The 143,570-nt window shown below is 47.4% G+C and overlaps 1 protein-coding gene across 1 annotated transcript; it reads left to right on the forward strand.

The window, feature by feature from the left end:
• Positions 1 to 27,405: 27,405 nt before the first annotated feature.
• Positions 27,406 to 121,000, forward strand: PDZRN4 (PDZ domain containing ring finger 4). Its single transcript, XM_040978889.1, has 8 exons — positions 27,406 to 27,474; positions 84,502 to 84,758; positions 86,725 to 86,827; positions 104,455 to 104,553; positions 107,928 to 107,990; positions 111,737 to 111,838; positions 116,721 to 116,837; positions 118,762 to 121,000. The coding sequence occupies exons 1-8, from the start codon at positions 27,406 to 27,408 to the stop codon at positions 120,253 to 120,255; spliced, it is 2,304 nt and encodes a 767-aa protein (XP_040834823.1). The 3' UTR covers positions 120,256 to 121,000.
• Positions 121,001 to 143,570: the final 22,570 nt, after the last annotated feature.

Here is a 143,570-nt window from a genome sequence, read left to right on the forward strand (position 1 = left end):
CTTGTTTGGGCTGGCACAAAGATTAAAGGCAGGTGGAATTCTGCGCTCTAATTACACCTGCAGTGTTTACAAGCACAAAAGAGAAAAAACCAAATGGCACCATAGCAAAGCAGTTGCTACACTCCCACAAAAGTAAGGTTCACCAAGGATTAACATTTAGCATTTTTAAATTGTGCAAGAAAAGTCAAGTCCAAGTTATCGCGCAAGTGGCATGAGCAGATTTGGTAACGTGGAAGACGTTTTCTTATCTTGGCTTTCTAATTAAACTGCTTATCACTGGGAAAGCTGTGTTACCTGGATGTGATGTGCAGAATATAAAGTGATCATAGAAAAGTAATTAAAATTCTCCACCACGCTGCCCCGTTACTTTACATACAATTAGTTTTTAGAGTGTGAAGATGGTTAGTATGGCAAGTTGGCTGAGACGAGAAATAGACACTTAATAATTACCTTGACAGTGTTTATCAAGCAGAGAAGATGTCAGGGATGATTCTGGGAAGCGGATATTATAAGAAACAAATCATGATGAGAGGAGACCAGGAATGGCAGTGGGAGAAGAAAGTCAGGACTTTGGTAATTCACCCGTGTGGGAATGTGCAAAGAACGATAATTCGTGTACTGAGAGAAGTTGGTGGTTCTCCATGGAATGGTGTTTTGCAACATGCAGATGATTGAACGTGATTCTCCTTTCAGCCTGATGGACTTAATCCCAGCCCTCTCCTAGGGAGACACTGCGAGTTCTCAAAGTTCACAGGGCCCAACATTTGTCACTGTGGAAGTGCAGAACTGATGAAAATGCTGTCTGTATCCATGTAAGATGCAAGTGGTCTCGAGTGAAGATGGTGTTTTTCCAAAGGAGGAGCAGTTCTCTAAAGCATTTCGTTGCACATATACATATCCAGTAGAAAGATCACGTGGCCTGGGGCCCAGTGCGGTGGTCTAGTGGCTAAAGCCCTCACCTTGAATGCGCATGGATCCCATGTGGGTGCTGGATCTAATCCCAGCAGCCTCTCTTCCCGTCCAGCTCCATGCCTGTGGCCTAGGAAAGTAGTTGTTGATGCCCCAAAGCCTTGGAACCTGCACTTGTGTGGGAGACCTGGAAGAAGCTCCTGGATCCTGGCTTGGGACTGGCTCAGCTCCAGCCATTGCGGCCACCTAGGGAGTGAGCCATTGGACAGAAGATCGTCCTCTCTCTCTCCTCCTCTCTGTATATCTGACTTTCAAATAAAAATAAAAATAAATCTTAAAAAAAAGATGAGGGGCCTCTCTTGGCTTGATGTCTGGGGCTTATAAAGACCTTTGAAGTCATAATGTATCATACTTTTCCAATAAACATGATATTCTTGTAGATTTTCTTCCTTTCTTTCCCCCTTTCCCTTCCTTTCCCTTCCCTCCCCTTCCCTTCCTTCCCTCCCCTTCCCTTCCTTCCCTGTCCTCTTTTCCCTTTCCCTCCTTCTCCCTTCATCCCACTTTCCCCTCTTCCCCTCTAATCCATATGCAGGCAGAAAGGGAAAGGGACAGAGCCAGGCATAGCTTCCATCTTCTGGTTCACTTAGTCACGCCCACAAAGCCCAGGGCCTGGCAGGACCGATGTCGGCTCCATGTGATTGATGAGGACCAAGCTGCGTGAGCCATCACCAGCTGCCTTACAGGGAGCCATGGAATCTGGATGGAGCTGGGACTGCAGCCCAGGTTAGACGTTGGGACGTGGGCTTCCCACGCAGTTTTCACTTCTAGACAAATGCCTTCCCCTCTTAGAGAATCTTAAAATTTGTTGTATTTGTTTCTCCTCCCCAAAACTGCTTTCTTGTCTTTCTTTTTGTGTCTTTCATACTGCTTTGGAGAGTAGATAATAATCCTTTAAGGCTCGAGTGAAGTGTGAGCAGATCTGCTGTCTTGTTCACTAGTACAGCTGTGAAGCAAATTTTGATCCCAAGTAGTTTGTTTTAAAAGAATTGTTGTTGCTGCTGCTGCTGTTTAGCTTTGCTTTTGTTAAGATTTCTTTTGAAAGAGAAAAAGAGCAAGAGCGAGATCTTCCCTTTGCTGATTCGTTGCCCACATGGTTGCGATGGCCTGGGCCAGGCCAGGGCTTCATCTCCATCTCCCATGTGGGTGAAGGGGCCAAACTCTTGGGCCATCCTGCTCTGCCTTTCCTAGGCCATCAGCAGGGAACTGGATATGAAATGGAAGCTCCCAGCCAGGAACCTGGCCTACATGGGATGCTGGCTTCACTCACTGTTGAGCAGTGCCAGCCCCCGATTGGACATCACAGTGTAACAGCAGAGATAACAGCAGAAGCAATGAGGAGGACAGAATGTCCCTGTAGGGTTTAAACAGGGAATATTTTCCGTAATTTAGATAGAAAATTTCAACTATTTGTTTTCTAGATTGCTTTTTACTTAAAAAACTTATAACACATAAACAATTGTGTGTTTGGAAGCACTATGTTTACAGTGTATGATGTCCAGTCAGGAATAAGGTGAAAATACCTTCAATCCTATTTTTAGATTTGTTTTCTTTCAGAAGCATACAGTTCTCTCGTATGGCCCATTGTCACCATGCTAGGTGATAACTTATTACCCATTCTAGATTTTCCTAAAAAGGTAAAAAGCTCTGCGATTTTGTTATTCCTGCCTTCATTCATGCAGAATATGTATGCATTATCTTAGTTCCAAATCCGCAGGCACTCTGCAAGGTGCAAAAGATAAAGGCAGACAAGATTTCTGTCCTTGGGTACTTTCCAGCCCATAGAGAAAGACGATAAGCAGGGAGGTAGGGAGTTTTCAGGAGTATTGGGCAGGAAGATTTTGTCCCCCATCCTACGTGTGCGTATTCTCCTTACAGTAGAACTTAAGTGACATTAGCCCATCAGGCATTTTGGTTTTTATAACTCAAACCTAAGGAATATAAGCATGTGGAAAGCTGTGTATTCTTAGTAAGTGACAGCCGTTCAGTGGGCTTTTTAGATTCTCAGTGAAATCCATGGAAAGCTAGGATGAAGATCTGCATTGCTTTTGTAGGACTTTGTCTCTGCTCCCAACAGACACCTGTCATCTGTAGTTTCGAAAGTCTCAAATTCACTCTCAGTGCCAGCTGAGCAGGTTCTTTGTGCAGCCTCCAGGGTGCTCCCTGCTTGCTCCCTCCAGCTTCTTGCAGCCCCGGAGCCCCTGCTTGCCACGCTGCGACTCCTCAGGGTACCAGCCCGTGCCTGCGTCCACACCTTACTGTCCTCTTAGGGGTAAACCACTCACCAGGGACCCAAGATAGGCCAGTGTGACTGCCTGTTGATCAACTGTGCCTGCACTAGCCTGTTTGCAAATCACGTCCCATTCCAGTGTTCCTAGGATTCGGGGCATTACCATGATGCTTGGAAACACAGAACTCAAGCCATAAAAGCATAGGAATTTCCATTTCCACTTTTTAGATCTTAAACATTTTGTGAGAGTTACCACATGACTTCTCCCAGAAGTGCTTTCACCTTTCTAAAAACCATCTCTTTACCTATTTTGATTGGCCAATAATGTCTCTTTAATGTTTCTGTCCGAAAAATGCAGGCATCCGGGTGGTGTCACCATGCAACGGGTTAGGCTGTTGCCTGCCTTGTGGATGTCCCATCATCAGAGCACAGGTTAGCTTCCTGGCTGCTCTGCTTGGGATCCACCCCCTGCCATGCACCTGCAAAGGCAGCAGAGGATGGCCCACTCACTGGATCCTACCGCTCCCGCGGGAGACCTGCTGCAGTTGGAGGCTTGGGTTCCTGACTTGGACCTGGCTCAGCCTCGGGCTTTGCAGTCATTTGGGGTGTGAGCCGGTGGGTGATTGATCTGTCACTCTACCTTTCAAATAAGTAAAAACAAGTTTAAAATTACAAGCATTCGTGCTTCCTGGAAATCCTTGATTTCCTCATATGCTAGAAAGCACACATTCTCATGTGATAATGACCGAGGTAGAAGTGGATCTGCTGGAGCTTTGGCACATTAACTCCGTATTTACATACAAGCCAATAGCTAGAACTGCTTATCACAGGCAGTGCTGTAATCAGCATCTCCTCTGCTGTGCTCTTTCACTATGATCTCTTCAAAGGCTGCTTTGGTTCAGGCTGTTGCGCAATGCTGACGTTTTTATGTTGTATCCACAGTTCCATGGTTTAAATGTTGCAGTCTGCTCCTGGACATTTAGGATGTCAGAAGGCATATTCGGTCTGGCATCTGCTCCAGTAAGGGAAATCAGATGCTCATTGGGGGAGAGTGCTGCATTGAGCTTGCCTGGGTTTTCGTTTGCTCATCTTTAAATCAAGTCCCAATGCTGTGGTCAGGATGAGGACCCCCACCCCTACCCACCCAGAAAGGCTCTCTCTCTCTCCGTGTTGGGCTGGAGGCAGCCTCTGGGAGCTGTAGTAAGTGGAGCCCAGACTTTCACAGCCCATGCCAAAACCTGAAAGCAGAAAGAGCCAGCGTGACCCAGATGTGTGCATTTCCCAAGGCCCTTCTGACCTCCAGCTCCACTTCCGTCATCTTCCCACTGAAGACAGGAAAAGCAGTGGGATGGTGCTGCCTGGTGCCACCACATAGGTTCCTGGCCTTCCCTGGTGGCCCTCCACTGCTAGCCACACTCAGACACTGGGTGCCTGGTCGGGGGAGATACCACACTGATGATGTGCTAGCTCCCTGGGGAAGGACACAAGGTCAGTACAGACTGGGCTGCCTGTTTCTTGGGTGCTGCCCCTGCCAGGAACACAGGTCCTGGGGTTGGCGTAGGCATGCAGGAGCCCTTGGGTGGCAAGTAGACTCGGGCTGGCTGTATCCTGCATTCTTGTTTTTCTGGGCACCTCTTAATTGAAGCAAGAGAGCCATTTGCAGTGAAAGACATCAAAAGGCATTTCGTTTAAACCCAGCTAATTCTTTACAAGGCCCTGTAGTCAACAGAATGCAGCAGCTGTGCCCTTCACTTTTCACTTCCTCCCCTTATTAACTGTAATTCCGAATGCGATTCAGCAACTTTTGCTCCCAGGCGGTTGTAGCTGGGAAGAGCGCCACTTCTGACAGAAGGGAACAGGTTGGAAGGAAAGCTAGAAAAGAAGTCAATTTCCTGAGGTGTCTCATCTAGTCCAAAACCAAGGGCACATTGTAGTAAGATCTTTGGTAACATGGGGCATGTAACACTTTGCTTAGCAGTTGTCCTGGAGTAACATTTGCACCCACCTGGATCGCATATAGGTGCCAGTTCTTGTCCCGACTGCTTACTTACCACCCATCTTGCTGTTTGTGACCTGGGAAAGCAATAGAGGGTAGCCCAAAGCCTTGGGAACCTGTGCCCTCATGGGAGACCCAGAAGAGGCTCCTGGCTTCAGGTTGCCTTAGCTCCTGCCATTGAGGCCACTTAAACAGTGATTCAGCAGCTGAAAGATCTTCTTCTCTTTCTCTCCTTCTCTCGGTATATCTGCCTTTCTAATAAAAATAAATCTTAAAAAAAAAAAACCAATGGCACCAAATAAGCTTGAATGTTTTTAAAGAGCCTCGTCTCTGAAAATCTAGCAATTCTTATAGATGTTTCCCATCGTATGTTTCAATTTTGAGCTTTGTACCTTGCACCTGGGCACAGCTCGTTCTGTCTTCAAGGTCACTTAGTGATTTAGGTGACTGATTTGCCCCCAGGCATGTGTGCTTTGTTCCTACAGGACAGATAACCAGCACGTTATAGGGTGACCCTGAAAGCTGAGTCTGTGGCATGAGCTGGCAGTGACTGAAGTCCCTGGGAGCTACCACATGATGTTTCACCCAAGTCACTGTAATCAGAAACCTGGCCATGCATCCATGGTGGCAGTGGGAACTGCGCTCTTTCCAATTTGTGTGGACATTCCTGTTTTTAGTGGGAAGGTGACAAGTGGGGCTGGAGAACGAGAGGAGGGCTGTAAGGACAAGGACCATGCTTGCATGAGACATGGAGTGTTTATTCTAGGCGATCATTCACCAATTAAAGCCTGAGTGCTCTTCCTGCATATGCAGGGCTAGGTGAGTTCAGGAACAACTCATGGTCTGTTTTAACGACATGTCTGTGCATAACTGTTGGCCAAACAGAGTTCACTCCTCAGAAGGTAAAGTGTTGTGTAAGAAAGGAAACATCACCAAAAATAGAAGACCCAACTGTGAATTGTGTTTGCACAATTTGGATAATTTATTGAATGCATATTGATTAAGCAAAAGTTATGACCCAACAACAAACATAAAATTTTGGAGATGATAAAATAACTATATTCTCACTATCTATGGTAGAATACCGATATTTAATCCTAAAAAACTTTTCAGGAATTATTTGAAAGGCAGAGTAGTAATAACAAGAGGAGGGGACAGATCTCATTCACTCCCGAAATGGCTGCAGAAGCAGGGACTGGGTCAGACCAGAACCCAGAGCCTGGAACTCCAGCAGGTTCTGCCCAAGTGCTTTACCACACATATTAGCAGGGAGCTGGATCAGAAGTGGAGTAGCCTGGAGTCAAAGCTTAACTGACTGTGTCACAACACTGGCCCAATGCTAAAAAACAAACAAACAAACAAAAAAACTTAGTTTACTAGAAGGGAGAGTGCCAGTTTAGTGAAGATAAGCATTAAACAAATGTTCATCAGAATAGTTAAGACTACCATGTGGGAAAGCACAGAAGGTTCCAAAAATGTCTACCACACACACACACAAAATATAATTTTGCATCTCAAGAAAGATGGCCCCGAAGGATTGACACTGTAAAATGAGCAGTCCCTGATGACACACTGAGCGGCTGGTACTGGCAAGGGCCCTGAGCTAACCAGGTCCAAGGCAGAGCATGCGTGAAACTAGAGTGAAGAAGAGCCAGGAAACCTGGGTGGGAAGGGACGCACTGATCACTCCCAGCCTTGCAGTGGGGTACAGTTTTCTGTATTTCACATTAAGGCACCGATTTTACTGTGGACTCAGAGCAGCGAGGTGATGTTATCCTCTTTGTGTTGGGGAAGACAGCTGTTGTGGAACAGGACGAGGGCACCAGAACCTGCTTTGTACAAGTTAGTTAAGAGGTGAGAATTTTCCCTCGGTGGGGTTCGGTAAAACTACGGATGTTGTTGAGCTGAGAAATGCTTAGCAGAAAAAAGCAATGGGACTTTGTCTTTTCTACACAGAACTTCGAGAAACTCGGTCTTGGACTTACAACTTTGTTTTTCCCTCTACAATCAAGTGGCTTTTACTACCCCTATGTAAATAGAGATTAACAATTACCTTTGCCTATATATAGGAAAATATTAGCCCCACCAAATTTTTGGGAAAATAATAGCTTTTGTTGTAAGGTGCCCTAAGATTTTTGGTAAAATTTAGGCTTTGCAGAGGTAACTGTAGCTTAGTTACCTCTGTTTTTCCTGCACATTTGAAGGATGGAATTGGTTACCTTATGGGAGATAAAACATAATTATCTGGAGATGAGGAATTGTGTCCAGAAGGTGTACTTTGCCATAGCAACCTTAATGCTGAGTTACTGTATGTCTTTCGGGTCTACAAAGCATCATTTATCATGGAAGGAATGTGCTGAACGTGTCAGATTTTACTGTCTGCCTATTTGGTTAGATAACCAAGAACTTGATTCCTGAAATAGAATTATTTTAAGTGTTGTCTTAGCTTTACGCCTGCAAGCATAATCTGTGGCTCCTTTAAGTCCATTTTAAATGAAACAAAGCAGACTAAGTCAAGCCAGCACCATGGGATTCCGAGGAGAGCCAGAGCTCAGTGTTGTCCCATGCCTGTACAACTCTGTGCTTGATGGGGACAAAAGCTGAGTTAGTAAACTGTAAGTTTAAGAACAGCATGAATTAGAAAGGCGATTTTGCATTAAAATGTGAGCAAGTGCGCCCAGTTTACTCACCTACTATAGTTTCAAGTTTGGCAATTCAGGCTTTGTCTGAGAAAGGTAGTTTTGCTTGTGTCATAAATAAAAGGCAATTTTACTTGTCTTCTTGCAAAGACAAAGAATGGCAAAGTAGACTTTTCCTCTGATAAAAACATTTGGTCTCTTACTTTCTCAACATGCGTTTTTATGACCAGCTACAAATTTGGAGAGATTTAGCCTTGGGAGGCAGCTGAAAGGGAAGAATTGTGTATCTTCCCTGGGTGGATGATTGAGTTTTGTGCAAGCTGACCCTGAGGCACGTGTGTGATTTGTCTGTTCCTGGGTGATCCAGTTGAGTTCACAAACCTGTGAACTTGTCATAGATCACTACCATAGTCCTGCTTATTTCAAGTTGTACTGTGCCTCAATGCTTGTGCCTCGTGGCCAAACATGAAAGAGTGTTTGCTTCAAGAAACTAGAATTCTATCTTCTGCGTGAAGGCCTCTCTTTGTTCTTTACTGAAACAAATGAAGCAGGAAGCTCTGTTGATGACTTTTAGAGATGGACTATTGAGTTGGATCACATAACCTGACCAAGGATGGCTTCCAGTTATTCTTACTTAGATCCAAATTCCCATATTTCTAAAGATGTCAAGAAACACATTTTGTAATAGTTTAATATGTCTGGAAATTTAAAAGGAGGGTTTTATTCATACATGTAGAATTGCCCCCACACAACACACACAATAAGCTGATATTACACTAGTAGCCATTGGCCAGAGGAAATGGGGTGAATGCCATTGTCAGCAGGAGCCAAGTACACCAGCTACTGGCAAGGTGAAGGATCAGCAGGCCTTTTGGAAGCACTGGCGGTTGGGGCATCCATCTACCAGGTGCTCTTCCTTAGTTGGCCATTCCTTTTGTGTTCCTGCACCTACAGAATGTCAACTGTGCGCCAGGCAGTGGTCACAATACCAGAGGTTCAAAGGTGGTACGTGTTCTCCAAGGAGGCACCACGCAGCACACAGCGAAGCATAACTGTTGGAATTTCTGAGTGAAGCATAATTGTTGGAAGTATGTGAGAACGGCCGAGTGCTGATTGGGAAAGGAAGGGAATGCTCTCCGCAGAAGTGGTGACCAAAGTCTCAGCACTTGGATGGTGCCAGGCAAGGCTGTAGCAGCAATGTGACCCAAGTCTCAGCCCTCAGATGGTGCCAGGCAGGACTGCACCAGCAGTGTGAGCAAAGGCAGCCAGGAATGCATGTGTCTGTCAGTTGCTGGCACAGCTAGGGAGAGACTCCTGGCTAAGTGGGGAGAGCTGAGCTTTCACTTTGGGGTGGGTCATGTGTGTCTCCATGATTTCATACAAGTGTCCAGATGTGTACCACGTACAAGTGCATTTCAGGTCACAACTGCATATATAGTTGTGGCCCCATGAGTCTGTGTCCAGTGCTGCTGTAGCTGTAGTTTGTGAGTATGCTTTGTGTTGCTTATTCAACAAAATCCCCTGAAGATGTACTTCTCAGAGTATGGCCCTGTCATTCAGTGACATGATTGTATATTTTGACAAACTCAGTCCAGCATATTAACTGCCTTGATAGTCATGTAAGTTGAGCCTTAATTCATTAATTTTCTGATTATTCTTAACACAGGTAGTAGTCTTTACGTTGACTATGCAGCATACAGCCGTGTAAGCGAAGTTTGTGTGTTTCATAAAAACGCCGAATGTTGGATGCAAAGTGGAATTTATGCAGTTCTAATAGGGTTATTTTTTTCTCTGCTTCCATGAGCATCCCTCTGCAGCAGATTATCATTTATTTGAATTTATAACTGACATTGACAAACAGCAAAAGTGCCCTGATGTTGCATGTATTCACTTTTTTAATAGAAGCATGCTTTAAAATTTAAATTGAAAAACTTGAAGACATTGCTTTCATTCTGTGGGACATTAATTGAAAGTAGAGTGTCATCCTAAATGTATCATTGGTATCATTTCTGCTGGCCCATTATCTGCAAAGAGTAAGGAGGAGGGAGGCTGTGATGCGTGTTTTCAGCCACTAACAAGGGCGTTCGAGCTTGCATCAGAACAAGAGTCATTGGGCACTAACTTCAGAAACTTCCCCTGGGGAATTTTAGTCCTAGTTAAAAAAAAAAACTGACTTTTAAAAATTGTGTGATTATGTTTCATGCAAATCGAAAAGCTAGCTGCATCTCTATAAATAGTCATGACTTTGTCCTGTTTTAAATGGTCAAACCTGAGATTCTCTAAGATTGAGCACATTTTGCCTGTGGCTGCCTTTCTACCATGAAATCTCAGAGTTGGCTGTTATGTAAAACAAAGCAATTTCACTGCCGTCCTCCTTGGAGGGCAGCGCTGATGGGTGAAGGAAACGTTGATCTATTGCCATCTCCCTGGGCAGAGCTGCCGCAGGCCGGGGAGAGGGGCTGGCCAGAGAACAGGGAGGTGGCAGGGCAGGGTGTGGCTGCTGGGTGCTGGGTGCCGGCTGCGGCTCAGGGCTTTCTGCTGCTTCAGATCAGCATCTCGCTGACGAGCCTCAGCCTGAGCCAGCCAAATGTGACAAATCTCCCCTTGCGATTGGATGGGATGCCCCGCTCGGCTTCTTGGAGCCAGAAGAAGAAAAGCAGATTGCAGATGAAGGATATATGGCTCCATTCAGAGATAAAGCAGGATTTTCCTATGCTAATTTGTGTGATTTTTCCATAGGAAATGAGAATTAAAATCCTGTATTAAGGAGGATTTAGAAATAACCTTGTATTAAGCGTCTCTCTTTCTTCTTTGTCTCCTTGTCTTGAATTACCTGTTTGGCATCAGTTGTTTGGGCTTCCTACTATTTGTAAAGCTAGAATGGCTTCTGTGAGAGTTCCTGGAAAACTGTGGTTGGATGATAAAGACCTTGTAGCCGGGCTCCCAGATTCCTGAGCTGTAATCCCATTAACTACCTGTACAATAACGGAACAGCTGGTGCGGGCTGCAGTCCGTGTGTTAGTGTGCTGTGTTGGGACTTGGGATCCACGCAGACGCGAAGCCGGGTCAGCTTAGAACAGACCCCAGAACCCCTCGGACAGCTGGCCCAGCCCCTGTCTGTAGGCCAGTCTGGGAGGGAGGTTCGCTGGGTAACATTCATTGTCTTCTCAGCAGACGGTCAGGGTAACCAAAGGCAGGCTGGCTGTGCTGCCTTGGGATGCTTACCTAATGATCTTCAGAAAAGCAGGTGCACTGGCAGGAATTTCAAGCTTCTGAAAATACAACTAGTATTACAGAGTAAACCTCTGTTCTGGTGGGGGTTTTAAGGAGTGGGGAGCATTCTTGTTAGATCATTACAGAGCATCCTGCTGACGACTGCAGAATTAATGGCACTTTCACGGCTCACGGTTAATGACTGTTAGGAAGTATGAGTTTAAATCTATTCAGATTGTAATTTTAAATCAAACTAGCCAGCTGTCGGGAGCACCCAGCACGTGCAGGCTCCGCTGGTGACGCATGGTGTTTCTCTGACAAGTACGAGTTACTAGGTGATAGCCTGGAAGTTGAGTTGTTTCACATGTACCCTGAGTTTGTGAGTTCTTAAAAAGCATGTCCCTGGGGAAACTTGGTTTGCTACAGCATTTTGCTCGCACTACTGTACCATGTTTTTTCTTTGTGTATTTTTGTTTGTTTCTTTTTTGGTGTACTGTTGGTTACTTTGCTTTTTTTGTTCGTGGAAACTGCAGCTCCACTTTCTGTGTGACTTTATGCGAGGACAGCTGACGATACGACATGAGCTCGTTCAGATCTCCACCCTTCCCCAACTCCTGTCTTCTCTGTATTGCTACTCGCCATTCTTCTCTCCGTGACAAGGCAGATCTTCCTCAGTCACTCCTTGCTGCCCTTATTGTACCTCCTTTGCTGTTGCTCTTGTTGTTAGATTTTATTTCTACTTCAGAGGCAGAAAGAGAAACGTTGGATGATGCTCCAATGGCCTGGGCTGGGCCAGGGCAAAGCCAGAAGTGAGAAACTCCCTTTGTGTCTTGCCTGTGGGTGGTGGGGACCCTCGTACTTGCACCAGGCTGCCTCCTACATGCATTTGCAGTGACTGGGATTTCAGGGAGGGCAGGGAGGCTCTAAGTATCACTCTAATATGGGATATCAGCCTTGTAACTGGCAGCTTGACGCACTGTGCGACAATGCCACCTGTTACCCCACTTGACATGCTCATTCTCTGCCTGTCTAGATCCCTGTGCATCTTTCAGCTCCTCTTGCTTGTTTCCAGCCGCTGTCGCCTCCTACACTGCCTCCCTCTTCTTAACCTGACCCACTTTGGGCAACACTCACCTTCATCTGTCTACGCTTGCTCGTTCAACCCGTTCAGTGTTGAACACAGTGCCACTCACTGTGGCTTCTGTCTTGGGATGCTGCTGCCCTGTCACGGTTCCATCAGACCCTTTGCTGCTCTTCCTGCACACGTGGCCCCCTCCACACACGTACACACGCACTTCTGTGTGGATTCAGAGCTAGGTCGATCCGAGTTGTTGTCTTAGACCTTCCTTCTGTGATTTCTGCACCTTGGGCTACCTGGAGGCCCAGTGCCTGGCCCTCTGTCTCTCTGTATCTGTCGGCCCGATCACTGCCTCAGTGGCTTCCATGTCTGTGTCACCTTCAACCGTATCTCTACATTTCAGCTCCGTTAAGGGAAGGTCCTCACTCTCGCTATGCCCAGCTCTGGCCTGTTCATGTTCACTGTGCATGGGAGTCCCTCCTCCTGACCTCTCACCTGTGGTAACCAGAGGGCTTGAACTCCCAGCCTCAACATTCTCCCAAACCCTCATTCGTTCCTGTGCCTTGCCAGTCACTCACCAAGGCCTGTCACCCCTCCTGTCTTTTCTGGCCAATTCTTTACCCACTGTGCACACAATCATAAGGGTTAATTATTTCTTTTATTATCTTCACTGTTCAAGTTTCTACTAGCTCAAGACTGGTGAGAAACTGCAGTAATAATCTTGATGTTGACGATCACAATGCAGAAGGCTTCGGCCCCTGTCCAGCCCTGCTGCAGAAGGCCCACCTTAGCCTCTCGGCGCCGCACCGTGGAGCCGAGGACTTCCACACTGAAGTATTCACATTTCCTTGTGATTTTTCATCCTTTTTTTTTGCTGTTTCTACCAACCCTTTTCCACCTCTTGTCTCCATGCCTATCAAGCATACCCTGCCTGATAACACATTCTGTGAGACAGTGAGGAAATGCAGATAGTAACATATTTACATGTCACATATTGGTAAGTGAATGACATAAAGCGCCTTCCGACCTAGCTGGTCTCCTACAGTGATCAGCACACTCTGGCTCTACTGAGAAGCCTGTTTAAATGATTTATTTATTTAATTATTTAAGGTCGGCAGAATACCCGCTTGTACCAATAAATACTTGTTGAATGAGCAAATGAGGTTAACTGATTGTTTTTAATTAGAGTCTCCTGGTTCATTACCTTGGCATTTCGTGGGACTGACAGCATTATCAGTTTTTGCTTTATTAGTAATTTTGTTTGCACTGATTTGCACACCACTGTGGAATCTATACTTACAGAAGCAGCGAGCTCATCCTTAAAGTGAAGTGAAAGGGTTGACGGAACATGCACTGTGTTCATAATGCTAAATGAATATTGCCGGAGAGGAGCGGGTACCTGCTACTGACCATGTAACAGGTGAGCTCCGCCACAGATAACAGCCAGATGATCTGGGCCTTCTGTTAACTCGATTGTATAATTAATTATTACAATCACTGCTCAGGTCTCCTGCTTTCTAGCGTACCTGTCTGACTACACATGCGTATGCACAACGGAAGGCGCTTCTGTCAACCTGACAGTTACCCAAGACGTTTACAGAATGCTCAGCCGAGCCCCGCCCCAAGTACCCATCTTTCTTTTAAGGCAGTACTGGTTTCTCCAAGCCTTTGACTCTCTGTCCTTGTCAGCCACTCCCTGGGTGATTAAATATTAGCAACATGGGCTCAACTTTGGGCCTTTTTGTTTGTTTTTGTTGGTTCTTGCGTGCTTGTGTTTTAATCTAGACAAATCTTTAAATTCCATTCCAGGATGGTTTTCCCAAAATGTTACTGAATGGACCCAGTACTACCCCACTGATGTTTTACACATCCTGTTGTGTTCTAAAGAGAATGTCTGCTATGAAAATTGTGCCCAACTTCTGATCTTTATTAGGTCAATATAGCCAAACCTCTCCTAAAACATAGATTTTGGCTTCATGTTTCCCCTGTACGTGACCTGAGGTCAAAGAATTGACATGAATGTAGCAACATGAGATACTGAATTTTGAATCAGATCCTCATTGTGCCCCCTTTTATTGTCAAAGACTGAAGGAACACGTGGACACTGCTGTTGGAAACGATGGCTGTGTGTGAGGTAGTAGGTTCCCCTCAGTAACACCCAGGGGAAGCGGCTACGTGCATCACACAGCTGGGAAGCTGATCCCAAAGGTTGTTTTGGCAGCTCTGCTTCTGAAGCTGACGTCCAGGTGCTGGACTTGACTCTGAAGCCAGTAGTGCCACATCGTCTCTGCTGGGCACCGCCTCGGGCAGTGTGGACACTTGTGCTGTAAGTGACACGGGAAGCAGCCCAGCTGTGTGCACTTCCTGTGGAAGAAGAGCTGTTAATCCTTTAGTTAGGAATCAGCTCATCCTGTGTGTTGCAAAGCTGCCGTCTTACCCCGTTGAAGGGCATGGCTCTTTCAGGAGTTGGTATTCCTGGAATAAGCAAGGTTTCTGTTCTAGAGGCAGGTAGCTCTCTGCTCTTATACCATGTATATTTTCGGGCCACTGACATGAAATTCTGTGTGTGCTGGTTTTATTTTCCGTTTTGTCCCCCAACAAAAAGAAATTACAAATAGGCTAGAACAATGATCTGATGAGAATCTGCCCGAGTTATAAGTGTGGCAGTCTCACACTGACGTTTCTGAATGTTCAGTCAGTACTGCAGGTACCACATCTCCTTCCATAGGATTGCTCAAGAGGTCTCTAAAAGCCATCACGACCTTCTGGGAGTCATGAGGAATTGAGTTTCTGTGAAATAACTGTAACTACTTAAATGTGGAAGCTCAGAAGTGTTGTGCGTGAATCTTAGCTATCCTTAGCTCTGCTGGGATTGGAAACAGGCCTCAAATGTGCGTGGTTGAATGGGGTAATGAAGGTGGAGTTGGGTGTAGGTATGAAAGCACCTCAGTGTGAGATCCTTGCAGAGCCAGTCAGTCCTGGAAGCTGCTGCTGCTGCATGGTTCTGTCACATTGCTGTCTTTGTTGCTGGGCTAGTGGTGGGTGGGGGGAGGGGGAGGGCAGGTATTACTGCTCAGGCTTGGTGATAGTCACAATTGACACTGCCTGATACGGGATGCATCACATCCCCACCCTGAGGTGAGAGAGAGCTGAGTGGAGGCTCCTGGGGCTGGGAGAAGGCAGTAGGCCGCTGGACGCAGGAGGGCTATGTGGCCAAGTCTGACATTCAGAACATACAATGGGGCGGGCACTTGACATGGTCAAGTTATTGCTTGAGATACCTACAACCTGAGTCCTAGTGCTTGGTTTGAGTCTTATGCCCACTCCCAAGTTCAGCTTTTGCTACTTCAGATTGTACAGGGCAGCAAGGATGGCTCCAGTTATTTGGGGTCCTGCCACTCAAACAAAGAGACCTGGATTGAGATTCCAGCTCCTGTGCTGGCCTGGCCCCGACTCACATGTTGTGGGCAATTGAGGAATGAAGTAGTACGTGATAATTCTCTCGTTGTCTTTCATAAAATGAATGTGTCTTCTAAAATTTGCAGGTTAATGCAGTAGCATGTTTTAACCATCTGAAACAAGCTTTGTTTTAAGTAAGATTTATTTTAGATAAGTCATTGTATCACTCAGGCAGCTGGTGGTACTGTTTTATTTTGTTATACAACACATTAAATTGATCCTCAAAATACATCAATCTTCTCTACCGTCCTTGAGACAACAAGCTGTGAGAGCTCTCCGTAACGTGGCGAGGTGAGGGGTCATGTGAGAACACGCTAAGGCTGGGAAAGCTCCATCGGAAGGCCCGAGAGATCCAGCGACCCAGAGCAGCCCGGCCTTTTCCTTTTTACCACTGATTTCCTCTTAGAATGCTGATGGTGTCCTTGCTGGGAAGGGAGAAGGCTTTAAACTGTTTTTCTCCAAGCACCTCTGAGAGCTGGCACCCAGTTTAAGGACTGTTGTCTCCATGTTCCAAGATAAAAGAGGGGAGAGAATGCTCATGTGTGCCGCTGGGTTAGAGGGCGCACCGCTCGCTGGACTGAAACACCTGGGCAGCGTTCAGCGAGTCAGCCAGATGTGACGCAGCTCGGCTAATCCGGTCAGGAGAGAAACTGGACTTTGAATGAGTAAAGCTAAAGTAACGCTTATTTAAAAAAAAAAATAGTGGTTTCTCTGTTAATGGCGAGATTTTGCATAACACGCCACAATCTGTCCAGCAGCTTGCAAATCCTCATCTCTCCAGACTTCCCTTGACGGCCAGTATCTCTAATACCAAGGCGAGAAGTCTGAGGCTTAGCTGCTTGTGTATGGAATTTACTTCATGAGAAGCCAGAGATCGTGAGGATAAAGGGTATTTGAGACTGAGAACTATGTGATGCCAGAACAGTGGTGATGGAGGGCAAGCCTGGGAGACCATGGTCTGGGCTTAGAGTTCTCAAATCACTACTATTTTTTTAAAGATTTACTTATTTTTATTGGAAATTCAGATATACATGGAGAAGGGGAGATCTTCTGTCCAGTGATTCACTCCCCAAGTGACTGCAACGGCTGGTGCTGTGCCAATCCAGAGCCAGGAACCTCCTCCAGGTCTCCCACACGGGTGCAGGGTCCCAAGGCTTTGGGCCGTCCTCGACTGCTTTCCCAGGCCACAGGCGGGGAGCTGGATGGGAAGTGGAGCTGCCGGGATTAGAACAGGTGTCCATCTGGAATCCCGGTACGTTCAGGGTGAAGACTTTAGCTACTAGGCCACGCTGCCGGGCCCCAATCACTACTATTTTTAATCCACTTAATTTGTAAACCACCACCTCTGGTAGGCTGAGGAAGACCCAGGAGGAACAGAGTGCTGTGTCAGTTCCCTTTGCCTGTCGCCACCACTCGAGCAGGTGCTGCCTGCCTAGTAAATGCTATGCCCGGAGCAGAACCCCAGCTGTCCCCAGGACTGGTAAAGAACTTGCTCACTTGTATGTGAGTGCTACAAGCTGAGGAGCCACACAGGGAGATGAGGACTCTAGTTCATGGCCACCCCTCGCATTCAGGGCAAGAGGACCGCAGACCCGGGACCACTGCATAGAGCCTGGTGCTGTTCCCGTTGCAGACCCGGGACCAGAGCATTCAGCCTGCCGCTGTTCCCGTTGCAGACCCTGGACCAGTGCATGCAAGCTGCTGCTGTCCCCGTTAGCAAAAGCCACATCTTAGGATAAAGCTCATCTCGACTGGAACACGAATCAGCTTTGCCATTTAACCAGTGTGGGCTTTGTTGGATCATGTTACGTTCTGGATTGGAGTTTCCTGTTAGGTGAAAAGGACTCCCCACATCACAGGATTGTGTTTGCATCAAAGATAAAATGCCTTAGATGCTATAGCTGTTTTCTTCAGTTTGGACTTCAATTTTGAATCGCTAGCAGAGACCCAGTTCTCTTCATAATCTCAGAAATCGTATCGGACTATGGTGATCCGAGGCATTCAGGAGAGTACCTGGTGCAATTCGTCTTTGCACAGACGCCTGGGAGAGGAAAAGAAATGCACACATCTGCATTTTCTGTAGGTGTTGAAGATCTGTGGTCTCAGGCCCACTGTAGGTTGCTGACTCAGAGTGTGTGAAAGCCTTGCACATGATGTGTCGCACCACCATGGTTCGGACTCCAGAAGCCAGCACAGGCTGCTGGGACTAGGCTAGTGAGCCGGAGTGTGCAGGGTGCGCGTCTTGGCCTATTTCTGTCTCCCAAACCCAGATGGTTCTTTTCTGCCCTTTCCCAGCTGTCATTCTGCGTAGTGCCTGCCATTGTTTATGCTGGAGAGATCCAGCACCTGCCAGAGAAAAAGTAATCTTGTAAAATATCAATTCACACGCTTGCCAAGACATAGACAAAGCCGTCATCAGGCCATGTGCTTGTTGGCCTGCTGTTGCTTTGATAGGTTTAGGCACTTCAGCGAGATCTCTCTGTAAGCTGTGGTGCTCCGGCTGATCCAGAGCATGGACCAGCTAAAGCTCACTGCACAAACCCCTCTGGAGGGGAGCATCCCTGCCTCACAGTGAGGACTGAGCCACCTGAGAGCAGCTCAGGGCATAGCCTATTCAAGGTCACACAGCACATGTTCTAGAGTGACATGCTCTCAGTCTTCACAGGCGCCTGGGTGGGTGCTCTTCATGGTGTCCTGGGAAGCCAGAAATTGTGTACAATTAAGCAAGTTATCAGTTACACAGAAACTGGGTCAGTATTAGCATGTTGATTTGCAGAGCTAATGGTTTAACAGCCATGGGAGGGCCATTTTCACACAGGACAAACAGCAGCCACAGGAAGGGGTAGGTCTGGGGACACCAGGGCCAAAGTAGATCTGTGATTGCCTGGAATCCCAAAGGCAGCAGAAACTCGCAGTCCTGAACGCCTTGTGAAATAGGTCATCTCTTTGCCTGCCAGCCTTGCCACTTGCTTCGTTTGGATTTATGTGGTGGTGTGTATAAGCAGACTGGGGATGAAGCGGACATGGAGGCCTTACACAGTTGTAGCTTCTGGTGAGTAAATGGAAGACCAAACTGGGAGGAGGTGATACCTTGATCTAGGAAGGCAAGCCAGGAGGGACTGGGCAGGAGTAGGAGTGGAGTGCTCACAGTGCCAACGCTTGTCACCGTGGTGGGGAGCAGAGGCGGGGAAAGCCGAGTGGCGCTGGAATGGAGAGCGCCTATGGAGCAACTGCTCTGGGGAGAGGGGATTCGGAGTTAAATTGAACAAGTTGAGCCTCGTGCTGTGGACATTTCACTGTGCCCGCAGCAAGTGAATAGAAGAAGTTCAGGGGAGAAATTAAGGCTGGAGATGGGAATGTTATGGAGTGGAAAGAGACTACAGTGGACCCAGTGTAGGATGGTCAAGCCTTTATTGCCCAAGCTTGGTGAATGCAGGTCCTGCTGCACTCTGGGAGCCGGTACACCACACGGGCAGAAGTCAGGTTCGTAGGCATTCATTCTCCAATCAGTCATGGTGGGGCTGAGCTTCAGCCCCAGTCTACAACATCTGCATCCTGTGGCAGGACCTATACGTGTCCTGGCTGCTTTATTTCCAACCCAGCTTCTTTTGAATGTGCTTGCAGAAGCAGCAGAAGCGCTCTGAGTGCTTGGGGCCCTACCACCCACTTTGGAGATCTGAATGGAGGTTCCCGGCCCCAGGCTTTGGTCTGAGAAAGCCCTGGTTGTTGTGACCATTTGGGAATAAATCAAGAATATTAGAGTTCTCTCTTTCTGTCCTTCCCCTCCTTTTCCTCTTTCTCCACCTTCCCATGCTTTCCCTGCTTCCCTCCCTCTTGTCTTCCCCACTATGTAATTCTATCTTTCAAACAAATAATTATTTTTTAAATGAGTAGTTAGTATGTGTATCAGAAATGCACAGTAAGAAACAAGATAGAATTACTGTGCAGTTTCAGGGAAGTAAATTTCAATTAAAGTCAAGATTTATTAGTGTAGAAACAGTGGAAGTAGATTACTTGAAAAACTAAAGTGAAGGTAATTGTCATATATCATCTTAACCCTGTGATTGCTGGTGGCCAGCATGCGTTGGACATGGATTGTGTGGGAAGGCATTTATCTACAATTACTGTCTTCTCGATGACTTTGTCTCTTGTAGTAATGTTGTAGTAGATACTTCTGCCATCCCTGTTCCAGGGATGAAAAACCAATAATGAGAGAGGCTTGAAAAATGGTAAGAATGATAACCTGTTTCACATCCCATAGATAGAAACTGGGGGCATTGTGACATGGCCCAGGTGTGTTGGAAGCCCAGCACTTCACTGTGGCTGAAACACTACACAGCTCATGCACTCCTTCCGTGGCTGTGATCTTGCTGAGGCTTCACATTCAACTGGCTGGGTAGCTGTGCCTAAGTTGCGCAAAGCCAGGCAAGTGGCAGCCACAGGCTCAGAGGGCTCTCTGGTCCTGGAAACCCCAGGTCCTTCATTTCCAGTGGGGTCTTGGGTAGTAAAGGAACAACTGTTAGACACTGTTAAGGCACTCAGATCAGCAGGAAGTAACTCTACGTTGACACGTAAAGTGAAACTGAGCTGTGACCCAGCACATGAATGACACGTGAGCCCTGCTGGCAGATCCTCTTTCAAAATACCGGATACAACTGTGTATTTTGAGCCAGAACTGGACTCAACTCAAAGGCAAAGATAGACGGTCTCCAAGCACTGGATGGCTGAACAGCTGTCATTTTTCCAGTCGTGGGTAATGTATAGGATAGGACATGTTCACCTAAGAAATGCCGATAATGAAATAAGAAAAAACAGAGCTTCAAAACCTGGTTCATATATTGTCGCATTTCTGAGTACCTTGTAAGCATTTGTGGGACTGAGGCGTAACTAAGCACTCTGTTCAGTGAACATAAATGTTACATGTAGAGCTGGTGTGAGTATACTACTGAAGTTCATGGAAAGAGGAGCTAAAAAAGTTTATTTTGGCATAAAAAGTTTCAGGTTCATGCATTCAGGTCCATACCAATAGTTCATGTAGAATCTGTAAAGTTAAAAAAAAATTGTGGATTTCAAAAATATTTTGTACAATCTGTTTTGTAAGATTTGTGTTTAAGAGAAGAGTTACAGAGAGAAGCAGGTACAGGGAGATCTATCTGCTGGTTCCTTGCCCAGATGGCCACAATGGCTTTAGCCAAGCCAGGCCAAACCAGAAGCTAAGAGAGTCTCCCGGTTCTTCTGTGTGGATGGCAACAGCCCAGGCATTTAGGCCGTCATCTGCTGCCATTCCAGGATTGACAGGGAACTGGATTGGAAGTGGAGCTACTGGAACAGGATCCAGCTCCCATATGGAATGCCACTGTTGCCCATATTACCACAACGCTCACCCCTTAAGTTTACCTTTAAATTGCATTTTTCTTTTTGAAGTCTCTTTCAGTGTATATATAAGAACACGAGCACTTAATTCATTTGTATATCTGTCATGGCTTTTTTCTTTCATAGACACTCAAATTGATGTTTATAGAGTTACTCATGTTCAATTTCATTCTGTGTGCTCTTCAGTTCTTAGCACAGCGGGGCAGAGGTAAGGCTGTAAGGGTCCTGCACAGGTGCTCAGCGTGGCTGGACCTGAAGGAACAGTGTTTCTTAGAGCATCAGCTGGTCCAGGACTGCGGGATCCTGGTATTTGAAACTGAGAATGCTAAAGCCAGCATTACCCCAGGCACACTAGGGTGGACCGACCTCGGTGTGGATGAGTAAGCTCCCAACTGCTGGGGACTTCTGAGTACTAGTAACTCCACAATGGAGAAGAGCCTCCAGAGTTCAGTAAAGTTCACATTTTCAGGCACAACATTTTTTTTGCTTCTTACAGGTGACCTCTGTGGGTATGCCTTTTTTTTTGTCCCTTAGGGGTAGTGCCCCCCAAGAGCTTCCATGCTTCCCAGTTACAGCTGATCATATCTCAGGAGCTCCATGCCCACTAAAAGGGACAACTCAGGGAGACAGCTACTGAAGTCAGCAACACCCTTGGGAAGCAAAGAGCAGAGTGCAACCTGTTCCACTCGGCTTGACCTTGAGGGATTGGGGTATTCTGAGCTGCAGGACCTTGGCCTTGCATTCCAGTTGGAAATGCAGACTATCAGTTGGCTGTGTTCTGTTCTGCTCAGAGTGCCCGACCATCCGCTATGAGAAAGGCATTAGGATGAGGACAGGGTGATGGGGCAGATGGTTAGCCTAGTGGAAGGTATGTGTTCGACAGAGGCAAGCGCACAGGGTGACACAGTGGGCCCACTTGGCCAACCTCTGTGTGTGAAGAAAAAGAATGTGAGTCTGCAGAAGCAGCAGAGAAGTTGTCTACTAGAATTGCAACAGCTTGTGGAGAAATGGGATGCAAATTTAGAAAGTCACTTATGAGTTTTTCTGTGCTGTGACTCTCCTTGAACTTTTTGAAGACCCCCATGTGCAATTTAGAAGAAATTGTACCTAGAAGAATCTCTTGGGCTTCTCTTGTTCCCTTCTTTCCTTTCTTTTACTTTCTTTTTTTTTCCTTTTCTCTTCTTTATTTTATTTTTTCTTTTAACTGGAGAGGCAGAATGCAGAGACGGGCAGTGAAAGATCTTGAATACTGTTCACTCGCCAGATGCCTGTAACAGTCAGGGTTGAGCCACGTTGAAGACAGGAGCCTGGAAACCAATCCTAGTCCATCATGGGGCTGGCGAGGACCCAAGGACTTGTCCCATCGCCCAGCTATTCCCCAAGGTGGACATTACCAAGATGCACCAGGTGGAAGTGCGGGAGCTGGGCCTTGATCAGGCTCTCAAACATGGATTTTGGCTTCCCCAGCAGTGTGTGAGTCTCTACACCAAACTCCCACACCACTTGGTCCCTCTTGGGGGGCACTACCCCTAAAGGACAAAAAAAAAGGCATACCCACAGAGGTCACCACTGTAGGCATAGACTCTTTACCAGTTTTTTTTTTTTTTACACATTAATGTTAAATACAGTTAAAATGTCAAAAGCACTATAAGTTGAAGTGTGACTGTCATGTAAAACACCAATCAGGTCAGGAGTTAAAATTGTGTCACCACTTGGAGGCTTTCAGTAGTGCCTCCAAGTCACAGCACCCTTCTCTCCGTGAAGAGTGGCCACCTTGATAAGTATGTCCTTACCCTTCATTAGTGTTGTATCAACCAGATCATGTGCACAGCTTAGGAAATCCTTACTTTTAGGGTTCCTCCTCTCCCCTGCTGGAACACGTGTCTCTGGAGGGTCACCGTGCCCTTGCCATCTGGGCTCGGCTGCTTGCTCTCCATGATGCCGTTCAGCCCACTCTTCTGTCCTTTTGCACCCCATGGTTTGCTCCCTCTGGGAGAGGCTGCTGTTTTGGGAGTGGGGCTGTTTCTATCAGGATGCTCATGAAGTCGCTTACTCGTGTGTGTCGTGTCGTGTCAACAGTTGCTAACTCACAGTACGCTGGCCCATTAATTAATTAGAGATTGCTGGCATGGGCACAGTCAATCATGTATTAATGGGGATAATCCTATGGAGAGAAACGCCCTCCTTCCTGCAATTTATCCAGGCAGTGATACCATCTAGGAGGAAAAGTTGGATTCTTGCTTTCGTTTGCTCATGGAGCCACTCCCAGGCCGGTCTGACTGTGGCTGTTGGTCAGCACGCATCCTCCTGTGAATGCCAGAGAACTGATGTGGAATTAGCTCACACCAAGTGAAGGCAGCCAAAGGAAGCAGCTGCAGCTGCACAAAGACACTCAGCCTGGGTTTCCATATGTCAGGGAGTTTTCAGTAAGGATATTTGGACTGACTCTTCCATTCGCAGGGTTTCCTGCCGCCTGGACTGTTTGCATCCTACACCCATTTGCATTTTTGAAATGTTCTTGAGACAAATGTGTTTCTTGTATTTTGTTCAGAATTTTATACAGTATCCCAATAGAAGATGGAGCCACTTAGTCATTGAAAAATCTAAACTTGGTCTGCTATGAAATTGAGAGGAGACTGATCATCCTGTAATCCAGTGGGATTACCCATTGGTAGGAGGAGATGCAGTGTTTCCAGGAGAGCTGGGCCAAGGTCTGACTCTGCTGCATGACTCAGAGAGCTGCTCTCACCTTCTGATATGGAAACAAAAGAAGGGAGGGCTCAGAGACCAGGGAGGGGCTGCAGTCTGAAGTCCATCATTGTGGGCGTGGACCATGGCAGACAGTCCAGCATCCTATTGTCAAGATCTTTTTAGCAGTTTCATTGGAAGTCCCTCTTTGATCTGGAAGTAGAGATGCATACTGCATTGCATCCTCACATCTGGATATGATAGTCTCCATTGCACAGTTAATATACTTCCCCTTAAATGAAAAGCAATAAAACAAAATCAATAACAGGAGGAAAAATAGAAATTTACAATGCCATGAAGTTAAATAACATAATAATGAATGACTAATGTTTTGCTGAAGAAAAGAAAATCAGCAATCTTCTTTGAAAATGTTGATCTTTGGTGAGATATGTGTCCTGTAGACAACACATAGATGGGTTATATTTTTACGTTTTATGATTAGTCTACTAATCTCTGACGTTTGAGTTCAAGCCATTTATGTTCAGGGTTGATATGAATAGATGGTAATTTGGTCGTGTCATTTTAGCTATGGGTTGTTCATTGTTTGATTTAGTCTTCTATTATTTTACTGGGGTGTTCTTCACATTTGCCTTTGGTTTTGGTGGGTGCTATTCCTCTTTGTCAAGAGAACATCTTTAAGAATCCTTTGTAGGGCAGGTTGGGAAGAGGCATATTCTTTTTGTTTTTCCATACTGTGGAAGAATTATATTTCATTTTCAAAGACAAAGGAAAGTTTTGCTGGGTATGTTATTCTGGGCCAACAGGTTTTTTTGTTTTGTCGGTTTGTTTGTTTTGCTTTTAGAATCTGGAATATGTTGCTCCATTTTCTTCTGACCTGTAGAGTTTCCTCTGAGAGATCAGCTGTGAGTCCTCTGTCAATTGATTTTTTTCACGTGCACATTTAAGGATCCTTTCCTTATGTTCAACTGAAGAGAGCTTGATTACCATGTGTAGTGGTGAAGATTGCTTTTGATCAACCCTTGATATATGTACTTAAAAACCAGCTACAGAATACCATGAAAACCAAGCTCCTGGGCAGGGGCAGGGTGATGTTGCAATGCAGTGACCTAAGACACTGCTTGCAGCACCCACATTCCATGTTGGAGTGCTGGTTGTAGACACAGCTCCTCTGCTTCCAGTCCAGCTTGGCAGTGCACCTGGGAAGCAGAGGCGGTGGTCCCAGGGCTCGGGTCTCTCCTCACACATGGGAGACCCACATGGAGTTGCTGCCTCCTCCCTGGATCCTGGTCACATCTGGCTGCTCTGGTCATCTGGGGAGTGAACCAGTTCATGTAAGACCTCTTTCTCTTCCTGCCCACCCCACCACTCTCTGCCATTTTGGCTATCAGAGAAATAAATGAAGTCAATATCAGCGATTGCTCCCTACTTGATATTCAGATCCTGGGTCTCAGATGTTTCCTGCGGGGTGGGTGAGCCATCCTTGCCTGTGTATCACTCCCCTCTCTGTCTCTTAAACATCTGAGAAGTAGCATCCTCCATAACACCACAATCAGAACCTTTCTCAGAAATCATCACTGCAGGTGTGGGCATGAACACAGGAACGCATAACAAACAAGGGACTTGGAGGTGAAACTAAAAACACATCAGACATACAGATGCTCCGCGTGTGCGCTGCAGAGCTTGCTGCTGTGGCGGCCTCCGTGGGGTTTCTGCAGGGTCCCATCGCGCTCCTCTTTGAAAGCAAGCTTCCGGGAAAGCAAAGCCACATCTGTTAGTGTCTCCTACAAGTGGATGTTAGTTTGCTGCAAGTCGTGGTGAACTTGGTTCACATGCAGTGTCCCCAGCCACACTCATGGAGGCTTCCCAGCTTGGCTTTCTTCCAGGCTGTTAGGTGAAATTAGGCCCAGAAAATCAGATTATTGCATCCCGTGGGAGAGGGCTGTCCTCCACACTTGCTGAGGTTGAGGTGTTGCTACTGGTATCGCCAATTTGTTAACAATTAGTACTCATTAGAATCATTTCCTGTTAGAGATGCTAAAGGTTCAACAGAGCACTTTTAGGAAACTGGATCACCCCTACCCCAGAGTAGCTAATCCTGAATGTGGATCAATTAAAAAAAAAAAAACAACCTTCAAAACCCAATGTAATTCCCAGCCAGAGCCCTCCGTTTTTAAGTGTGTATTTTATGGACCCTTCCTGCTATCCCGTCCAGTTTAAAGATGTGCTGGAAGAATGTACTTGCTAGTGCACAGAGCTGGTAGCGGGGCTCAGGCTGGAAACAAAAGACATTTCATTATGTGCCCGAGATGTCTGTAGTATATCTTTAATTTTTTAAATTTTATTATTTTATGATAGCATTCCATAGGCTCTAGGATTTTCCTTCACCCCTCCTCAAGCCCCCTCCCTATATTAATACAATAATACAGCCCTATATCAACATTCACAAGTCCATCATTCTGCTATTTAAGTGCGTCTTGACACTGTAGGTATGGACGATGGCAGAGTATAGCTTATCTGTAGGGCAAGACCACCAGCTTGCCACGCAATACAAGTATTTGTTTGCAAGAGTTTGAAATTACGTGCATTACTTTGGCTGTCCAAATATCTAAGCCAGGTGTTTGTGTCTGCGTTCGCTTTTGTACATTGCCAACTCTAAATATAGAATCCTAAGTGGAGTCATTGTGTACGGCATTGAATTTAAATAATGCCGGTGTAAGCTTGATGAAATATTATATATGACTTTAATAAAATTAGCATAAATACTATATGCATTTGAAATATTTCTGGGTAAAGGCTTTGTATTTATCTAAGTTTTAAATATAGTTCTACATGCACTACAGGGTTGCAGATTTATATCCAACAAACATGCTGCTATCCTCTAATTAAAATATTTGTTACATGTACAAGTGTCGTCTGTGCTGCTCTTGCTTTAAGGAAAGATGGTGTGCCTTAGTTCCTGTTCAGCAATTCCTGGTCTTGAGGTTGGAGCCACCCAGTCATTTCTACAGGATTAGCATTAAACCCGGCTTAACCTCCCCCTTCTTCCTGTTCTACTCCCCACATCTCCCTTAGCTTTTGTGTTTGTTATAAATTTCACTCATTTATCCTCTTTTCCCTAGGATTTACTAATGCTGCAAAGATTTCTCCTCATTGTTGTAGAACACAGAGATGTGAAATAAGTCTGTCGCTGTTTCTGAATTTCTGATTCTCAAATTAAAAGCTCATATCCATGGAGAAATTAAGTGTATGTTCTTTTTGGAAGTGCCCTGCGCTCAACCCCTGTATCCTTAATAAACAGATACGGTATTGACACAAGTGAATTTTGTTTAACCACACTACATTTGCTTCTTAATTAGTGAATATTCATCTGTCATCAGTAGCAGCTATGACACCCTCCCCGCTAACATGTTCTGTCATAAATAATCAATGAGGCACTATTAATATTCATGAGCTGGAATCTGTGTAGTCATGTGCGCTGATGCGGAGACAGGGGGAGTGTTGCCATGAACTGCCTGGAAACTCTGTGTGTCGGTGAGTGCGAGATACTTAGGAAAGACGAGCAAGGAATGCTGCACACAGCGCCCGGCTCCGGCTTCCAGCTACCCGTGGACTGTCTGTGTTTCTGGACTGAAGTGACTGATGAAAAACAGTAGTGGAGCCTGGAGGGTGATTCCCTTGCGGTTCGCTTGCCTCTCCGTTCTGGGGACACTGGAAGGTTTGCTCTCTCGCTCTGCTTCCTAGAATGGGCTGCAATTTGTGCACTCTGCAGAAGAGAGAGGAGCACTACAAACTGCTGTATGAAGTTTCCCAGGTGAGTGTGGGACCGCGAGCGGCAGGTGCACAGCCAGGCTTTGTGCCGGTCCGAAAGGCGTTGGGGCATCTGTCTGCTCCTGGGCTGCCTTCAGTTCAGGGCAGGGAGGAGGCGCACTGGTGGCTGGGGGTTTCTGCTTCGGGCTGGGGTGGCATCCGCAGTTCCCTTGCCACTCCCCCTTCCCGTGACTTCCTGTGGGATGCTTTTTTTTTTTTTTTTTTTAGCATTTGGGGTAGCTGCTGCCAAGACATCAGTCATTGAAGAGGAGCAGCTCTGAGACCCTGCTTTCATTTTGGAATAATGTTGACATTTGAAAATCACTTGTGTCATTGTCTGCATAAATATTGGGGTTTAATAGGTCTCTGATCTCAGCCAGCTTGAATAGACAGGAAAAGTTTCTTGCCAAATCTTGTTAGCCAGAGGAAATTATTTGATTAATGAGGAGTTTTTGCCTCAGTTTCAGAGGAAGACTGGGTATTTTTATCTTAGGGAAGAAAAAAAGATTATGTACCGTGCCCGTCTTAGGAGGACATAAAGAGATTTGTTCATGCCACTTCTTCTGGGCTCTTTTAGAAAATATATTCACCTATTTATTGCTAGAAATAGATTTTAAAAGCTTATTACAATATCTGTGTATGACCTACAAAAAAGTGTGTAAATTCAGATGCCTCTGAGGGCTTGTTGGAATAAAAACTAGAAAGCCGCGTCTCCAGCCTTCTGAATGTTGCTAGGATTCTGTTAATTGGCCACTATTATTTAGGCTGGTTCCCCAGAGAGGGAGCGGGGCGGGAGGAGTGTGCTGGGATCCAAATTTCTTGTCTGGCAGAATATAAAGTTTATTTCTGCCTGTTCCAGCTGGACCCAGATGCCTTCCACTGCCAGATTTGTGTGGAGATGGTATTGCTAATGAAAGGTAGCGTGGGAGGTCGGGGGTCTAGTTTGTGGCCCAGCAGTCACCAAGTGCCCACCGACTACTGGTCCCCCCTCACGCCCCCTCCCCCGCCTGTGTGATGCATTTCGCGCTGGGCTAATTACAAAGTGGATTCGCTACACATGAAACAGCCTCCTCAGTCGCAATGTTAATGCACATTTTCATGGTAATGTGATCAGAGGCTCATTAGCCAGTTTCCAAAATGATCCTCTGCATTAATTAAATATAAAAATGACTCCTTTATCACCACAGAGAGGAAGAAGGAGATTAACATTGTTAATTACACCAGGGGCAGTACCTTTTGCTTCGTTTATTTCCCTGCAAACTTGCAAGGATAGGCTGGCATCCTGCTGGTAGCCTGGTTCCCCTGCCTGAGGACTCTGCAGAATGGTCTCTAGGTGGAACACTCTGCTTTGGTTTGGCTGCTGGAGTTGAGTTGTCAGTCTGTGGCTGGCAGAGGAGCGGGGAGCTGGACTCCTCAGTCTTTTTCTGAGACTCAAGATGGATCAAAAAGTGTAACATGCATGTCGGGGGTGGGGGGGCTAGGACTGCTCCTGGTTATGCCTGCTTTTGGCGTTTTATGATCTGTGAGAAATTGAGCAGGTGATTGTATTGGGAAATGATGACTGAGTGAGCTAGGCAAGTGCAGTCTTTGTTAGGGACTTGCCAAATGCTTCTCTCTTGAGTTTTGCTTTGAAGTGCTTCCTAAATCTTGGGAAAACATAAGCTGCACTCTGCTCCTGCCCTGCCTGCACCGTGCCCTGGAGCACTCTACCCTCTGCTCTAGAATCTGAGGACAACATGTGATCTTTAATGAGGAGGGTGCAAGCTGTGGCATTAGCTCCCTTTTAACCGTCTTTTATTCCCTAAGTGGCAACTGCAGCCGAAAGGTCTTGCAGCAGGCACCCCCCTGCGATTCATCCCACATCTGCCTCCTGTTGGACTGAGTTAATGGCAAAGATAAGATATCAAAAGAAACGGGTGATCCACTCACATCACAGCCTGGAGTCCTGTGGGGTGCTTGGCAGTCCAATGCCTGTTTTTAAGGGGAGACGAGGCAGCTTGGAGCTCACATGAAAGTGAACGTGTTCCTCGCCAGGTATGCCCAGGGCTGGGGGGCACATGTGTGCAGGATTCTGTTGACTCAACTGGCTTCAGTGTTCCTGCTGCCTCCTTCCCACAAATTAGTTCCTGCTCTCCCCACCTTTATTTCTTCTTGTTATTTCTTAAGCACTAAGGTAGGTTAAAGCATGCCCAAAGCCAAATATTTGTTTCTTCATCATGGACTCGTGCTGCCATTGGAACTGGCTCACGTGTTCCTTGTGGATAATACAAGCCCAGAGCAGAGGTCTCGTGTGCCAGTCACAGTGTGCCTAGGTGTGAAATGATGTCACCTTTATAGGCTGTTGTTGCATGCCTCTAGAGGAGACAGGACCCAGGGCAGGACAGAGGAAGATGATGTAAGCTCGAGTTGGACCACTCCAGCTCATGTGAGCACAGATGCGTGTATCCAGGGTCCCACCAAGTGGTCAGCAGGTGGCTTCCGGCGTCTGCTTCTGCATGTATAGAGGCACAACTGTTATCTGCAGTGATTTATTTTATGCAAAATGGGTTATTTATTAACCTCTTAAGAATTAATAAGTGGGTAATTTGAACACTGCCCTCCTATTGACAGGGATTGAACTGCCTGTTTCCTAATAATCTGACTGAATAGCCACCTGGACCAAGAGCTGATTAGGCACTTCTGACTTAATAACAGATTTATTTCTCAATAAGATGGGCCGGCACTACCTAAATCATGAGAGTCTGTGGCGTGGTTGTTTCATGTATAAATCCTGTGTAACTTTTCCACTAAATCCATGAGAGAAAGTATCAGTGGGCGTTGGTGCTGTTGAGTAATGTACTGGGTTAATATCTTTAACTTCACACTTAACACCAATGTGTTGGTAGGATCTCCTTGGAACGCTGGTGTGTGGTCATGGAAAATAGTATTGATATCCACTTGCTGTGTCAGAATAAATAACCAGAAGCTCTGTCGGTGCCTCCCTGTTGACCTCTGGACAGACCCGGTAGCCCAGCACAGCAGTGAGGCCCAGCACAGCGGTGAGGCCCAGCACAGCGGTGAGGCCCAGCACAGCGGTGTAGCCCAGCACAGCAGTGAGGCCCAGCACAGCTGTGTGGCCCAGCACAGCGGTGTAGCCCAGCACAGCGGTGTGGCCCAGCACAGCAGTGAGGCCCAGCACAGCGGTGAGGCCCAGCACAGCGGTGTAGCCCAGCACAGCAGTGAGGCCCAGCACAGCGGTGAGGCCCAGCACAGCAGTGTGACCCAGCACAGCGGTGAGGCCCAGCACAGCGGTGTGGCCCAGCACAACGGTGAGGCCCAGCACAGCGGTGTGGCCCAGCACAGAGGTGGCCCAGCTGCAGGCTTGCTTGAGCGGTCATGGTTCTGCATGGGAACACCAGCTCCGCAGCTCCAACTTGCTGTGCTGCTTGCTGTGCTAAGCACATTTCCCCAAACTGTCTTCCAATTTAGTCCTTAGGAAAATGGGTAGAGGACTTGGACCTTCGCTGCTACTAGCCTACTCATCTTCTAGAAAGTGTTAATAGCTCGTTACAAGAGTGTTGAAGGTGCCCTTGGTCAGGGCCAAATGCCATCCTCATTTCCTCTCGTTTTACTCTCCCCAATGCCACCTAGCTTCACCCAAATCCTGTTTCCCTTTTTCTCTACCACTGGGATCCCTGGCTCCCATTCCTGCTCTTCAGGCTCTGTGGAACAGCCCCGCCCATAGCCACCTTCACCATGTCTGCATGGCATTTTCTTCACTAGTTTTCTGGTGTTGCTTTGGGTAAGATAGCAGTTTTAGAAAACAAATGTCACCCACCTTGGGAATCTTGCTTTCTGTTGTCCTTTTATAGCTCCTTTCCTGTGGTTGTGTGTCACTGCACTGTAAGCTTCTGGAAGGCAGGTGTGTTGCTCATTTTACCCGCCTGGTGGGCTCCATGCGGGTCACCTGGTATGCACTCACTCAGCCTTAGTTGTAAGATCAGTCTGTAGGTTGTGTTGCTCTGCCTTCCTGTCCTATCCCAAGAGCTAATGGGACAGAGCCAAGCATGTTGTGTGCAAATCCAAAAGTTCAGTCCAGATCCTCACAGTGGCCTCAATCTCCCATTTCTAATAGTCTACTAGTTGCCTGCATTGAATGTGCTTGGGTGAGATGTCCATTCCTGCAGTGTGATCAATGAGCGAAGGCAGGGGAATGCCACCTGCTGCTGCCCTCAGCAGTCTCCTTCAGTCCTAGGTGTGAGGTTCTGTCTTCAGTGACCCTTGGGCTGATTGCCTGATAGGTGCCAGGTCTTGAACTTGGCCTTGGGAGACGCCAAGATGAACATGACGGTGCCTCTTTTGAGCAAGGTAGAAGTGGATAGCTCAAGAGAAACATAAAGAACATTTTTATATGATGTGGCAGGTGAAGGAGTAAATCCACAGGTGACTGTAGGCCTGCATAGTTGTTCAGTGCAATGGGGGAGGTAGAGACCCACAGACATGGGCAGCAGGTGCCAGGTGTGAATGGAGCGATCCAAAATAAAGTGGTCTATTAGAAGTCTCATTCAAGCCTGACATGGCAGCTCCCCGGTACTGGCCTGCTTGTGACCACACCGGGCCTGATTCGTTGCACGTGAGTGTGGATATGGCTGCCTTGTGATTAGGGAGCAACTGGTGTTGAGGAGACGATGGTGTGTGTCACAGACGACAACAGTGGCCATCCTGGAAGAGGCTGTGGCCAGCCTTTCAGTGACAAGGGAGAGTAGAAAGGGAGGACAGCACAGGACACTCAACTCAGTGGACTTCTGGCTTGTAGGCAGATGCAGCGGGGTTTATAGAGGAGGTAAAAGGAGGGAGGTGAAATCTGGGAGGGAGGGAAGCTGTTGATCTTGTCTATGTGCTGTCTGAACCTTGTCCGGTAGGTATAGGTAGAATGAGCACCCCACACGTGTGTGTGTGTGTGTGTGTGTGTGTGTGTGTGTGTGTGTGTGTGTGTGTGTGTGTGTGTGTGTGTGTGTGTGTGTGTGTGTGTGTATGTGCATGAGGTCACCGAGGCAGCTGTGAAATCTAAGAACTGAAGCAAGCAGAGGGCTAGAAGTAAGGTGCAGCACTGAGGGATACAACCTGGAGAGAAGAGGAAAGGAGGAAAATGGGAATGCTCCCAGCGGAGGAGCTGAGACAAAGCTGTGAGAACAAGCCAGGAGAAGAGGGTGTCCTAGCTGGTGGCCAGTGACTGAGCAGTAAGGTACAGACAAGGGCCTCATGGTCCATGCTCTGCAGGTAGGACTGTAGCCCCCTCTGCTTCTTTGGCATTGTCCCCAGCTGCAGCATCTTGTCCCCTGAAGCACCTGTCCCCAGCAGGTGCATCTGTAGGGATGTGGCTGGGCTTAGGATGCTCAGAGCAGGTTGAGCTCCAGGCCCCATGTGGCTGTCACCAGACCTGCCTGAGTTCTCCTCCTACCTTCCCTTGTCAGGAATGCCTTGCACATGGCACCCTGCCCCAGAGTTGGCTTGCTGCAGAACCTGAGCAGGGGGAGACCGCAGAGCATTTCCACACACGAATGTGGAGGAATGGTCCAGAAGCGGGTATATTCAAGGGCAGGTTGGACTGCGGTTTCCAGAAGGTGAGATCTGACAGGCGTTTGTCCCAGCTTCCAGCTAACAATGGAGTTGAGCATTTATAAACCTTTCCTCTTCCATGGGCAAAATTACCTACGCTTGCAACTGTGAGGTACAAGTTGGCTTCACCTTTTCTTTAACAGCTTTCTTTAAATATTTCTTTATTTTTATTGGAAAGGTGATATACAGAGTGGAGGAGAGACAGAGAGGAAGATCTTCCATCCATTAACTCCTCAAGCAGCCGCAATGGCTGGAGCTCAGCCTATCTGAAGCTAGGAGTCAGGAGCCTCTTCCAGGTCTCCCACGCAGGTGCAGAGTCCCAAGGCTTGGGGCCGTCCTCGACTGCTTTCCCGGGCCACAAGCAGGGAGCTGGATGGGAAGCAGAACTGCCGGGATTAGAACTGGTACCCATATGGGGCCCTAGTGTGTGCAAGGCAAGGACTTTAGCTGCTAGGCTACTGTGCCAGGTCCAGGTGCTCTTACCTTTTTGAGCAGTGATGATCAGATAGTGATAATAACATAAGGCTGAAAAAATAAAACTTGTACATTTAGCTTGAATCTGCCTTGCTCAGGATTGTTGAAGAAAACCTTAAATGTTAAAAATATTTGATGCTTAAAAATTTTCTATTAAAACATAAATTATAATGATTATAATTAATCTAGAGTTAGTAGGTCCTATGAGATAAATCATAATAATAAATATTTTCCTGACATATATGTTTAATTTCTTAGAGTTTCATTACTTATTTCATTGATTCAGGCCTAGGAGAAGTCAGCCATCTCTTGTTCTCTGTTTTTTCTGTCTGGACAAATAATGTAGAGAAAGGGTTTTAAGGATTCCATACTACCAAAAACAAAAAGACATGTTGCTGCCAAGCTGCCATGAAGACACTCAGATAACAGATTCCTCAAATGTTAATCAACTTTTCGTTACTGTAACAAATAACTAAGAGGAGCTGTGTCTGGAGGAAAAACGCTTCTTTGGGGGTGTTTGGCGTGCTCAGGTCTGAGGGGAGGTGGGCACCTGTCTGGTGATGGCCATAGTGCCGTGAGCGTGTGGCATGGGGAGCCAGGGAGGAGAGAGCCACCACAGGACCAGCTGGGGCTGTGGAACCAACCCTCCCAGTCAACTCCCCTCATGGGACACACCCCCATGACCCAAAGCCTGCCCACCAGGCCCACCTCCAAAACTCTGCTGAACCAAGTCTCCAGTGTGTCGCAGTGGCACCACTGCGTGCCAAGCCTTTACCCCATTCATCTTGAGAGGACACTTTGATATCCAAAATACAGGGTCAGCTCACTTGGACTTGATAATAGGATCATCTGACCAGAAAATCTTTCCATTTATTTTTTTGCTGTTACTGAAAATTCTTTGCAATTCACAATTTGAATAATGTATTTAACACCTGCACATTTGTTTGCAATCACGGTAGAAAAGTATCCAAGGAATCCTGTGTCTTTAGCAAAAGCTGTTTATGAACATTACCGGAGTTATTAAGGCATGAAATATGAAGATGGATAGCGAAAAGCCTTTCACGAAAGTGAATGACTGCACTGCATGCCTTATGCATAGATTTTTGCACAAGTCCTGTGGTAGGAATGCCATCAACTTCACGAACTGACCTAGGAAGGCACCAGAGATGAACCCTGGACTGAGGGGTAGAGGTTGTGCACCAGCAGGGTTTGTTGAAATGCTGTGTTTCACTTCAAAACGTGGCATCCCTTTTACCATGTGTGGAAAGAACGAGTGATTCTGAAGTGTTCCTAGTGGGTGTGAGTTGAGTGAGCGCGGTGCTCAGAACTGTGTGTGCGGGTCGTGTCTGGCGGAGGTGAGTGGCCCCGTTGTTCATGTTGGAGCCATCGCACGAAGAGTTTCAGGAGTTATCCGTGAGCCATGTCTACCTCTTGGTTTTGGAGTGTGACTCCTCTGGGTGGTGGCTTTCTCTTCCGTCAGAATTCCGGAACACTGAAGTGCAGCTCTGTCTTTCACGTCTCTGTGTGCATTTCAAAGTCATCAGTAGAAGGAAGACACCTCTTTGCTCTGTTCAGCTGCACTCCTTCTTTCTCAGGTCTGCCCATCTCAGTGTGGAATGCCAGCTTTAAAAGGGCGATGCTGAATACTTCACTGTTTCCTTCCACAATAAGCCTAACAGGCAGCAGCCGTATGTTCTCCTGTGTTTTCCACACATAACATCTGATTGCTAATTTGTGCCATTTTGTAACAAGCTGTAAATCTTGCTTTATGGTTGTGCAGGCCCTTGTGAAGCTCTCTGTCTTGTCCCTGTGTTCTGCTTTATGCAGCTTTATAAAAAGACTGTAGGAAAAAAATTATTTTGGAAACTTGCTCTCGTCTCAGCAGAAATTAGATTTCTTTTTTCCGAACTAACCTATGACTCCCAGGCCTCTGAAGGGTCTGTTTCAGGTACCTTTATTATTTTTTTTTTTAAGAAAAGGACTTTTTCAAGAACACGTGGACAAAGAACATTTCTGCAACACTTAGCATGGCTTAAAAGTAGTGAGTCCACAGACGAGAGACGCTGTGCTCAGCGATGGATAATGCTGTCTTGTGGCTGAATTATACTAGAATGTGGTAAAAAAATTAAGGCAAGAGAAAGTTGAGAAAGCATTTCTCACTGAGTCACTGCAGGCAGTTGCTCTGCATGTGCTGTGTGCTCAGCACTCGGCTGGATGGTAACAGTCTGCGCATGAACCCGGGGCCCGGATCCTGCCTGCAGCACTGCCATCCCACGTGGCCACTGGCTCACGTCCCAGCTGCTCTACAGCACATCTGGTTTCTGCTAATGGTCTGCGAGAAACAGCACCAGATGACCCAAGTTTGGGGGCCCCTGTTCTTTATGGGAGACTGAAATGAAGCTGTTGGCCATGGCCAAACTCAGCCCTGGCTGTTGTGGCCATTTGGGGAGTGAATCTGTCTGTCTTTGGATCTCCCTCTCTATTATTCTATCTTTCAAATAAAAAATCCTTAAAGAAAATAATATAGGGCTGGACACTGCATAGATGGACTGTTCTGTGCATACTGGAAGAGCCTCAGGGCTTTGTTGGACAGCTAGCTGCACTGTGACAATTACTGAGCCAAGGTTCTGTTGCAGTTCAGTGTCATTGCTGCACAGCTGTTTACATGTAATGTGTTTGGTAACTAGGATATGTCATAATAGCAAAGTGACAGAAGGATAGCTTACGATGCATGCATTTGTGGGATGTGGGTAATTGGGACTAATGCTAGTACTGTGTTCAGGTGCAGTGTACAGGCCATTGCTGCACTGCAGGTAACAGTCAGCACCAAATGCAATGCAGTAACACAAGTGGCTTTGCACTGGAAACAAAGCTTTTGAATAGAGCTGGAACCCTACTTAGCTCCTTCCTAACTCTAAGTGACTTAACTGCTCTGAGCCTGTGTTGAGTTGGTTGATATCAGCCTTGACTGATTCTGCTGGGAATAAAATAAGACAATCTGTTACAGGCAGGGTGTGAGCACCAGCTTTTATGGATGTGAGGGATACTTAAAATGTTCATGGGAATTTTTCACTAACGGCTGCTTTCAGTTTGCAGCCTGCTCGTGTCCCCCTATTTCAGTCTGACGATGACTGTGAGCGTTCAAGCCTGGCGTTCCATCCAGGATTGTCCTGATGCTGAGTTCACGTTTGTTCTGGTGTATCAGAGGTCACTTTCCCTTTGAGCTCCCCATGTTGACCCACTGACTTGGCCGAGAAGTCTTGGGCTCCTGGTACAGAGCAGGCAGTCATCAAATCCCTGATGAAGAGAGAAGGAATAAGAAATGGAAGTGAGCAAGGATGGGAGGGGAAAGGAAAGAGAGGGACTAGAGAATGTTTTTCCTTTTTGTAGAAGGCAAAGCAGTTGTTCTCCACTCTCTTGCAATCTGCTGTTTTCAAGTGATGTCCAACCATCTCTCTAGACAGCCATCCAGCGGGGTTAGTGGCTCTCCGGAGAGTGGACATTTGGCCTAGTGGTCAAGATGTCTCTTGAGGTGCCTACATTACATGGCAAGGACCTAAGCTGCAGTCGCACTTGGCTCCCTGTTCCAGCTTGTGCCCTGGGAGGCTGCAATGTTGAATGAATTTCCTTGATTTCCTAGCACACATGTGTGAGACCCGGATGGAGCTCCTTGCTCCTGGCTCTGGCCTGACACAGCCCTGGCCTGTGCAGTCAGCGTGCGTGCTCCCTTTTCTCTAAATTCGTGCCTGGCATGTAAGACCATTCACCATGTGTTTTTCCTCCTTTATCCTAACAATCCAAATTGTAACCAAACCAACCTATAGCTTTCTATTTGAAAACAGCATGATCTTTTCCATCTGTTTCCTTTCAACACAAAGATCCTCTGGCCTGGAATGTCCTTCCCATCCCAGTCCTCTTAAATAATCCTCAGGCATTAAGGATGCATTGCAAGGTGTGCTGTGGCTGTGGTGCGTGACACCTCTGAGCACATCCCCCGGGCACTGCGGTGCAAGTGGAAGTGCAGGCAGCTGTTCCTGCTTGTGTCGGTATCTGCACATGGCTGCTGCTCCCTCCATCTCTCACGGTCAGGTTCACTCCCCAGTGCATGCAGTGGCCACAGGCCAGAGCTGAGGCCTCCACGCAGACCCTCCTGTGGGTGGCAGGGGCATCCTTGCTGTCTCCAGGACATGCAGTAGCAGGAAGCTGCAGTCCAAAGCTGAGCTGGGACTGAAACCTGGGCACAGCAGGGTGAGATGTGGATGTCTTCAGGAGCATCTCACACACCTCGTCAACAGGTGCCCCTAGAGTCATCTGCTCTCAGGCTCATCACTAAGTTGGTGAGCACCTTGGAGAGTCCGGTGGAATGAATGCGTGTCCTGATTGCAGTCCTCAGAAGCACTGAGATTCTAGGGAGAACCTAGAAAGAAGGAAGAGCCCTTGCTTGTCTCAGAACATGTGCTTGGCCCCTCTCAGCCTGCGTGCCCGCTGCTCCTACTCATTCTTCCCGGAGAAGAATCGCCTTCCCCTGGCTCATGTGAGCATGCTGTCCAAGTGCTTGGCTAGTGGGAGTGGACACACACAGTGGGGCAAGGGGTGGGCTTAAGGCTGAGGTCATGTGGTTTCATAGTGGTGGTAACCTGCTGTAGAACGTGGGCTGGCACTGGAGGGTCTGAATAGGATCCGTGCTTTATATCAAACAGGACTTTCATACGGACAGGGCTCTGTGTGCGAGTAAATGAATCGATGATTGATTTAGTCATTGTCATGGTTCTCTTCCTGTAACTTTTCCTGCTGTGACATTGAGTAAGTATTTCATGTAAAGATAGCTGTATATATATATATGTAGATATGTGTGTGTATATACATTTATTTTATATGATTTATAGCTACCATTGGAATAGTGGCATTCGGCTAAGTTGTTCAACAGCTTAGTTTTATATATGCTCCCCATTAGTATGAAAAGAATTTAAGATGACTATTATCAAGTATTGTGGAAATTACCTAAAGTTTCCCTGATGATGATGCCTTTGGGCTTCATAATTATTCCAGCGTTAAAAGAATTTCTCCTTGTGCAGCTATCTCCATGAAGCATGTAAAACCAAGAATAACCTTTGAAAATCATTTCTGAACTTGAACTTCTAAGCAGAACCTAGCTCCATTTAATCATAAATGGAGATACACTTTTGCAATAACTCAGGCACTTTCTCCGGCTATAGCTGCTAGCCTGTTCTGTGAGCCATGGCACTACGGTGCGAGTCGAGATGACCCCCCTTCAGACTCCCGAGATCCCGTAAGCGTTTGTGAAAACCAGCTCGGTGACCACGGAAAGCTTGAGTTGCAAAACCTGAGCCAAGGTTAGTTTTGCATTTTAAAAAGTTTCTCTTTAAACAGGATTAATTTTTCTATTTCCATAAAAATTAGGTATGAACTGTGACCAAAATGCTAACTGTTTGCCATGTTGGGTTAGACTCTTAGCCAGGTCCTAGGGCAAGCTGGAGGGGGAGGGCTGTGGAGGATAGTTCGGTCTTGCTAATTACATAACTAACTGTTGTATAATATACTTATATAACAGGTGTATGTGATGCTGAGGTTTCTACTGGGAGAAATGAATAACAACTGTATGTGTATGAGAGAATTAGCTAAATCTTCAAGAATTTAGACAAGCTTCTTTTTAAAAAAATTTTTTTTGGCATTAAGATGTATTAGACTGATACAGTTAGTGGAATTGACAATAGCCCATTCAGTAAATTGTGTTTTAGTGAGTATGAAACGCAAGCTAAGGGAATTGGAGGAAATGGTTGACCGAGTTGGTGCGGACCTCTTGGCTCGAGTTAGTTTTTTGCGTGTCTGTCTGCTGAAGCGGATTGCCACCAGCCAGGACCAAAAGCCTCAGGAGGTGTCTAGACAGAGGAGATCACCCTGAGGCGAGCAGCTGCGTGGCACAAAGGGTCACTGAAATGGTGTTGAAGAGAGATGTGTATTTCTGTGCAAAAATCTTATGAAATCTCTTCATAGGTTTTTTTGAAACCCAGGCCCATACTGGCACATACAGGCACCTGAAATGTTAGTTTTTATTTTTAATATTTAGTTTTTATTGGAATAACAGAGAAAGATCTTCTGTCCTCTGGGTCACTCCCTAAGTGGCTGCAATGGCCAGAGCTGAGCTGATCCAAAGCTAGGAGCCAGGAGCCTCTTCCAGGTCTCCCCATCGGTGCAGGCTCCCCAGGACTTGGGTCGTCCTCTGCTTCTCTCCCAAGCCACAGCAAGGAGCTGGTTCGGAACAGCCAGGATGTAAACTGAGGCCTGTGTGGGAGCCTGGCGCTTGCAGGCTGAGGATTAGCCAGTTGAACATCATGCTGGCTCCCACACATCGGTTTTTATAGTCCTCTGTGAGAATCCCTTCGGTTGAAGTACAGTCTCTGTATTTCCTCCTCGGGTTTCTGGGATTCCTTTGGACACTAGCTGATTTCAAAATGTTTTTTAAATGAGTTGAGCAATTTGTTTTTAAAGTTTTCTTCCATACCATCATTTTAGTATTCCTTTTGCAGTGAAGGTCAGGGGTGCTGCTTCCAGGAGGATGAAATAATTGATAATAATTCGTTGCAAGCAGCACCCTCTGGAGTTAACTGGAAGCTGCTAGTAGCCATAAAAAGCCTGTTTTGCAGCTTCCATCTGCAAGGTGATCTTACCGGTAGATGTCCATTTTCTGGCGGAGTCGTGGTCACTCGGTCTCTAGCTGGCGGGCCTGGCCCCTGAGTCCCGTGCTGACCTCTCAGTGCCCCAGTCCTACATCACCAAATCGCAAGTTGCTTCTCCCCAGGGCCTCCTTTGCCTTCCTCCTCCACAATTCCCTGGTTTTCATCTCCCTTACAACCAGAAAATAATTTTGCCACTGCCACTCATGTTGAAGTTTATTTGGATGGCTTTGAAGTATCCGGAGCTTTCCAGTCTGTACTATCTATTTCACGTGTCACAGAAGGTTCTTAGAAAAGCATTCACTCATTTGGGACATAAAATCTCTGTTGGTATTTTTTATGTACGTTTAGTTTCCTCATTTAAAATCCTGGGATAAATTATTGCTTTGAGATGATGCCTAAGAGACAAAAGAAATGACTAACATGACTTCAGGGAACTGTCTCTGTGTGAGTAATATCATGGTAGTCATAGGAAGGAGTGAAAGAGTGGTCATGTGATGTCTGATACTGCCTTGGTCCTCCCAAAAGGATGTCCTTGTGCTTAGAAACGGTGCTGTCACTGCTCAGCATGGCGATGGGCTGTAGTTACTGGATTACACGGTAGTGCAGAAAGCCGCAAGATCAGACTCCTCACTAATACCATTACATGCAAAAGCTAAATAAAAAGCATCTTTGTCAGTTCTCACAAAACTGAGTCTTAGTGGATGGCAGTAGTTTCCTGGCTTAGCCCAGCATTTAAATTGTTAGTTGGTTATGGAGGAAAAATACCTTCAGAATGTATAACCCTAGAAACAGGCTCTGAGACAGATTTGACCATTGAGAAGCTGGGGACATTGAGGAACAGTGCCTGGAAGACCATGACTGGGCTCAATCTGAGTGGCAGAGCCTGTGGCCTTCGGCTGATGGCATAGAGGGCTATGAAGCTGGCAGTGCCCTGCTAAGCTGTGCCCCGCCAGGTGCAGCATCAGGGCCTGTACAGGCCGGTATCGTCTAAGGATTGGATGTGGCTGCAGCTTGGGCCAGCCAGTCCCCTATGGCTGGAGCAGGACCAAGCCCTGAGACTGCAGTAGCCAGCCCTCCGACCTGTGAAAGAGGGCTTCCCTGCTCAGTGTCCATGCGACGCGCTCACCTGTCTCGGAGCACGTGGGCATGTCCTCAACCCCTGCGTGATTCTGCTTCCCACAGGGTTTTCAATAGGAGACAAGGTCAAGTCCCTAAGGAGGGGACCGTTGCCCTCATTAGCCATGGCATGGCTACTTCAGATCATTTTCCAGAATGACAAGTGCCATTGGAGCATATTTGCACAATGTGGCATTGAATATCTGACCTTGGAAATGTGAAAGATTATACCTGGGGATTGATCATGTGGTGAGGTGGTTTCACTTGCTCATGTTGAACTCCACACTGGCACGGTCACCTCATCAGAATGGTTAGTGTCCTCCACCCAGTGGCTTCCATGTCCTCATCCATCTTCCTGTCCCTATGCGTCCGTGTGACCGGTGCTCTGTTCATTAAAATTGATGGGAAAGAGCAAAGAGAACAAAAGTGCATTCCCCCATTGATTACTCTCTGGGACCCAGGTGAGGATCCTCCCGTCCCGAGGAGAGGCCTCCAGGCTGGCTTCCTCTGCTTGCCGTGCTTTAATTGGCCTGGTTGGCTCCGCACAGTCTCCTGTTGAGAAGGGCTCATTATTCACTGTACTCCAGAATTCACTCTCCTTCTGAAATGTTTGATCTTTATAAGATGAATTTAATCACAGTGACATTGTTTATAGGCAGGAGTTATTTCAGTAAATTCCCAGGACTAGAATCAGTTAGATGCCATGCCTTTCAAATCACATTGTTTTTCCTGATGAGCTGTCATAATGGTTCATTTTATGCCCTGTGATGGCAGATCATTCAGTTGACCGTTATTATCAGAAGATCCGGTCTTTCCCGGTTTCTCTTGGATTCCTTAACCGCTGTCTTTGAGCTCCACAAATTGCAGGAGAGCAAGGTCTCTCAGAAAGTGTGTGATTATATCACTGGGTGTGCAGTGTGCCAAGTCCAACCTGCCCACAGCAGATGCCAGGCTATGGGTTCCACCCTCGCTTTTCCCTGAGATGTGGAGACCTTGCAGTGGTGATAGGACTACGTTTGGCAAAGATTCTTTTCTCTACACAAAATTTAAAGTGAAATGAAGGAGATAAGTTATTTCGTAGCAAATTTCCTAGAGGTGGTTGGCTTGCGCAAGGACCTCAAGGGAATTTGAGTGTTTTGGGTAATATGGCTCTTGTGGAGGCAGAAAAACGGGAAAGCATTCTTCCATGTTGACCTTGGTCATAAGGCTGGCAAGAGCTGTTTTTGGACTCAGAAGAGCGTGTGCCTGAGCACCTGTCTCATTGGCTGTGACCTGGCTGGTCCACAGTTGCAGCAGTGCGAATGCTCATGTGCTATACAAATCCTCAGACCAAGTGTGAAGCAAATGGAACTAATCAGACACGAGTCAGGTCCTTCCACTTAGGTGGAAAATGGTTCTTCCATTTATGATGATGGAAATATGCTGTATTTGTGCCATCAAGGACAGTTGCCATCAGCCACATCTGGCTGTTCAGCCACGGAGATGTGGCAGGCATAAGTAGGAAATGGAGTTTCTGATTTTATCAATTTTAGCTCACTTACATTTCCATGGCCACATGTGGCTGCTGGCTCCTGCACTGGACAGCAGGGGTTAGGAATTCTTAAGGACTCATATCCAGCACTGCCGAAATGATGCTTTTAAGTCTAACTTTCATTTGTATTCTGCCCTGGTGTTTTATTTTTTTTTAAATCTCTCTGTGGAGTTTTTTTGAAGGTGGATTTTGTTTAAATATGCAATGCTTCTTTTAGAAGTGAAATAAAATATAAATTCAGAAGGGGGAAATAAAAAATGTGAAGAACAGGGAATAGTCTACAAAGGGAAGGCTTAGCAACTGGCGCGCTGCAAGAGCTGCCTTAGATAATGGCATTTAGTAAAGAATCTTGGCACAGAAGCTTCACAGAAAAGACAGTCTTACAGCTTACAGATCTTGAAATCCTGAAATCTGGGTCATTGTTCTCTTCCACGGGCATAAAGAATAAATTTATTTCACCCGAATCCAATGCACTTCTAGAACTCAGAAAATTGTCATCAACTGGGGTACCCTGAAGGAATTAGATCCCCTTTCAATTGCCACAATCAAAGTAGACACAGTAACAAAGCCACAATGTTAGTAGCTGTGGCCGGGTAGCAGCGGGCCCTCAACTGCTTTCAAATCTGCTCTGCATCTTCAGGCTTGGTCCCTTTGACTGTGTGAACCAACCTCGGAATTTCCCTACCACTGCTATTCCTTCAAAGCCCGTGGTATGTTTTGGCTATAATAATTCCAGGAATGTCAGTGTGATTTCTTACACGCTCAGCACTTACCCTAAGATAGTTACAATTCAAATTTATTGTTCAATAGCAAACCATCCTGCTTAGGATGGAAATCGGTTCCTGTCCCCAGAAGGAGGAACATGTGTTTCCTTGCTGCCAATCCTGATCAGGGAACAGTTGCCCACTCAGCCCTGTCCATTTTCCTGTACCCCAAGCATGACCTATAAGTTGCCAAAACCTGAGATTCCTGCATTGCAATATTTGAAAGTAAGTTATTAAGTAGTTTTGATTTAAGAGGTAGAGAGAGTAGCAGAGAAAGCTCCCATCCACTGATCGACTCCCTTGATGCCTTCAGTGGCCAGGGCTGCACCAGAGCAAATCCAGGCGTCCCATGTGGTTGGCATAAACTCAAGTACCTGAGCCTCCCCGGGTCGATGTTAGCAGGGAGCAAAGCTGGGACCGGGACCCATGCTGTGGGGTGCTGGTGTCACAAGCAGACTGCTGTCCTCACCCCACTGCCTGCTTGGCATTCCTCCACCTCTCGTTTCCTAACAGTTGTCCAGGTTGGCTGAACCCAGGTTTCCTGAGAAATTCCATCCTGTGGCTCTTGTTCCTCTGTGATGCACCATCTTGTGGCTGCTGTTGGCATGTGGTTCCTGCTTCCTGGTGAGTTCTCACACCTGCAGGTCTAAGTTACCTAGCCCAGGAGTCATGGCATCCTAAAGTCTTCAGAGTAAACTGCTCTTCTCCGTGTTAGTTGGCATTGGTTTCAAGTTAAAATTATTTAACTTGTAAGTTTAAAATGCAGCTTATCATTTAAAGGATTCGCTCTCTTGAACAGTTTTCCTTTTGTCAAGTAGTTGGGTATTTAGACTCTTGTCCTTGGCCATTTTCTTTTTTCTTTGCATTGTGTCTGAAGTTGAGTTGATCTTGGTTGTTGAATGCGAAAGAATTTAGAATTTCGATGTGGCTGCTTCTTTCCCGTGAGCAGAGGGGGAAGGTCAGCTGACAACCTTTCAGGTTCCTGGCGTGTTTCCTAACCCGTGGCTGGGCAAGGACTCTTCACCTTGTGCTTGCTTTAAAGGAGCATTGAGTGCTTAACCTGTTACATTCCTGAAATTAAAGATGGGATGATTCATTTCATCCCTGGCTTATGTAAAATAAAATTGTTTGGCTGGGTTTAGATTTTTGTCATCTCCCATGGCGTTTAGGGGAAGCTGTATGTGATGTTAACTTGGAGGGTTCTGAGATGTTCCTCGTGTGCGAAACGCAAGGCCTGTAACGTCTGCCTGCCGGCTCGGACGTGTCTAGTAGTTAAGACCGTTCTTCCCCCAAATTTTATGTGGAGAAATTCTCCCATCTGCTAGGATGAGGGGCTTCCTGCGGAGCCTCCTCGAGGTGAGGAGGACCTTAGAGGAGGCCGTGAAGGGAGAAGCAGATTCTTAATGAAGTCTCCTCCCGGCAGGAGCCGGCTGTAACGCTGGCAGGAAAACAGAAGAGAATGTTCTTTTAAACATTCAGTCCCAAACGTGAGTTTATCAGCTCTCGTAATGTTTGCTTGGTCCCTTGGAAGATGTGAAGCCACTCTAGAGACACTTGGTGCGGATGGGTGGACTCAGCTAAGCAGCAACTCATCCCTTTGCTGAGTTTCTCCCTTGGTCTCTGGCTTTTCTATCTTCCTGTAAATATTTATGATACTCTATTTACATCCTGTGTGTATCATAGGTATTGATTTGGGTAGAAAAATAAATGGACAATTTTTAAAACTGGTTAAAAAAATGTAGCTCATACACGTTGGAAAAGTGTTAGTGACTTTTTGATAAACTTGAGTTAAATTCAGCAGAGAGTTGTTGAGGGTGTTCTGAGTGCAAAGTGTTGTGTCTGCCAAGGGTTTTCCCATGCCTTGACCCTCAAGGGCTCAGCATCATTTGGGTCGGTCTTCTTGGGGTTGTAGGAGGGAGGCAGAATGAAACTGATGAGCAGGAGAGGGTGGAGGGTTGCACCCGAGGGAGCACGTGGAACCTCGTGAAGAAGTAAGTGTGACTCGTGTGATTCTGGGAAACCTGAGGGGCTCTGCCTGGACCAGCGAGATGGGAAAGGCAAGAGGAGTGAGTGAGCCCTCCCCGCACTGCTCCTGAGGTGCACAGCATGTGTCTGGAGAGACCATGGGGCTCCTGTGGGTGGGATGGCATGGCATGCAGTGCCCCTGAAATGAGGAAGGATGCTGAGACCTGAGCACGAAGAAGGCAGCCCTGTATGAGAGCGGAGGGTTTAGTGGGGGCAGCTCACATGGATGTCCCAGACAGGGATCCATGGCAGGGGAGAGTGAGAAGACGTCATAGATTCAGACTCTAATAGAGAGAGCTCATTGCACCTTACCCTCCGTGAAGGATTATAGGTGATCCCTCGGTGGGGGACTGCTTTCTCCAGGGGGGTTAGAGTGAGAAGAGAACCCATGTAGTGCTTCAGGCTGGAGCCCTTGGGAGGAGCCTGTGGCAGCCACCTGTGAAGGCAGAGGGACAGGCTCCGGCTGTAGGGGAGGACTCAAGTTTTGGGCCTGAGATCAGAGGTTTCCTAGGATCACAGGACAACGGTGCCAAAAATTCCAGCCAACACTGGCAGCTGTCGTCCATGCACTGGATGTGCCAAATACCTGACTGACACCATGTCAGCACAACCTGGACTTAAGGGAGGGCGGCTGGTGTGTTTTCATTGGTTTTTCCCCTTGAATATATCCTGGTGCTTGGCATACCTGGCCTCTCACACCCACATTTCAGAACAACCCGAGAAAGTGCTGAAGGGGAGCTTAGAGACCTGATCTCCCCTCTGGGGTGCTATAACAAATTTTAAGACATTTTCATGTACAAGATAAAAAATGCGCAGCTTAGAAGCTGAAACTCCATCTGCCTCTCTTGGCCAACACAGCAATGCAGCTCCCAGAAATACAAATGAACAGTCACAAGTTGGAAGCATGCCTTTGTCGAGAATTTGGGCCTGTTTAAGGCCTCGTAGACACAGCAACCTTTCAATTAGCCATTGCCAGGCTGAGCTATGGATACATTTGCTGCTGCCCATTTCTTATCCACTCCATCAGGGTCCATGGCTAACTCAAGGCAATGTCTCCCATAGCATGGCCAAATGGCCTGACATGCCCCAAGACACTGTTATTACAGGAAGCTGTTAGAACAGCGCTCTAAAGTGTGAGTGCTCATTGGACGCTCTGCACCATTCTGCCTCACAGTGAAGTGTGCTTCCCGGGCCACCATGCATGTGCCAGACTACAGGTGGCATACCCCTGCATCCCCTGTGTTCAGGGTTGTAGGAAAAAGCGGTCATGAAGGTAGCATTAGTTAAAGAAAAATAAAAACCTGCAGAGCAGTTCCAGCTTTACCGTTTTGACTGGGAGGGGGAAAGGAGCTTTGTTCCGGTGCTGTGTGCTGCAAAGCTGAGAATAGCAATGTCCCAGATAATGGTGGAGCTGTCCCTGTCGGGGCTGGGGGGAACGAGTGGTAAATTTCACCTGTTTATGTATTTTCTGTCAGAAGATCATAAACACAGCCTGCCTCGCACATGTTCTTAACTTCTGCCTTTTTATTTATGCATTGCTCACAGCTTTGACAAGGTTCTATCTCAGATCGAGCAAATACCCTGCTTTCCATACGCGTGGATATGTGTTAGGAGTGGGGAGAACAGTGCGCTTGGTGCTTGGAAGTGTCACGCATGAAGCACTCCTTAAAGGTTGTGCTTTTTCCAACGCCTCAAAATGAACTTAATGAACAAGTAGCTTCTGACTCACTAATGCGCACTGTTAAGCATGCTGGAAATGCGCGTCACAGAAGCATCTCTTAAACCCAACTTCTGTTTGTTGTTCAACTTGAAGCGGGAGAGTGTGGGGAAAGCGGGACTGTTCACAGATGAGTACTCTTGGCTATTATTTTGAGGGAGAGAAAATTGAGAACAGAAAGTCTGCACTGGTCTCCTTGGAGCCTTCCCCGAGAATGAGAGGGCGGGCAGAGAACGGCCTCCGCCTCTCCCAGGGACTCTGGAGTCCACACACCTCTTCCATACACATGTGGCCCCATCTGTGCGGCGAGGGTGTGCCGACAGGGTCCAGCACTTTCACGCAGTGATAAGTAACATTCTATGCAAATGCATGTGTGTGTTTAAGGAGACTTGGATAAACTTATGAAAAAGAAGCATAGGGCCCGGCGCGGTGGCGCAAGTGGTTAAAGGTCCTCGCCTTGCACGCCCGGGATCCCATACGGGCGCCGGTTCTAATCCCGGCAGCCCCGCTTCCCTTCCAGCTCCCTGCCTGTGGCCTGGGAAAGCAGTCGAGGACAGCCCAAAGCTTTGGGAACCTGCACCCGCGTGGGAGACCCGGAAGAGGCTCCTGGCTTCGGATCGGCATAGTATCGGCCCGTTGCGCTCACTTGGGGAGTGAATCATTGGACGGAAGATCTTCCTCTCTGTCTCTCCTCTCTGTATATCCGCCTTTCCAATGAAAAAATAATAAAAATAAATCTTTAAAAAAAAAAAAAAAGAAAAAGAAGCATAGGTTTCAGGGTTTTTGCAGCAAAATCAACTGACCTGTTCAGTTTTCCTTTATGCTTCTGCAAGTCCCCTGTGTGTGATCTCCTGGGCTCTAAACCACCCCATCTGCTTGCTTCCTCAGCTCCGAGGCTACCCCTGACACCATGTTCTCACAGTGGACCTTGGTGTGTGCTGGCCCTGGCCTCAACCTTCACACAGAGCACAGTTGCCTGGGCACAGCTGAGCAGAGGTCACAGCCCCACCCCACATGGCTACCCAAACGGGAGGGACTCATGACTGTCCATCTCGCCAGGGACGCACAGCCTCCAAGCTGTCTGATGCTGTTACCCTCATAGAGATCCAGATGTCAGGTTTGAGATTGGGGCGGGAGTCATCCCTTCTTTGTACCTCTAGGTTGGGGCTTGGCACGTAGTAGATGCCTAGTAAAATGGTACCAGGCACTCCCTAGGGCGAGGTGGTCGTAGTAGAGCAGGCTGTGCTCCGTCTGCTATGACTGGGCGTTCTCTGCCTCTCTTGCCAACCATAAGTTCAGGTAGGCTTGACCTTGATTTTCATGTCTCTTCAGGCTTAAACACAAGTAAATTAACTTCTGGACTAAAGGGTCCTTGAGGAAAATATCTACTTCATAGATCATTTCTGTATCCTGCCAAGTTGCTTAATTCAGGGCTTTTAACAGAATAGATACTCGGTGTTTGTGAGGCTAAATTGTTAAGTCAGGAATACCCATAAGCCTCAGCTGGAGTCGCCCAGCTGCTGAGTGTGCATCTCTTATGCATATTTCTCATAGGAAGTTAATGTACCAGGAAGGCTTCATTAAGTTTTCATTATGCTCTAACTCTAAAAAGGTATTGACATGGCTTGGAAGTCATTGATCATTAGTCACAAGATGCTGCTAATCTCTCTACCTGAGTGAAACAAATGAAGCGATCCAGGTAAAAAATTGGTCACCATTTAGTCATTCCTTCGGAAGAGTTCTCAGACTAGCTTCAAGGATCCGCTCGTGGTGACCCAGCTGATGACCCGTGCCTGGATTTCACTATCTTTCCTAGCCAACCACCAAGAAAGGGATAGGATATTGATGAATGTCAGACTTTGCAAATCAGGTTAAAAATATATGAATTTTAATGGGGGTGAGGTTCAGTATATTAAAATGTATTACAAAAAAAAATGTTGAACGTGAAGTTGTCTCTCAGTAATGTTAATATTTGCAGAAAATAGCCATATGTAGAGATGCAGAGATTAGAGACATCAGCAGTTATATCAGCAAAAGCAGGAGGCTTGGGGTCCTGTCCATTGCCCGACCGGGCACTCCCACATGAGAAGGGGAAGTGAACAGCCCTTAGATTTGCTTTGTCAACAATAGGTCGGTCATGAAGCCTTGCTACTCCTCTGCCAAGGGTGTTTGCTGCAGCAACAGTCAGCTGTGTCATTCTCTCAGAATTCTTCAGTAGCTCCCAACTGTTTGTGGAGTCACAAGCGCTTTGCTGGCACTTCAAGATTCCAGAGCTCTAATCAAACCTGTTTGATTCTCACACTGCATTTTCTGGTTTTCTCAAGTTTGCCGATGTCCGACTGGGCACCTGCTGAGTTGTCACGTACTTGAACTTGTCTCTTTCTGCATTCCTGCGTCAGATTCTCTCCACCTAAGGGATGCCGCCCCAGACTCAGTGCCAACACTGAGGCCCTAGACAACATCTGCTCTCAGTCCGTGCTACAGTGCGTGTGTCACAGGGAGAAGTCCTTCGGGCTGCTGCTCCTCACGGCGACCCCACCCTGGCACATTGTCTGCTTAGATTCGAGAATGAGGAAGATCTGTCAGATCTTTTTCCATCCATGATACTGAGTAGAGTCTCACTCATGTCAGACATCAACCACTTGATGCTTGAGAGATCCCATGGGAATGTATAATGTTTTGTTGGCTATTCTGCCTATTACACACACACACACACACACATTCATCTGTCCTATCACATATATATGTACAATATATATACACACATATGTACATACATGTATATACACAAACACACATATACAAAGCCTGAAATAGGATATTTAAACTTAGAATTACATTTGGAGTAGAAGATATATATAAATGTGATGCTTACATAGAATGTTTGCATTTGCATTGATTATCCAAGTAGGAGAGTATGCTTTGATATGTTTAAGCCTAAATAGAAATTTGATGTTGATGTAACTTTTGGTCTTCTCTTCCTATCAAACTTATCGTCACAAAAAAATCTTGTTTCTCTAGTTCTCTGTCCTGGGGTTAACATTCTTACTAAACAGGAGGCTCCGGTCTGCCCAAACACACAGGCGTTCTTGGAGCTCAGCTAACATGATACGAGACCCAAGGCCCGGGTCTGTAAGAAGAGGCCAACCTGCACTCCTGGGGGTCCCAACGAACTGGGCTCGGGATTTAGTCACTTCCAATGCCCAGTAAGTTGTGCCAGTGTTATCTTGAATGAACACGGAGCAGAACACAGAGCAGATGGTATGGCCAGTCCTCTGCAGAAAAGTAACTGAATGCCAGGCAGTCAGTCCAGTTCTGGATGTCCACTGTGCTAGCTTCCAGGAAACAGAATGTGGCTCTTGTGTGTCAGTGAATTCTTTATGGCAGAAGGACCCAGTTTCTGGTGAGGAGAGTGGCTATTTCTGTGCAGTGTGCTTTGCTGCAGCTACTGAGCCATTCAACAGTGTGAATTGCAGTTTAGAAATGGCAATAGAGTATTTAGTTTTCAGACATTTGGGGAGTGACTCAGTGTATGAAAGAGCTCTCTCTCATTTTGCATTTTAAGCAAATAAGACAGATCTTTTTAAAATAGTTATTTATTTTTATTGTAAAGTCAGATATACAGTGAGGAGGAGAGACAGAAGATCGCTGAATCACTCCTCAAGTAACCACAATGGCTGGAGCAGAGCCAATTCAGAACCAGGAGCCAGAAGCTTCTTCTGGGTCTCCCACATGGGTGCAGGATCCCAAGGTTTTGGTGCATCCTCCCGGGCCACAGCAGACCGCTGGATGGAAAGTAGGACTGCAAAGGATTAGAACCATATGTCCATATGCGATCCAGGGCATGCAAGGCAAGGACTTTAGCTCGTGGGCTACTGTGCCAGGCCCTAAAACAAATCTTAGAAAGAACAAAGATTACAGACCTCATATATGTTCTGACATTGGGATCGGCAGTTCATGATTTTTTGGTACACAAAGGTAATCCTCTGAGTGGGTATTTTTAAAAGGAGTTTAGGTGTGAGAAGTTGTGAACAAGGACAACCACATACTGACTTAGGTGTGTTTTCATTTAATTCAGTGGATGAAGTGGTCATCTCTCCTAGTGGAAGCTTTCATTCTTTGACAGTGAAGTCCTGCTTCGGCTACTGTAGCCTGGTGAGAAGCTCTGCGGTTGAATCTGCTGGAGTTGGTACCATCATAGTGTTTCTTGTACTTGTTTTCTGAGATGGTGGACGCGCCTGCCTTTAGATCCTGCCACTTGCTCTTTTAGGGAACGAGGGGAGCCCACAAATGTCCTTCTGCTTGCAGGTTTGTCCTCGGTGTTAAGGGAGGACAAAAGGGACCTTATCTTGGGCTTGTGGAGGAGAGACAGGCATTGGTCACTGGTAGCATCAAAGCATCAATATGCTTTCTATCTGCCTCTGTTCCCACTGAGTAACTGATCACTCAGTGTCCTCAAAAAGCCAAAAGCATAAGAAAATGTGCATATCTATAAAAACTTGGTTCAGCAAAGAAAAGTCCTGAAGACTTTCTGTGTGAACAAAATCATATGTGGAAACTTACCAATGGAGAAGCTGGTCAGTGCCTTTGTTCCTCATAGTGACTTGAGGGTGATGACACTGAGTGTCCCAACACCTGCGCTACACCTGTGGCCTTACGCAGTGTCTGCAGAGCGGGCTGCTCCTGCCTTCCTCCAGGCCATTGTGGCAGTGGGCACGGGGAAGAGAAGGGTGCAGATGGGGTTTTCTTCCGAGGATTTTAACTCCATGCCACTGGTTTACTCACACCCAGAGACATTTAGCTGGCTTAAGTTGCAATGCCATAGCATTATCACAGAATGCACACGTGACTGCTTTTGGTGGTTTTGTAATAGTGATGGTGTCAACATTGCTTTCTTTGTTGCCCAGCACAAATGTTTGATAAAATCCTTAGTTATTAAGTGTCTAATCATCCTATCCAAACTGCTTTAATTACAGCATGTTTTGTGCCTGGTTTCGTTACATTTTGTGCTGGAGTGAACCTAAGTAGGGTCTTTACTAAGGCCGTATTAAATCCAAACTAGAGGTTAGAACTCATGAGGCTGCCACGATTGTCTGCCTGTTGTGTATGGAGCCTCATCAGGAAAGCCCTGAGGTTCATTAAAGACGGCCAGAGGTGGTTCGTCCTGTGTCACCGTGGCCTGCAAGGGCCATCACTCAGGGCAATTATTAGAGCGTTCCTCAGGATTCCTGTTATATGAAGGCAATTTTTACACCTAGGTTGGGCATTAATACTGCCATTATCTCCAGCACAAATCCCCTGATAGCTGGAAAAGCAGGAGAAATTACAGATGAATTAATCTCTAGTGCCCATCCAAAAAGAAGAACTGTCTCCAGAGGAGAGAGAAGGTATGGAGAACTAGGTTAGAGGGAGTTCCTGCAATGAAAAGGAGTCCCCTGGGCCTGCTTCTGTCGCTGCCTGAGGTGCCCTTTCCTGCAGCTGGGAGGGCTCCTCCTAAAAGGTTTCCCTGAATTTCAGGGTGTCTGTAAATAATTATAATTGCATTTCAGGAGGAAAAGGAAGAGTAAAAACAATTGAGCTTTCTGAGCAGGAAGGCTGGGAGATGCAATGCATTTGAAACAAAAGGGGAGGGGGAAAGTCTGGGGTTGTCAGAGCTGTTTTCCTTCCAGGATTGGTTTCCAGATGTGTTTATGGGTCTCACACCATGAACCCTGCTGGGAAAAGCAGATCATAGAATGAGGACAAAGAAGCCCACTAGGCACAAAGGAGACCACGGTGGGGAGGAGGTGGGCCTTGGCAGGTCATTCCCAGAGCTCGCTGCTCCGCCTGATAAGGGCACCTTTGGCGGCTGAAGCTGCTCTTGCCACACCTCCTGCTCCTTACAGGATCCTGTCTGGGGCTTGGGGAAGGAATGATAAGGAACACAATGAATAACTAACAAAGCTGCTTTGATGAATGCAGTCATTTGCATCACAGCACACAATGGCTTTGCTCCTGACGGAGTGTGGCAGGCAAGTCACAAATACTGTCTGTCTCTTTCAATGACATATAAGGGCACGGGTAGACATGGTGGGAAGTATCCATTCATTACATCGTAAGAGTACAGAAACATTGACCCAGGAAAGATATTTTTCTTAGTGGTATTGGCCTCAGAAACTGATGAGGTTTTTGGTTTTGAAAGGGGAAATATTTGTAATGACACCGTCCATGCTTTCAAAAACCAGTATCATTGAAATTAATATCCGAGGTGTCCTTTGTAGAAAGGTGTTAAGAAATAAATCACACTTGGACTGCCTTTCTCAGTGCTGCAGAAATGCAATTCCATTCCACTTTATTCCTGACCTGAAGAATAATATTGAAGGAGGTCTTGAGTGTGCACGGTTGAAGTGAGGGCCCTGCTGGGTTCCGCCCTCCCTAGAGGACACAGTTGCAGCTATACATACATCATGATCATGTGACTTAGCCTTGGGCCCAAAGTGCAGCAGTGATGTCCAGCTGCAGTGTGCCCACTCCTGCTCTCCTCCCAACTGGAAAGGCAGAGCTGTGGGCCAGAGCTGGCCGTGGGCCAAAGCTGGCCGTGGGCTGCAGCACGTGCCCTGGTTTGGATGACAGCTCCTGAGGCACACTTTGGAAGACTCCAAGGGACTGCCTTCTGGTCAAGTCAAAGATGGTAGACAGTGGAAATCTGCCAATGCACAGATCTCCCAGCTCTTGTTGTGTTCTTTTGTTGTTGATAAAACTAGTTGCTAATCTGATCAAACAGCTCTTTCCCCTCTTTCAACTTCTTGAGTGGTATATACCTGCTGTAATCTTGGATGGTCTTTTATATTCCTGCAGCAGACATAGTTGGATACCTGCTAAATGCTAGGCATTGCATTTTGTTGTTGGAGGCATAATGAGACCCTGACCATGATCCCTGGCGTCTCACATTCTTTGAAGAAGGAAGAGGCAGCATGTCCGTGTTTACGGCCACTCAGGGATGCTGTCATCTCCAAAGATGGCCAAAGTACCTGGACGCACAGCAGGGAGAGTCCCCAGGTGCACAGAGACTAAAAACAAGTCAGGGACTGTTACAAGGGCCTTCCAGCCGCAACCTCCATCCCTGCAGTTGATTCGACACAGAAAATACTTGGAAAGATTCTCCATGGGCATTGAACTACTCCTCACGTGCAGATAGGAGCGAACATTTCCCCTTTAAAACTGCAAAGTAGCATTGCCCTCTGCTTGTGAAGCCCCACATCTTTGACATGAATAGGGAGAAAGTCACATCAAAGATAGATATTCTTGATTGAAGTGTAACCGAAAGAGAAATCTCCAGAAAGAAGGAAATGTCAGGTTCCTTTGCTAAAAATGCACTTTCTTTGCCCATCCCGATTCATCTACTGCAAACATACATTCACAAATAACAGCTAAATTTTCCCAGGGCATTTCTCTGCTGCTTTCTTTTGAGTTGTAGGAACTATGATTAATGGTTTTTTGATGTTTGGGGTCTTAATCCCCACAAATGTAACCACATTTACGAGGGAAGTCTCTGCATAACCACACAGTAGTGGTGCAGCGTGCTCCCGTACCCGGCCTCTCCTCTGCAGAGAAGGAATCAGCAGCAACTTTTATCACACACAACTAAAGAAACCTCTTTTCTCTCACTTCTGTTTTTTGCCTGCCTTCTGTAGTTGTCTTACCATCCTGCATCTGCCTCCCACCTTTCCCTCTGATACTCTGGGGTACTTCACTCTGCCCAGCCCTGGATGCTGCAGCAATAGGATACACGGTGAAGCAATGCTTTGTGCTCGACAGTCAAAGCCCTTTCAGTACTGTCTATGCTGCAACTCAAGGGTTTTGATATTTTTGTTTTTATTTTCATTTCTTCAAAATTATTTTTTCTCTTACTTAATTCTTCACTGACCTATAAGTCAGACACTAGCATCATTTTCTCCAAAAAGGTTTGTTTGCTTTTTCATTTCTTCAGCGGCACATTGGTCATTCAACAGGATGTCATTTAACTTCACAGCATTGTAAATTTTTTTAATTTTATTACTGTTGTTTTTGTTTCATTGCTTTTTATTTAAGAGAATATACAGTAACTGTAATAGAGACCATCATATCCAGATGTGAGGATGCAATGCAGTATGCATCTCTACTTCCAGATCAAAGATGGACTCCCAGTGAAACTGTTACATACAGCTTAACAATAGGATGCTGGACTGTTTGTCCACGCTGGCAATGTCAGGATACACTTGAACAGCAGAGTGGGAGTTGCGATGTTTATGAAAGACTTGTAATAATACAGGGAAGGCAGTGTAGGACAGGGGCCTTCGGGAGGGGAAAGGGAAATCCCAGATTCAGAAAGTTTAACATTTAGGAAAAACAGCTTTTCCTCCAAGTCTTTTAGTATATTGTTTATCTCCGTGATCACCTTAATATTATTATTGTCTTAGAGGGAAAAAAGACATACTAAGAATAGTTGAAGTCGTTGTGGTGGAGTGCGGTGTGAAGGTTTTTATTCCAGTTCCTTGCCATGCTATGTACAAAGAGAATCGTTAGTGCTGACAAATATAAAGCAAACTTCCTCCAAAAGGTAGACAGTATACACACACTCACGGCTGTACAAGTTGCTCAGTCCAGACTGATGCCCGTCATGAGTGGGCAATGGATCTAGAAGGAGAAGGGTAAGGGGTATCCAATCAACTTTCTGCTATGACAGACTGAATGAATCTGACTATAGGTGTGGAGAGTTGTTTTGGCTGTTCCAACTTTGCTAGCAATAAAGACCAACGGTGCATCCACGTAAACACACTGAGGTGGTAGGTGTGTCTCCCTGAAGTAGATTCTGTCATCTGTCTTTGAGTTGTTCTAACTTTTGGAAATTTGTCTTCTGTCTCTTGCCTGTTAATCAGCCTACTTGCATTCCATGCTGCCATTGGTGTCTCCGTCAATTCTCATGTGCCATAGACTGGAACTGCTGATAGGAAACGCATTTAGCTGGGCTCTCCAGTAAGTGGGCAGGCTCAGGGTTAGGCCTTGGAGATGGCCCCCCTTGGATAAACGCATCTCATTTGGGTCAGGAGCTTGTGCCATTCATCAGTGTTGATCACTTGAGGGCCTTTAAAAACCCCTTTCTGGTCTCCATTGTGCCTTGCACAAATGGGTTTGCTGGGAAAGTTGCACAAAATCTTTTTAGCTTTGTTACCTTAATTGAAGTCTCCTCCAAAAGATGCCGATTTTCACCAACTGATGCCAGTAAATGGGCCCTCTTGGTGGTGGCAAACTTGAATTGGTGGTAGTGTTGGGAAGACCTAGCTCTGTTTGATTTACCCTGCAGGAAAGAATAAGCCTTATGTGGCCATGGTACGGCTGCCTGGCAAAGGGAGGCCTTCTCTGAGTGAGCCCAAGGCTTTGGCCACAGCTTCTCAGGCCCATGTCCTTCCGTGGCCTTTGCGTCTGTGCTTCTAGGCAGCATAAGGGAATGAGCAGGCAAGCAGACAACACCTCCACCATCCTCAAAGTCTGACCGGAAGTGGGGATCACTTCCTGTGCTGTTTTTAAGAAACCATGGCTTTCCTTCAGCTGGAGGGTTGCTGGAGATACAAGTCCGGTGCTGGCAGCACCCAGCCACGCCCACAAACAGGTGTGTCAGTCGGATTTCCAACACTGTGACAGAGCTCCCGAGACACACTGCACTTGTGAGGAACAGAAGTTCACTTAGCAAACAGATTCGGAGGCAGCGAGTCCAGATAGGAACATGTGGGCTTTAACAAGGACAGCCTTGGTCGTATCTCTTCGTGGTGACAGACCTGCTGGCCTGCAGGATGCTGAGGCTGCCCCAGGCCAGTCTGTCAAGTCCAAGAAAGCTGCCCCCTGCTTGTAGGCCCCCAGGCCTCCTGTCTTCCAATGTCCTAATCCATTCTCACAAATGAAGCACCAGGCCAGAGGGAATCTCCGTCCTAAAAGAACTGCTGACATAATGCTCCAGGGATCAAGTTCAAGGGGACAAAGCACAAACGGTAGCATCCAGACAGTGCGAGCTTAGGGTTGGTGCTGAGAAGTGCTGGGACAGTGCACAAAGGTAGATGAGCAACACACATACTGGTAGATTCCCTGGCCCACTGGACGTCAGTCACAGCTGCCTGAGTGCATCGTCTGCAGTGTTGTCTTTAGTGAATGGCGTGGTTTGAAGGACCCACGGCTGATGACAACTGTTGTACAGACACAGCTGCGGTGACAGACGAGCTTTCCAAGTGATGCCAGGAGCCCTCCCACTTATTGTTTCCATTTCAGAGTTGAACGGTGGCTCCTGAGGTTTTGGTGCCCTCTTCCAACGACTTTGAGTCCTATATCTGCCGCACTCAGCAAGCCCTAGTGTTACAACCTCCCATCTGTGTGTAGGTGCTGGTTGGGGAATAGATGATTGGAAAGGCGACCATGTAATTTCATAGTAGTCCACATTTTACAGCTTCCTTGGTGGTTCTTGCCACAAACAGTGCTTCAGCACTGGAAGAGCACACACTTAGCTTGGTTCTCTAACGTGGGTGTCAGCCTCACTGATTTGAAGTACTGGTGACTTATCAGGAGCAGCAAACGCTTGGGAATGAGGAGGGAGTGGGAGCAGATAGTGGAGGGAGACCTTCAGTCCCGAATGCTGAGGGAGGCGCAGGCAGAGGCGGAGGATGGAGTGGGCAGGAGAACGCTTCAGTCACTGTGGCAAAGGACTGGCCAGGCCCGCACCAGGAGGAGGGTGGAGTCTACTGTTGGGTACAGTGCAATCGGACTCTACCACTTCTGCCATGCTTAGTTGTTTTGTTTGTATTGGGGAGTTCATTTTAAAGGTAGAGTTAGAGAGAACTTCCTCTGCTGGTTCACTTCCCACAAGGATGCAGTGGTAAGAGCTAAAACAGTCTGAAGCCAGGAGCCAGCAGCTCCTCCTAGGTCCCTGTGGGTGCCAGGGGCCCACGGCCTTGGCCCATTTCCACTGCTTTCCTAAGCACATTTACAGGGAGTTGGATTGGAAGCAGAGCAGCTGGGACTTGAGCTGGTGCGCATCTGGATGCTGGTATCACAGGCGGTGGCTTTACCCACTAGGCCAGAATTCCAGCCCCCATGCTCAGTCTTTGGTGAACTGGAAGCCTGACCTCGGCATAAACCATGATCCTTTTCTTTTTCTTTTTTTTTTTTAAGATTTATTTTTAAATTTTTTATTGGAAAGTCAGATATACAGAGAGGAAGAGAGACAAAGAAAGATCTTCTGTCTGCTGATTCACTCCGCAAGTGGCTGCAATGGCCAAAGCTGAGCCGATCTGAAGCCAGGAGCCCAGAGCCTCTTCCAGGTCTCCCATGCAAGTAGAGGGTCCCAGGGCTTTGGGCTGTCCTCAACTGCTTTCCCAGGCCACAAGCAGGGAGCTGGATGGGAAGCGGGACTGCCGGGATTAGAACCAGTGCCCATATGGGATCCTGACGCATTCAAGGTGAGCACTTGAGCTGCTAGGCTACCACGCCAAGCCATAAACCATGATCTTATAAGTGCCATGGGTGTGCATATATATGCTCACAGATGCACGACATTATTAAAAAAAATCAGGGCAAATATATATTATGAAAAACACAAACTAAAGAGAAAACTTTTAGTGACAAAGTATGTCCTGGGGCAATCTGTATTCAGCAGCTCAGTCTGAATGAAAAACTACACATGAGCAAAGAGTGAGAGTAGGTGTGCGAACCAATGTCATGCTCTTTTCTGGTCATCCACTCGTGCTGAAAGTCATTTTGTTTGCTCTTTATTGTCACAGCTCGAAATGAAATACCATCCATTTCAGAGATAAGTCTTTCTGCAGCCACATCTGAAAGTGTTGTAGGAAAACTGAATTTAGCTATCAAAAGGATTTATTCTTCCCTTGGACAGGGCAGAGGAGGAGTCTGTTGGTTTGCTTTGTAAATGATTGCCTTATAGGTAGGAGGGATTGATTCAATATTGATGAATTTGAAGAGACCATTTGATGATGATAATTATGATTGTGACGGTTCTCTGCAGAAGCGAAGGGACGGTGTGGATTCGTGGGTGTGAGCTGAAAGTCCTCGCAATGGACACTGTCGTACTAATCATGATTGTGATTGTGAGAAACATAAATCCTTGACAAGAACGTGCCGAGAATCCCTCATTTAGAAAAGGAAGTTCTACTTTTATGGCCAATTCTTAGAAGTCAATTTCTTTAAGAAATGCGTGCTTGAATACCCTAAGCTTTCCTGAACTTCAGTGCGAGGATAGGGGACATGATAGCAGTGCTAAGTGTCAACAGTTAAGGTCCATTACTATTTAAAAAGGCCCAATTTGATATGAAATAACTAGTAGCCCACAGAGCTATTTGTCGATCAATTGTGACCAAATAAGCTAGGTGTGCTTGTCTGGTAATGTCATTTTCTAGAACCTATTTTATCACTTAGGAACACTAAAAGTAACTTTCCGTTTGTGAAAGTGTTTTTTTTTTTTCCTTACCTACCGTGATTGGCTGCTCATGCCACTCTTGCCAGCATTCATTTACATTTTGCTCAGTACCAGCTTTGTATAGCCTAGCAGGTCTGGTCTTCCCAGCGGTCCTTGGAGGGTGTGATGGGTTGGGTCCGTGGAGAGGGTGATGGGTCTGGTCTTCCCGCGTTCCATGGAGGGTGTGATGGATCTGGTCTTCCCCATGGTCCGTGGAGGGTGTGACGGGTCTGGTCTTCCCGGCGGTCCGTGGAGGGTGTGACGGGTCTGGTCCATGGAGGGTGTGACAGGTCTGGTCTGTGGAGGGAGAGGATGGGTCTGGTCTGTGGAGGGTGTGATGGATCTGGTCTTCCCCATGGTCCGTGGAGGGTGTGATGGGTCTGCTCTTCCCCATGGATCTGAGGAGGGTGTGACAGGTCTGGTCTTCCGGCAGTCCGTGGAGGGTGTGAGAAGGCAGAGGCCTTACGTGGCTAGGTGACTTGCCCATAGCCATCACACTGCTGACTAGTAGTGTATTTGAACCTAAGACCTTGAACCCCAGACGTCTAGCTATGAGCTACACTAGATTAAAACTGCTTTTCTACTGGAAACAGGCAAATTGTTGTCCTTCAAGGGTGAATGGAGCCTGTAAGCACCTCAGGGCTGCATTTGGAAGAAGTTGAACGTGTCCGTTATTTATTTTGATTTCAAGAATGATTTTCTGTTTCTCAAAAACTTGGGTAACAGTTAATCCAAAAAAAGAAAAAGCAAGGAAAAAAAGCGCAGGGCCTACTTAAATCAGCGCATAAATTAGCTAAGCCTGTAGAGTGGTTTCGTTATTTTCATATCTCGTCCCTGAAGAATCAGCAACACATGAAATTGGTCCATGGGAAATGACTATTTTTTCTACCTTAAAATATAGACAAAATAGGGAAACCTCAATCCATTACTCACCTAATACCAGGAGTAGTTATTAAAGATTGGGTCAAAAGTTAGGGTGAGGGAGATAGAGGGATTCCAATGGAACGTGAAGTGGTCCTTGGCCTGGAAGAATTTGCAGCTTGTGTATTGCAGGCAGCCATGTGCCTGTATGATTCAGGGATGCCAGAGGGCAGGAAGGCGTCTCCAGGCTCTCAGACAGGGCCCTGTAGCCTCGCTGTGTCTGTCAAGACCAGGGCTGCTGTCCTTGAACTTCTTGCACTTCCCACTCAGGGACGCCTCGTGACAGCTACAGTGTCATGGTATTTGCCCTCCTGATTCTCCCTCACTCCAGACACTGGTGTCAGCTTCTGTGCCGTGTATCCAGGGTGCTATCCCATGCTTATCCTCAGAGCATATAGGACCAGGCTGCCTCGTGCCCATGTTGGAAGCATAGACACAGCTAATCCAGGTGACCCCAAAAATGATTTTGAAATGAGTCTTTGAGTCTTTAGTAAAAACTTCAGTGAAAATGGGTGAGCCTTGAGTGGATATCAGAGCAGGACCAGTGGGGCAGTTGAGCAAGAGAATCGGGAGCAGGGTGGAGGTCCTGGCCTGCTGGGACCTGGGGAACTGCGGGCCGAGGTGGTGGAAGGTGGAAGAGGAAGGTCATTGGAATGCTTGCGCCAGGTTCTCGGTGTCTGGCAGGGCTGCCATGTCCCAGGTGTCTGCTGCATGCCAGCTCCTTCAGTGTCACCAAAGCCGACACAGAGAGGGCAGAGTGGATCTAGGGAGGCCACGTGTCTCCTCAGAGGCTAACTTGGTGGATTTTTTAGTTAATCTCTTTTAAACCACCTAATAGCCTGAGACCGAAGTGTTGCAACAAAATTAGCTCACTGACATGGTCCAGCCAGGCAGCGGGGGCACAGGGATGGGCTGCTGTTGTTGTCACTTCCTGCTGGAGCTAGGCAAAGTACCCAGGCCTCGCTCCTTTGTTTGGAGCCCACCAGTTGTAATTGGGGGAACCAAGAGTCAAACACTGAAGGCTATGCTGGCGAATCTGCTTTCCCGTGCACTCTGCCAACAGCCAGAAAGACGGGGCGTCAAGGCATGGGAGGACTAACACGTTGGCAGTGTGGATGGTGCTACGGAGCACTTCAGTTGGAGAGTCAGAGCTTTCATTTCCATCTGAGATGATTGAGGCCTAGCTGAGGTCAGCACTGGTGGCTTGGGAAGGGAAGTCGCTGTGAGAGACGTGACAAGGAGAAAGAGATGAGAGGTGGGCAATATTAGATCAGGAAAGGAGCCAGGAGAGGATAGTCATTCTCAGTGTCCACAGTCGACTAGCTGGAACTACGACACGCTGCCCTGGACTAGGGGAACCCTGCAGTGGCAAACGTTCCATCGGCGGGCTCACTCTCCAAGGCTGGCAGCTGGGAATGCAGTCCTGATGGTCCCCAGGGGTGGCAGGGACCAGCTAGTTACCGATTGCCCACCTTCCAGGCTCTGCAGTCGCAGGAAGCTGAGGTCAGGAGTCAGAACGCAGACTTGACCTGGTTCTCCTTAAGCTCTCCTAGCACTCTGCGTTCTTGCACATCCCAGGGCCCAGTGACCTAGCGGTTGATGATTGAGTGAGCCAGAATCACTCAGCAATGCTGACTCTGGCCTCGAGTGTCTCCGTGACCCAGATTTCCTTTTTGATCTCTCAGCTCTCTGTGACCCCAGAATCTGCAACTTGTAACTTGTGGTATTGGAGAGTAAAATGAATCACCCCTTGCTAAAGGAAATATTCCCTTCAAATTCTCTTAATGGGTTAGTAGTTGGAATCAATACATGTCGGTTACCTTCGTGTCTTTAATTATGTTTATCTGGAGTACTTGATTGTTGGGCTAAGTGTGGTGGAGAGACCAATTCGTCACAGCACTGTGTTCCCGAAGCACTGTGGGGGTCAGTGTCCTCTCTGGGCCCTGCTGCGACGTACGCGTTGCACATGAAGAAACACAATGTGGAAGGAGCTTCGTGTAGAAGAGCAGTGGGCAAAGCATTTTCAGATTGCCCAACATGATTTTGGTGTTCCCACTTTAAATATATAATAGTTGTTGATACTCTTTTTGAAACAAACTGCAATAATTCATTTTCCTACTGTGTTTGCCTTGCTGAGGAACCAACCCAGCAGACCAGAAGTAAAATCAGGAGCAGAAATTAGTATAAGGCGACACCTGTTTCATTTCTGTGGCATTGTGGGGTGAGGCTTAGAATGAGGCAGTGTTTCCCGTGACTTCTGTTGCTGGCCTTGCAAATCTGAGACCCTGACCATGCTGGCTGGCAGTCTAACCAACAGTGCACCCGTTGGCTCCCCTTCCGCTGTTGGTTTCCTCCTGGCTGAGGGGCCAACTGCACCTTCCCTGTGCCTGCCCTTGACGAGGAGCAGGCCGAGGTCAGCCCTGCGACTTGGTGTGCTTTCCAAAGGCTGCACTTTTCTGGCTGCTCGCTGCTGCTTGCTGACTGCAGAGAAAACCACCGGGGTGTTCCTGCCTGCCTGGTGGCCTCCGGCTCCCATTAAGCATCTGGAGGTTCTGGGGAGGGGCGCTTCCTAATTGGAAGCTGGCAGATGCAAAGCAGGTTGCAGTTTCTGCCAAAACATCTATCAGTCAGGCCGGGCTCCCTTCCCTCACCCTCACTCCTGCATTTGTATTTTCTCCTCCCACCATCCTCCCCCTGGCAAGATGAGCACACCGCTCTGCCAACACCTGAACAGATAGAAGTCGTTCTGCACGAGGAACTTCTAGCTCCATAAATTACCTCCCCCGAACCAGGGTCCGTGACGAATGTAGTCCTAATTACACCTTATTCTCACCCTTCCCCCACACTTCCCATCAAGTGAGGCCATGGAGGACACAGGCAGGAGATGTGTTTGCAGCCATCTTTTACGTAGATCTGATTGTTTAATTGCAGATTAAAGATTAATGCAAGCATAATGATTCCAGGAGGACACTTCAGACAAAAGCATCCAGCATCAGGCTGCCTGCCTCCATTTTTCAATTTGGCCATAAATTTGGCTGGGAATTAAATAGTAAGTAGCCGTGATTGCAACTCAGGTCTCCGAAGGCACTCACGGGAATGAAAATAAATGAACAGGCTCTCACACAAAGCATGTTTCATTATGGTCATTAGTGGGCAGATTCTCAGCAGCATTGAAGGTGAAATTGCCTAGAAGAGGGGCTAGCACGTGTCTGTCAGGGGGAGCTGGCAGGCCTGGTGTCAAGCACATGGTGATGTTGGCCCAGCAGCTCTGGGTGCACTTGGTAAATTTTGTCTTCTTTTGTCTGTTTCCATCATTGGGAAAGTTGCAGGCATCTTCGGGAGGTCACATGCACTGCAGAACCACTGCAGGAACACAAGCTTGCAAAGAAGGGGACCAGTTCAGTCTGGGCCTCATGTGCAATAGGAACATGAATGCAAGCGGTGGTTGTTTGGCAAACTTTACATGCAGCAGCAGCTCAGTGTGCGCTGATGGCTTGAAAATGCCCACCTTGGCATTTGTGTTGGCTTGTCCAGACAAGACGTGGTTTGTTCTTAAACCTCTGGTGGTGGTGATGTGCTGGCCCTTAGTTGCTGGCAGAAGAAGAAATCTGTCACCATGCTACTCGCCTGCTCAGGGAGCAGCTGAGCATGCATGACTGGAAATACAAGGGCCAGTGTGGCTTCTGGGGTCTCTTCTGGCCTCACCTTTGACTCTGGTCCCCTGCATGGTCACCCCTCAAGTCCTTTCACAACCCTGCTACAGGAACTTTGTTCAGGTTGGCTAAGGTTGACTCACTGAAGCATATTGATGAGAGTGGACACAATGGTGAGAGGAGAGGAAGCTAAGTTTGAGTAGGGTTTAGAGAAGCTTCCAGCAAATGGAGGAGCTCCAGCTACCAAAACTCGCAGTTGAGGGGGTAACACCTCAGGCGAATCAATCTTTCAGGAGCGATGGGGCTGTTATTCATTGGCCCTTGTTACCAGCAACATGTGAGTTTTGTTAGCAAAGGACTTGGTTGTTGTGGTTTTGCCGTAACAGAACCCTCTGTGCTCTTTTGGAAGCAGGTCTTAACATCCTGCTCGCATAGCAGATGTGTGCAGGCAAGCGACGGGGATGGCGGAGTTCTCACCTGGTTTGGAGATGGGATCAGTGTGGCCTGTTGTAGCTGAGGTTGTTGGGGTCCCTCTCCATATTATGCTTTGAAGCATTGTAATGTGAAGATACTGTAAATTGGCCTGTAAGTTATTTGGAAAGTTTTTAAAACTAATTACAAAGGAGTAAAAGATGAAACTCTGTCCTTTCTGTAATATATTGCAAAGTACCAAAGCATTTTTATCAGTTGGCAGTTAGATGCACGTCTGACAAGATGCAGTCTTGCACAGTCTTCCTTCTCTTCTGGAGGGAGGGACAGACAATTATGTCTCAGCAATGGCACGGATGTCGTCATGGCATTAAATATATATATAGAGAGAGTCACAGTAACACTGCACAATATTTCCTACTATTTTTAATATCTAATAAACTATTAAACATTGTGAAGACCATATTGACTGTGAAGTATGCATAAAATTCTAACAGTATTTGTGGAATGTCCTGTGTCAGAATTCCAAGGGGAAGTGGTAGTCTGTATGATTTCTCTTGCATTAGGAAGAGGAGGACTAAAGCAATCCCCGACTTTGTTCCAAGGATCAGTGCAATGAGCACACTTTCCGTTGTGAACTCTGCTCAGATATTTACCACTGCGGTCGGCGTGAAGCTGGAAGATGTGCAGCTATGACTGTTTCTAGTGACTGTGCTGAGATACAGCAGAGAGGCACGGCACATAAAAAGTGTACATGTCCTTGAACTTGAATGTGGTTATCTGTTATGATGAACTTGTGGAAAGGAAGAATGGCTTTCTTGAGGACAGGTTTGCATTGCCTTGTCAGGAAGCTGAAGTAAATGACAGTAATTTTTTTTTTCTAATTTTAATGGTCCAGTAGTTGGGTGCATGCAGTTATGATAGTGTTATGATAAAACACAGCCATGCATGTTTTACTTGGTCCTATCATTACTTCAGCGTACTTCTTGGCTGAGAGAATGATTGAATAACCTCCTACGTGCCTGGCAGTGCTTTATAAAACAGGTTAACCAGCTGTGCAGTGTTTTCACCGAAGGCTGAGCAGGAAGACGTAGTTTCAGTTGAAGTGGTGGGTCTTTGAGTTGCCTGGGAGCCATGACTGCTGACATCATCTTATGGTCAGTCTCCTGGACATGGAGAGAAGGTTCCTCTTTCCAGGGGTGGTTTAGGTGCATGAAGCCTGGACGAGAGAAATGCCAGAGTATCTACTTTCTTAGACTTGTCATCAGAAGTAAAGATGCAGATCCATCCCTTTGTTGAAGATGTCAATAACTATTATACATTATTGGATAGGAGAACTCAAAAAGTGTGAGAAATTGGGAAATATATGCACACACTAAAAATACTTGGCCTTCCTTATCTACTCCTTTGATGCACCTGACTGATCTACTCTGAATAAGTGCCCTATTAAATGTGAGTGAACACCACTGGTCTGTAACTTTGTAAAAGTGGATCTGATGAGGATAATTTACATGAGCCAAAGTGGTTCATCTGTGTGGCCACAGTAATTCTTTGTACATTTTCAGTCTGTATTCTGTTTTTTTTAGTAGTGTGATTAGAAGTTCAAAGACCTAATTTTGAGTGTGTCAGCAGTCTGTTTTCTCAGTTGCAGCAGCTGGCTTTGTTACTGTTAGAGAGTAGCTGGGCTTTGGATGGCCACTGTGGCTTGGAGGCCTTCCAGAGGGAAGCTCCTGGAACTTGTTTGAGTCTTAATCTTGGTCACAAAATGTGCATGTGGACAGCCATTGCTGTGCACCAAATGATGTAGGAATAATGCATCATTAGATCAGGTAGATTTGTATTGGACATTTTCTGGCTACAGTAACCTACCTACCTCTTAGTCATATATCTATTATACAAAGGTTATGGATTTTTCAATGGAGTAAGAGAGCTGGAATTTAGATCTTTCTTGAGATACTTGCCATGAAGATATACATTGATAGCAGCGTATTTCATCTGATATCCCAGATGCCCTTTGGGAAGGTTGCTCATATGTTTCTGTCTCTCCATTGTGTCCAGCTTTAATGAGTGTGATAAGCAAGAACAAGCAAATAAATCAACATTGCTTTTTATTTCTCTTGATGTCAGAATCAATTACCAAATAGAGATTTTATACAGGTGTTTTATAATGTCTTACCTTCTTCTGCCCTAGAAGATTCTCTCTCTGATAATCAACCTAGAGTGGGGAAGACAGAAAGGAGAAATAGAAAGGGACAGCCTATTCCATCAAAATGAGACCTGCAGGTGAATGGCACTGATATTCCGTAAGATGGCAAAGGGATACATTTTTAGCAGGGGAAAAAAATGAAGGAACGATATTTGAATATATCACTATGTGAAGATTACTGTGAATGCTGGACTGAGGCATTCCATGAGGTCATGTGAAATTAACAGAAAAAGCAAAATACAGTCATAAAATACAGCAAGGTTCCTTTGGCGAAGAGGTCGCATTTCTAAGTCATCTTCCTGTTCCCTGTCTGTAAGGATGAGATTGTGCAGTGCGTAAAGGCGTGGCTGGCGACCAGTGTCCCAGCACAGGTGCTACGACAAAGTCCCGTGGAGCATTTGGCTCTCCGTGCCCCTAGTTACGACCTGACAAGCTCTGCTACTGTCACTCGGCAAATCGGGGCTCCACTTGCTCTTCTCGTCTCTTCCCACCCTGGCCTCCAGGATTGAGATCTTAATTCAGTAGTTCAAGACATCTGTTTCCTACCTTCCCGCCTGACCTACACAGCCCCCTAAGTTGCCACTTCTCACACAGTGGAGCACTTGTCCTCCTTGGCCTGACAGCCAAGTCCGGCTGGTTAGGACATGAGGGTGGCAGTTGCTGTGTGTCACCAGAAGCCTTCTTCCCCGGGTGCCATTGATCCAGCCATCTGTTTCTGGATTTCTGTTCATTTTCAGTTTGAAAACATGTCTTCAATACATGATGCGTTGAATTACCAGCCTTACAAGAGCCTTTGAACAGTGTTCTAGAGAGGGCTTCAATTCCTGTATCTCCATGAGCTAGCTGTCCAACGTGAGATAAGTCAGCTAAGATCCTGAGCCCGTTTCTCTCCCAGGGATGCATAGTAAACAGGCTCCACGCGAGGGGATCTTACTAGGTGCTGAGTATGCACACAGGGAACATAGCATTTGATGCGTACCAAGTGCTGTGTGAGCTGTTACAGTTACTGCTGGCATTGTGTACGTCTCAGCATCCTGGCCTGGCCACCTGGCCACTCTCCATGTTGGTTCACTGTTTGCTTCCTCTAATCCTCCGATGCCTCTTGAATCCAGCCCCTCATCACGCAGCCTAGGCCTCAGCTCTGCACCTGTCTCCAGCTTCTGCCACCTCCTGAAGACACCTGCTTTGCAGGCACACTTCTCAAAATCTGAGGCTAGCTGACCTGATAAACTCACCTGTGGTATGGGTGGGCACTGCTAGGGTGTGACTCTAGATGCCCTGGGCAGTGAAAGGGCAAGGCCTGGTGTCAGAGGCAGTCGTTGAGGGGCGCAGGGAAAAGCATGTCTCCAGGCATGCGCAGCCGTAGAGCCCTGTGGGGCCTGCCCAGTCCTGCGGCAGTGCCCTGTGCTCGCCCTGGGGTGAGGAGCTCGTGGGGGTTAGCCACACGTTCCTGTAGCTGCCTTCTGCAGTGGGCATGACGCGTCAGGAAATCCTTGGCATGCCTGGACAGCCCAGAGGGGGGTTCTCGGGTTTCCATCACCTGTCCGGAGGTCTGCTCCACACTTCCGCTGCCATGGGCTCTCGCGCCCTCTAGGAAGCATACTTTTATGTTTGAGACCTTGGCAAAACAGAAATAGCTTGTTGCCCGGAACACAGTTATATCAGCAACTGTGGATGTCACAATGCGAGCTGATGACAGAAAAAAACAATTTTAAATAAAACAAGTCATTCTTCTTTCGCATTCTGCTTAAAAATCAGAAGTCACTTCTTGATTTGTAAGTTACTGTTAGTGTGGGATTTGAAATACAATTTCATTCAACATGGTTTACCAACTCCTGTGTCTATTTTGGTTGCAGTGTAATCTTAAAAACAAAATTTAGCCATAATTGTCTGTGATTGTATGCTAATATGTATCTTTTTAAATGCTACTCTTGGTGATGAACTGCTTAGATGCAGTGTTATTTAAAAGGAAAACTGAGCAGTGGTTATAGAGTTTCAGTATTTCCATGTGAAAAATCAGTTTGCAGTCTTAGGAGAGGCGGAACAGTGGGCTATCAGGGACTCCTGTCAAGGTCATATATTCTGAAAAGTTCAATTCTTCATTGCTGGAAGTTTGCATATACAACCTGCAGATTAAACCTGCGGGTAGGTGGTAATTGTGGCATAGTGGGTTAAGCCCCCTCTCTGACTGCCTACATCCTGTGTCAGTGGTACATGAGATCAAATTGTGCCTTCATTTGTGATCCAGCTTTAGGAGCCAGCAAGTGATAGCACAAGACACTGGGGTTGTGCTCCCGATACGGGGGACCTGGAGTGCCCCCCGGCTCCTGGCACTGGCCCAGTTGCTGAAGTCCTTTTGGAAGGCATTGGTTTGCTTCTTTCTTTCTTTGCTTACATCTGTCACCTGTCTCTCTGGCTTCTAAAGAAGTGAAATATTTGTAATAAATACAAGACTTTAAAATTAGAAATGACACATGAAGGAGAGGTTGCAAACAGAATGACTTGTGAGGTCCCTGTAACACTAAAATAGAAGAGTTTTCTCCTGTCAGTTGGAGCATTGCAAGACTTCCTGAACTGTGGTGGGCATATAAAACCTGGACATGAAAACAACCTGCAGGTGAGAGCTCTGGGTTGGAATCCACCCACCTGTTCCAAGTCCTCTGCCTAGGAATGCTTGTTCTGCAACATGAGCAGAAACGCCTTGGCCTCTTTTCTCACTTGAGTAACAGGTGCAGTAACTATGCCCCATCCAACCCCGCAAGTCAGCAGCAGGTCTATCTCCTGCCCAGCACAGAGAGAACTCAGGGGAATGAGGTTTTATTATTTGTGTGAACGGCCGGCCTGAAGGTGGTGACAGAAGCGGCTTGTGACATAAGAAGGTGACTGGTGGTTCCTCTCCCCAAGGTGGGAAGGTAATGAATGCAAATAAGGCAGAGTAAGAGGAGAGTGGCAAGTCCTAAGTGGTTGTGTCACTTAAAGGCTGAAGCCGAGTCCCCACAGCGCCTCCTGGTGTCAGGTCTCTGTGCAGCTGTCACAGCCCCAGCCCCTGCTCCTTGCATGCCCCTAACCAGGAACAGTCTCCTGGGCATCCACCACACACAGGAGCCTCTCTTTGTCTCTTTGTTAAACCTGCGCCCTTATCACACCTTCTCGGGAGACCCGCCCGGAAGAAAAAGGCAGCCCTTAACCTTCCCTACTCTCGGTCTCCTCTGGCACCCCTGTTTCTTTCCAGGGCCCTGGACCACGGTCACCTGTCCATAGCACACCTTGGTGACGGTGTTTGTGCCATTGCCTGGCTGGAATGCCAGTGCTGTGTGACCAGGACGTGGCCTGCTTTGCCCAGTGGTGCTGCCTCAGTGTCGCACATGACTGCAAACCCAGTGTATGTATTTTTCATCCATGTTAAAGCTGAAAGGAAACAGGTGGAAATTAATTTCAGATTCAGGAACGTTATTTTCTAATTTCCCGTTTTAATTGGCATTCCCAGCAGGGTTTCCTCAGAGCCACAGCACTGCACCTGAGGAATGTCTCACACCTAACTATCGTCCCGTTAGCAACAGTTGGCCTGGGGTTTCTAGGACATCGCTTGTCTGCTGCTCTGCCCACCTGACTGGCTCACTGGGATCCCAGGCAGGTGTAGATACAAAGTACTCTTTTAAGGTTTTGTTTTTCATTTCTGCTGCTATCCATTCTTTAATTTTTGTAAATATAAGGAGAATGTGTTTCCTAAATCTGTAGGTACAGGTCCACGGAGACGACCGTACTCCCCTAGCTGCCCTGTTGTCCTTATGCCCCTCTGTCACTTTCGTCTCTTCATTAGTTTTGTAAAGTTATAATTTTATTCCATTCTATATTCACAGACTTAATTCTCCACAATTATAATATTCAACTTGTAGAAGTAGGAAGACCACAATTCCACTGGAGTACAAACATGGTTTTAAAACGGCCTTCCTGTCTGAAAGTGACCATTTCATTATCTGTTTTTTGTGTTTTTATATTGTCTGTCACGTGTCAGACATTCAATGTTTGTGTTTTTGGAACTGGTTGTAAGCATAATGCTTTGTTGCAAAATGCATGATTTCTTTGGTTGTGGCTGAATAGTATTCTGCCGTGCGTATGTGCCACATTTTCCTTAGCCAATCATTCATTGATGACATCTGCAGTGATTTTATATTAGCTATGCTGAGTTGAGCTGCAATAAACATGGGAGTACAGACAATTCTTTCATATGTTGATTTAATTTTCCTTGGATAGATTCCCATCAGTGGGATGGCTGGGCCATAGGGTAGATGTATTTTCGTATTTCTGAGGAATCTCCAAACTGTCTTGTTAACAGTTGTACTAGTTGGCATTGCCACTGATAGCAGGTTAAAGTGCCTTTTCCCCACCTCGTGTGCCAGTATTTATTGTTTTTGATTTCTGTATGACAGTTATTCTAACTAGGATGAGGTGATATCTCATTGCGATTTTTTTGTTTGTTTCCCTGGTGGCTAGTAATTATGTGCATTTTTTCCATGTGTCTCTTGGCTGTTTGCATTTCGTCCTTTGAAAATTGCCTATTCATGCCTTTTCTCATTTTGCAGAATTGCTTGGTTTGTTGTTGAGTTTCTTGAGACCTTTATTGATCCTGGATATTAATTATGCAGTTTGTGAATGTTGTCTCCCATTGTGTCAACTTCCCCTTCACTCCGTTGAGTGTCTAAGTGCAGGACTTAGCTAGATGTAATCCCACTTCTTATTTTTCTGTCTCATTGCCTGTGCTTTGGGAATCTTTTCCAGGAAGTCTTTGCCTATACTTACACCTTTCAGAATTTTATTGACGTTTTCCTCTTGTAATTCGATGATTTCAGGTCACAGGGAAATATCCTTGATCCATTGACTCTGAGTTGTTGTTTTGGGTAAGGTGTAAGATATGAGTTTTCTTTTCATTTTCTTCCACATTGCAGATCCGATTTTCCTGGTGCCATTTGTTAAAGAGACTGTCCTTTATCCGAGGATTGGTTTCAGATCATTCGTCAAAGATTAGTTGGCTGTAGATGCACAGATCAATTGCTGGAGTTCTGTTCCATTTATATGTGACTGTGCCAGTGCCAAACTGTTCGGAGTGGAATTGCCTTGCAGTGTGTCTTGAATCTGGTGTGATGATGCCCCCTGCTCTGGTTTTTCATCTGAGATTGAGTTAGCTTTTGCATCTCAATGTGTCTCTTGTGTTTCCAAATATATTTTTCCCTCTGTTTTTAGATATGATAAATTTTTTTGGTATTTTGACACAGATCATATTGAATATGTAAATTACTTTGTTGGTAAGGACATTATGATGATTAATTCTTCCTACTCATGAATATGAAAGAGTTTTCCTTGTGTCTTCTGTTTCTTTCTTTAATGTTTTGTAATTTTCATTGTAGCAATCTTTCACCTCCTTGGTTAAATTTTTGTAGCTATTGAGACTGGGCCTTATCTTGCGAATTCTCAGCTATGGCATTGTCTACACAAAAAAAGTTGTTAATTTTACATCCTGCAACTTTACCAAACTCTCTTAAGAGTTCCAGTAGTGTCTTTTTTCTTAAAGATTCATTCTTTTATTGGAAGGATACAGTTTCATGGAGAGGAAAAGACAGACATTTCCAATCTGTTGGCTCATTCCTCAAATTGTTGCAATGAAACCAGGAGCCAGCAGCTGCTTCTTGGTATCCCATGTTGATGTAGGGGTGCAAGTATTTGGGCCATCCTCTGTTGCATTCCCTAATGGATTAGCAAAGCATTAGATCTAATTGGAGCAAACTGGCGCCCACATGTGAGGCAGTGCTTTACCCACTGTACCGCAACAGCAGCCCCAAGTTCTAATAGTCTCTTAGTGGAGTCTTTTGGTTCTTCTCTATACAAAATCATGACATCTACAAACAGGGGATGCTTGCCATCCTCTTTTCTAATTTGCATCCCTTTGTTTTCTTTTTCTTGTTTAATGGCTCTGGCAAAAACGTCCAAAGCTGGTATTGAATAGCAGTGGTGAAAATGGGCATCCTTGTCTGGTTTTTACTCTTCAAATTTTCAATATGTATATGAGACATTTATTGTTTAAAAAAACCGGTGAGGTTACTGATACCATTAGAGATACTCTTTAACTCGATTCCCTGTGTACACGCAGTTGAAAATCGGCAGCCCCGCTCTGCAGTGCTGGAATCGCAGTGGAAGCCGTAGGAGTTAACGCAGCAGCATTGTGTGTCCGTGGAACCCACATATCTTCATTCCAGCTCAGCATTCCTAACCCTGAGATGCCGAGATCTGAACGTGGCCTCACATTTTAGTTTGCAAGTTGAGAGACTAGTTTCTCGTTGAGTCGATGTAGTAATTGAAATTTATAGCCTTTTAGAAAATACATATGTATGCACCCTTTTTAAATCTAGAAAGAAATGCATTCTATATGAATGCCTGAATAAGAAATCAGTGTGCTGTTTCTTTCCATTAGTGTCCACAGTAACAGCATGCAGTCCTGCCAAGAACCCTAAAAAGTGCCATTTTCCAAACAAATGTTCCAAGGTATTATTGTCACCTGATCAGGGTTTCCAGCCCTTTTGTACTGAGTAAATACGTTCTATCATCTCATCCACCTTCCTCCATCACGGCAGCCTGAATTCTGACCCAGTTCAAGGATACAGGCAAATGGTCAGACTGTCGATATGGGGCGGAGCTTCTAGAAGAGCATGTAAAATCTCAACTGATTTATCAGTTCATATTAGCTGTGTAGGAGTAATTAACCATGGCTAGGCCTCCCCAGTTAAGGAAAAACTAAAAGAATGTCTTTTGAAACTATTATACAGCAGAGTCGTCTGGACCCAGCTCCCTTTCACAGGGTACTTCCAGGAGGGCATGAACTTTGCCTTCTTGAGGTTGGTTGCAGGAACTACCCAAGCCTGAGCCTCAGCGAGGTGCTCAGCAGTACCAGAAGGTGCTCCTAGCACAGAGGAGAACAGACTTTGCCAGAGAACTGATCCATGGCATTGCTTCTGGGTTTAAGACGGGTGTCATTCATTTGAAAAGTGACAGAGGGAGAGGCAGACAGCTCCCCAATCCTTCCGAGTATTTAATATCTTACTGCAAGTGTGCACAATCAGGACATTTGCAGGCGTGCTTTCGCAGCAGGTCTGGAAGTACCATGAAGATCACTCAAAACGCGAGATGAGTCCTTCAGCATGTCAGTCTGTGGCACAGTACTGAGTACTCCATATTTCTGTGGCTCTCCTGCTCAGTCCTACATGTTGGTTTTTGTTCATCATACGTGTATATGTCACAGGTGTGAAGTGTTACACCACACACATGTGTTACACAATGCACAGGCTTCCCCATTGTCACCACGGAAACATCACACTGCTTGCCCACAGGACTCCAATTCCCCTTACGCTCTGCATTTCTACCACATTTGCAGAACCGACCCTCTGAGAGATGCTTGTTCCAGCCACAGCCCACGCTTTAGCCCCCAGCACAGTTGCTGGCCTGCCTTCCTGAAAATGCCCAGGACAGAGCAGGGGCAGCTCCCGTGGGCTCTGGTGCTGTCAGGAGTGTCTAGTCTTTCAGGAATCCTGTTTCGTTAGTCAGGGTCAACCCTGTGCAGACGGGGGCAGCTGGAGGACCACGTCCTGGCTTTTAATGTCCAGCGGATGCCTTCCTCTGTGCCTTTCCATTTCTTTTCAGTGGACACAGAGCCTGTTTTGGGAGCTGCCAGCTACGCAGTGCCAAAAAGATAAGGCTGTCTTGTGCAGTCTTTCCAATGCTTTTGTTCTGATTGGCAATTGGGTGCAACGTTATAGACTGATTAAGCACTAAAGACATCCTCATGTATTTAATAAGAGCTACTTGTGATCACAGGATGTTAATGGTGGCCTTTGGGAAGCAACCAAGTTTTTGCCTCTTTTATTCTGCTCTTTGATTCCTATACCTTGTTATCTAGTGCAAGTGAATAAGAATATTTTCACTTGATACAGACATTCTTAACCTAATTTGTATCTATTCCTCACATGCATATTTATGTGAAGACCACATAACCTCCAGAAAAATGGAGCTTGCGCTGTGAATTGATGAGCGAGACAAGCCACTGTATCAGATGCATGCAAAACCGCATGTTCTGTTTGCTCTCCAAAGATGACTTTTAAGTTAAGGATTTATTTATTGAACAACCTGTAACTCCTACGTGCCATGGTAACAATCTTAAAAATACAAGGCCAGCGATGGGTAACTGATGGGGACTGCTCATGCAAGGTCGGTGAGATCTATCTTCTACAATGAATTTATGACATTGTCTCCTGTATTTGCAAAACTCTTGGAATTTAACTCTTGTTTTCAAGAAGAATCTTAGATCATAGGAAAGGCGTGTGACTGCTTCCCAGAGGAGTGTGTCTCGCGGGAATGAATAGAATATTCAGGGAAAGTACGCCATGCGTGGTGTGAGTGCGTGTATGCACGCGTGCACTTGGACACGCGTTGCCTTTCGAGGTAAGAGCCATCCCGTTGCCACAGGAAGACGGGCGTCTGCCTCTGTCCTGTGTGCTGAGCGTTTGGCCAGGTGACAGTGGCAGAAATCTCTGCCATTCACAAAGAAGTGAAGGAAGCGGCTGTTGAAGGCCAGGGCTCGCCTGCTCGCAGTCCGTGCAGCCTGAGCCACCGAGAGCTTTACGAAGGATGAGGTCTTGTGGCCCAAGCAGAGCCAGCCTTCATTTGGCATTCTCCCCCTGCCACCTCCTGGATTACGCTTGGCACCTTTGAAAGGTCCAAGTCACTCTGGGATAGTGATTTGTAAGCTGCCACTGTGAGATGACATTTAAAACGAATGAACGAGATAGAGACAGCATTCTCTGTGAGTAAACAAAATCCACCTGCCTTCAGAGCCAGGCCGGAGCCTTGCTTCCGGTCGCACTCTGTCATATGGCATTCTGGAAATTATAAATTCTGTCTTACAGAACTACAATATTTATTACCAGAGGAAAATAGATTATTAATTACAGCCAAAGGCTGCTTTGATTAAATATACAATTAATTAGCTATGCTAAGCTCATCCATCCCCAAGCTGCTAATATTTTCAGCCCGATGATTCTTCTAGTACTTTTAATTAAAATTGTTCCAAAAAGCCACAAGTTAGCTGCGTGTGCACTTAAACTGAAGTTATCTCTTCAGTGTTTCACTGATTTCCATATGCCACATAATTAATCTTTAGTGATTAAATGTACATAAAATCATCAGAGATGCAAAGCAATTTTGCAGACGTGGAACAATGGTGAGCTTTTCCCAGACCCTGGCAGGGGTGTTTTATCTGCTGAAAATTATTTCAAAAGTGTACAGATGTTAATTGTCTGAGGGAAGGAAAGCCATAGAAGTGTGCCCCTCTCTCCCACTCTTCAAAACGAAGCTAGATCAACAGGATTGGAATCGGAAAAATGTGAGTGGCAGTTGGAATTTACTAATATGATTACTTTTTGTGAAGTGACACCCACTTTGCAGGCCTGTCTGGTTGGCTTCCTGTGTGGCAAGTACTGGCCCAAAAGGCCAGCTCTGTGGCTTAACGTAAAAAGATTACATTAAATCACTCATGAGAGATCAGTTCAGCACAAGAGAGTTTGAAATCCCTACATTCTGTTTTTCTTTGTCATTCTCATTTTCCATGAATTTTTGGAAGACCCCTTCTTTGTAGGGACTTCAGAGTGGGTGGCCCACAAAGAAACCGTGTTTAATCCCAGCAGCTCACCTAGACAAGCAGCTGGGTGCACCCCAAGCCCCGGTGGTCTCTGTCCTAGGGAGTTCTTTCTGCTGGACCACTCACAGTAACAGAAGCCAGAGTCCTGTCCGTTGCCAACCTCACCCCTCTTACCTCACTCAGGTGATGCTGTTGGCCAGTGTGGGGGTGGGGTGGCAGCTGTGGCTAAGGGTAACTGCCAGTGCTAAGGTCTGTGTCCCCATGACTGGCTTCAACTGGGATTCTTTTTATTTTTATAAATTTTTTAAAGATTTATTTATTTTTATTGGAAAGCCAGATATACAGAGAGGAAGAGAGACAGAGAAGATCTTCCGCCCGCTGATTAACTAACCTGAGTAGCTGCAACAGCCAGAGATGCACCAATCCAAAGCCAGGAGCCAGGAGCCTCCTTTGGGTCTCCCATGTGAATACAGGGTCCCAAGGGCCTGGGCCATCTTTGGTTTCCCAGGCCACAAGCAGGTTGCCGGATGGGAAACAGGGCTACCAGGATTAGAACCAGCTCCCATATGGGATCCTGTGTGTGCAAGGTGAGAACTTTAGCTGCTAGGTTACCACACCAGGCCCTATTTTTATAATTTTTTTTATGATTTACTTTTTGATACACTTCCGTAAGCTCTGGGATTTCCCCTTCCCCCGCAGTCCCCTCCCCTCACTGGTTTCCCCTGTATTATTACAGTAGTACAGTCATTCAAAAACAGCTATAAGTTCATCATTCTGCTATGTGAGTGTATCCTGGCATTGCAAGTATGGGTGTGGTAGAATCCTATTGTCAAAGTAAACTGAACAGCTTCATCAGGAGTCCGTCTTTGATCTGGAAGTGTGCGTACTGCACTGCGTCAGATCTCGAAATAATGCTGTCTGCAGTTCCTCTGGATGTTCCTCTGTGTTAACCTTGTACGTGATGGTCGCCTTGTTTCAAAGAGTAAAATGACATTTGTCCTTTTGGAAATTTCTTATTTCACTGAGCACAATGGTCTCTAGTTGGGACTATTTGCTGCAAGTGGTAATATTTCGTTCTTTTTAATGGCTGAGTAGTATTCCATAGGGTGGACGTACCACAATCTTTGTACTCTTCTTTCAACACGCATTGGGTTATTTCCATGTATTTACTATTGTAGATTGTGCTGCTGTAATTATAGGATTACAGGTCACTTTCTCATATGCACATTTGATTTCCTTTGGAACCGGGGTTCTTAATGGAAAAGTAAATAAAGCATAGATGGCTACTGGAATCACCTCCCTCTGAGCAGTCCTGATTGGTTTACAGGAGTTAAGAGGAGTGGTCCTGTTTCTTTTCAGCAGGGCTTGCTTCTTGAATGTATTTGAAAAGCAGAGAGAAGAGAGAGCTTCCTTCCACTGGTTCACTCCCCACGTGCCCTGGGTGATTCAGCTGGGAGACCAAGGAAGGCGTGGATATGTCACAGACAGAGAAAGGGACAGTTAACTACAGGTCTAGGTGTGTGAAGACCTGGAAAGTAGAGTTTCAGAATGTGAGAAGTGGTCTTTTGGTTTCTGAATGACCTCTGAAAACACCAGTCTACAGGGGATGGATAACATCTACTTAGAATACCTTTGTGGTTTTATGTTTAAAAATTCAGCCCTTGCAGCTTGTACTTCTGCAGTGTGAATTGATTGGAGTTGAAGACCTGAGAGGGATCCTGGGGGTGTGTGGAAATCTTGTAAGAACAGCCTCTTTATCTTCCTCCTCAGAACCACCCCCACCATCTGTGTGTCCAGTGAACATGCATTCTTTCTCCCAACCTCAATTCAGTGCCATCTCAACATGGTCTTTTGGAGTTGCATTCTGGAAACCTAGATGGGGTCATGGCATACCAAGGACATCCAGCTGAGTGTCCAGGTCTCCCCTTGGCCCCTTACCCAACTCCTGGCCTCCTGCCCTTGCAATCAGAGCGCCCAGTCCCTCTCTGGTCCTAAGAGACTTCTTCGGTCTCCACCCAGGGATTCCCTTAATTCCTCTTGTCTCTGCAGCGTATAAGACTCTGTGATTAAGAGCCATTTTCCATGCAGCTTCCTGGTATGAAATCCCCCCCCCCAAAAAAAAACTCTGACAAGCAAGAGCCCCTTGCCCTCTCAGGAGAAAAGGAGACCCTTCCTTCCTGGGCTTTGCCTGCCAGCCCTGAGTGGGTTGTACTGTGGGTTTAGGTCAGTAGGGTCATGCAGGTACCCGGCCTGCTGCAGTGTGGTACTGAGAAGTGAGTGCAATGCTGCTGGTGTGGAAACAGATCATTTCAAAGATGAATGCAGATTCTCTTGTCTTTCCCATGGGTTGTTATAGAGAAATACGTGAGCATATATTTTACAAATTGTCAAGCATGTGCCAAGCATGTTTCCTGAAAACTGAATCTATGTCATTGAGCAAGAAAGCCTTACCATCCCATGCGTTGTGCACAGAGCAGTGAAATGGCGGTGCACTGTGTTGCTCTCACGGTGAGACATGGTGCAGCTTGGGGAAGATGGCTGTAGTGTGTTGACTGGGACAGATGCTCTTTACAGAGTGTCCCGTGTCTCCGCTCCTTTGTTGGTAATTGTGCGTTTTGGTATACTTCCTCCATTTCTAGCACTCAGTGGACACATGCTGGTGTGACTGAGGCCCCAGGATTGTGTATTTTACATCCATTTACACTCTCATCACAAAGGCAGGATGAAGGGATTTTGTGCAAGGGCTTAGAGTGAATTTCCTCAGGTTCAACGGATATGAAAGACAAATATCCCAGTCTAAACCTTATTGCTGATACTATTAATGGGGAAATATTTTTGGAAATGCCTGTTGCTTAAGTACAAAGCTTTCTCCCCATGAAATGACTTGGATTTGTTCTCCTAGCACCTCTTGTACACATGCCGTATGTCTTTCCATCAATAGGCCTGTTGGGAGAATAGCGTGTCTCCACCAGAATTTCTCATTAAATGTAACGTGCTTGGATCTGATGTGTCAGAACTCAATGGAAAGGCTTATTAACAGTCATCTGCAGTTTAGTATCATCTTAGGAAGTGAAAGGTCATAAGTAGTTGTTATCCTGCCATTTCATCGTGGACTCTCTCCGGAGCCCGAGAGTCATTACTCACTGCTTATAGCATCACTGGAGCTACACGAAGTCTTTTTATGAAAATGAAAGAACTCCCACAATTAGCCAGAAGGCAGCCATTTATCTGTCTTTTGTAACAGCTCTGCTTGGAGAAGAGCTCGATTGCAGGTACAGTAGAGGAGATGGATTGTTCTGACAGTGACGGAGTCGGCGATGCCAGTTGGTGCTCCTTGCTCTAGGGTTGGGGGGTGTGTGTGCACGTACTCCAGTGCATCAAGACACACACTCTGAAGTTACCCCCAAACCAGAAACAACCTCTGTAGGAAGCTTTGACTCATCAGATTGCTCAAATGATTTGAAGATTCTAAATAATGGCAGCATACATCCATTTCTAACTAACCACAAACATAGCAACGTTTCGAAACATTTTGACCTAATTTCGGATAGTGAGACTTCAATAATATAAACAGTTCCTAAATGCCATTCACCTATGTTCTCCAAATTTCTTTTTAAACTGTTTGAGAGGCAGAGAGTGCATGTGAGTGAGCTATAGTGTGTGACGCATCTGTAAGCTGCTTCATTGACCGTCTGTAACCACGAGGTCAGGAAGAAGATTCAAGGCTGGAGCCCCTGACCCAGTGCAGGTCTCCAGTCCCAGGGGCCCAGTGACCTCAGTGAGCACTTCTGCAGAAAGCTGGGGCCAATAGCTGGACTCGTGTGTTAGACCCAGGCTCCGTAACCAGAAACGTGCCCTGCAGGACGCATGCCCACCCGCATTTTCCAAGCTTTGAGCATGGTGCAGATTGTCAGTAATGTACAAATAGTTATGTTTGTCTCCTGATAGGAGACAGTGAGCAAACACCAGTTCTAAAGCATTTCTACCAGGCACACATAGCCTGAATCCAGTTACAGAACATACTGAACAAACGGAGCCCAAGACATGATGTTTACTTGCTGGTTCACCCAGCAATGCATCTTACCACTGCTGCAGGTTGGATATAAATAAGAATACTTTCTCCACTTCTCTTCAACCAAAATGTGTTTTATTCAGGCACAAGCACCTGTCACTGCTGATCCTCTTGCTGTTGCACTGCGAACATTTGGTCCTGATACCCTCATTTTGCCTAAGTCACCTGCTTTCTCCTCTACCTCCATAGCCATGTCAGTGTCTGGTCCTCCCTCCCTGAGATGTCAGGGCTCCCAACCAACATCCATCACAGGAATCTGTTCAGCTGTAACCGAATGGCCCGTTTCAGATACAACCCAATCACTTTGGCCAAACTTGGCAAGATGGTAGATGTCATAGCAGCATTCGTTATCTCACGGATAAAGCATGTTCATCTCAACAGCCCGCCTTCTTCCATTCACCGATCCTGGAGAAGAAAGAACTTCCCTGTAGTATGCTTAACTCAAGCTGCCTTCTTTCCTAAAGCATTTCTGCACAGAAACATCAAGCTCCAATCCCATGACACGTGCAGTTTCTTTTTTATCTTTTAATTATGCTTGATCGACTTTGCTACCAGCCATCTTCGTTCAGCTTTTGCTCCTGAAGCTCAGCCTCCTTGGGTTCCTTATGTTCTTCCAGCAGAAGAGCTTGTCACTTGCTGTCGGATACCAAGAAAGCTTGCATCTGTACGCTTACCTTTCTGCAGCAAATGGGTCGCATTCAATAGAGGGCTCCTCCACCTCCAATCTCAAGTTACAAAGCAAAGCAAAAATTGTATGTTGTCCATATCAAAACAAATTTAAGGTTAAGACAGAGAAAGGGGTAAGAGACAGAATGATAGAAAAACGGTGGTGAAGGTGTGGCTCCATGAAAAGAAATCCTTTGCCATATATTTAGGAATTAACTACCTGAAAGAGTGATGTGTGGCTCTTAGTTTACTAAAAAAAGTTGCCCGTAGAATTAACTGCACGTGTTCTTCCAATGGGATTTTGTACCTATAACTAAGTAAAGCCAACTATTATGAAAAAAAACAATCTGTGTCTTTTTCCCCAGGTGTGCAAGGGATGGTTTATAAATTCGTGACCTTTAGGTAGGCTAACAGTGTGTTGATGAACTTGAAGTGTTTAGCATTACCACCGCTTACATTTTCTAAGGGATCGTGTGAGGCGGTAGACCCTTTAAAGGTCAGAGGATTCTTTACTTGGAGAGATATTAAGCAGCTTATGAAAATGGAGGTCAGTGTGTGATAACTGGAAGAAAAGAGCATTCCCAAAAGGGAAGGGAGATATTTGAGATTACATTGACTGTCCTTTTAAGATTGTATTTGATTGTCCTTAGAGCAAAGAATGAAATTTGCATATAAATGCCATGATTGTAAGTGAATGGACGCACAGGTCATAGAATCAATAGCCATTGATCTTACTCTCTGAACACTAATATTGTCTGAATGTACCAAACCCTGCGTGAAGAGCTGGTGATTTCCCAGCCTCAGATCTTTGTGTTTCTGCAGCAATGTTATACTATCTGAGTTTTGCAAAAATAATCTAAGCTTATAGTAACACATAACAATATGATGTTATCTATAGGAAAGTCAGTTTAAGATCTGTTATTCTTGGGGCAGATACTTGGCACAGCACAGCACTTGGCACGCTTGTGTCTATCTCAGAGTGCCTGGGTTCAGGTCCCGGCTCTGCAGCTTAGAACTCGCGCCTGTGGTCGGGAGCAGAAATCGATGCCTCTGCTTCTTAGGTTCTGCCACCACAACTGAATTCCAGAATTCGTAGTTTCAGCTACTGCCGGCACATGGGGACTGAATCAGTATATGGAAGATATCTATTCCCCACCTCACCTGCCACTCGCGTTTCAACTGAATGGTTGACAACTGAGTGCTTACAAATTATGAAGTTAAAAATAATTTTTAAAAATTACCCTTGCTGAACAGCAAGGCTAAATCACCATGCAGGTACATATGCAGCCACACTTGGGAAAGCAGAGTATGGCTTTGGGGCTGGACTGTGGCACACTGGGTAAAGCGGCTGCCTGCAGCATCAGCATGCCCTGTGGCTGACAGTTCACTTCCCGGCTACCTAACTTCCAATCCAGTTCCCTGTTTCTGTACCTGGATAGGCAGGGGAGGATGGCCCACGTATGTGTGCCCCTGAACCCACATGGGAGACCTGGAAGGAACTCTGGGCTCTTGCCATTGTGTCTCCTGCTTCTGTAACTGTCTTTATAAGGTGGCGGGGGACAGGTTATGTGTGTGCCCCCTTCTGACTCACACATCTTCTACAATAGTAGGATTTAAGCAGTAACTAGGGGAAACCTGGCCACAGCATGCGCTGTTTCCTTGTAGTCCGTGACTGTGGGCGATGGACTGTGCTCAGGAGGCCTTTGGAAATGGGTGGTTTTGCTGACGTGGCTCCTGCAGAACTCAGAGGTGGCTTAGAGGCTTTGATGAGGCTGTTTTTAAAAAAGAAAGGCTGGGGGACTCTGTAGGACAGAATCTGCAGCCAGTCAGAGGGAAGCCTCCAACAGACCAGGCAAGGGGCAAAGGGCTGACTTTCACCTGTTCCCCCTGGCCCTGCCCCTACAACTCCCTGAGCAGTCACCTGCTCCTAGCGTGAGACTCTCCGTCGTCGGGAACCCGTGAACACAGTGGTGATGTTGGCCCTACTTTCCTATCATAGAATTTCCATTCCATTGGAGCACTTTCAGGCTTCGATGGTGCAGAAGGTGCCAGAGCCTCCTTACAGCCAGGAAGCTTCGTTAGCTGTGCCAAGACGATATCTTCTTCGGGTTGAACATGGCCTTGGACCAGCTAGCTCTCCTTTTCAGAGGTCGACAGCCTTGATTTCTTTGAGGCAAGAGGGTTTCAGGATTTGAAGGGCCATTATGAGAAGACCGCTTCCCCGCTCACTAAGAGGAAGAGTGTGCAAGTGCTCTGGGGCTGCAGGTAGGGGAGGGTCCAATGGAAAGGTGTGTTCCTGACCCAGTGAGTCTGCCGTTGCGGAGCCGTCTCCTTGTCAGTTGTGTCTGGGGTCTCCCAGGAGAGCCGTAACTTGGTGTGAGTTCGGAGAGCCCAGGAGTCCAGGCCCCACAGCCGACTCGGCCAGGCGTGTGGAGCTGAGTGCCCTCCCTGCGCACGGTAGAGAAGCCGCCGGGCTGGGACAGACGTGAGGACCTCTTATATCACATCATCTCTCAGGCAAGGCTGAGGATTTAGATTAACTTGGATGGGAGTGGTCACACAGCCTTGGACAGAAAGGTGACAGCCATGAAGGGAAGCTGACAGCGCCTTAAGAAGCTAGATTACAAACATGTAGGACTTTGATGAAACATTGAACACGCTGCTAAGAGACTGGCAGATCTTGGTTAGCAATGCTGCGAGATTTTGGTGAGCATGTTCTCGCATGGATGTGTTATTGAAATCCGTAGTGGTTTTGCTGGTATTCTTGTTGGTATTTTCTTAGTTAAACAACAACACGTGCTTCAGGAAGATATTGTCTTGCTGATCTCATCTACTTCCTGCCATTGGCAAAGAGTTCAGTAACAGGTGCCTGATGAAATATGACATTCCCTTACTGACTTCACACAGAGCCACCTGCAGCTTCCTCCGTTGCCCGCTATGGGGTAATACAACACAGAAGTCTTGGACCTTGCCCCGGCTGAGCTGTGTCCTTGTGTCTGTCCAGGTCAATGGGAAGGATCTGTCCAAGGCCACCCATGAGGAGGCAGTGGAAGCTTTCCGCAACGCCAAGGAGCCCATCGTGGTGCAGGTGCTGCGACGCACGCCACTCAACAGGCCACTCTACACAGCAGGCCCCGACGTGCGGCTGGTACACGCCAGCACCCAGACGGACATCACCTTTGAACACATCATGGCCCTGGCCAAGCTGCGGCCACCCACCCCGCCAGTGCCAGATGTCTGTCCCTTTCTGCTCTCGGACAGGTACGTTGCAAGTGGCTGTGAACAGAAATTAGTCACCCTCGGAGGTGGACATCCAGAGATGGTACATAGGTGCCCCATAGTATCTGTGTCTATCCCTGAGCCACCCAGCGACTTCCGCAATGACAGGTCCTGGCTCCAAGGAGGCTATTGCCACCTTTGCAGCCACCAGGAGTATGGTACCACTCATGCATGCTGGTCAGGCTTGCCAGGGCTGTATGTACCCGTGACTGCTCTGGCGAAAGAGTCTTGCTGGCATTATGTCCTCCTGTGTGGCTACCTCTGTCTGTCCCTCACTCTTCAAAGGAGAAGCCAGGAAAACCATTCAGTTAAACTACAGCTCTCTAGAGACGGTTATTACCCAGCGTGTGGAGGTGTACGCACAGGGACTGGCTGCCAGGGAGGAAGAGCAGCTGGAGAGCAGCCATGGGGAAGGGTGTGTGCTGGTGTTCCATGGGAGGTACACACCCACAGAGGCTCTGTGCTGACGGGCTGTGTGTGTGGCATGGCAGCCGTGTGCTGCTGGGTGCGTTTTGTTCTGGGAGCTTCCCTGTAGATGCTCAAATACCACTGAGCATCGATTCATAAAAGCCGGGTCTCTTGAGGCCACGTGTTCACTGCCTCCTCCAATCTGGGCTGCACCTGGTAGAGCTCAGACCTGCTCGCACCAGCAGGGGCTTCTGTGAGAATCGCCCAGGGACTTGAGAATTTTATAGCAGAGCCCAGGCCTGAGAGCTGTCTCCCCCAGGCAGTAGCTTCTAATGCACTTCCAGGTTTCAGGTGCCATGCCTTGAGACATCCAGTCTCAGGCAAGCACGGGCTCAGCTTGTCTCATCCATCACTGCCTGTGATGCGGCACAGATGCAGGGAGTCGGGCCCTAGAACTTCACCCTGGGCAAGTGAGGAACGGAATGAAGCCTGTGCCTCTGAGTTGCTGCTCTGGTGGCAGAGATGGAGAAGAAAGGGACAGGCAGGTGCGGAATATTCCTGAATGTGAGGATCACCAACTTCTCTGGGAGAGCCCAGCACGTTGTTGGACATAAGTTGGGTGTTGGACGCACATTGCTCCCTTGAGTTCACACAGTGATGTGACAAGGTTGTGTACTTGTGGGTCTTTCCTGTCTCATCACAGGAGAGGGACAAGATGTCAAAGAACATGGCCATGGTCACACAGCAGGTGGCAGGGTGAAGGGCCTGTGCCCCAGGCCCCAGTGCTTGAACAGGTGTGCCTCTTCCTTCCCAAGCATGCACTCTCACTTAGAGATGAGGTCACTGGGTCACAGCAGGTTCACCCGTGCCCTGTCCTCGCACACCTTCCATAATGCATTTCAATTTGCACAGCATGGTTTTCCATAGTTCACAGGACAAGAATGGGATTTTGTGTGCCAGGATGTCCCCAGCACTTGGTGTAAGGCCTGGCATATGTTGTACCCTCAGTAAATGGTTACTGGATAGACAAGGCATGCCTTGTAGCGGGTCCCACACACACACCCTGATAGAACACCCACAATGGGCGGAGGCCGTGGCCTCTGCAGGACCGGCTCAGGTGTTAGTAGTCAAGGTTTCCCTGTGTGGGGAGCACGAATTCATTTTGCAACCTGTAAATGTGTGTTTTGGAATATAACTAGAAAACCAGCCAGCATGGGTTTTGAATTTGGCAAGCTTTATTGTAGCTTCCCATTGTTGCAGCTGTAGAGACCCTGCCTGAGCCTGGAAGACACGGAAGGGCCTCCTCTGAGATGGTGGCTCTGGCCTTGGCTCCCACCGCAGCAGCCCACGGAGGGCTGAGTGGGAGGCAGCAGGACCGTGTGCTACACAGCCGTTCCTCCCTGAAAGGCCTGACCTCTTAGGTCATCATGACAGGTCATCATCCGTGGCAAGAGACAGGCAGGAGGGCAATTCTGGGATGAGGTTTTGTCTGGGACGCCTGCCTCTGACCACAGGCTGCCTTCCTGCTTTGTGCCCTCAGCTGCCAGTCTCTGCATCCGCTGGAGCATGGATGCTGTGGGGACCACGAGTGCCTGTGCAGCCTGCCCGCCGATGCCGACCGCACGGAGGACTTGGAGTGTGAGGTAAGCTCTGCTCCGCCAAATCAAGTGTGGTACGTTCACACAGCAGAGAAGCGGATTTGGGGCTGGGGAAGCAGCCTGGCTGCGACCTGGCTGGGGTGAGGTCTCTTCAGCAAATACAGCTGCTAACTGTGTCACTCCAGTGCTGTAGGCCTGCAGGAAAATACCTCTATACTGCACGCTTGGAAATAATCGGCACCGTGTCTCCACTTCCTCTCCTCTCAGCAGTATCCCAAGTAGAAGAGTGTGAAGCAAAATCATAGTTAATAGCAAAATTGTATTCTTTCCATTTGTTGGTTGTGTTGCTGTTAACTGGCAAATTCGTTTGTTATTTTGGATATACTCTCCTTCACACAGCCAGCGTTCTCTGCATTTGTGTTTGCGCTCTCCGGAGTGGGCTTGGGGCTAGCTTTGTGGTGCTGTGGGTTAGGCCACTGCCTAGATTCCATAGAGACATTAGTTCAAGTCCTGACTGCTCCGTTTCATCCCAGCAACTGGCTCACACACTTGGGACAGCAGCCAGCAGTGGTCCCAGTGACCGCTCCCCCCTGTGGCAGAGCCCAGAGACTCCAGATTCCTGCCTCTGGCCTTGCCAAGTTTTCACTCTTGTGATTGTCTGGGGCGAGTAAACCTGCTGTGAGTAGGCTGTGGTCAGTGGACAGAACGTCCAGGGTCACCTGCCCTTTGAGCACTTCAGAAAGTGATGTGGGCCTTGAGCAAGAGTCTTCCCCATGTTCCAGCTGGGGAATCCTGAGGCCTCTTCCCTTAGGAGCGCTGAAAAGCAAGCCAGGCTCACTCGGCAAGGCACAGCTTACCTACGGCCAGAGAGCAGGCATGCACCACCTCCGCCCAAAGAACTCGCTGCTGGCGAGCGCCAGAGTCCTGCCATGTAACAGGAGGATGTGTGGGAACCTGCACCCAAGTTGGCCTATGTCAACATATCCCTCATGCAAAAACAGATAACCAAGTTCAGTCGTTTACCCAAGTAGTTCAGGATTAAACTCTTTCTGTGTTAATGAGTACTTGGAATTATCCAGATCGATTCAGCTTTTCATTTAGCTTTGGCTTCAGAGCCTTATTAAGATAAGCCTGTGGGCTGAGCAAGGACCTGGGAGGGAGATGTGTGGTGGTTTACAAGGTTGGCAGTCTAACCAGCATGTCCTGGAAACATTACAATGCACATAGAGCTGCTGGCTTCCCAGGAGCTCACTGGAGCAGAGCCACGCCCTCCACTGGAGCAGAGCCACGCCCTCCTCTTGGACCAGTGGCATGCTTAGCAGGTCTCAGCATCAGGGTGATGACTGCCCCACTCCTCAGCCCGTGGCGTCAGGTGCTTGTGGCATCACATTCACTTACTTGCTGTCAGCCATGGTTCTGTTGCCACAGGTGCCTTTGTCCCTAAGAATTCTTATACGTCTGAGACCTGGGAGGGGTTGGGAAGGCCTGGGCCCTGCCCCCACCCACAAAGACAGTTTACCAGATTTGAGGTCTTCTAATGACTCTATCAGGGCTCCTCAGGGTATTGCAGTGACGCAACACACACAGAGTGTGGCACACACCATCCCTCCTGGCACCATCAGATTGGGCTTCTAGCTGTGCCATCAGAGCAGTTAGCACAGTATACCATGTTGGGGGAAGGCACGTGTCTCACACCTTTGCTGGCTCTCTGCCAGTTGAGTTGACCCTGGTCTCAGAGACGGGGAGGACACAGGCAGGCATTCTCAGCAGGGACCAGAATTTGCCACCTGCAGAATCTTGGAACATGCCTGTAGCCTGGAGAAACACGCTTTTCCCCCTCGACCTAAGCATGAGCCAGAGCAGCAGGCAGGAGGGTGATGCTGCATTCCCATGGGCCTTCGTCCATTTGCACCAGAAATATTTCATGATGCACCTGCCACAGTGGGGCTCACCTTCTGCGGAGGGAGAGATCCCTGAAGATGGTGGTGAGTGCTAACTGGGAGTCAGGAGATTGGGAGGGAGGAGGAAAGTCCTGCTGTGGGGGCTACTGCTGCCAGCAGGGTCAGGGGGATCCCCTAAGGAAAGCCAGAAACTCTGCCACATGGGAACTCTCCCGAAGACGTGACTGCAAAGAGCCTGGGCCAGGAGCAGGGAGGCTGACCGTGCGGCCAGGGACAAACACTGTGTAAGACAGGAAGTACCTAGAGGCACTTTGGGAACAGAGCAGGGCCCTGTTGTGACTCCTAACAGGTTGGCGGTGGCTGCTGAAGGAGGCCGTCAGGGCAGGCAGGTGGAAAGGGGCAGAGGGCTGGACTTGGCAAGGCACAGTTGCGAAGGATGGTGTCAGGCCCTGCGTGGAGCTGCTGGTTCCATCCCCATGGTTGTGTTCCTCGAGTTGCAACTTTTTATACCACTTGTGCTATTGCATTTTCATCTGATGAAGCCCGGTTTGCTGCATCCAGGGGACAGGAGTAGTGAGTGCCCTGTGCCGCGGGCTGACCTACAGACAGGCTGCATTTGTGAACTCGGGGAAGCTATGGCCCGTGGGTCTGCTTGCCACCGACCCAGTGATCCAAGACTGATCTGACTATCTTGTGAAAACATATGTAGGGACTGTTTGCACTTGGATTATTGACCCAATAGACCAAAACCGATCTGACTATCTTGTAAATACATGTTTAGGGTCTTCTTAGCATGCGGTTTACTGCCTTGGCTCCCTGTAAGAACTCCCTCCAGGGCCATGCTAGGCAGAGGCGAATGTCCGGCAGCTCCAAGACCTCTAAGCAGCTGTGGCATCCATGTCGCACCATGACCTATCACCCACTTTGCCAAAGAAAAATACTTGCCTGGTTTGCAGTTTCCCAGCAGTGCTTTGGAGTTCTCAAAGGACCGGTCTGTGTTAAAAGACTCAAAGCTGGAGTTTTGTTCTCTTTAAAAACAAAATATGATGGGCCTTTTTTTTTTTGCTCTAATTAAAAATGATGGATGTCTTTAATTTTAGTTTTTAGAGTAAAGAGCAAAGCATGGAGGTTGAAGCCATGCACCCATCCGGGAGCCTGTGCTCCGTGCGGCTGGGGAACATAGGGAAGGAGCTGCTTGCGGTGTTCAACTTGGCTCATTTTTTTTTTCTTCCTTGGAGTCAGCTAAAGGTTGGAATAAATCATCAGAAGCCATTAACAAGCGACAGGCACATCTCAAATCCAACCTCTTGCGGAAATAATTTCGAGGCAAAGTCTTTGTTAGGAGTTGGCCAAAACGCTCTGTGTTTCTCAAACATGTGAGTGCCACTGCTGGAGTGTAAGGAAGATGTGGCCCGTGGTGCAGCTGTTGCCATTAACAAGACTCAGTGCCGACGGGGGGGCCAGTGACCACCTCTGTGCAGAATTTCGGTCATTTGAAATATTCCATGAAGCAAGTTTGAGGATGGTAGGAGCAGTTTTGCTGGGCCTTCCGCATTGTCATCCGTAGAGTGTGGCTTGAAACCGTGGACACCAAGAGATGATGCTAAGTGGCAGAACAGAGGGACCCTGTAAAGGCTGGGAGGAAATGAAGACGAACTTGTGTGTGTGCTTGCTTGGAATCCATGCATAATCTGCTTTCTGAGATATGTGTTTCCCATGACCTTTTTGCATATCCCTGGTGTCTGCATGCTCATTGTCATGAGATTGGGAGGAAAAAGAAGTTTCTGGGATTGGTCTGAATCGGTGAGAAGGGCTGGGACAGGTGTGTGGGAGCACCAAGAGCGTGTTCGCTGGAAATCTCAGGACTGAGCTTTCTGCATGTTGATCAGCCTCCTTACACAGAGCGCAGGCAAGCCCTTGCACTGTGCAGGTTGAGAAGTGCTTCTCCCGGAGCTGGTCGGCTCGGGCGGGGTGCAGCACGTGGGTGAGGATGTTAGTGTATCTTTTCTTGTCCCTACAGCGCATCAGTACACGTGGGTTTAAAAGGCACAAAAATGACTGCTAGCTAGATCAGTGTCATAGTTGCTTAAGTGACTCTGGTGGCCAAGGCACAGGCTGACTACCGCTGCCCTGGTGTGTGCCTGTCAGGGACGAGGGGCTTAGCTGCTGTCTGAGTCCTGTCGCTTACCTCGTGGTGGGTGCCAGAGAGGCCCAGGGGCAACTCAGTGTGGATTCCATAGCCCTGCAGAAGAGCACGCTCCTGCTTTACACTGCAGGGCTGGGGTGGGGGGAGCCTGGGGTGGGGGGAGCCTGGGGTTGGGGGGAGCCTAGGGTTGAGGGGAGCCTGGGTTGGGGGGAGCCTGGGGTTGGGGGGAGCCTGGGGTGGGGGGAGCCTGGGGTGGGGGGAGCCTAGGGTTGGGGGGAGCCGGGGGTAGGGGAGCCTGGTGGGGGAGCCTGGTGGGGGAGCCTGGGGCTCCCTGAGTTGACTCCACCTGTTCAGCCCCCCCAGCAGGCCAGGGGTTTTAGTTCTAGTGCTACTCTGTTTCAGTGAAGCACCTCTAAGGAGAGGACCAAAATGGTTATTTAAAAAAAAAAAAGTGGAGGTAGGAGATGAACTACAAAGTTAATGGTTTCCATGGAAACTCCTCTGTCCCAGTCTTCATGTTATAAAATCCTAGATTCTTCTACATGGTGTAAATTGGCATGCCCAGAATCCAGCCTGTGGTCTCCTGGGAGCACTGAGCATCATATTGGCCCCCCATGGTGGGCAGAGAACCCCTCCCTGATGGCCACCTCTCACGTTCCCAGGGGTGAGCCTGTTGGAGGAACATGCTTTGCTCTGATGCCTGACTCACACAGGCACCACGATGGACCCACTGTTGTGGTAGATAGCAGAGGAGGCAGAAAATGGCACGTGGTTGAGGACGGAGTACTCACAGGCTCTGAATTCCCCGTGTGCTGGTGGTTCACGGCAGGACAGGCTGTAAGGATGGTTCTGTGGCTCCAAAAGCAGCTCTGAAACCCAGCCCGTGCCTGGATTTCTTTTTTAAAGAATTCTTTGAAATGAATATTTGCATATAGAATCCTGTCAAAGCGGAGGGGAGAGCTCCATCTTCTCCAGGATAACCCACGTTGCGTGTAGGAGTTCCAATGTCCTCTTCAGAGGCAGTGCAGTGAAGGAAGCCAGATCAAGGCTGGTCCCAATTCTAGCTCCATGGCTCTCGCTCCCTCTGCTGTCTACTCCTCGATGCCTGCAGTAGCTAGTACTAGCCTGTGTCACAGCCAGGAGCCCAGCGCTCAGTCGGGACTCTCAAGTGAGCATTGTGTAACTCCAGCCACCGCTTGCTGCCTCCCAGGTTGCCCTTTAGCGGGAAGCTAGAAGTGCCAGCCAGCCCAGAGTGTGACTGCCCCAAGAGGTGTCGTAACCCTTCTGCCCTGTAGTCCATCTCTGGAATGTTCCTCTGACTTCAATTCTAGCATCTGCACATGGTGTGTTCTGTGGTTATTGAGTGGGGAGGGGGGAGTCAGAATCAACATCCATGCAAGCCACATAAACTACATGATGCAAACGCATGATCGCATCAGTACAAACCATTGCAAGTATTTGAGCATTTCGCTCACTCACCATGTGAGGGGGCACTCTCGCACTACCCATCACGGAGCCAGTCTAGTACTGTCTTGCTCCAGTTGGTACCCAGGGGTGCCCTTTTCCATGTTACTGCCTCTGACTTCAGATCAGGCTTTCTTTGTCCAAAGCAGACTGACTTAAATACACTCGCCAATTTGAAAAGGAGAATGCAGAACATAGCAACTTGAAAAGCATTTAAATACAACACTTGGGTTTTTTTTTTTTAACTTTTAAAAAATAATTCTACTTTAGGTTTTTTCTGCCACCTTATAGCATTGTTTCTGAAAGGAATATTGGAATTCTTAAAGGTGATGTGGGTTTTGTGAAGTGTTCCTATTAATAACATTTAATAGAAAGTCTGTTTTTATGAGATACTGTTTGATGTTTTATGACATGTATACACAGTGTGAGATCCTATCATGGTAAGTACATTTATCTTTCCAAGTGTTTAACATTTGTTTATAGTAAGAATATTATAAAATATTTGGGAAAATATCCAAATATTCCAACTCTGTTGATTTTGGCTTAGAGAAAATAAATGTTAATGATCTGTCTTTGCCGTCAGTGGAGTGCAGGAACACGCCACTCCTATGCAGGTATAACTTAGAACTCCTGGGACAACCTTCTCCCGTCCCACCCTTTCCAGGTCCTGACCCAGCTGTTGGGACAGCAATTTCAGTTCTGCCTTTTAAGAGAACATTATATTTTTTAGAAGCCGCATATGAGTAAGATCGGGTGATACTTGTCTTTCTGTCCTGCCTCGGCTCACTCACCATCATGACTTCCTAGTCCACCCGTGGTGTTGCTGCCGCTGACCAGACCCTGTCCTTTTCACGGTTGTGTAACACTCCATGCATGGGTGTACTGTGTTTTCACACACGCTTAGGTTGTTCTTGTTTCCTAGCTGCTACGGATAGTGCTGCAGTAAATGTGGTTGTGCAGAAGTCTCCGCTTGCCTGTGCAATGCTCCCTCATCCCACCGCTTGCAGAAGCTCTAGACACCATTTCCAGGCTTTGAACTTCCTCCGCTAATTTCAAATGACAGTGCACTGTGGTTTGAGCCTCTAGTCTCTGAGGATTAGCAAGGTTAAGCACATTCGCTTGTGTTTTTGGGCCTGTTCAAGTTTCTTCTTTGTAATGCCATTTCATTTGTTTCATTGCTTATTTAACTAACTGGACTTTTATTTATTGATATTCTTGTGTTCTTTAGATATACAATCAATTCTTTGTGCTGTCAGGATTTCTTAGTTTGTGACTTGTCTCTTTGATACTGTTATGGCGTCTTTTACAAACAGAAATCTTTAATATTTATCTATTTATTAATGTTTCCTTTTGATTAATGACATTTACGTCTAGTTTAAGAAATCTTTCCTAAATCTGTCCACCTAACATGTAGTTCCTGGCTGCATTATAAATTTCAAGAAAGACTTTAATCTTTAATCCACAGAAGGTTTACTTGAAGAGTCTGAAGGCAAAATTTATTTGCCACTATGTTTAGTGCTCACTGAAAATCCTTTTGTGTTAAACTGCCTGGTATGTAGTGCCTCCATTTTGTAGTTGTGTTCCCTTGTGAAAGCCATACCCTGTCCTCCTGCCTTAGTTGTGCCATATGCAGGCACTTCAGAAGTGTGTAGAATTGAATAAAAGGTAGAAATAGACCCATGAGCTCCTTTGCAGAAGTTACCATACTCAAGGCACTGTGCCAGCAATGATACTGTCCATTGAGTGCATCCCTGGCGAACTCGGGGTCCTGGGAATTCAGCTAGGTCAGGGAAAGCTTATGTTTTTTAAATTGGAAAGGCAGATTTACAGAGAAAAGGAGAGACAGAAAGATCTTCCATCTGCTGGTTCACTCCACAGGTGACTGATCCAAAGCCAGGAGCTTCTTCTGAGTCTCCCATACGGGTGCAGGGTCCCAAGGCTTTGGGTCATCCTGGATTGCTTTCCCAGGCCACAAACAGAGAACTAGAATGGAAGTTGAGCAGCCAAGACATAAACTGATACCCATCTAGGATCCCGGTGCTTGCAATGTGAGAATTTTAGCCAGTGAGCCACAGAGCCAGGCCCTGGGGAAGGCTTTTATACATTATGAAGTGAGGGGAAGATGATTTCCCTTTCATATTTTAATATTAATCTTGGACTTTTAGTGTTAGAATACGCAAAGTTCAAAGGTGGATGCCCAATGATTTTCCATCGAAATTCTTGCCACAGATGAGCAGGGCCACTGCTAAAGTGGGAAAGGTTCCCTGGAATAGCTTCCTGGGTTGTTTCTCTGCTCACTCTCATAAGGAGGTCCTGTCAATCTCTGGCCTTCTAGAAAGCCAGCAAGCACACTGCCTTGAGCCGTCTGGGCACTTGTTCAGCAGGGGCGCTGGGTGTGCTCTGCTTATGGGGATGCAGTGGTCAGAAGTGAGACTCCACAAGTTCATGGTGCATTAGATCACTGGGCACGGGTGGAGTTTCCTTTGCGATGCTTAATGAGATAGCATACATTTTTAAGGAGGTGGAGTGTACAGCTAAAAATGGGGAAGAAATCTATATTCCAGCATGGCCTGTTTGTAACGTCTTCAGCGCAGTAGTATGAGAGGCATCGGAGATGCTGGTCGGGTCACAGCAGGGAGCCTCGGGTGTCAGCAGGTTAGGACTGAGCACGGATATCAGTAAGAGCCAAGCCCACTGCCTTCCAGCATGGCTGATGTGAACCAGGGGCTTTCAGGTGAATGGTAGTGGTCTACAGATAATGTGACCTGGATGAGAGCAACATCAGAGGAAGAAGAAAAGGAGACCCACCTTACAGGCAGTGATCTGTAAAAGGCCAGAGTTGGAGAGTCAGAAGTAACGCTGAAGACCTCCAGACCCAAACCTGAATGTGGTGCAATGGAGAAACCGTTCCCACACCTGGGGGAGGGAGACCACCCCTGCCCTGCTGTGCAGAGCTTGGTCCTGGGGCAGAATGGCAGGCAGTGGGCTGGTGCTGAGTGCTGCACGTGAAAGCAGCAGTCAGGGCTAGCGGGCCTCTTCTTTAAATGAAAGTGGAGTCGTCTTCTGTCTTGTTCTGTCCTGTTCTGTCCTGTTCTGTCCTGCTCTGTCCTGTCTGTCCTGTCCTGTCCTGTTCTGTCCTGTCCTGTCCTGACCTGTCCTGTCCTGTCCTGTCCTGTCTGTCCTGTCCTGTCCTGTCTGTCCTGTCCTGTCCTGTCTGTCCTGTCCTGTCCTGTCCTGTCTGTCCTGTCCTGTCCTGTCAGTCCTGTCCTGTCCTGTCCTGTCCTGTTTTGTTCCGTGGTTTCTGTGTTGCTCATGCCAGGAGAGGAGTGCCCACCATGCTATCCACTCTTCTCATACTCCTTGTGTTTGGTTTCGACTTGCCCTACTGAATCAGTCAAATTGCATTTCTTCTTTTTACTTGATCTTTGTTTTCTAGTAAATAAATGTAGATAGATAGATGATAGATAGATAGACAGATATAGATGGATAGACAGACCGACCGACCTAATGGAAGTGAAAAACATATGCACAGTTCTCTGCGTATATAGCATCTGCTTGTCTTTTCCCATGGTTAATATTTGTATTTGAAAAAAAAAACATTTTTTATTCTAAGTAAATGCATGTTCATAGAGAAGAATGTTCAAAATTGAAGACTATGTTGAAAGTCATTGCCATCATCGCAGCAGCAGCCGGAGGTCACTACTTGTAATTCCCTTTAGGAATATGTAATGCACCTTTTGAAGGAGGATCCGTGAGCGTGCGTGCTGCCCGCTGGTGAGCACTGCACCATGGTCATGACCCTGCTGGCAGCCGCCCTGTGCCCCACGCCCGCCATGGCACCCCCATAGAGACAGCTTGCAGATTTGAGGGTCGCCGTGTTGCAGTGGGGTGGGTGGCGCTGAGAATGCTGCAGTGTCATCAGTCAGGTGGCGGTGAAGATGTTGGCGTAGTGCAGGTTAGTGTTGATGGTCCCTGGTTTTGTACAAACCGGAAGCCAGATTGCATGATGGTTTGAAATTAATTTTCCAATGACCACAAGTCATTAGATTAATCTCATGAGTAATGGGAAAAAAAAGCAAACAAAAGAATCAGTTAAAGTTAAGATATTTTAGTTAAGCAGATGATTTGTCAATCCAAATATCATAGACTACTACTAAAAGTCCTCTTAAACATCAGTGTGGTTAAGGTTACATGCCTGTGTGCCAGTTGCTGGACAGCTTACATCATCTAGAACGATGAGAAGATTGACTTGTGAGAGGATAAATTATCTTTTTAAGATTTACTTATTTGATTTGAAAGGCATACTTTATGATAAAGAAACAGAGTGGCCTTCCATTACTTCCCAAATGGCTGCAGTGGCCGGAACTGAGCTGTCACAAAACTAGGAACCAGGAGCTTCTCCCAGGTCTCCCACATGTGTGCAAGGGCCAAGGACTGGAGCGCTCCTCCACTGCTTTCCCAGGCCATGAGCAGGGTGCTGGATCAGACGGGGAGCAGCGGGGACACGGAAGGGCATCCATATGGGATGCCGTCACTTGAAGGTAGAGGATTAGCAGGTTACACGACTGCACCAGCCCACAAGAGGCTAAATAATCTTATTGAACTTGAGTTCATTTATTTTGCTTTTTCTACAACAGTTGATAAATAAGGACAGGGGTAAACAGCACAGTGTGTGTTAATCACAAATCCTGTGAGGACAAGCAAGTAGCTGTGATCACACTGAGAAAATTATGCCATGGAGTACTGTAACTGCGCCTTGTAGCATTTCAGTAAAATAAGCTTTCTCCTTTGGATAGTGTCTGTTTTTGAGGCGTGTAGTTTGCCACCTGGTTGTAAACGTCATGAGGTTTCCTGCTGCCTGGTCAGGAAACCTGGCTTCCTCGCCCAGTAGTAACCGGCTGAGAGCAGCCAAGTCCATCTTGTGCACAGAATCGTTCACTTCCATTACTCGTGCATTAATCTTCCTCTTACGCCTCCCAGTAACGTGTATGTCATGTGTCACAGTAGATTGCATTAAAAACAACTAGGAAAGGCCAGCTCGCCCAAAGAAGGAATAGCAAAGGAAAGTCCTGGCATTTGTGGCCTGCAGTGAGTTCTTGGGTGCTTTGGGATTGTAACTGACATAGCTAGACTACTCGTGTGAATTCCGGATTGTCCCATCACTTACAATGGCCCACAAGATAGTTGCAGGGAAATGTATTTTGGCACACCAGGGTGTATTAATCTAGGAACAATGAGCATCTTTTAGTAATTACTCTTACGGAACAAATTTCTCAATGTTTCTCAGATCCAAAAATACAATCTTATACTTTTCTAAAGTCTGGAGAAAACATACCCCAGAATCTTTCATTAACTGTTGGCACCAATTGACAGTAAATGCACCCCTTCTACTCAGCTGTGCCCCTGCAGCGATCATCAGGCCTGGCAAGCCCACATGAAGCTTGCAGTCCCAGGCTCCATAGCTCTGCCTGTCCCCCTGGCCTATCCTGTCTCCCCATTCTAGTGCCGTACCTGCTGTGCCAGATCCTTGCCATGCTGCCAATGCTCCAAAAAGTTGCCTCTCCATGGCATGCTTCTCGCACTAGTTGAAACAATGCTGACAACACTGTGGCTTTTGCCCAAACCCCGTGGCTCAGTCCCAGGTGCCTCCCCAGCAGGATGGACCCACCCATGGATTAGATTTTACCTCAATACCACAATTGTTCTCTCTGAGCCTGTATGAGCACAGAGTGGACATCTCTACCGACCTCAGGTGAACATGTGGTCTGCATCCCAAAGTGCAGACTGTGCCCTCTTAGCTGATGCTCTTCTCTCAGAAAGTGGCTCACAAACACCCAAGGAGGACACTCAGGACGGCAGCATACAGCGTGGCCTCGTCTTCCTCTGCTGTTGACTTTACAGAAAGCACACGGCTAATATCAAAGAAACACTGTTAACACCTCCTTTTGAAAAAGTTATTTTCAGTAATTCAAAGAGGAGACAGCTTGCAAATGCCAAGACTAGAGATCCAATAAAGACAGCAGGACCAGGTGAGAGGGAGTCTCGCTGAAATGACAATAGCTGTGTGAGCCTCTCAGAGCACGGATAGGGCTTTGATACAAAGTGCAGTCTGCTCTTCTTTTTAAATCTTCTGCAGACACTACATGATGAAAGGAATATTTTTTTTTCTCAGCCCAAGCCTTGCTATGCTAGAGAATTCTCTGCCCGTCACTCTGATTGGCTGTGCCTTTCAGCAGAGGCGAGGCTCTCAGCCCCATTGCTCCTGCTCTGTGTCCCCTGTGCATACAGAGTCCTTCACTAGTCCCCACAGAGGAATTCCACCGCCCCAAAACACACACCTTCCCTTGTACCCCAGTTGCCAGGGCTAGGAGCCGGAATTACTTCATTTGGAATAGTAAGGGCCTTGCTAATGGCTTGGAAATGAAGCAGAGGATGGTTTGAATGTTTTGGCCCCTGCCACTCAAGTGGGACAGCGAGATGAAGCTCCTGGCTTCAGCATGGACCAACCACAGCTGTCTTATCCATGAAGATGTGTGCCAACCAATGGGGGGCCTCACTTTGACTTGCTGATTTCTTTTTTTTTTTATTGTTAATAACATTGTATTATGTGATACAGTTTTATAGGTACTGGGAGTCCCCCCACCCCTCTCATAACCCTCCCCACATGGTGGATTCCTCCACCTTGTTGTATAGCCACAGTGCAAGTTCAGGTGAGATTACTTTATTGCAAGCATATACCCAGCATAGAGTCCAGCATCTTATTGTCCAGATAAGTTCAACGGCTTCTTGGGGAGAACTTCTCTGGTCTGAAGGTAGAGCCAACAGAGTAAAATCCCGATCAATTAAAAGCCCTAACATAACATCAGCAACAATATACAATGTTATGGAATTAATTGACATAGTATTGAGTAAACAATGTTAAAAATAATGCAAGTTCAATTTTTTGAAACACATGGGTTGAGACAGTATTAATTACAGGTTCAAAAAAAAAAAGAATTACAGGTTAAATTAAGGCAAACGTGGTATCTAACCTTTTGGGATTGGCTCATTTCCCTTAGCATTATAGTTTCCAGTTGGGCCCATTTTGAGAAAGAGACAATCTTTTTATTAAAAAGAAAGAATAGGAACAAGCATTTAAAATGGTTAAAATGCCCAGACACACATTGCAATAGCTCAATTTATTGTCCATCCCTAGCTCCCAGCTTTAGCCTCCTCCCAGTGCAGACCCTGGGAGCATGACTCTGGTGAGTGGGTTCCTGCCACCCACATGGGAAAGCTGAGTTGAGCTCATGGCATCCAGTTCAGCCCAGTCTCTTAAAAAAAAAAGGGGGGGGGGGCAGTACTGTTATGATAGCAATAAAAAAGGGAGTGGGGAGCAGCTGAACAAAAGTCAACAGGCCTGGTTTGTACAGTACATTAGAGAACATAAGTGTGTCTTCCACTTAAAAATGGTGGAGAAGTTAGTGTATCTAAAATACTCTTGCAGATACTTCTAGGAAATAAAATGTAATGATGTTATTTTTCTAAGAAATTAATATGAAAATGAAGTGTATTTATGCTTCTGCCTAGATTGGATACTAGCAAAATAAGTCTTTGCTTTTGCTAAATAGTGTTAATTTGGGAACTCTTGGTGGTTGAGATGAGAAGCTATGCATTTTGTGTGATTGCCCTTCCTTTCTCTGACCTAGACTTGGTTACAACACCCTCTGGAAACTGGCCCTGGGTCACCTGTCTAGTGCTGTCCTTCCCTTAACACCCTTGTCGGGGGTCACACTGACCCTGGCCCCTCCACATAAACAGGTGCTTCTCACACAGCCTGCCCTCCCACACGGGCATCCTTCAACACAGCCCATGTGTTTCAGTCCAGACAAAGAGCTCCGAAATGACTAAAAGCAGGTACTGACTGGAGAAACAATCTTTGGGGTTACAGAAGAAGCAAAGCCTGAGTTCAGCCTCTTACTTGGTGAACAGCTTCCCCATTACTTCATATCAATCTCTGACGGCTAGCTCGGAATGTCTTTGTCTGTTAGCTGGCATTCATAATATCAACCCAAATCAATTGGGGCTGTGATCCAGGAAACAGACGAAGCCAAGCAGATGCTTAAGGGGGAAAGGCAGACTTGTGTTGTAGGCTTCAGGAACTGGGAGCCACCCTCTACTGTCAGCATGGTAACACCATCCGAGGATGGAAATGCACACTTTCAATCTTTCTCCATTCTTTGCCCTTTATCCCTTCTTTTGTATATTCTTGCATAGGTTCTTTCTATTCTACAAAGTAGAATGGCTTGTGATCTATGTGACTGCAGGCCCAAGTACCACAGGAAGTGCATGTACTCCTTTCTCTCCAATTTCAACAGAAGCTTTGGGCCCAATTTTGTGGGTTTGAAGCAGATCAGACAATCCAGGACTCCCTTGCTCACACCGAGGTTACATGCCACCTGTGGGGCTGCAACTGGAATACAAGTTCTTGTTTCCAGAAAGACATGCAATGAATGCAGGATGGGGCAGGAGTGCTGTGCGACCTAGCGGAGCTCTGTGAGGTCCAATGACGTAACTTTCAGGGAACATTTGGCTCAGTGTTGAGTGCGCAGGCAGTTTCCCCCGCTGAGAACAGTTCCGCATGCATGATGGGCTAAGAAGACACATCAGGAGGGAAGTGATGAGCACACCCTGAACATGCTACAGAAACTCCAAGTGAATGGTTCCTGGGTAATCAGCTTTGTTTTTGCAGGTCACCCTTTCATTACTTTTCTTGTTGGCAGAGATTAAGAGACTGTCACATTTACTATTTACAAAACTTTTCAAACATACTCTGCTTGCTCTAGGACAATTATTTTGCAAAATGCTCACACTTGAGACCATTGCACTCTACTGCCAGGCTCACTGGAACAGTTTATGCAACCAGTAAGTGCAGAGGGGGCCTGCCCAAAGGCCCACCATCCTCTGCTACTGGAGATGTAAAAAGCAAGAAGTCACACACAACCCGAGTCTCTTTGTTGTTCCCATAAGACTGATACTAGATCATAATGGCCGGCCCACAGAGCTGCTTGGGTAACTAAAGGGGTAGCAGAGCTTGAAAAATAGGCAACTGAACAAATTGCAAATTTGTATTAGAAAAGACAGGACGTAGGTGGTCATAATTTCCAAACAAAGAACAATGAAGCATTGCTGAAATAAAGCATATAGGAGCTCTGCTTCAATGAGAGTGCCAGGGTCAGGGGTCGTGGGGGTGCAGTGGCATTCAAGCAACAGCATCTAAGCTGGAATGTGAGCAAAGAGAAAGAGCAGTGAGTGGAACCCGAGGATGTGGCCCCAGCCACTCTGCTCTGCCCTTGACTTGCTGTGTGACTTGGAGCAGGTAACTGTGCTTCTCTGGGTGCCTGGCTGCTTTCCTCCAGAATAAGACAATAACAGCAATGCAGGGTAGGGACTGAAGTGGCACTACTGTCATTTATGCCCTTACCTTGTGTTGTGCGAGCTGGCAGCCCCTCAGCTGCCTTCTTGACCCCCAACTTATGCATCTTGCCCCTGGACTCCTGCTAAGGTTGTCTCTCTCCATCGCACGTCTGAGGGTTTCCTTCCCTCTGCAGAGCACATCTGACTCCACCCTCCCGCACCGTGACCTCTGAGCGGAACCTGGACTCTCAGCTTCCCATGCGTACACTACATTTAGGTCTTCTGACAGGCAAACAGCTTCCTGCCTCGACACCTTCTCGTGGTGCACGTGTCTCTCTGTGGAAGTGTGCTCATCTTGCTAGGCACCAAGGTCACTCTTTTCCCTCTTCTCAGACTCCAGAAATGCTTTTGGGGTCCTCGAACCTCTGGAGGAACCGGACAGCTGATCAGCACCTCCAGGGTTTGCCTTGCCTTACACCAAGGGGATGTGTGTGTGTGTGTGTGTGTGTGTGTGTGTGTGTGTGTGTGTGTGTGTGTGTGTGTGTGTGTGTGTGTGTGTGTGTGTGTGTGTGTGTGTGTAGGGCAAGGGGACAATCTAATACCAACAGAGAAACCTGATCTAGAGGAGAAAGGAAGAATTCTGAGCAAGAATCAGGGAATTGTGTAGAGAGCATGAATTGAAGCATTTGCCTTGCGAAAAATGGACCCTCTCTCCTCCCTCCCTCCCTTTCTTCCTCCGTCTCTCTCTTTCTCTCTCTCTCCAACCAGGGGGTGGCTGCAGATGCTCTGTTTATGACAGCCTAAAATCTACCCCGAATGGGTCCTCAGACCTTCTCCATGGAATGCACAGTTGGTGGTGGGAAGCTGCCAAGCTGGGCCTGGACAATCGTGGCAACTCATTGGAGTTGGGAAGTTGGGAAAGAGGGCAGCGTGGGCTTGCAGTGTTGTTCTTATTGGGATTTGGGTGTTCCAAGAGCTCCGGCATTTGTCCTAAGTGTTACCACGACTGCCATGGTGATACTGCACTGGATCACCTGCTTTCCCTTGCTTGTAGGGGTTAAAGTTTTTCTACTTCCCACTTACTTGCTTTGATGTTTTCATGGATATTGTCTTGCAGTGACCGAATGCTGTACTCCTTGATTTAAAATTTTTTTCCTGACTAGAAAAAATACTAAACATTACAATCCATAAGATAATACGACACCTGAGATGTCTCAGGGCAAGGGCTTCACTGAAATGCACAATGGAAAGAGAAGTGATGTCTTCCACTGGGGCAGAATGTTCTGGAAGGTGTTCTGGGTTGAGTGAATTTCTCTGTTAAGTACTGTTACTATTTTAGAGCCTCTAGACAATCAAATGGATATTTTGTGTCTTAGTCATGCTGGGTGTTGAGAGAGAAGCTGAATGGCTTCTCCTGCAGAAGCTTGCTTCTCACACCGGCTGAGGCTGACGTGTGCAGGGTCGAGGTGCCGGCACACTCCGTCTGCCTAGGACCTCGTGGGTGGTCCCTCCTTGTGTCCTCACGTGGTGGACAGGGCCTGCTGGCTGTCGGGCCACTTTTCTGAGGGCATTCATGAGGACTCGCTACTCGGGACCTAACCACTTCCTCCAAGTTCATCTCCTAATACCATCATCTTGGTGCTGGACATCCCAGCACCTGAACTGGAAGCTGGATATACGGAGCCTAGCTCTGTGTTACCAAACCTCATCATCTTTATACAAACACACACTCACACTGACCCTGAAGAGGGGGGCAAAATGACTGCCTTGTCGCCTCTTAGAAATCTGGTGTGAAAGCGAGCTCCCGTCCTCACACTCGATGAAGACACATCCTGTGACCAGCTGGAGAAAGGTGGTGAAGCAGGATGGTGCAGTAAGGATGGTGACCAAGCAAGAAGGGCAGGCCTCACGTGCACCTGAGCCCTACTTCTTCCTCATCTGAGCATTCTTCATTTGTGATTAGAGCTCCACTTTGTGTTTTGGTCTTGGCCTCATGTGGGGGTCTCCTGAACTCATCTGCTTCTGAGCGAGGTGCAGGTGCATTTCATTACATACAAATGAGGAACACTGCAATGTGCTGTGGTTTTGCTGCCCATAAATCAGGAAACAGATTCAGTATCCATTACCTGAGGCCTGCCGTCCCCAGCCCCTGGCCGTGTGTTTCAGGAAATGTATTTTCTCGTTCATTTACTGCCGCACTTTGAATCATTGCCCCTGCCTCCTATGCCGTGGTCTCTTTCCCTTCAGGCTGGATGAACCCATCTCTTTCCAAGGGCAAGGGCTGCTGCACAGTAATGGGCAGCCTCGGCCTGGCCCACGCAGCGCCCTTGCTTGTTACCGTGCTCTGTCCGACTCCGAAGACGAACGAATGAGCAAGTCCAGCATCATCTCATTTTCTGTCTGAACTTATTTTATTAAAATGCAAATACAGAAACAGCAAGTCTCAATATTTGTAAAAACCTTTTGCTCCCCACTTTCACATCCTCAGTTATTCAATAGACCCCAGCATCACAATGGATCCATTATGCTGTGATTTCTAGGGAGTTGGGCAATTTGATACTGAAAAATGTGAGTATCTAACTTAATGGTGGAAAATGTAAAACACGGTTTGGAGTGTCCAGCAACACACAGTGAAGGCCTACTGACTCGGTGGCTTCAGTAGTTGGGGTGGTGTGATGGTCCCCAGGGCCCCAGCAGGCCTGGGGGGCTGTGCGTTTGGCTGTGGGGGGCGCTCGGAGGTGATCTGCCCTGCGTGTTGTTCTCAGGTGGTGGAGCTGTGCCGTGTTAGCAGTCAGGAGAAGCTGGGCCTCACGGTCTGCTACCGCACGGACGACGAGGACGACGCGGGCATCTATGTCAGCGAGGTAAGAGCTGCGTGCAGGAAGGCGGGGCCGCTTCACGAGCAGGGAAGTTGTCCTGCCTCGGAGGCTGGGGTGAAGAATTGGAGCTGTTCCAATGCTTGTCACTTTCAATTAGGAAAGTAAATTATGCTGCCCAAGTCGTGTAATTATTGTCAGCTTGTTTAATGTGGTGGCTTCCACCGCAGCATCCGAGCCTGGCAGGGGGTGATGGCAACACTGTAGGTCTGCGTGAATCCCCTTGAGGATGCAGGAAGCTGCGGGAAGCCGAGGTCCTCCAGGGCCGGTCTCTGGTTAGCTGCGGGGATCACAGGAGTGGCAAGCTGTTTTCAACTCACGTTTGCAATCACCAGTGCATCTCTTAATGTGGTGACAGGGTGAGCAGATGTGCGTGTGCAAGGAGTGCCTGTTGGCGTGTTTCATTCAACCCCAGCGTCACTTTCGAGAGATGGAACATGGAGTGGGAGATGCCTTGTGTGATTACGACTGTAAAAGATGTGCAACCACAGTTTCCACTGTAGATGTCTGTTTCAAACTGTCCCGAGATGATTTTGCCAGAAATGGGGAGGCATGTCTCTTTTTCAACTTAGACAAACATGGCGTTTACATGCAGACACACCTATGCAAGAGTACTGCAGAGTCGTGGAAAAATGCAGCCTGAGTTGTTATTGTGGTGTGAACATTTTTGAGATCCATGCCTGATTTCTCCCTTGTATGCCTTTTCCACAAACGTCAGACGATCCCTCGTGTGCATATAAACGTATTCAAATGTACATGTTTATATCCATGTGTGTCTGCAGGAGTCAGGCACACTGGATGCAGATTCCCGTCCCACGCTGTGGAAGATTTTGGAAACATTCCCTCGGGCCCTTAGCTTTGGTTTTTTTCTACCAGAACCTTTACAGTAGAGTTTGCTTCATTGTTTTCCATGGAATCCATTTGAATAAAAAAGAGATCACATAATTAATACGTTTAGAAAACTGCTCAAATGTATGAGTTTGCAGCACCACTCTACTTGCCAAAGTCTCTTCTGATTTCCAATAGTCTCTTGGTGGAGTCTTTCGGTTCTCCTGGGTGAAGAATCATGTCATCTGCAAAGAGAGATTATTTCAGTTCCTCATTTCCAATTTGTATTCCCTTAATTCCTTTTCCTTGCCTAATAGCTCTGGCAAAGACTTCAAATACTGTGTTGAAGAGTAGTGGTTCTCTCGTGCACATTCAAGCATTTTTTTCCTTATGTTCAACTGAAGAGAGCTTGACTGTCATGTGTCATGGTGAAGTTCACTTTTGATTAACTGTTGGGAATTCTGTGATACTCCTGGATATTGTTTTCCAATTCTTTCTCTAGATTAGGGAAACTTTTGTTTAATGTTTCATTGAATACACCTTTAATCCCAGCTTCTCTTTCTGTGCCTGCTGGGACTCCCAGAACTCTTATGCTGGGCTTTTAAATCGTATCTTTTCATTCTTGGATACTTTTTTTTAGCTTGGCCCAGCTCTGCTTCCAGCTTTTTGTTAGTTCCTATCACCAGGGGGAAACAATCTTCCAATTCTGAGGTTCTTCTTCATTCTATTTTTCAGACTCTCCACTGTACTTTTAGTTTGCTCCACTGTATTTTTAACTTTTATTATATCAGCTTTCATTTGATGCATTTCCTGTGTGACATTTTCTTTAAATTCCTTGAACTCCTGTATTATGTGCTTCTCACTGCTGTTCAGAAGCTTTATAATGAGCTTTCTGGATTCTGTGTCCCCCATTTTCTCAATGGCTTCTTCAGCTAACTCTGAGGTTGGTAGAGGCTTTTGCTCCTTTGCCAGAAAGCCTTCAGTAACATTCCTTGTGCTTCTGTCTCTTCTTTTACCTGTTGCCATTGCAATGCTGGTTGGCAGATTCTTCTCCTTACAACGAGTTTCTAGGATGTATTACCTACAGGTCTACAAGTCGATTTTTATGTTCAATCATTGTCCTGGATTAGGAAGATGCCAATGGTCCTAAATAACTGGCCCATGCCTGGCCATTAAGTCTGAGTGTCACCTGAGTTATTTTGAGTGGAGTCCATAAGGTGCCATGAGGGAACTTTTTCTCCTGAGGAGCCTGTGCATTGCTCTAAGCTGTGACTTTGTTCCAGCTTAGCTCTTGTGTAGCTCAGCTGACCTCCCTTCAGTCTTAACAATGCCTGGCCCCATGAAAATGGCATCTGAGTGCTACTGATTTAGCGCATGCACAGTTTACCCTTGCCCCTCTGTGCAAGATGGCACCCGGTGGGGCACTGACATAGATCTGGGGCTGTCCGCCGTCAGATCCGGGGACCACACAGACCCTGCAGGATGTGAGGCTCGTACTGCTGTGTGTGGGTACAGCTCAGTGCAATTAGGTAGAAACAAGCCCACTCCACAAGATGGCACCTAGGACAGGGGCACTGCTGGAGAATCGGGGCTGCTGGCTTTCAGATCTGGAGACTATATAGACCCTGCAGGACATGCCCTCCCCATAGGATCAGATCAATGTGATCAGCAAGAAACAAGCCCACTCCGGGCTGTTCCCTCAACTCTGCACTCTGCCCCACCACACAAGACAGTGCCCCATCTCCGTGCTGTGAGTTCCGTCCTGCTGTTCTACTCCCTGGAGTCCGCAGCTCTTTCTCCAAACGTTGCAAACTGTTCAGCAAGATTGGCATGTCTCAGTCTGCATTTGCCTCCTGAGCTCCCTGCGTGAATGCTAGTTCCCACCTTGCTGCCATAAGAGCCAAGCCGTGGCTGTTGCTGGATCCCTGACTGTTGCTGGAGTCCAGATCTGATAAGTTTTAAATAGAGCCCAAAAGATCTTCCTAGTTGTTGAGAGTAATTTGGAGTGAATACTTTACCCAGTCTATAAAGTGGTACTGAATAATAAAATGAATGGACAGGATTTTTTTTTCACATTTCTTGAGTAATATCAATTATAAATCTTCATGAATTAATGGCTCCTGAGACAAAAATTCCTTCCATAGTATGGGCTTAAGGTGCAGCTACCTGCTTTTCTGAGCCAGCAAAGACAGGAATTAAAAGCATCTTCGTGGGAAGTACATCTCCTGGGTCCAGAGTATCATGGTGTGACCGTGGACCTGACTCAGCTGAAGCCTGGCTAACAGGTGGAATTGAGAAGAGGGAGTGAAGACAGGAAGAAGAGCAGAGGGAAGGCCATTACAGTTATGGCCATCTGATCAACTTGCTGATGAGTGCTAAGGAGTCCGTGTACACATATATGACCAGTGAGAGCTGACACACCAGTTAGGCCTGGCATCACTCAGTACCAAGTGTTGTGTGTGACTCAGAGCACACTTTTGAACTCTGGGCGCTCTACCCCCCGCCCCACTGAAGGCTGTGTCCTCACCCTGCAGGTGGACCCGAACAGTATTGCTGCCAGAGATGGTCGGATCCGAGAAGGTGATCGCATTCTGCAGGTAAACCATCTTCTGACCTCTGCCCCTCCACCCTCTGCTGTGTGCCCTCCCCACCAGCTTTGATTTCATTTTGTGTCTTAAGAAAGGTTAGAAAAAAGTTGTTCTTGCTTTCTGGCATTAACGTCTGCAAAGCAACAGCAATTATAGACCATCTCTTAAAGTGTTTTTAGCTGATGATGAATTAGTTAAGGTGCAATGTCTTCAGGACTTCAGTTAAGTCCAGCTCTGTGAACCGGCCTGTCCTAAAAAGGGATGACAATCACACTACCACCTTTTCACCATTGTGAAGGTGAGTGGCAGCGGCACAGTGTACATCCGTGCTGACCAGAACTGAGTGGCTGTCACTACCGGCAGCAGAGTACAGTGGGTGAGTGTGGGTCCACATGTGCCTGTCCTCTGGTGTGGTCTGACAAGGTTCTTGCTGTTGACCAATGCCTCTCCAAGACTGGGGTGAGTTTCATGGCTGACCTCAACTGCCAAACCAAGACAGGGTGCTAGTGGCAGGTGGATACTTCCTAGTACAGCCTTTGGCATCGGGTGGTAGAGCCAGAGCTGGCATTCCCAGGGCTGCTCCCCACCTGTGTCCCCTGCAGACGGCTCCATTGGATTCATTTCTGCTGAGAGCCAGGCCTTTTCCTGCTGGCATGTGGGGACCTCACACTGTATAATTAGAAATACAGCAGTGTGGGCAGGTGTCACCATGTCCTCAAGGTGTGCTCACGCCATCCCGCCACCTCTCACTTCTGCAGGTGACAAGTCCTCAGCTCCCTCAGCTTGTCATCCTTGCCTGTCTTCTCCTGCCAGGTGCCTCAGACCCCTTCCTTCATCGTAGGTCCATTGCTAAGGCTCCAGTTAAGAAACAAAGAAAAATGAATTCCAGGCTTCTTAATGGGACCCGCATTTATTCATTAAGTGTGACATATTTGTAAAACAATCGGGTAGAAAACCACATTTTATCAATAGCACAGTTCCTTCAGCAAAGGCCAACTCCTCTGAGGAATGCTTTGTTATCCTGTGAATGCTTTTTCCAAAACCCTATCTACCCAGAGCAAAGCTCAGAATGCGCAAGTATTAGAACACACAGCCACATGTACTTGATTACAAACCGATGTACTTGAGGAACAAATATATAAGAACTACACTTGCAGGTACAGCCCTTGGGGAAGTGGTCAGCTGGGAATTAGTAGGTTAAGAGAGATGAGGCCACTGAAAGAGGCAACAGCAAGAACACGGCCACAGGCTCAGTGCAACGAAAAATGGAGTCAAATGGGTGCAGTTAAAGTCAGGCATGTAACTTCAGGATTCTTCAGTTACTGCAAGTTTTTGTCTACTAGAACATTCTGGAGTGATTGCTGGGTATGACGTGACCCTGAGATTTTAAGGTTATGTTACTTATAGTATGTCTAATCGGAGATGTTGGCAAAGTGTGTGATACCCCTAAACTTCTTTCAAAATTAAAATAACATTAGTTCTGAAGCTTTTATGACCTGGGTCATTCTCTAATACAAGATTGCTTATTTCTTCATGAAGTGGCACAAAAATCTTTTCCATAGATGTTATTCCTCTGTTTTATCATTATTTGCACTGAATGTTTTGTTCTCAACGTGGGTATGTGAGAGTGATGTGTGAGTGTGTGTGAGTGTGTGTGTGTGTGTGTGTGTGTGTGTGTGTGTGTGTGTGTGTGACTCCGGATGTGCCGGAGAGGATATTGGGAGCAACAGACAAACCTGCCACTTAGGTCACTCGCATCAGAACAACTGCGCTCCATTCCTAGTTTGATGAGTTTTATTTTGAACTTTAAAAAATGCATGTAAACTTAAGAGTTAAATTTCCCATCTGTACACACAAGTGAGAAATGATTATTTTCAAGTTGATCACAGAAAGAAATAAAAATAGGTTGTGTAGTTTTTTACTAATGTTTTCTACTTTCCTTGTAGCATGCATATGGTAAAGCTGTTGTAGTCAGGGTGGTTCACTGTGGTCCAGCATTGAGACTCCTGGGCTGTGTGCAAGGACCCCTGCGTGTGTGTGTGCCTTGGCCAGGTCACAGAACCCCTGTCTGTGTTCCTGCATTGGGCAGGCTGCAGGACCCCCACATGTCTGCATGCCTTGGCCAGGTCACAGAACCCCTGTCTGTGTTCCTGCATTGGGCAGGCTGCAGGACCCCCGCGTGTGTGCATGCCTCGGCCAGGTCACAGAACCCCGTCTGTGTTCCTGCATTGGGCAGGCTGCAGGACCTCCACATGTCTGCATGCCTCGGCCAGGTCACAGAACCCCTGTCTGTGTTCCTGCATTGGGCAGGCTGCAGGACCCCCGCGTGTGTGCGTGCCTTGGCCAGGTCACAGAACCCCTGTCTGTGTTCCTGCATTGGGCAGGCTGCAGGACCCCCACATGTCTGCATGCCTCGGCCAGGTCACAGAACCCCTGTCTGTGTTCCTGCATTGGGCAGGCTGCAGGACCCCCGCGTGTGTGCGTGCATTGGACAGGCTGCAGGGACTGCAGAAAAGCTCAGTGATTGACTTCAGGCTTGTCAGTGGAAACCCTTAGTAAGGAGCATTAGACTAATTAGTGAGAAATGGTCAGTGCAGCCGCCTTTGCGATCCATCTAACGTACAGATGGAATTAGTGCTTGTCTCACACTGAATTACTGGACCTCTTTAAGTTTCTTTGCACACATTCTGATTTTAAGTTAGGATCAAAGCTCTTACTGTCTGTGTGGATTTGAGCAGTCTGTACCAAAAAAAAAAAGAGAAATCTTGCAAATTTCCAAAGGAAAGAGCTGATGGACGTCAGAGTTAAATGCCTTTGGATGTGAAGATGCAATCTGAGATACCTAACTGGACAATGAGTTTATCCTGTTATAATTAGTAGCTAAAGATGTATGTGAAATACTACTGGGATCTCTCTGTGCAGTCGACAGTTCACTCAAGCGTGGATTCTTTCACTCATTACTCTTTTAAAAAGTCAGATTTACCCTGTGTTAATTTTTGTTTTTGTCGTAAATATGTAAGAGATCTTCAAAAAGTTTGTGGAAGTGTTTAGTATGAGAAAGCCGTGCATGAATCTTAAAATTACGGCACAGTCAACCTCTAATTCCAGTTTCCTACACATCTTTCGATGTCCCATCGTGTGTAGGAGATGAGCTTTATATTTCTTGGCTTTGGTGGTTTCCAGCATGAGCTGTTCTTTCTTTGGATTCATGAAGCACAGAGGGGTAGCCCAGGACAGATGTCGGGGCCACTGAGGCAGACACATGCAGAGATAGATGATTAAGTGGAAACAAGGCTTGCCGTGGCCTGGGTGCTCTGCCTGGTGAGAGATGATACGCCGCACCCTAATTGGCTCGCAGCCAGCACGCGGGATGACGGATTCTGGTGGCCGCACTGCCAGTCCTGCTTCCCCGGCACTATTATCTCGGAGTGACACTTCCATTACTCTGAGCGGAGAAAGATGAACGTCAGCTGTCAGGGGCTGGTTAATTGTGTGGCTAGATGTATGTTGCCAGGGCACAGGTTGGACGTTTATGAACATAACTGCTTCCTCTGATGTCCGCCGTCCTCCAGGGATCGATGCAGCCCTTACAGTCAGCGCGTAGTTGAGTGAAGGTGCTTTATACGCAGGGCGGCAGACGGGGCTGTCGTGTGTGCTGTCCATACATTTCCTCCAAATGAGCTGGGCTTTGCCATTTATGGTGTGTGGCTTTGTGGGAAGGGGAGCTGAAGGTGCCACTTGCATTTGTTTTCTAGATAAATGGAGAAGATGTCCAGAACCGTGAGGAGGCCGTGGCACTGCTGTCCAGCGAGGAGTGCAAGACCATTGTGCTGCTTGTGGCAAGGCCGGACATCCAGGTCAGAATGGGCACCGGGCCTGCTGGCTGAACTGACACACATTGAGTTCACCCGTGAATGCATCCTGGGTGTCTGCAGTTTTGTGTCCAGCTGCTATCCTGGGTGTCTGCAAAACAGATTGTGTGTAAGCCACAGCTTTCCCAGCCTACCCACCTTGTCCCTTGTCAGATGCCGCAGCTCCCCCATGTTGCTCCGCCTATTGACGGCTAGAGAGCAGTGAGTCCGAAGCGCTCAAAACGGCCCCTCTCCTTCCTCCCACTCCCAGCCAGGCAAAAGAGTTCACGGTTGAGAGATGGGTGACGTGAGGGTGAATCCTCTGTGGATGCTTGCTTTCAGTTTTGAGCAAAATCTGCATGGGCACCGTGGGTACGCTGAGCGAGTCTCCGGGGAGAGAAGCTATGGCACATGCGGCCACCCCCTGACACCCTCCTTCTTTAGCGTCACATTATCGGTACAATGTTTTATGTAGAATGGTGCCATCCCTTGTGTTGCCAACGAATTTCAGGGTTAGAGTGACAGACATTTGTCCAGCTTCTAAAGGGGGCTTTTAAGGCATCATAGGGGCAGCTGTCACGACAGTGAAGGAGAGGTGACGGAAGGACTGTCGGTGCCTCCGTGCATGTCCCAGCACAGTGCCGAAAGGACAGTGCATTGTCACCATCCTCTCCGTCTGTCAGTGGCGTGAGTGAAGTTACTTATGTCGCCATTCGTCTCCTGGGTTATTGATCTGATATTTTTTAGACTCAGTAGCTACTTGCTATCTATAAATTACGTCGGGGAAGTGCATTGCCATGTCAGGCCGGATCCTGACTTGAATATAGTGGTTATAAAAGATCACCCTTTCCGTGTGTATTTCCTTTATGTCCTTGACTGTTCTAAATGGCCCCCATAAAATGTGCTGTCACCCAGCGCAGAGCCCAGCCACACTCCTGAGCACAAACGGTGCTGGACAGCCTGTGTGGGAGTGAATCCTGAAGTCCACGTCGAGCTGCCACCCTTAGCTGCACACTCTCAATCCAGCCACCTCACTGAAAGCACACCGAAGGGACTACGTATGTTTGCCTATTTAAGGCAGTTCAGCAGCCGTGAGTCTGTAGAAAGGGTACTTCAGTCTTAGCATGTCGCATAAGGATGTCAGTGGCTTAAAAGGACACGGACTTGGTGCTGTCCACCTGTGATGGCAGAGTCAGGAGCTGCCCTCCAGAAAGAGTCAAGGCCAAGGGGTAACTTCAAGTGCAGCAGCTTGGTAAGTGACAGCCATGACCCGAGGGATGCTGTCCTGCCTGTCGACAGTGGGCAGTGTGCTTGCACCTCCGTGCTCAGGAGTCTTGGTGTCCCTGCAGGAAAGTTCATGACCTTGAGGAAGTCGCAGGGAAATCTTAAGGAAAAAGTACTGTGTGATCATATCCCAGAATGTCACTTGAGCAGCAATTGTCGTTAGTAGGAAAAGAGGACTGAGACAGATCTTGTCTGTTGCCTCTCTCTTCTCCATCACATTCAGCATATGTGATTATTGTGACTTTTCATTGCTTTTTTGCAGCGTTTTGTTTCTGGGGAAGCAAGGGAGCTTTCTGAGCTTCTGCAGTGTGCTCAGAGTTCTTGGATGTGATCTATCGGACTTGCTTGGGGCAGTCCTGGCCCTTCATCTTAGGCCCGTTTTCTTCCTCAGACCATTAAAGATCCTGATCTCCTGGCCCCTGCCCCTAGTGGACACAGGGCCATCATGAGAATGTCTTTGTGCCTGAGGCAACAGGGGTGACCTGCTGCAATATGGACAGGCCCCACCCCATGGGAGCAGTGACCCTGCCTGCTGTGCAGCCCAGCTCCAGGGTAGCCGGTCTCAGCCAGGGAGCAAGCAGGAAGAGGATATGGCGCAGGGATAGGAAGTGACCAAGGAGACTGGCCCTTCCTTGGCTGTGCTGACCATGCCTGAAGCCCAGTCAGGGCGTGGTCACAGCAGCACATGTCCACTGCATGGACATCTCTGTGAGACAAACCATGGTGGCCTCATTAATTTCTACCATCTGTTCTCTCTATCTCTGTCGTCATGTGATTAGCCTTCAAAACACTCCAATCCACCACAGTCAATAAACACACAGCTCCTTGGTATATTTATAAATGTAAACATTTCTAGTTTTATGTAGTTTCATGTGGAGTCTGGCAGTTGCAGTTCTGTGACACTTGAATGAAAAGATACAAAATGTGAGCCACTATGGATCTGGAGGACCTGCTCTGGAGGACCAGGGTAGATGTAGGATGGACTAGGCTAGGTCTCTGCCCCTAATGAGCCAGGAGTGAGCCGTGTCTGGGTATGGACAGGCCTTGGCTGGGCTGAAACATCCAACATAGATGAGGGCAGACCAGGCTGAACCAGTTCACATCACCTGCTGGTGAATGAGAGCACCAAAACAGAGTGTGGGAAGGGGCAGGTATGGTTGCAACACATACCATTGCACAGTACAGCTAGGATTTGGATGCCTGCTGGGCTGGGCTAGGCTATAACCCTCACCAGCATCAGCTGGAATTGGGGGTGGGCCAGGCTGGGTCAGACTACAACACCCACTGGCAAATGCCAAGGTGAGGTGGGTCATACCAGACTGGACCTCAGCACCCCACCAGCTCATGTGAGAACCAGGGAGGGAGGGGGCAAAGCCGGTAGGGGGAATGGGCAGCGTTCCCCTTCTGGACAGCCACTCCAACTGAGTGCGTGAACTGGGATGGGGGCAGATCATACCGGGCAGGGCTACAACACCTGTGGGCCTCATGTGAGCTAGATTAGGGAAAAGCCAGGCTGGGCTGACTGTTCTGACTGGTGTAAGCATAAATTGGAGTGGATGAGGGTTGGTTGGGCTTTGCCACAGCATCAGCTGGCAGAGGCTGACACTGGGGGCTAATTCTGTCAGGTTAAACCACAGAACCTGGAAAGTGCATACTCTAGGAGTGAGAGTAGCCTAGGAGGGAAATATGGGCTCCTCCCTCTTGGTTACCAGTTCCACTGGAAAGCATGAAAACCAGAATTGGGGCAGGGGTGGCTGGACAAAACAGCATCCACCAGTATGTGTGTGGGCTGGATGGTAGGGCTGGTTGGGTTGAACTAGGCTTCAGTGCCCATTGACATGTACAAGAGCTAAATGGGATGTGGGACAGACTGAACAAGTCTGGGAACCAGGGTAGGGGGCAGGTCTGGTGGGGGTTAGGGAGAGTCACCCCAACTAGGCTACAGCTCCCACTGGTTGTGTGAGGGCCGAGCATGAAGTAGACAGAATCTGGCTTGACTGCAACACCCATTGGTTCATGTGGAAGACAGAGCTGGAAACAGAACTGACCCAGCAATTGCAACCACCAGCATTAAGCATAAGCTGATTGGGGCAACAGACTGTGCCGACCCTGTACTGGCAAACACATGCAAGAATCAGGTCTGGGATCACCCCAGACAAAGTTTCTCTGGGGATCCCTCCAACTGAACTGCTGATCTAAGAACCCCAACCATGAAGAGACTGTGGCAGCCAGTGGATTCTGAAGAGAGTTCATCGTGCTTGGAGCAACAAGATTGGCAGCAATAAAGAAGTGTTGAACTATCAAAACTGTATGAGCAGGACCCTCGGAGCGTGCCTCACATCAGGGACCTGGGAGGGGTGGGAGGCTGGGTGGGGCTTTTCCCTTTATTTCTTCCCTTACTCCGGATACAGAAAAAAACATATATATAAATGTGAAAACAGTGGTCTTACCTACTTTCCTGTAGCCCTTGGCCCTCTGTGCTCTAATCAACTATGTAAAGATTACCAAAATAAATAAATTTTAAAAAGAATAAATTGGACAAAAGGCCTCATCGGGGCCCTGGCCCCTTCGTGTGCAGGGAGTGGCTCGCTGGCAGGCTTTGGGATTGGGTTCCGTTGTCTCTGGAAGCTCCGGCCGGGGCCCTGCTCCGCTCACCATGCCGCTCCATGTAGCACAGAGGCAGGCAGAGGCTCCGCCCCAGTGCCTTTCATGTCATAGGCAGAAACGGCAGGTTGCATGCATGCCAGCTCCCCATCCGCTTTGAGGCCAATTACCTGCGCCGTCAACAGGGCTCATATTAGCAAGGTAATCGCGAGGTTTCCACTTCACTTGGTGCTGAAAAGCCAAAGCGATCTGCTCACTGAATGGCTCTGAGAAGCCTGGTGCTTGCAGCCAGCACTCACCACTCACAAAGGAGACCCTCGCAAGCCACGCCCTCGGCCACCCGGCCACCCAGCCCGGGTCTCCTATGTGGTCTCTCTCTTTGCAATTGTGCTTCAAAGCAAAGCACATGGCTGAGAAGGGCCTGTTGGTTTTTCCTTTCCTTGTGAAGAGTAACAGAATCTTCCCTTTTTGCACAGGGAAAATCAGTGCTGGCTGTGGACACTTTGGCAGCACGGAGCCATCTTGTTAACTTGGCAGTGTCAGCCTCAAATGAAAGAGCAGGATGGGGGTCCTTTGTGTGCGTCTCACTGGGGGGCTGTTGTTCGGGGGGGGGGGAAAAAGCTTGATTGTCTCATAGCCCTATTAGTCCCATTGCAGTTCTTTTAACCTGTGGAGCATCGTTGGTAATGAGCGTGACCGCTGCAGATTACACAGTGCGCATTTGAAAGACGGTAATGTTCTCTTTGCGAGGTTGCCTGGCCGGGCGAGGGGATCTGTAGCTGTGCTTCATGAAAGGATAAAAGGCGCAAGAGCCCAATTTCTTTTTTTTTTTTTTTTGTCCCCTTTTCTTCTTTCTGAGGAGTGAACCATGGGAGGCTGGTGTTCTGAAGAGAATCATTATGCTAAAAAAGAACTGGTCAGGTGTCGCCGTGTGAGTTTATCCTAATTTAGTGCGAGTTCTCGCTAACATAATATAATGGACTAATGTATTCTTCTGCAGCTGGATGAAGGCTGGCTGGAAGATGAAAGGAATGAATTCTTGGAGGAGTTAAACTTGGAAATGTTGGAAGAACAGCATAATGAAGCGACGCAGCACACCGCCAAGGAGGCAGAGCAGGTGGGGCCCGCGAGTTGAGCGGCAGCATGTGAAATGTCGCCAGGTCTGTTTTAAATGCGCATCCGTGAAAGGGGACGCACACAATAACGAGCTTGATCGCACATCTCCATCTTGGCCATGACTGTCACAAATGAGGCGAAGGGAATAAATGCAGATGCTTGCTGTTGGTGTGTTTCCAGTCTGGGCAATCCAGGGATGGCTGTGAGTACAGGGCAGTGGGGTTGAATGTTGACCAGGGCACTGTTGGCACCCGAGGGTCGGCAGTGAACAGCAAACACAGCTGTTTCTTGCCATGCTGACTGGAGACAAACTACACGCTGGGGGTCTCCCTGGCCCCAAAGCAAAGTTGACCTCCAAATCATAGTGGAATATTCAGGTCAGCACAAGAGGACGCTGACGAGCTGGCCGCTGCTGGCCTTGCGGCAGTCCCTCTGTGCTGAGCGACCGGGGCATCAGGCTTCAACTCACACCTGAGTTGGAGGTGACTGGCATACTTTTGTCTTAAGGTCTTGGTGTCATTCATCCAAAACTCATGAGCACGTCACATGTGCCACATACCACACAGCGTACTAAGAAACTTAAAAATGAAAGATGACAGTCCCTCCCCTGGCTCAGAACTCTTCAGAGATCCCAGTGTAGCAAGTCCTGGAGTTCAAGGCCGATCAGTGGCAGAATGTGCCAGTCTGATGCCTGTCTTCCGTCCCCTGTCGTGATTTGTGACCACACTGCTGGCTGTGTAGTGACACCAACACTCGTTACGAGAGAGAAGTTAACTAAGCATTGTGGTGTGTTGACTCACGCACAGTCAGCTTACAGAGGCATCCCCTGTTGGCTCAGCACTGAGCTGTCAAATCAGCCTCTGCACTACGGGGAGTGGTCAGGGGAAGACTGGGAACCCCAGAGTGACACAGTTCATGGCCATACACGGTCTGTCTTGTAAATAACTGAAACACTGAATTCAAGGAAAGTGACCGCACATGCTTTGGTTAGGGCATGACAGGTGGTTCTGTGTGGAAGTCCAGGAGAGCAGTCCGTGAGATTCTGTGAGTGTGGACAGCTACTGCCCACACCGTGCCCAGCTCTGTCCTCCCAGCAGATGGAAAGTGGTTCAGAGAAGGATGAAGGGTGGGCATTGCAGTGTGGGCTAAGCCACAGTGTGGGCTGTCTGCACTCCATGTCTACCTTGGATCCAGCTTCCTGCTGGGACATCTGGGCGACAGGAGATGGCTTTGCCCTCCCCTACAAGTTACAGTTCCTGGCTTCCACCCGGCCAGGTCTCAGCTGTTGCAGACACTGGGGACGTGAACAAACGGATGACAGATACCTGTCCCTGTGTGTGTGCCTTTCAAATGAAGATGAATAGTTTTTAAATGTTTCAGAAGTAACAAATGAGTGGGTGGAATTTAGAAGGGCACTGGGGTCCCAGCGGGGAGATCCTGACTGCCTGGGGGTAGGGCCTTTTAAAGCCCTCCTGGGTCGCCCGTGGGCCTCTGTGCCTCCTCCCCAGGGAGAGGAGCCCCGTTAGTGCAGTTGTTGCTGTTCACACTGAGTGCTTCTGCACTTGGGGAAAGACAGAAGACCCCGTCAGGGCCAGGCCAGTCAGACCGTTCTGTGTCGGGACCTGCTGAACCACCTGCCTTTACTCCTTTTCGGCCCAAGTCCTGAGGAGTGGACCCCCCTGGAGGGGCGCTTGTGTGCTGCTGTGCAGCTGAGTGAAGCCCAGCGCTGGCTGCCCACAGCTCCGGCTCGCCTTACTTACTTTGCAGCCCAAGATGCTGCCGGGCAGAAGTGTCGTTTTTTTCCTAAAAATGATTGCGTGTGCTCAAATTCAAGTCAGTTTCCAGAACTGAGCTTTGGCCGAGGCATGTTTTGTTCTCATTCTGTGGCGTCTTTCAGTGCTAATCGGTGTCCTTCACTCCCACAGCCGAAGAAGCAAGAGGAGGAGGAAGGTGCCACGGACACGGCGACCTCGTCGTCAAACCCCCAGGAGAAGGACAGCGGGATGGGCCGCACGGACGAGAGCCTGCGCAATGATGAGAGCTCGGAGCCGGAGAACGCGGCCGAGGAGCGTCGCGGTGGTGGGGGCAGCACGACCTTGGCCAGCCGGAGGAAGCTGGGGCAGAGCCGGGACACCCTGGGCGGCTGCGTGGGCCAGCACCGCGACGCCGCCGCTGAGGAGTGCGAACGCTTCCGGCAGCTGCTGGAGCTCAAGTGCAAGATTCGGCAGCGTGGGCAGTACGACCTGTACTACTCGCGCAGCACCCTCGGGTGCCCGCCCAGTGAGACCCCGCAGCAGGGTGTGGCGCACGAGCTGCGGCTGCTCAACGAGGAGCTGAGGAGCATCGAGCTCGAATGCCAGAGCATCATGCAGGCGCACCGGCTGCAGAGGGCTGCAGGCCAGGGCGGCGACAGCTGGGCCCTGCCCGACGGAGGCTTCCGCCACTACAACACGAGTGTGGATGCTGGGCGAGGCCAGCTGGGCGACATCCTGGAGCACCCGGAGAAGTCCGACAAGGACAGCTCCAGCGCCTACAACACTGCAGAGAGCTGCAGGAGCGCTCCGCTCACCGTGGACCGCTCCCCGGACAGCTCGCTGCCACGCGTCATCACCCTGGCCAACAAGAAAAACCTGCGGATGAGCGCCGCTGCCACCAACCAGGGCAGTAAAGAGGCGACAGGCAGCAAGGCCAGAAGCAGCGACCCTGGCGATGCTGTGGAAGGCCGGGAGAAGGTTCCAGAGAGTAGCAGGCCCGCAGATCAGGAGCAGGCTCTGTGCCAGCGCGTCCCCTACCTGTCTGCTTACCACAGCTCCGCCTCCCGCGTGGCACATATCCCTGCGCACGCCCAGCACTATCAGAGCTACATGCAGCTGATCCAGCAGAAGTCGGCTGTGGAGTATGCCCAGAGCCAGCTCAGCCTGGTGAGCGTGTGCAAGGACTCGCCGCCCCGGGGAGCGGAACCCAAGATGGAGTGGAAGGTGAAGGTGCGGAGCGACGGCACGCGCTACATCACCAAAAGGCCCGTGCGCGACCGCATCCTGCGAGAGCGTGCCCTGAAGATCAAGGAGGAGCGCAGTGGCATGACCACGGACGATGACACCATGAGCGAGCTCAAGATGGGGCGCTACTGGAGCAAGGAGGAGCGCAAGCAGCACTTGGTGCGCGCCAAGGAGCAGCGCCGGCGCCGCGAGTTCATGCTGCGCAGCCGCCTCGAGTGCCTGCGCGAGAATCCGCAGAGTGGCAGCGAGGCCAAGAGGGAGGTGAGCATCCTGGAGCTGAGCCACAAGAAGATGATGAGGAAGCGGAACAAGAAGATCCTGGACAACTGGATGACGATCCAAGAGCTGATGACGCACGGGGCCAAGTCCCCCGACGGCACCCGCGTCCACAATGCCTTCCTCTCGGTCACCACCGTATGACGCAGTGACCGCTGGGAGCCACGGGACTAGCGAGGGTGCAGCCGCCCTCGGTTCCTGTTGATTGCCTCGTTCAATGTGGCATTTTTTAATATATATTTTGCGACTTTTTCTGGGTTAAATTTTTGTAAGCAGAAATACCTGATAATTTTTCATTTGTTTTTCATACGCCGGCATCTTCTCTTTGAGATCTGTCTTTAACTTGTGATATATTCCTACTCCTCGTTTATATATTTAAAAATACAAAATAAAAGGAAATAATAAAAAAACTAAGGAGCCAACTAATTTCCTACTTCTGTGTATTTATTGTAAGTTAAAAATCTGGGTTTATTTCTCTAGGTTATTTTTTACTCTAAAAACAACTCCGAGTCAGAACATTGCTGAGCTTCTTGGCATAACATGTCAAGTCCAACCTGCTAGTAACTTACATGCGACATCTTCTGTGTAAAATCCACCTGTTGTCAAGATCCCGTTGTAATTTAACACACCCATGGCTGTCTCTTAGTCTCAGTGGCGTGTAGGTGGACAATCTTTCTGTGCTATGTAGTGACATTGGTCATGGTAGCTAACTATCTGTGGTAATTGTGATAATAAAAGAGAAATAAATTATTGATTATCCTTAAGAAGAGTTACCAAGGAGTGTTTTATTTTCGTTGTCCATGAGGTTACCAGATATAAATTAGTTATATATGTATACTATTTAGAAGACTTCTAACTGTGGATTCTCAAATGTGCACATTTTCTATCTCTTTTTTCAATAAAGTTGTCTTGAAACACTTTGTTCAGATCACTGTCTCATTCCTGCCAGGGCTGTCTTCCATGTGCAAGGTGTGGAGCAGGTGCTAAGCCTGCAGTACCTCTTGTTGCTGCCTTGCCCTCAGCTGCGTGACGCGAGCCAGGTGGATTGTGAGGGAGAAAGGGAAGGGAGATGAGTGAGGTGTCTGAGCTTGTTTGTGACGGCAGAATGTGGCTCAGTCGGCTCTCACTGTTGGAAGGAGATGCCTGGGACCAGGTCTCTTCAAAATTAGGGCTTTATTTGTCACTGTTCTGGAGGCTGGGCGATTCAGGAACAGACACTTCAGGGGCATGGTTTCAACAAGTCAGTTTGAGAAGAGGTGCACAATTGAGTCCCTGGCAGTATGCATATTTCTTAGGATGATCATTTTGGACTGTGTATTCTGAGGAATCAACTTTGCAGTAATATTCAGACAGCTTTGCGCACCGCACATGTCGGTGTACTGAAAGGTGAGATTAAGAGATGGTAGATGGTTTAAATGCAGCAGCCGATGTCAAAATCATAACCACTTGGATGAAGGGACATGAATTTGACCAAGTTCTCTCTTAATACCTGGGGGTAGGGTTGCTCTAATTCCGGGGGACACATCAGCTCAGTCCTTCCGACCTGCCTCCTGTCCAGCTGTGCTGCTGTGGTTCTGCTGAGCCGATCTTGCTTCTGCAGCAGCCGACTCGTTCCCACCCATGTTCTCCCATGCTGCTCTCCTGCCCCATGTCTTCATGACAAATCCCACACTGCTTTGCTCAGACTTCCTGAGCTCTTGCCCACACGCGGCACGACCTTGTACACTTGGTCCTTTGGCTGACCACAGGCTGACCTTGTCCCATTTCATAGATCCTGAGTTCAGGGAGCGAGGTGTGTCTACACTTCTGCTGGAATTCTATTTGAATAATAATAAGTGTTATTGAGCTCAGTTATTTCATTCATTTAACTCCTCCAGACAGGAATCATTTTGTTATTTTTTCCTTACTCTGTATCCTTCCAAGTTCCTGCTTTTTGAAGGGCTGTTTTACAGATGAAAAGAAACTAGACTTATCTACACACGATGAAAAACTGGACTCATTTTAAGACCAGAGAAAGACTTGAGGCAACTGAAAATGTCATCACTTCTACTTTGAGCTGGTGCAGGTCCAATGAGCACAAGTCCATGTGGAGTGAACGTGGCCTCCTGTGACTCCCCTGCTCCGTCCTGTCCATTCCTCGTGTCTGCGGTTGTTGTCCTCTTGACACAGGTAAAGTCAGGTATTTATTGCCTTGGAATTCTTTTTCTAGAGAAATGTTATTTGGAAGCAGCATGCATGTAAATTTTCTGGAGGAAACAAGGACATTTTGCAGAATGCTTGTTCCAAAGTTCCCAATTTAACTTGACTTGTGTTGAGAGCAAATGTGCTCGCCAATTAAACAAGAAGTTGGTATTTCTCATGTCTGTGTTTTTGTAGTTACCAGTTGAGAAATGTATCTTTTAAAAAAAAATTGTCACTGGGAATCTGCCAAGTGTTATGCTTTATCTTTCCACATATCTTTGTGCTAAACATTTATTTTTAGCAAGTGAATAGTAAATCTGTTGCTCAACTGAGAAGCACAATCAGTTACATGTGGGATATTTCAATTTGGTGCAGACAGGATGTGAAAAACAGAAATGTTTCACTTACATTTCCTCTGGGACATGCATGCTTATTGTTGCTGTTCTGGTCCAGGTCTCAGTATGGCAGTAGGACCTGTGTGTGGCACCTGTGCTGCACGAGGTTGCTTAGTGGCTGTTCCTGCATGACATGCTAGGCTAGGGCAACGGACACCTGCAAGAGCACAGCTCTGGGCTGAGGGGAGGCTGCTCTGACAGTGTCCCTGTCACTGCAGGCTGGGTCCCTCCTGCTGACAGTGTCCCCGTCACTGCAGGCTGGGTCCCTCCTTCTGACAGTGTCCCCGTCACTGCAGGCTGGGTCCCTCCTTCTGACAGTGTCCCCGTCACTGCAGGCTGGGTCCCTCCTGCTGACAGTGTCCCCCTCACTGCAGGCTGGGTCCCTCCTGCTGACAGTGTCCCCCTCACTGCAGGCTGGGTCCCTCCTGCTGATAGTGTCCCCGTCGCTGTAGGCTGGGTCCCTCCCTGCCTGCTGGTGTCTGAACCTGTCCCCCAAGCTCAGCCTTTGGTCCTTTCAGGAGCTTTGGCTTTCTGCTCCAAGTTCCTTGATGCAGTGGCACCGTTGCTCATGGCTCTCATGCATCTCACCCGAGCCACCTTGAGTGTTTATTCACCTTGTGTCATGTTCTCTCCAAGCCCCTTGCCGCTTCCGTCGGTGTACTTCTGTAACTCCCACCTGCTGTGCCCCTGCCTGCCCTTGGTGGCACCTCTTGTCCCTTAGGCATTCCTGGGTACCACCCAGACACCTTCAGGAACATTTTCTTGATCCCAAGGGAATGTCTGAGTGCCCGAGAACTCCATGGTTTAATCTCAACTTTATTTCCTACTTGATCACACATCTCTCCTTGAGGAACTTCACACTCAGACTGTGTCATATCGTGGAATAACTTGGTATTTGTTCAAACAGATGTTGTATAGTCTAGTTGTTTATTACTTTTTATAAATTACTTTGTATCAATCTCCTATTTGTATTGCCTTTGTTATAGTCTAAATAGAAGAATTAGTAAATATACACTTGATCTTAGTCAAAGGCCAAGAATCAATAGTAAATAATATCTATTCATTCTAATTAGCGAAGTTGAATATTGGAATAAGTGCATCAACTAATTCACTTCTTTAAAAAGAGCTTTTTCCAGACAACTGTGTTCCATTTACATGAAATCTTGTTGTCTCTTTTCCCCTTTGTTTTCCAAACTCCTTCATGTCTCCTAAAGATTTTAAAATGTGGCGAAGATGAAGCAATCATCGCAGTGCATCGGCACAATGCAAGTTCAGGGAGTAGTGGCTACAGGGAGCTGCTGTCTCAGCTCAGCTCTTGGCTCTTCAGCCAGAGCTGGACCACTGTCTCCTAAGCCAGTGGTACGGGAAGCCGAGGACTCGAGTCAACAGGCACCTGCTGCTGATGAGTTGGGGCACTTCCTCTGCTGCTCTAGCGGGTCAGGACCCTGTGTAGACCTGCACACATGCAGCTCTCCTTGCCAACACACTCTGTGACTTGTGCGCTCTGGAGGAGTCCTGTCCTTCTGCATGCCTTGCCGCATTGGTGTCCGGCTCAGGCCTTGCCTTTGCTCCAGGGTGTCTTCCCTGCTGCTGCTCTTCCCAACGAGCTCCCTTGTCTGGAGACTCAGAGCCATAGCGCCGCTGCTGATTAACTCGCTTGTCCATGCCGGGGTGTGTCCTGTGTTCCTCCTGTGATGTGTGTCCACATGGTTGGGACCTTGGAGTCCTCCATTTCTCATGCACTGTCCTCTAGCAACCCTGGCCACGAGGTTCACTGCCCACTTAGGGGCTGGGGGCTGCCTGCCTTCATTGTGCAGTTACATGTTGTTTGATCTGTTCATCTCTATTGCTTCACAGCTTTCTGTTGATCAGCACAGTGAAGAAAGTTGTTGCATTTCTCAGAACCTGATAATTAACTGCATGAATACATATAAAGCAGGTAGCCATAGATTGTGTATTCAATGGAGTCCCCCTCTTGTGTTTACTTACAGATGAGCAAACTGTGGCTGTTCCCAGTCACCTACCCCAGACTGTACAGCCTGAAGCGATGGCTTCTGGATTTACATTTACCGTGGTGTGTCTGGCCTCCAGGTATTTTCTCTGCTTCTCATGAACCACTTAACTAAGTTAAGAAAGAATAGGAGCGCCTTGTTCACTGGATCCCAGCAGCTCTGCTCCAAAGGTCCAGGCACTGGAGGTACTTCCCCTCTGTCATCACATGTGGGCTGCTTTGCTCTACTTCTACTTTGAGTCAGCCAGTGTTTTAAATTGCGTCTTGTCTGTCATTCATCAATTTTCATTACCTTAGAGAAGGTTCTGGAGTTCAGAGGCTGATGCCGGGACGTCCCTGTTGGTGTGTGGCCTTTGGCAGTCTACAGGTGATGCATGGCACTCCCCAGCAAGAGACCACCATCAGCCTGAACAGTCACTACGATCCCAGCCTGAGTGCTCCACCCCATCAACATCATCCCATCTGATCGCTGCTTTCCAAAGTCCCACTCCAGTAGCTCTGCTGGGTGAAGTCACAGCTCTCTAAATGTGAGTAGCATAAAACCTTGTTGTTGGAACTCCTCCATGAATTCAGGGGTCACACCATATTCCAAGCAGAGTGGTGGGTTTGGGTTTGAATGTTTTGTTGAGCCTTGACAGCATCTGCAGAGTTACAAGCACGTGCCAATGTCTCAGATTCACTGCCACTGCTTTCTGCTGCCTGCCCATGACGTCATGGTCACAAATACTGTAGAGAAACTCTTAGATATGCACATTGTGCAGCACTCTCTGGCAGTCTTGGAAGCCCAGCATTTGTACACGAGACCTGGTCAATGCTGGTCAATCCCCAAGTGTATTTGAACAAGAAATCTCATCAAACAAGACATTTACTCAACTTCGCTTCTCTGAGGGTGATGAGAATAGATCGAATGGGATGTGGCTTCCCGACTCATCTTGGAGTGGTTGTAACGGGGCTCTGGGAAGCACACTTACTCAGTTGTGTCAAGAAGCCATCCTTCTCTGGCATTCTCATTATAGTGGGGTCAGTGAGTACAGTATAGATTCTATTTGAGTCCATTTAATTTAGCCTGATTTCATTTTTGAAACAGACCACTAATCAGGAAATCAATAGGTGTTGAAATGTACTGGGCAAAATGCAGAAAGAAATAACAGCACAGAGCAGTCAACAAAAATCTGCTCGAAAGCTTGCAAAGCTGTTCGTTGTGTTAGCTGTTTCACATGGGTCATCACTAAACTCGTTCCCGTGGGGAGGTGAACTGAGAGCACTGGACGTGCTCCCTAGCTGAGTGGAGCCTGATGAGACGTGTGGGCAGTGCTGGAGCCACTGAGCAGCACAGGAGGCCTGGGGGAGTGAGGACGCAGAGCAGCCGTCAGTCACTGCTTACTGCAAGGACAAGTCCCTGCCGGTGCTGTGATCTTCAGCAAGTTGGATCCCTTCTCTGCTCACCCACTACCGCATCTTTAAAATGAGGGTCTGGGAACAAATCCTCAAAGCCCTCTTTACTTCCAGCCTTCTAAACATTGGGCAACACGTGGCGGCATGCTTCCGCCGGAGGCGTCTGAATCATGGCCACCAGCCCAGCTTGTTCTGGGGCTCCCCTACACCGTCCACTACTGAAGAAAATAGGGACGTTTTCTAAAGGGAGAGATGACTCTGCCCTGCCCCTCTTACTCAGCAGCTGCCAGTCCCTGTGCTTGCTGGGGTGCTGGCACTGTTCTCCTCAGGGCCTCCAGCCCCTGGGCACTTGCACATGCGTTCTGCATGCTGAGAATGTGTAAGAGCTGTGGACCTTCCACCTGCACGTTTCTCCCTTCTTCCCCCTCCCTTCTTCGCTCTCCCCCCACCAACTTCTATCTTTCAATTAAATGTTTTTTAATGGGCACAAAATAAACATTGAAAATACAAAAAAAGCACAGAGCTGGAAGTTTTGAAAATCTTTGAATATCACAGCACAAACATTTTAATATATGTATGTATTATCTACAAACATGTATGTTTAATATCCACTCCTAGGATTTCAGCTGTCAACTCTTTTTATCATTTTTTTCATTTGGTAATTATTTTGCAATTATTTGCATAGAGAGAATGGAAACATTCAGTCTTTCCCTTATCAATTTCATCAAATTTTGATTGGTTACTAAGAGTTTAAAATAGTCAATCTTCTCAATTTATTGGCGATGCCATACAAATTTGCCCAAATGGAATGGCATCCCTCTAGACAGCATCACTGGCCACAACACTACCCACTGCCCACTGGCTTTCCTTCTTTTTTTTTTTTTTAAAGATTTTATTTATTGTATTGGAAAGTCAGATATACAGAGAGGAGGAGAGACAGAGAGGAAGATCTTCCGTCCGATGATTCACTCCCCAAGTGAGCGCGACGGCCGATGCTATGCCGGTCTGAAGCCAGGATCCAGGAACCCCTTCTGGGTCTCCCACAAGGGTGCAGGGTCCCAAAGCTTTGGTCTGTCCTCAACTGCTTTCCCAGGCCACCAGCAGGGAGCTGGATGGGAAGTGGAGCTACCAGGATTAGAACCGGCACCCATATGGAATCCTGGCGCATTCAAGGCGAGGACTTTAGCTGCTAGGCCACGCTGCCAGGCCCCGACTTTCCTTCTTTAACTTAACATGCTTCTTCTGATGTTTGCTATTGGCATAATAGTGAAAGATGAAATGAAAGTATTTGTTACTACATCTATATATACTTATCGGAGCATTCTCTTTGAATAGCCAGGCATTAACTTGCTGGATAAAAGACCACGACCATTTTAAAGACTTTTGAGCCATTTTGCCAAACTATGCTTCAGAAAGCTTCATGAAAAAATTTGCTTCTGTGACAAAACATAGATACTTGCTGTTTGTAAAAGCGTGGGCCCTCCAGTCTCTGAGAACCCAGTTACTGTGCAGACGCAAGGAGCTCTCCTGCTGGGGAAACTGCAGGGAACTGATCCATTAAACATCCACATGCAAAATTTGCAATAATGCAGCGAATAAAAATGTGAAGCGGCGGTTTCTGGGGCGGTGGCTCAGCCGCTGCTTGGGACACTAGTCCCGGCTGACAGCTGCACTTCAGCTCCGGCTTCCACTGCTGTGCTCCCAAGGAGGCGGCGCTCCTGGCCGCAGCACCCACATCTGTGCCACGCGTGTGAGGGACTCGGACTGAGTTCTGCTCTCCTGGCCTTACCTAGCCCAGTCCTGGCTGTTGGTAACATTTGGGAAATGAACCAACTTAAACTGGAAAAGTTCTCTCTATCCGTCCCTATGTTTTGATTTCAAACAAAACTAAAAGACACTAATACATCTTGTAAGTTTTTAAAACATTTTTAAGGTCCCAGCGCAAAAGCCTAGTGGCTAAATCCCTACCTTGCATGCCATGGGACGTCACATGGGCGCCTGTTCATGTCCTGGCTGTTCCAAACATACGGCTCCCTGCCTGTGGCCTAGGAAATCAGTAGAAGATGGCCCAAAGCCTCAGGACCCTGCACCCATGCGGGGGTCCCAGAAGAAGCTCCTGGCTCCTGGTTTCTGATCAACTCAGCTCCAGCCATTGAAACCACTTGGGGAGAGAACCAGGAGATGGAAGATCTTGCTGTATATCTACCATTCCAACAAAAATAAATAATCTTAAAACAATTTTTTTTTACCTTGCAAAACATTGTTTTCTCTATGCTGTTAGAAAAAAAGCAACAAGGACTTCATGGAGCAGAAAACTTCAGACATTTTGCAACTATATACATGAGCTCTGCTTTGCTGGATAGCTGCAAAGTTGTAGCAAACGTTGTTTTCCTTGCAAAATACACGTCTGGGAGCGGAAGATCAGCTGAAGAAGGATCATTGTAGCATTCCCACACGGAGTGTGTAGAAGGCCGAGCTGGACAGGAGCTGCTTGTGCGTGACAGCGCAGGCAGAGTGCACGGCAGACCCGTGGGCGATGGGATGCATGGTCAGCTGGAGAGGTGGCCGTGGGCGTGCCAGCCCTCCGCTTGCTGTGTCCACTCTCCAAGTTACTGCACCTTAAAGAGTCATGAATATGAAGCTCCCAGGCAGCAGGATGCGTTCAGGTCCTGAGTAATAAATACGCACTGGCACGTTATTAGAACTAGAACTAGAACTTGCTTGAGAGGTTGCAAACACTTGCAACCCCTTGTCCTCTACGCTGCCATTTACAGGTGAGGCAAGCTCCAGCGACAGGACCGGCTGGGCCTTCACCGCTGGCGGCAGCCACACGGGTGGCAAGGCCTCGGCCTCGGTGCCATGTCCTGCCTCGAAGGACGCACAAATCCTCGAGTCCCCTTGTTGGGGTTTATTCTTGAAAATGCTAAGAAGCGCGCGAAGAGAGCACCATGCATCTTCCTGAATAAGGAGTCCTCCACTGGATATTAAATTTTAACGCCGGTTGACGCCGTGTCTGTGAGCTGGCCGGACCTTCTTCCACGGGTGCTGGGGAAGAAAAACGGAGGGAAGCAGTTGAGCAGTCAACAAGCTACAAAATTTGCTGGAGATCAAAACAGTCCCTTTTGGCACTTGAAAGGCTGTCTTATTTTCTGAGATTGTTCAACCCTGCTGCCAATCTCAACGCGCATAAATATCTTTGTGGCTTTGAAATCACCGTTTCGATGGCATATAGACGCTATACGGTGAGAAATACAAAGTATATAAATATTCATACCAGTCAAGAGGCTGTCACCCCTCACACAGGACGGGAGCTCCCAAATTAAAATATGAAAAGCACCTCGCATGCCTCATGCCCCACCCCCCAACACACACCTTTTGTCTTTGGCTCCATGCTTGAATGAATGGCTATGACGAAGGGTGCACCCTGAAACCCCTCTCAAGGTTCAGGTGTAAGAAATTAAAACTAAAGACCAGTTCAACCCCGACAGTTTAATTTACTTCTCTTAAGATCTTTAATACCAAACTTATCAGTCCTCTCTGTTAGGCATTAACTTGTTAAATGAGTCTTAATTATACATAAGCAGATGGAGATTTGAATTAAAATTACCTTACACTCGAGTGGCTTTAGTTCATTATAACATATCTTCCTCTTAATCATTTAGGCAGTCTCATCATCTTTCATATAGAAAGTTATTAAAATATTCCAATTTCCATATTTCTTCAGATACAGCCACTACGAAATGGCAAGGAATGCACATTAGTCGGTGACTTGCCCCATCCGAGTGCTGTGAATTATTCATGTCGGGGACACTTCTTGTGCTTTTCTGTCATCTGTAGCGTTTTCTGTTAAATACTTTATATTTACTTGATTCGTGGAACCTCATCTAATTTTAAGCACCGATTTCCATTCCATTCCGGCCCCCGGGGGTTGACAACGGAATCTTAGCAGCCCTGTTCTGTGCTTCATCCTGGTCCAGCTTACGCAGGATGGACACATTTCCCTGGCAACGCTCAATCGTGAAAGCCAGCTAGCTCTCAACCCCATCAGTCTTACCCCTCATGCCCAGGTAATGGGCCCAGGAAAAACACAGCGCCGAGGTTGGCTGTGAGCCCACCAAGTTCTGAGCCATCACTCAGCAGCGTTGTCCCTCCTGGCTGGCAGCAGCTGGCTGGCCTTCAGGACTGCTCTCACGCCAACACTCCAGGGGTTACAAAGGTTAAGTGGGCCAGTGGCAGCGTTTGTGAAAGCCGGAAGTCTACAGCTCTTCCCACAGGAAGCCCCCGTGCACACTCGGACCTGGGTCTGTGCTTTGACATAGAGTGGCGGCAGTCAGTCGGTACCCAGCCTGTGCCAGAGCAGAGGTGTCGCCCGTCACTGCCTGCAGGGGCTCCATGCAGAGGACAGGAGCTCGGCCATCGGGACCAAAGCTGAGGCCGTCTCATCCCAAAGCACCACGTTTCACTGACAGAACGAAACACGCGTCACCTTTTACATCAGACAAAGCCCAGTGTCTGCCCAAGCCTTTCTGTGAGAGTGAAGACCAACCCCAGGTGGCATCTGAGAGGGCCCCCAGGAGGCTGGGGCCTCAGACAGGAGCCCCGCCACCCTGGCAAAGGCCACGGTTCTCATAAGGCTTGGCAACTCCTCTCCAGCCTGAGGGCAAGAGTGAGGTTAATTTTTTATAGCAGCGTATTGGCAGCTTGACATCACAGCCTGTTAATGTGAGGAGGGTGTCAAAACAAGCCATGGCGTTCACACCTTGCACGCACAGTGAGCCTCCGAGAAGGAAGAGAATGGCCAGTGCCACTGTGCGGATGGCTTCCTGCAGCCGTGTGCCAGGCGGCCTCCGTCTCCCTCCGCGCCTGTTGATGTTACCTTCTCACAGGCACTCCTGACTTACTTGAGACGTGCGTGCATAAATGTAAAGTGCTCTCAAAAGCAATTTACACTGATTAACAATACGGGGAGGTTTTGAACGCGGTCCAGCCAACCTCCCTGCCAAGCCGGGTGGATTTCAGCGTGCTGTGTTGGCTTGGAACCCTCCAGCCAGTTCCTGCTCTGGACTCCAGCTAATTAAGTTTTCTGCTTGCTGCCATGGAAAGCTTCAGTCAGGTATAATTAAAACTGAGCCACCGACAGCAGTGGCATTTGTCAGAATCATCCGGTGGTTCAAATACCAGTTCTGACAGAAATGTCAAGCTGATAGCGCGCCCAGCCTCCGTGTGTGCCAGGGAGCAGCGGGCGGGCTTTGATTATGAATGCCCAGCTGATAACCTTTCCCAGCCCCCGAGCGGCACTTGCGGCGCTGTAGTTTCATTGCCTTGCAGAAGGACGCAGCTCCTGGGGGGCTCCTTTACCCGACGCGAGGCTCCGCCCACCGCGTGCCCTTCTGCTAGGTCTCTTGGGAAATTCTGAAACAGACAGCACAGGACATCTGTGTGCAAAGACCCAGGCTGCAGCCATCACGCTCCTCCTCAAGATGTTCCCAGAATTCACACTGCTGCTAGGAATCACATTTCCAAATGCATTTCTACGTTGGAGTGGCAAAAGACCGTGAGACACTGCTCCAAACACATCAGTAGAGAAGTAGCTGCCGGCCACCACACAGGGCCCAGCTCAGTTTTCCATGAGCCATGACCAGTTTTATAGTCGCAAGCCTGACGTAGTTAATGGAGTCGCTCCCAGCATCATATAGGAGCGCTTGGGCGACGATACATCAGCAGTGCCATAGTATCAGCCCAGGCCCAGGAACACGGAGTCCCGCCCAGCATGGGAACGCTGTGACGTTTCGGAGTGAGGGGAGGCCTGTGGGAGTGAAAGCGGAGAGGCTGAGCGTGGAAAGAGCGTTGGCAGCCTTCCCCCACGTGCGTGCACAGCACCCACAGGCCGCGTGAAGGAATGAATGCAAAGCATCTTTGCCTTGCAGCTAGGAGAAAATTAACAAGTCCACAAGCCAAACAATGACAGATATTAAATGGTTAGCTAGGTTTAAATACACTAGAGCAAATGAATCTCTTTTTAAAAGATTGTGTATCTGACTTTCCAATAAAAATAATGAATCAGAGAGGAGTAAGACAGGAAGGAAGATCTTCTTCGGTGGCTGCAACAGCCAGAGCTGAGCCAATCCAAAGCCAGGAGCCAGGAGCGTCTTACAGGTCTCCTACATGGGTACAGGTCTCCAAGGCTTTTAGGCCATCATTGACTGCTTTCCCAGGTCACAAGCAGAGAGCTGGATTGGAAGTAGGGCTGCTGGGACATAAACCAGTGTCCATATGGGATCCTGGTGTGTGCAGGGTGAGGACCTTAGCTGCTAGGCTACCGCACTGGGCATATAACTGAATCTTGATTAATGTGAAGGAAATGTCATGACTGCATACTTATGTTACTTTGTAATAGGTTTTCTAGTTATGACCCCAAAAGAAACTATCATGTCCTGCGGGAAAGACTTTTAAATGTCCAGCTTAGTACCTGATTCTAAAACGTCCCAGATAACATCAACTCGACACGCAGCTGTACCAGGTGCATGAAAGGCACTCCAGGAAGACTTGCTGGCTGATGAAAAGGGGAAGTAAACTCAGATAATGGGAGCAATAATGCAGGAGAGGACTGAGTAAACCCTCTGCGAGAAGAAGACAAGACTAAAGGCCATAGGTGAAAGCATCAGTGTTGACCAACCTCTCAGCATAAGACAAACAGAACATATAGAATGGCGCGAGAGAGAGATGCCATGCAGGGCAGGGAGGCAGAGGGGAGAAGGTGGCATGGTGGCAGGCAGGGGTCTCGGAAGGAGATGGGCCTGTGGCTTGGCCGTCTCATGACTTAGAGCAACGAGGATCTGTAAGAGGGGCTCATACGTTGTATCTCAATCAACACAAGCTCACACCACTTGAGCCGCAGCTAGTGCGTGTGGCATGCAGGGGTTCTCTAGGGCAATGACTTGTGGGACCTGGAGTCCGACGAGACAGGGGCCTAGGCCCAGAAACACACAAGAGGCCAGCAGTTAGACTTCTCAGAAACACAGCACACATTGAATCACTGAATGGAAACAGGCGGAGCGAATCCCGCAACTCGGGGGTTTTCTCTCCGTAGTGTGGGAAACCGAGTCACCACACCATTGTCTCACGTTCCTATGTATGTGTGGTATAAAGTCTCTGCTTTAATAACCTCAAATCCAGAACGCTATGCACCAATATTCTTAAAGTAAGACCAAGCTTTTTGGATACTATGTATGCTTTATTTTGCTTTTTTTTAATGAGAGATTTCAATTTCTTTGTCAGTTGGTGGATGCTAAGATAATCAGAACTTATAGTATTCTTGATAGCAGTATTTCTGTAAAAGCCTAAAGTATGTTATTTCCAGAGGAAGAATTATATTTAGCAGCTTCCTAAAGTGTTTCAATCCTGTGCTTCTATTTTCATGAAACATTGTAGAAGATTCATCAGTGTTCTTGAAAGAAAACTGACCAGTGTTCATTGGATCAACTCAAATGAAGTCAGCCTTCTGGAGACCATGGAAATATATGAGAATAAGAGGAAAGCTGGAGGACCACCTGCACAAAATCAGATGTTTACATGAAGAATCGAATGGCTTTGCAGCAGATCTTGAAACTCCGAGGATCTTCGTTGCCCGTGAGTGAGTGTGTCCATTCTGCTGATGGACGTTGGATTTCTTTCCCTACAGTGCTTATTAAGAATAACCCCACTGTGAATATCTGCAGCTATTTCTGTTGTGCACACACTTATGCATTTTGGACTAGAGACAATTCCAAGGTTGTAGACTAGGTGTTCAACGTTTAGAAGATAACTACCAAGCAGTTTCTCAAAGTTGCTGAACCCGTTTCTCGTCCCGTGATTGGTGAGTAGGGGTTTCATTATATTCTTTGTGCTAATGTGTTAACAGCACTCCACCCTGCGTGTGGTAATGGTAAAGTTTACTGTTCTGGCAGGTGCGTGGAGTTGTGTTGTGAGGGTTATGTTAGCAGTACTTCACTCTGTATGTGGTAATGGTAGAGTGATGTTTACTGTTCTGGCAGGTGCACGGGCTGGTATTGAATGTCTTGATGGATGGTGCTCCAGAGCACTCCTCTCCCATTTAGTGAAAAGCACAGTCATCAGCTTTTCTGCTTCCGTTGGGTTGCCTGTTGTTTTCTTACCAAGTTTTGTTGACATCTGTACACACATCTTCTAGGTGACACTTCCATTCCCCTCCATGGCATCTTCTGATGAACAGGTTCTACTCATGCTGTTTCTGCAGGCTAAAGAAAACCTGTACACTTACGTAATGCATATGTAGATATTATTTGTGATAGAGTGTGCTGATTTTGTGGTTGGTGTTTCTTGGTCCTGTTTAAGACGTGTTTGGATATGCTGCTGTTAGGATGGCATTTCCCAGGGCCTTGTCTTCCTCACCTTTCATATTGAGATCTACCATGTATTAGCTTTTCTAAATGGTGTGAGATGGGAAGCAGGTTTTATATCTTTTCCAGAATAACATGTAAGTGATGACTACTCACTGAAAAGAATAGAGTGTTCCTTGGATCGCACTTGTTTCCATGTGGGTCCATGCCCACTCTTCTGCTCCAGGTACTTCGTTAAGTGTTGATGCCTAGTAGGTTCTGATGGCTCAGTTTTCCCATTTGCACTTTCATAAGCCTCTGTAATAAGCTTGGAAATGTTGGCCTCTGCAGTAAAGCATTTACTTGAGATTTTATTAACTATGCCTTTAGAGTAACTTGACTGCCTCATACTGTCAAGATTCATGACCATGGATATTTAAGTGTTTTCTTTATTCATTATGAAAGAATTCACGTTTTCAGTGCCTTTGGATAAGATAGCATTCTTTAATTTCATTCTTTTTTTTAATGTTCACTTATCCTTTTGAAAGGCAGAGTGACAAAGAGGCAGAGGTAGAGGCGGGGAAAGAGAGAAAGTGAGAAAGAGAGCAAGCACGCACGTGCTGTTGGTTGGTTCATTCTCCACAAGGGCCACAGTGGCTGAAACTGGCCAGGTCTGATTTCTTCATGGCTGGTGACGCTAAAAAGGTTTTTGTTTTGTTTTTTGTGGTCTGCTTGGTCATTTGCAATACATTAAAACTCCAAATAGTGCAACAGAAATGTGCCAAATGCATGATCTTTTAATTCCACTTTCCGCACAAGATTTTACAAGTGCTTTCAGATCTTCTTGGAAGAAATATCTACTGACATCCTTGGCCCACTTGTGAGTTTAGGCCCGTTCTTCTTATCATTAAGTTGTGTGAGAGTTTTATGTTCTTAAGTTATACATTTATCTACTATTTGAGGGCTCTTCATAAAGTTCATAAAAAATCCATGTAGCCCCCAGACAGTGGTTGGCTCTCCATGGGCCACGGAGCCAGAGGCACATCCTGGGTCTGCCGTGGGAGTAACAGGACCTCAGCAGCTTGAGTCAGCCCTGCTGCCTCCGAGGGCCTGCCGTTCCAAGCAGCTCAAGAACTCGAGCTGGGTGGCAAACTTGGCCACTCAAAACGGGACGTGGATGCCTTGGCCATTCGCCAAATGCCCACACCATGTTTTCGCTGTCTTGGTGGCATGCTCTGATACTAATGATTTTTAAATCTACCAATGCTTCATTCACATTTGCACTGTTGTTTATGCTTTTGGTGTCATGTTTAAGAAAGCATCGCCGAACCCGGTCATGATCTACAGCTCTGCTCTCTGCTCGGTCTGTAACGGTTTCAGCTCTTAGATTCAGGTCTTTGATGCTTTCTCTCTTCTTTCTGTTCTTCTACTTGTCATGGATTTGATTTGTTTTCCTTTGGAAATTTCTCAATATGCATACATAGATCATAGAAAAGTGATTCTCCAATTATTTTTATCTTTTCCCCCAAGAAGCTCTTTAGATATGTTTCTTTTTTTCCTAATTGGCTCCCTTGTGAAATTTAAGTATCCCAGATATACTGCCTACATTTTTATGTACTGTACAACTGGCTGTGCTTCATGTATGGGAAGAGATTTCACTGATCTTTGTCTCACTGGGAATAATACTGCCCTAGATGAACATGCAAGTCTTAGGGCATTTGTTTTTAACCCATATTATGTTCTAGCATATGTATTTGAGGCAATAAGCCTCCTTTTAAACATGACTGAAGATGTACTCGCAAATTTAGTGCATCCATTTTGCTGTTCAGCTGCATGAATTTCTGCGGAGTCGCCCATGGTGTAGCCACACCAGGAAGGAGCCATGACTGTGCCAACAGACTCCTAATATACATGGCATTGCTCTTGTCACGTGCACTCAGATCTTTATAAAGCACGTACTTGTGCTTTTCTCGGGGAAATCGTTGGGAATACAGTGGTTCATCTATATGACTGGTACTACGTTAACTTTTTAAGAAACTCTGAAGCTTGCAAATGTTTCCCTAGCCCTGCATACGCATTGCTGTCTGTGTGTCTGTCAGCAGGACTGGGGCTGCTCTCGTGGGTCTGCAGGGAGACACGGCTGGGCTTCACAGAGGCTCCTCTAGGGGTGAGAGCTGAGCGCCTTGTTCTGTTCTTGGCTGCAGTTTGTGTATCTTCTTGGCCACCATTCTGTTCACAGTCTCCCTGGGACAGCTGACAGGGGGACGTCGTGCTGACCTCGTGCGTCTCCCACTCCTGAGCTATTGCCTGGACTGTGGATGGGCAGTGCCTTCAACACTTTCTGAGCTTGCTTCAAGCTGGGTCGGAGGCAGGGCACACCCTCTGTCAGTTCCCCTTCCCTGGAAGCAGAAATCAGCTTCCGTTTTTTCCCAGGTAAATTCTACTTTTGCTAGATGAGGACTCTTCAGCACTTTGAAAGAAATATCTACTGTGCCATGGCTCACATCATTGCTGTGCCTGCCACGCCGCTCCGCCTGCTGGTGGCCCTCCAACAGCGTTCTCATGTAGCCCACTTTTCGTCCAGTCTGGTGTTCAGTATGATGATGATGGTCGTGACTGCTTTTTCAGTTGTTCTGCGTTGGGATCTTCCTGCGCTCTGCATCAGTTACTTGCTGTTTTTAATTCATTTGGGGAATGTTTTCAGACATGACCTCTTGCCCTTTCCCGTTCTCGTCGATTGTCTTCCTCCTGCATCTCCGTCTCTTCTTGGCTCGCCATGTGTCTCCAATGCTCTCTCTCCAACTTCAAATCTGATGCTTTTCTGGCCAAGCTATTCTTCGGACTTGCATGCTGGGTGGGCATTTCCTTCACCCACCGCAGTCAGTCTGCAGTTAAACTCACCCTCTTGCCTCTGCTTTGGGCATTTGTTCGTTCCAGAAATCTCATTAGGAGCTGGTGGGATGTACTGCTGCTCTCCGCTAACATTCTGCACCGTGTGATCCAATTTCTGGAGTGAATAGCAGTGACACCCATTTAAACCTCAACACTCCAGTGTCTGTATCAACGACCACCAGTTTCCATTTTCTTTCTATGGGCTCTAGGAAACACTTATTATGTTTAACTTTACTTTTTATTTATGCTTACTGATATATGTACATAATTAGTAAAGGTGTGTGTGTGTGTGTGTACACGCATGTGCCTCAAAGGAGAATTTACCTTTGCTTGTTGAAAATCAAAATCAGTTTGGAGACTTTAACAGAATCATGGATCCGGCTGATTGAAACCCGAGCCCTTTGCCCTTGTTCCATCCTTTCTGTCTATGCTTACCAGAATAATTCTTAACGTTTAAATTTAATCCCATGCATCCTCAAATCTAAAAAGGTGGTTTAGATAGCAGGCAGCTAAGAAGCTGAAAATACACAATATATTTTAATGTATGATACATATAAATATTAGATAAATAAATAAACTTTCCCAGTGGGGAGGTTTTCAGCTGGACCAAGTCTTACATACATGTCCACTCAAATTTCTTAGGAGCTAATTGGATCTGTTCAGAAAGAGCTAGCAATAATTGTCCCCAATGACCTGAGACATTTGTCAAATGTTTAATTCTAGACTTGATGCCATAAGCTTTAAAAAAGGAAGCCCTTTTCATTTTAATTATGCTAACTGTGAATCCCAAGTGATATAGCTGACGCAATGAAGTTTGGGTTTTCTTCTGAAGTGTGAGCAGTTCCAGGCCAGCCATGTGATCCACAGTGGCACCAGCTGCAGCAAAGGGAGTTCCTTGGGAATGTATGAAAGCTGGACCATTTCCCTCCAAACAGGAAGGCGCACAATGATATTTACATGGAAAGCTGTACATACAATTTTGGGTTGCCTAAGTCCAATAGGAGCTCATGAACAAAGCAGTGTTAAGAATCCCCACTCTAGAAAAAAAGAACTATTTAGGAAATTTTAAAAAAAGATACAGCATTGGCACTTCACAAATGGCTTTGTCATTCAGTATTTTTTTAGTTATGTGGTCATAAAACCAGTATTTTATACTTTGCCTTTTCATTGCCAGAAAACTGAGAGACAATAATTTGAGAGGGAGAAAAAAATAAATGCACTTCACCATTAGGTTAAAGAAATGTAATAATAAGGAACCCCAGTTCTGCAGCACAGGCACTGAAGGAGGAATGCCAGTCAGCAGGTGCACTTGGGTGAACACGGGGGTCCAGGCAGTTCTTGGGCCCCCAGGAACTGGCCCTGAGCAGCAGGCCAGGCCCTGCCCTCCGACAGGTCTCGCTAGGTGCACACACTGACTGGGCATTAGCTGCCTGTTCTTAGAGACTAGAAGCTTTCACTGGAAATATTCATTTGTCTCTTCTTTAGAAGGATAGGGTGCAGGCGGCCATACCTCTCTGTGGGGGTAGGAGAGCCGCAGCCCCCAGAAGCACAGGATTGGAGAGCTCGGATGGTCAGCTCAGCTGAGCTCCTTGAAGGGGTTCCGAACTCATGCCATTTGCTCTGAGCTCATCACTCAGTGTTTTTACACATAACTTCCACTTGACTTCCCGCCATGCCCTGTGGAGGAACAAAGCTTCCGGAAAGTTCCCAGGGGAGATAGCACCTGCCCTGGCCACCTCGCGGGGTCAGCCTCTGTGCCCTTCGCCCTCCTCTCTGCTGCTTCTGCTCCCATGGCTGTGTTTGTGAAGAACTTTTGGCTTTTTAATTTTGATCTTCATTAAAAATGAGGTCGCTGGGTTATTGGGTGCTGAAGGCTACATCTGAAGGGATTGTATTTCTTAGCAAGGATGTCTTAGAGAGCATGGGTAGTATTTGTGGCAGAGTCAGGTCAAAATTAACATATTACAAGGGCTTGTGTCAGTCTGGGTCGCAAACGCGCACAAAAAAGGTCATAGCCATCAGCTCGGGCCACGGAGCTGAAAGATCCTCGGAGATGATGTCTCTTCTAAAAATAAAAGTCAAAGATTGCCCCCTGCTTAGGCAGCCGCCCACTACTGCCCAGACCTGCCATTCGCTCACCCACGCCCCCTAAGGTCCAGCATGCCTGTGAACTTGACTCCCTCCTGGAGCTTCTGGTCGGAGCACACACGTATCACACCACCCTCCTCTCCAGCTCATGAGGCTACATATGGGGATGTGTCTGTGACTCTGCCGCGAGCCACGAGCCCAGCCTCAGCCCTGACGGCAGTCAGCAGTACACCCCAAGTGCATCTTGAAGGGCCCAGGCCCGCAGAATGATCTGCTGGCTCGGAGACTCTGCAGCACCTGCCTCCGTTCTTTAAGTCACAAGGGTATAGTGCCCCTCAGGGGTCCACCTCTGAGGGCAGCTGCCTGCAGGACGGCAGGCCAGCCTCACCCCAGCCTGGGATGCATGCCATGGGCACCAGGGCAGGGCTTGGCATCCCATACTCAATTAGAAGGGTGTGCCTGCTCAGCCACCGGTGCAGCACGTGCAGACCAATTGTCACGTGGTTTTCTGTCCCGTGCCCTCCAGCACTGACTCAGTAGCCTGAGTTGTTGAATGGAAGACACCCTCATTTTCGCATTGAAGCCGAATGCTCCATCCCTTGCAGGCTGAGGGCTTAGCTGTGTCCTCAGAGAACTGAGAGCAGGTGGCAAGGGCCTGGCCGTTCCCTCGCTCTGCTGACCCGCTTGTTCACCACAGCACACATTAGCACACTGTTCCGGAACGTTCCCAGGAAGGACAGCACCTGCACTGGCCACCTCACGGGTCAGCAGCCGGCGATTGCCTCATGCCACAGGGACGTCTGAGGAGTCTGGAGCACATGTCAGCAGACGTGGGTGCCCAGGCTGCCCAAGCAGAGACACTTGATCTTACAAGAGGCTAGCATCTTGACTGGAGTCCTGTCCCTGGTCCTTCTGTGCCCTCTGTCCCAAACCTGCCAGTGCCATGTGCCACATGCTGCGGCTCCAAATCTCCTTCTCACTCCTTTACAAAGCATGCTGTCTTGGTAGGGGGAATCCAGTGCCTAAAACACGGCGTCACATAAGGCAATGTAATAATAAAAAAAAAAGCATGCTGTCTTTCAATTAACATAGTGATGGCCTGTTGTCACCCGTTACCATGCTAATCCTGAGCTGGTGTGAAATTACTTTATAATAAACACTATGGAGTTCTGACTTTCAATTAATTTTTCACATGCTGCGCTAAATCAGATTAACTCCCGCCCCCCAACCACTACCACCCTTTGACCGAAGACCTAATTCCTTCCTTATAATGAAACGGAGGATTAATTTATATGAAGCATATCTGTACACATTTGCAAATAAATGTACACATAGATGTTGTGCCCTATTTGCATTGCGCAGTGTCAGGTTTAATACAGTCTCTCTGACATGATTAATTTTTTTGTGTTCACCCGAATGGGGATAGCTCCAGTTGTTCTGTTGTTTCTCTGTTACATTGTGAGCATACACCTCCACGAAGCATAAGCACAGGAATGCTCTCACACGCCACAGGCTGAGAGGAGACTTGCATAAGCCGTGCTCGCTCAGCAGGCCGTGAAGGCAGTGCCAGCACTCCTGGACGCAAGCCGGCAGCAGGGACGGCTCAGCACCGGCGGGAGGAGCAGACCCAAGTCTGTCTCCATGAGTGCAGGGAGCTGGCTGGGGAAGCGTTCTTAAATGACCATTAAATTGGAGGAATTTAACAGCAATTTTAATTAAATGATGGCACGTGCCTTTTTAAAACCAATATAATGCACTGCCTGCTCTAAATTATGTTTTTGGCAAAAAAATTATTTTAGTCTTGGAAACTCATTATTAGTATGGAGTGATGGAAGATGAATGTGGGCACTCACTAAATGAACAAATTTGTGTTAAGAAAAATGAATCATGCAACCCAGATGCTAGGCTGTGTTTTTGCTTCTGTTAGTCTCCAATGTATTTTGTTCAGTTTTATTACTAGAAAATATTGATAGAAAAATTTCCCCAACACATATTTTCTTTTTGACACCAAATGAGAAAAACTACCAGGAGATCTGGAGGTACGGCACATACAAGAGACAAATGTGCACTTGGCCAGTCCTCTGCAGCCAGTCTTTTATTAAGAGCAAAACAAACAAACTGTCTGTCATTGTTGCGATAATGAAGCACTCTCCTGTTGAGTTATTTTAAGGCAGTCTAAATAAATGGTGCTTGGCAAGCCGGAAATGCATCAATTTCTCCGTTCCTTCCTTCCTGCTATGTATTAACCATCATTCCAAGTGCCAGGGATTCCCTGCCAGATGGGCATTCCACCCAGGGGGTGCCCTTTGATGGCTCTGTGGTCACCCTTGAGGTCAGTTCTGGAATGCTGCCTGCTGCTCACTGCTGTAGTGGAGGGAGTCGTGTCTTGTGCTGCTGTCCTAAATGCGACCACACTCATTATGACAACACATCAAAGCTCAGTGATGTGTCCGAGGCTGCCCAGGCAGAGGGGCTGGACGCCCCTTCCTCTTGCTCTCTGGCCTCTTGCCTCTTTGGTGTATTCTCTCATCTTCTACTTGGACAAGCTCTATTTTATGCAAAAATGATTAAAATAGCAACACAAAATCCGAGCCCTGATCTAAGGGGCCTTCTTGAAAGGCCCATCCAACTGCGTGGGGTTCATGTGACATCTTCTTGCTGAAATGATGCTGCATCAACATGCAGTGTCCAGCTTTGAGATTTTTTACAAGAATTTTATTTTAAAGTCTGCTTTATCTGAGGATGTGTCTATTCAATCACCTTATGTTTGTGTGTTGTTTCTAATTGCCAAGTTTATACTGTTTCCAGTCCTTTGCTTTCAGTTTACATGTAAACTTTATTTGTGAAGTGATTTTTTTGATCCACTCAGCCAACCTAAGTCTTTTTGTTTGAAAATTGAACCTATTAACATTCAAGCTAAGTGCTGATTAGTAAGTATTAACATCTGTAATTTTTTATTGCATACTGATTAATGTATCTTCATAATGTTGATTTCTAATGTAGGCTTCTTTCAGAATTTCTTATAAAGTTAATCTGTCAGTGGTAAATTTTCTAGTTTAGCTTTATCTAGGAAATATCTTGCTTTTCCTTCACTTCTAAAGAAAACCTTTGCTAGACAGAACATTGGTGTTAAAAGGCTTTAGGTCCTGGGCTGTATCATTTCCCTCTCTGGCCAGTAGGGGTTTTTTTTGCTAAGAAGTCTGCTGTAAGAAGACTTTTTTTGTAAGAAGTCTGGCTGTCCTTTGGTGTGATGTCACAGTCTTGTCTTACCGCCTTCAGTGTTCCTGCCCTTGCATTTTGACAACTTGAAACAACAACCTTCGAGACCTTTCCCGGCTCTGCCTTGCTGGCATTCCTCGAGCTTCCTCTATGTGCTTGTCTGTGTCTCTTCCAAGAGTTGGAAAGTTTGCAACCCTGACTTCGTTCAGTAGGTTCTTAATGCCTTTTTCCTTCTCCAGGAATCCAGGCATCTCATACATGGATACGCTGCACCACTGATTTTTCATGTTATCTCAAAAGTCTTGCCCTTGAGGGTAGACTTCTTTCCTCTGCTTAGACTAGACTGCTTGTTGAAGCCTTTGGGTGGAGTATGTGATTGAAGCTTTCATCTCCAAACTTTGTTTGGTTCTTTTTAATTATTTATTACCTCCATGGTGAATTTTTCATTTATTCCTCCTCTTGATGCCTCAGTTATTTAAAACTCTCTATACTCTCTGGTATTGAACTGAATTTCCTTCCGGTCATTATTTCAAATTCAGTTTCTGGAATTGCATGTGTTTCCTTTGGAGCAGGATCCTTTTCTGGAGAAGGACTTAGTCTATATGGAGGTTCATGTTTCCATCTCCTGGCTTCCCAGGTCCCTCCACGGATATCTGCACAGCTGGAATAAAAGGCCATTCTTTATAGATGGAATTTTAGAGAAAAAAAATAAAAGGTTTACACAAAGTAGCATAAAATGGTTGTTGTTTGGCTTTGGTTCCAGGTGGACCTAGAAGTGTAACCACTGAGTCATTAGTTTGTCAGCTGTGTCTGTCTGGCAGCGGTGACTGGTCTGCACGTGTTGATGAGGTAAAGGATGACTGATGCACTGAATAAGGGTTTGCGAGGATGTGTCTCAGCAACTCCCAGAATCGGGATTGTGGAAGCCAGAGCCTCATTCTT

Source organism: Ochotona curzoniae, unplaced genomic scaffold (genome assembly GCF_017591425.1).
Source record: "Ochotona curzoniae isolate NIBS_2020 unplaced genomic scaffold, NIBS_Ocur_1.0 contig_2927, whole genome shotgun sequence".
NCBI classification, from domain to species: Eukaryota; Metazoa; Chordata; class Mammalia; order Lagomorpha; family Ochotonidae; genus Ochotona; species Ochotona curzoniae.

Excerpts from the sequence above, each read along its gene's own strand:
- PDZRN4 (XM_040978889.1), top strand. The coding sequence starts at position 27,406 with ATGGGCTGCAATTTGTGCACTCTGCAGAAGAGAGAGGAGCACTACAAA. Across the intron at positions 27,475-84,501 it reads TGCTGTATGAAGTTTCCCAG|GTCAATGGGAAGGATCTGTC; the intron begins GTGAGTGTGGGA and ends GTGTCTGTCCAG. Across the intron at positions 116,838-118,761 it reads CCGCCAAGGAGGCAGAGCAG|CCGAAGAAGCAAGAGGAGGA; the intron begins GTGGGGCCCGCG and ends TCACTCCCACAG.